General features: G+C 48.0%; 2 protein-coding genes across 2 annotated transcripts; one reads left to right on the top strand and one right to left on the bottom strand.

Moving 5' to 3' along the window:
- Positions 1-32,177: 32,177 nt before the first annotated feature.
- Positions 32,178-85,098, bottom strand: NSDHL (NAD(P) dependent 3-beta-hydroxysteroid dehydrogenase NSDHL). Its single transcript, XM_078664053.1, has 8 exons — positions 84,954-85,098; positions 51,156-51,211; positions 50,175-50,336; positions 47,696-47,842; positions 45,110-45,238; positions 41,795-41,937; positions 40,024-40,126; positions 32,178-35,166 (listed from the first exon to the last, which is right to left on the bottom strand). The coding sequence occupies exons 2-8, from the start codon at positions 51,174-51,176 to the stop codon at positions 34,834-34,836; spliced, it is 1,038 nt and encodes a 345-aa protein (XP_078520179.1). The 5' UTR covers positions 51,177-51,211; positions 84,954-85,098; the 3' UTR covers positions 32,178-34,833.
- A 638-nt stretch (positions 85,099-85,736) lies between these two features.
- Positions 85,737-97,434, top strand: CETN2 (centrin 2). The gene is made up of 5 exons (XM_078664052.1): positions 85,737-85,808; positions 91,940-92,098; positions 93,631-93,759; positions 96,155-96,292; positions 96,875-97,434. Exons 1-5 carry the CDS (start codon positions 85,806-85,808, stop codon positions 96,962-96,964), a joined length of 519 nt encoding a protein of 172 aa, XP_078520178.1. The 5' UTR covers positions 85,737-85,805; the 3' UTR covers positions 96,965-97,434.
- Positions 97,435-144,179: the final 46,745 nt, after the last annotated feature.

The raw sequence follows: 144,179 nt of genomic DNA, 5'->3' as shown, positions 1-144,179 counted from the left end.
CAAACCCACTCGGGCAGGCCTAGCATCCCCAGATGCTCTCTCCGCTCTACGCCGGCCCAGAGGGAACTTTCCAGGTCGTTCCCGAGGAGGCAGTCCACGGGGGCATCGTCTCGGACAGTCACTTTCAGCATGCCCGACACCCCTCCCCACTCGAAGGGAATGCGGGCCATCTGGCACAAACTTTCAGAGTTGTCAGCCGACCGCACTGGGCACAAGACGTTGGGGAGAATTTGTTCGGGGGTCACCAAGTGGCAGCGGACCGCCGTCACACTGGCTCCAGTATCCCGGAGGGCTTCGGCCCGGCGTCCATTGATGGTGACCCATTGGCGGTATTTCTGGGTGTTACCTGGGATCTGGTCTCGGGGGATCATGTCTCGATCACCCAGGCATGCTAAGATCATGGCTGCGGGCTCCCACTCGGCCTGCTCGGTGTCGTCGCCCTTTTCTTCGCCTCCCTCCGCACTCAGGGCGGCGGCCGCGATCTGGCGGCTCGGGGGACCGGTGGTGCCGGGTCGCTGGTTCATCGGGCAGAGAGGGTCGTTCGCATAATGGCCCTGTCGCTGGCATCTGTGGCACGTAACATTCGGGCGGGGCCCGGGCCTGGCTGGGGGGCCTCCCCTCCAACCCAGGGATGGCGACGGGGAGGTAGGGGATGACCCCGCGGGGGTGTCTCGGCCCTGGCTCTGGCCTCCTCCGCCGCCTCGGGGTCGGTGGTTCCCCGGGGATCCCCGGCCGTAGTCTCCCATCGGACTCCGGGGAACTCGGTTGCTCACCCATCTATCCGCCTCGACAGCGAGTTTTCGTGGCTCTGTCAATTTGCTGTCGAGGAGGTGCTGCCGGAGTTCGACGAAGCAATTATTGGAAAGATGCTCCCATAGGATGAGGTCGACCAACTGCTGGTAGGTGGTGACCTGGCAGCCTCTGATCCACCCTTCGAAGGCTCTGCTGTAAAAGTTCACATACTCCACCCAAGTGGTACCGGGGATTTTTTTACAGTCTCGGAATCGCTGCCGGTACATTTCGGGGGTGAGTCCGTAGCGAGTGAGGAGGGCGGTCTTCATGTGTTCGTATGAGGTCATCTCGGCGTCGGGGTGCTCTAGCAGGGCGTCTCTCCCCTCGTTGATGAATTTCCCCCATAAGCCGGCGCCCCAGTCTTTGAGGGGTACTCGATGGGCGGTCATGGCGACCTCGTAGGCTTTGAACCACTGTTGGATGTCGTCGTTCTTATAGTATTCTTTGACGACCTCCTTGGGTATGTGCACCTTCGTGTCCCCCGGCGGGGGTGAGGTCTTACCCCCGGCGGTGCCGGTTTCTGTTGTTTTGGCCTTGATTTCCAGTTCTTTGAGGCCGCGCTCATGCTCGAGCACGAGTTTCTTTTCTTCAAGGTCTCGTTGTCTTCGCCTTTCCTCCAGGTCTCCTTCCAGCCGTAGTTGCTCGAGGGCTAATTTCCTTTCTGCCAGCTGTATCTCTCCTTCTTGTCGAAGTCTGGCGAGCTCCAACTCGTGGAGCCGGTTCCTCTCTCGTTCTCGGGCGTCTTCGTGGGAGAGGCCCGTGTCTAGGTCTGCGGGTCTTTCCCCCGCTGGGTTCGTGTCGGTCTCCGGGCGTCCATGCGGGCCCGGGTTATCTTCATTCTGGGGCGGCGCGTTATCGGCGTCCGCCCAGGCTTGCAGGGCTGATTTAAAGTCCTCTTTGGTGTTGAGGCCCGTGGTAGCGATGCCTAGGTCCTTGCAGAATTGTTTTAATTCCTTGTGGCTGTAATCTTCCATCTTTTCTTTCTGGAATTCCGCTGTCGGTCTGGTTTCCTGAGTAGTCATGGTCGCGGTGTGTTTTTCTCGGTAGTGAGTGAATTACTCTCTTGTACGATCTGCGTCGGCTCGGATCCCGTCGCCTGCCACCAATGTTAGCAAGGCGACCCCGGGGGAGGCAGAAGATGTCTGACTGACCACCCCTTGGTCCACCTCTCCGTCAAGAAGTAGCCGAGCGTTACTGAGAGGCCTCCTGGGTGAGGGCCCTCTCCTAGGATTGCACAGCAGAGTAACCACACACTACAAATGGACACCACACCAGAGGTCGAGTTCGTAAGCTTTATCAGGAAATAAGGGTTGCTGGTTCTCAGTGATATGTACAAGCAGACCGAGGGGTCTGTAAAGTCTCGCAAGAGGGGATCAGGGTAGCGGGACAGTCTCGGTTGGGGTATAGGCAGGGATACCTTGCGCACAGCTCTCCATCCTCGAGCCGGGGGTTCCGAGAGGTTGAGCCGCGGCAGCGCCAGCAGGCTCTCAAGATGGTTCGGCAAAGGTGGGCCGCGGCAGCGCCAGCAGGCTCTCAAGATGGTTCGGCAAGGGTGGGCCGCGGCAGCGCCAGCAGGCTCTCACGATGGTTCGGCAAAGGTGGGCCGCGGCAGCGCCAGCAGGCTCTCAAGATGGTTCGGCAAAGGTGGGCCGCGGCAGCGCCAGCAGGCTCTCAAGATGGTTCGGCAAAGGTGGGCCGCGGCAGCGCCAGCAGGCTCTCAAGATGGTTCGGCAAGGGTGGGCCGCGGCAGCGCCAGCAGGCTCTCAAGATGGTTCGGCAAGGGTGGGCCGCGGCAGCGCCAGCAGGCTCTCAAGATGGTTCGGCAAAGGTGGGCCGCGGCAGCGCCAGCAGGCTCTCAAGATGGTTCGGCAAGGGTGGGCCGCGGCAGCGCCAGCAGGCTCTCAAGATGGTTCGGCAAAGGTGGGCCGCGGCAGCGCCAGCAGGCTCTCAGGTTCTCTTCAGGTTACAGGAAATGAGTTCTTCTGGGGTCGGCCGTGACGGCGTCAGCAGGGCTCTCCAGTCCAGGATACAACTGACTTCTAATCCAGGGCTGGCCCAGATATAGGACTGGAGTCCTTTGATGTCCGGACCCTCGCGCCTGGGGGTCAGAGGGGCCGGGATGATGGTGTCCAGACACCCAGCAGGGGGGTGGAGCCAGCGCCCAGGGAGGCTGGAGGGCGATCAAAACCAGGCGTCCGGGGACGGCTGGAGGGCCATCGAAACCCCCTTTTCTCCGGGATCTGTCGAGTGGCCACTCGACCACCTGGGTGGATCTTGGTGCCTTGATGTCTAGGCTGCGCTGGGGCCTGGGCCGGGGCCGAGGCCACGTGGTCGTGACGTGGTGGGCCCAAGATGGAGTCGGGCGCGGCCTCGTGCTTAGGTCGTGAGGGGTCCACGCTGGAGCCAGGTCGGTAGTGGAGGTCCGGGATGGTGGCGGGACCAGCAATGTTGGGGCGTGCAGTGTCGGGCAAAAGGGCTGCCCGATGCTGGGTGGAGGGCCGATGTCGTCCTGGGCCCGCCATGCGGGAGGGGTAGGACCACGCCATGAGGCCGGGTCCAACAAAGTGTTTTAGCTCCTTTTTTGAAAACCCCCCCACATATTTGTACTAAATCAGCTTACATGTTTCTTAACCTGACACCGGCCAGGATTGTGATACAATATGCGATGCCTGGAGCAACAACAACTGGCTCAGGATTACTTAACTGTTACTGTTGGACCCGGCCCTTTTTTGCAGGGTTATCCCCAAACTGTTTGCCTTCCTCTGCCTAGTTTTCCGACCTTCCTTTTGTTGGCTTTAAGACTCCGGGCACTTTACCACTGCTAAACAGTGCATATGCGCTCTCCTCCAAAACATGGTAAGATTGGGCTCTCCCTGATTGACACATCTGATTTACTAATCCATCCCTAATACAGTGCACTTTGTGTGCCCAGGCCCTGTAAATGAGATGCCACTAGTGGGCCTGCAGCACTGGTAGTGCCACCCACTTAAGTAGCACCGTAAGCATGTCTCAGGCCTGCTATTGCAGGCCTGTGTGTGCAGTTTTAAATGGCCATGTCGACCTGGCAATTTCCCCCATTTGCCAGGCCCAAACATTCCCTTTTAATACATATGTCACCCCCAAAGCTTGCTGTGTGCAACAGCGCTAGGAAAATTATCCTGTCTGACCCGCGAACTTCTGCCGATTGATTGGGCAAACGCTGAGCTACAGCTAAAGGCTCCACCTGGATTTCCTGTTATAATGAAGACATAGTCTTACACGAGCTGATTTATCTGCCCTTGATTTGTGTTATGAGGACCTGCGAGAAATCTTAACATACTGCATCTACCGTTCAAAATTTGAATGGTCTGCTTTTAATACGGTTACTGAAAATGCTCAAACCACTGTCTGTCCTGATGATGACCGCATAGTCATTCAGCGGTCGAAACGCCGTCGACGCATTCTGTGGCCACAAACTGTGAAAGACACACTATATTTGTTCTTGTTGTTCTTTCTATATATGTAATGTTTGTAGGTTAGCCACGTGTTTGGCAATATGAATTTGTTGTCTTAGTTTTGCCAACACACTTGTTTATGAGCGTTTTATTGGATCTGTAATGTGTTTTATCTGAAAATTATATGTTTAATAAATTATGAATACTTTTTTTTATTGGTTTTGAAATATAGGCTTCTTTCTTTCTTGCTTTCCCTTTTTTTACTTGAATGAATCTTTCAGTATTAATTTGTAGTTTGTCTTTGAAACTGTGTACCTGAACCTTTTGTTAGGTGTTACTACCCCCTAAGGTAGGCCCACGGTAGCCCCATGGGTAGGGTGCAGTGTAATTAAAACGTAGCACGTGTACTTTGGTGTTTTTTATGTCCTGGTAGTAAAAAAAACTGTAATAATTGTTTTTCAGTACAAGGCCCATGTCTCAGATAGGTTAACATAGGGATTGCCTTGGAACATCATTCAAGTGTAATTTTCCATTGGGAGCAAATGGAAAACTGGAGTTTGGGGTCTCGGGACTAGCAATTTTAAGACATATTTTCGTAAATTGGTATTTAAATTGCAGTTCTGAAAATGCCACTTTTAGAAAGTTGACATATTCTTATTTTACCCATTCTGTGCCTCTGAATACATGTCTGGGCCAGGATGACAGTTTGGCTTTTTGTTTATTCACTCTAGACATTCACACATAGGGAGCTGAGGTGTGCCCTGCATATCCTGATGGGCCATCACCCGGCTAATGTGCCTTCCTGAGCTTGAGTGGTGGGAAGAGCTAACACCTGCATCTGAATAGGGTTGTGCCTGTCCCCAAACAAATAAGTCTCCACCACCTGTAGTGTATCTGGAGTTAGGACAGGAAAGGGCAAGGTCCTGTGCACTACAAATACCATTCCTTTGAAGTTTGCCTACTTCAAAGGCTGAAATGGGTATAATTACTGGACCTCTGACACATATAGTCCGAACACTCTTGGACGGAGTACATTCTGCCAGGAAGAAAAGCTGTTGTGCTGCCAGGAGAGACTGCCACTTTGCCTTTTGCTTTGCTGTGTTAGCCTGCTGCTTCTGTCCTGGGAGTGAGAAGACTGGATTTTGCTCTCTGTATTCTGCTTTACAAAGTTTCGCCAAGGGCATGAGTTGAGCTTGCCTCCTGTTAGAAGTCTCAGGGGCTTCCAAAAATTCCCCTGCAGCACTTGGGCTCCTCTGCAGAAGAGCCCTACTTGCTAAGTGGTGCCAATTCCAGATTCTGAGCCTTTATAAGTGAGGGTCAGAGCTACAAGAAGAAACTGACATGGAGAGACTTCAGAACTGGTGCCTGTCTGCAACTTTGACACCGTGCCACTGCCTGCACTGAAGCGGTGGTCCCCGATCGAAGCAACGACCGCAGCTTACAATGTAGCTCCGATTACAAAGCAGCACCTTTGAAGAACTGCCAATGTGGGAGTCCCAAGCACCATGCCACCAACGTCCGGGATGCCAGGCTCCGACTCAGGCACCACATCTGTGGCCCAGTGGTCCGACCTCTACGCCGCAAAACTGAAGCCTCACGGCTTGACCTGTTACATCTCATCGATGCCGCCCAGCAGTAAGGAACCGAGGGTCATCTCGACAACCGCTGCATCACCCCCCCTGCGACCCGCAATGTCCCTGGGAGTCAGCGACTCCGCATCACCGGCAGGAACCGCCGCCTCACTTGCTTCAGTGGAAGCCTCACCTCCTTCGTGCAATGCAAGGTCCTCGAGTGCCGATGCCAATGACCTGCAAGCAGTAAGGAACCAATGCCGCATTTGCCTCCCTGATGCCTCATCTCCCAGCGTCTTGCATCGTCTTTGCTTTCCAACGCCTACAAGGTACTGTAATGGGGGTTGTTTGACTCCTGACGCCGGCCCTCGCTCCATCAGTCAGACTGACTTTGTGGATTTGTCAACTTCAGGCGTGGCCGGATATTCCCATTGGAGCTATTGTTTTCTAAGAGCTATAATCTTTTAAAATTCATAACTTGACTGGTGGATGTTGGATTTTTGTTGTTTTGGTCTCGTTTTACTCAAACACATATTGGCTATTTTTTTTAACTGGTGTGGAGTAGTTTTGTGGTGTTTTCACTGTGTTACTGAATGGCTGTGCACAAATACATTACACACTGTCTCTTTAATAAATACTGACTTTTCTGTGCCAAGCTACAAGAGGGTGAGCACAGGTAAAACTGGAGTCTGTACTACACTTACCCTGACAAGAGTGGCTGTTCCTGCTTCTACAGGGTGTATAATCTGACAACCAGAAACCCCCATTTCTAACAGTTGTTTTTCTATCTATCTATCCATTCATTCATCCATCTAGCTGGTGGATTCCTTTTCTAATTTATTAACTAGGAGTCACTGAGAATCTCTTTGCAGGCACCAAGAAAGATAGTAAACCGAGGCCATATGATTACCGAAAGAACCTACTTTGGTCTCCATCTAGGTGTTAACCTGCACCACGTATATCCAAGCATTGTACAATAGGTTTTGGAAGTAGCCATTTTGAAAGATCAGTTTTTTGTTGCATTCGCAGAAAGGTCCGGAAGAGGACACACAGCCCAGTACTGAGTAAGAGAAAGAATCTCCCATTGTTGACCCAAGCCCATTTTCATGGCCGAACAGTTGTTGCACACAAGACAGGCATTTATTAAAGTATGCCAGCTTGAAAACACTTTTTAGAAGCATTTTCCAAACTCTACAACTTTCCAAAAGCAGTGTTAAGCCATACACTATAGTTGTTGGCCAATTGCAGCAGTGTTTTGTTTTGTGTGTTGGTTTACAGTAAAGAAACAAATGGAATAAGAAGGATTACAACTAAAAGACTAAAACACTGCCTACCTTGATATAGCGGGAGCTCAGATTTCATTACAAAGTTTGCTAAATGAATTTTGATAGGCAGACTGCTAAGGGACAGAATTGTCACACGCCGGCATATCCGCGTCGATCACCTTGGCGGTAACTTCGTTTAACGAAAGCTGTTACACTAGATACACGGTAAGAACAGCCGTTAGAATAACAGCAACTGGGTCCTTGGGCTGATTAATTTGTAACCACAACTAAAACATTTCACGTATAACGTGACAGTGGGATTCATTATAACGGTACATCTTTTACGGTTTGTGTGGTTATAGTGAACGCGCTGAGCATTAGGTTTAACATCCTGATTTACCAAGAATGCACCTGTGTAATTTATAACTGGTCTTCTTTATCTACGATATGTGTTACTTTGTTTATAAACACGGAGTCCATAAAATATAAATATCGAATCCTATAAGGGAGCAAGAATTACAGGGATCGACTTCGCTTATTGTCCATTTGAAACTATGGGAGGTTTCACATTTAATATGTTTTCCACAGCATCAGCCTTAGTTGTTTGGTATCATGATGAAAACGCTATCATGTAATTTAGTATGAGTATTGAATTTATGTTTGTTAAATATATTATGATTACGTGTGACATAGAGGAGTTATAGTAATATCCTTTGCTTTACAGACTTCCCTGATGAAGGCTTAGAGCCGAAATGCATTGGAAGGATTGTTGTGATCAATACACTATGGAGAAATGTATTTCTATGAAAATATGAACAAGCATTCATTTACATGGAAGTATGAATAAAATACTTTGGATACATACAAGAAGTGTTTTCAATGAACAATTTCATTTCTAAACATTTACTGGAGTTTCCAGCACTTAAATCAGTGCCCTAAGAGACACCCACACAGCCCGTGTCTGTGCTATCTTCTTTGTTTCATTCCATACTCCCGAGCGGGGAGCAATCCTAGGAGCACGATAAAACATTATACATTACCGAATTAACTCAGCAGTGCACAGCTACTCACCTAAAGTTCTTAAATATTAGCCATATATGAGCTGAGTATGCACAGAGCAGTCGGCTCCCTCCCCCCAGCTGGTCCTCAAGACTAAGAAAAGAAACAATTTTTTAATACATTTCTTTTTAGGCAGAGCTGCAGCAGTATAATTGACCAGGATTTCAGCCAGGAGCCGCACAGGCTTTGGGTGTGCATTTAATATCTTTTTTGGTGACTTCTGTAGAGGAAAGTCAAATGCTAGAGTAACCAGAACTTGGGCACTGGGTTTAGCAGACCCTCTTCCATTTTATTAATCACTGCTGGGGTGCAGGTCGCAGAAAATCTGCTCGATGCAGAAAATCTGCTCTAGGAAAAAAATCTTAAATTTAGATATCAGCTCAAGTAGCCTCATCTTACCTACTTTAGGCAAAACGTCAGGTGAGGAATTTCTAAATATTAAGGAAAAAATGTCCTTTTATGCTCATGAAACCTTCCAACGCCTTATTATTCACTGGTTCAAGGGACTTTCACTTGTGGGTTCAAGGAGTAACTTGTACAGCACTTTGCATCGCTACGAGTGGTGTCAACGTCTGAAGTATTCTCTTTTGTAACCATGAACAAAATACCACCACCTTGGAAGTCGGTTGTTAAGATATTTTACCAACAACAATAAGGAGCAAAGAGGGTTTTAAGGGACCTAGGTTGCCCTCCACTCATCAAGTCTCAACAACAATTGTAACCTAGATCACCGGCACTTTTTTCTCATCTGTTTTTTAAGGATATTAACCTAATTGTAGTCAATTACAACATCCTCCCCTCTTTTAACGATTGTGGGGTAGGGGTTATATCACTTTAGTGCCAAACTTAAAAAGCCCGACCCTTGGAAATAGACAGCTGTGACACCAATAACCAACAGTGAAAAAAGTGTGAAAGCGAGATGGCACCTCACGGCCGCACCACCAACGGGGAACCTGGCAGGTACTCACCAGGATAGCCCTGTTCTCATCATTGGTGCCATCAAGCTCAAAAGAAGAGTGTCCAAGTGAAAGTAAAGATGTGTTTGCAAAGAAAGAGTGCAGTGGAACAACAAACAGGACAAACAATTAATGTCACATAAAATGCACACCAGCACAAATACACAAACTTTATTCTTATTTATTGTGCTAATTGCATAGATAAAAAATAGTGAATATGCCTGTTATTTATACAGCCATATTCTACTTGCCGACATGTTTCATTGCCATAGTATTAATCAGGCAATTTCTTCAGGGCATATAGTTTTTTGCCACTTCTTTGGACATCAGGGAAACACAGCTGTAAGAATACGTAAAAACACCCAATTTTTTAGGTTACTACCCTGCCATGTGGGTATTTAAACCCCCAAACTGCGCAAACCTACTATGATACTAATTGTCAATATTTACCCTCTCCAGGCCAGTCTCTCCTACCAGCCGAGGGGCGCTACAAGGTTGTATAGACTAACTCCTTCTGTGAGTTGTCAGACAACAACTCCGTAATTTTCACTGAGAACAAAAGAGATTTTTAAAAAAGATTTTTAAAAAACGGACCTTACTTTTCGAGTTTCGTTAGCATCTGCTTTCCAAAAGCCCCTCTCTATCGGCCAACCTTACACCTTACCGGTAATTGCATGTCTTCCGGCTTTACCTCGACCGTGTAGTGTTTGCGGTCGAAAGCGTTTCTTTTAACTTACTACGCGAGAAAAACGGGCCGTGATTGGCTCCTCTGATCTCGCGTTACAGGCGGCCATCTTTGATTGGGTTCTTTCTCATAGGAAATGAATAGAAGTACCTTCCTTACATTCCTTCTCGCGAGATTACGCCTTTTACATTCTCCAGTTTCTCATCGAATAACTTTATTGGGACACATATGTGCACAGTTCTAATCTGGCAAACACTCTTCAGTCCCAAGCTTCATATCTAAAAAAGAAGGAGGTTATGTATCTCTTCCCATGCCCCAGAAAATCGATGTTATCTGGCTCCTTTATAAGACAAGGATTTATATATATCTCCTCCCATGTCCCAAAAGGTGTTATTCTAAACGTCTCATTTTAACAAAGCCCTATAAGAGAAATGTTTTCCTAGACTTTGACCTGATTTTATAAGGAATGATTTTATAATTTTATAAAGAGATTATGTGTATAAAAGGCCCTGTCAATTAGGTGTAATAATCGCTCTCAAGATACTGGTATTATATTCACCAGAGAGCAGACAAACAACCCTTAAGAATTAAGGACCTAAAGTTGGAAAAAGAACATCCAGGTCCACAGATTATTTTAACCCCAGTCATGGACTCACAATTAGTAAGTGTTAAAGCATATACGTGATTTTAAGAAGAACATTGTCTTCAATTGTCTTCACATCATAATGTTCATCTTCACACACGCAAAAGAACCTGTACTTAGGTGTAGCTAACTGTGCCCATAAGACTACCTAACTCTTAGTGTAGTTTATTCCACTCCAAGAGTTCATTCAACCCTCTCTGTTCATTTCTTTCTTGATATATCCATCTTGCCTCTTTTGTGGCTAGTAGCCTATCGATCGTTTGGGGGTCCCCTGTCACCTTCTCCAATACCACCCAAGTGAAAGTATGTTTATTCCTGTGGCAGTATTGAACCAATTTCCTGGTGATCTTGCCAGCTCTTATCGTGCTAAGATGTTCTTGAATCCTCAACTTCACCTTACGCGTAGTCAGGCCGATGTATTGAAGCCCACACTCGCATTGAAGTCTATACACCACATTGGTGGTGTTGCAATTACTGAAGTGTCCTAAACACCATTCTCTTCCAGACTGTAAAGTTACAGTCGAGGTTTTGATGGTTAGCGGACACACCGAGCAGCTTCCACATGGGAAATGGCCATTGGGGATGTTGTTATTTTCTTTCAATGGTTTTACCCTTGTGTGTACCATCTTATCTTTTAGATTGCAAGATCTTCTGAATGCAAAACGAGGAGGTGGCATCTTAAAATCATTGTTTGACAAAATAGGCCAGTGCTTCCTAATTGACTGTCGTATTTTTGTAGCTAAGGGGTCATATGTCATAATGACTGGAATGCATTCATCCTACTTTTTCTCTTTAGTTTCTAAGAGCACACTCCGTGGGGTATTTAACGCTCTCTTTTTGGCATGTTTAATAACTCGCGTGGGGTAATTTCTGTCTTCAAGCTTTTTACTGAGGACCATGGCCTGTTCATTGTAGCCAGAAGTAGAGGAACAATTTCTCCGGTAACGGAGGAACTGCCCCAACGGCAGATTATCTCTCAGTGCCCTCAACAGAAACTCCTTGCTCTCATATGAGTCATATCACCCGAGGGCACTGAGAGATAATCTGCCGTTGGGGCAGTTCCTCAGTTACCGGAGAAATTGTTCCTCTACTTCTGGCTACAATGAACAGGCCATGGTCCTCAGTAAAAAGCTTGAAGACAGAAATTACCCCACGCGAGTTATTAAACATGCCAAAAAGAGAGCGTTAAATACCCCACGGAGTGTGCTCTTAGAAACTAAAGAGAAAAAGTAGGATGAATGCATTCCAGTCATTATGACATATGACCCCTTAGCTACAAAAATACGACAGTCAATTAGGAAGCACTGGCCTATTTTGTCAAACAATGATTTTAAGATGCCACCTCCTCGTTTTGCATTCAGAAGATCTTGCAATCTAAAAGATGTCAAGTCAAGTCAAGTCAAGAGATTTATATAGCGCGCTACATACCCATAGGGTCTCAAGGCGCTTGAGGGGGGGGGGGTGGGGAATTACTTGTCGAATATCCAAGTTTTAAGTTGCTTTCTGAATGCTAGGTGGTTCTGAGTGAGGCGAAGGTGAGTAGGGAGAGAGTTCCAGGTTTTAGCTGCCAGGTAGGAGAAGGATCTGCCTCCCATGGTGGTTCTGTTGATGCGAGGTACAGTGGCAAAAGCTTGGTTGGAGGATCGTAGCTGACGGGAGGGGGTGTAGAAGGATAGTCGTGTGTTGAGGCATTCAGGTCCAAGTTCGTAAAGTGCTTTGTGTGCGTGTGTTAGGAGGCGGAAAGTAATCCTCTTATTTACGGGGAGCCAGTGGAGGTTTTTCAGGTGATCAGAGATGTGTTCTTTACGCGGGATGTCTAGTATGAGCCTGGCTGAAGCGTTCTGGATGCGTTGGAGTTTTTTCTGGAGTTTTGCGGTGGTACCGGCGTAGAGGGTGTTTCCGTAGTCCAGGCGGCTAGTGACCAGTGCGTGGGTGACCGTTTTTCTAGTTTCGGTGGGGATCCAGCGGAATGTTTTTTTGAGCATGCGAAGAATGTTGAAACAAGATGATGAAACGGCGTTGACTTGTCTGGTCATCGAGAGTGAGGAGTCCAGGATGACGCCCAGGTTCCGTGCGTGGTCTGTCGGGATGGGTGCTTTTCCAAGGGCCTCTGGCCACCAAGAGTCGTCCCAGGCGGAGGGGGAGGTGCCTAAGATGAGGACTTCTGTTTTGTCAGAGTTCAGTTTCAGACGGCTGTGCTTCATCCACTCGGCTACTTCTTTCATTCCTTCGTGTAAGTTGGTTTTGGCGGTGTTAGGGTCTTTGGTGAGTGAGAGGATCAATTGAGTGTCGTCAGCGTAGGAGATGATGTTGAGGTTGTGTTGGCGAACGATGGTCGCAAGGGGGCTCATGTAAACGTTGAAGAGGGTGGGGCTGAGAGAAGATCCTTGTGGCACGCCACAAATGACTTCAGTGGCCTCTGACTTGAATGGTGGGAGGCGGACTCTCTGGGTTCTTCCGGTGAGGAACGAGGTGATCCATTCCAGTGCTTTTCCTTGGATTCCGACATTACTGAGGCGATGTAGAAGGGTGCTGTGGCAGACTGTGTCGAAGGCAGAGGAGAGATCGAGGAGGATGAGGGCGACTGTATCTCCGTTGTCCAGTAGAGTTCGAATGTCGTCAGTTGCAGCGATGAGTGCGGTCTCAGTGCTGTGTTTGGCTCGGAAGCCGGACTGTGAGGAGTCAAGGGATTTGTTGCTTTCGAGGAAGGCGGCGAGTTGGTTGTTGACAGCTTTCTCTATGACTTTGGCCGGGAATGGAAGAAGCGAGATGGGGCGGTAGTTTTTGAGTTCGGTGGGGTCAGCTGTGGGTTTTTTCAGAAGGGCGCTGAGTTCTGCGTGTTTCCAGCTTTCTGGGAAGGTGGAGGAGTTGAGGGAGCAGTTGATGACATCTCGGAGGTGTGGTGCTATGGTGGAGTCTGCTTTGTTGAAGATGTGATGAGGGCATGGGTCAGTTGGGGATCCTGAGTGGATGGAGTTCATCAGGCGGATGGTGTCCTCAGTGGAGATTGGGTTCCAGTCGTTGAGAATGTTCAGGGGGGGTGAAGGTCCTGCAGAAGGTTGGGTGGGTTGGTCTCCGGGTCGGTTGTCGAAGCTGTTGTGGATGTCCGCGATTTTGTTGTGGAAGAAAGCAGCTAGGGAGTCGCAAAGGGCTTGGGAAGGGGTGATGTCGTTGGAGTTGGCTGATGGGTTGGTGAATTCTTTGACGATGTTGAATAGTTCCTTGCTGTTGTGGGCGTTGTTGTTTAGTCGGTCTTTGAATGCGGCTTTCTTGGCAGATCGGATTAGTTGGTGGTGTATGCGGATAGCGTTTTTGAAGGCGTCCCTGGTGCTGGAGTTTGGGTCTTTTTTCCAGGCCTTCTCGAGGGAGCGACAGAGTTTCTTTGATTTCTTAAGATCATCGTTGAACCAGGAGGCGTTTTTGCTGCCTTGTTTGCTTTGACGTTTTTTCAGTGGGGCTAGGATGTCGGCGCTGTTGGATATCCATTGGGTGAGGTTAGTGGCTGCTTGGTCGGGGTTTGAGGAGTGGGCCGGAGGGTTTTGAAGAAGCGATGAGGAGATTTGGTTGATGGTGATTTTGTTCCAGTTTCTTCGCATGGTGGGTTGAGGGTGGTTGTAGATTGTGGACTTATTGTATGTGAAGTGAACGCAGCTGTGGTCCGTCCAGTGAAGAGCTGTGGTGTGACTGAAGGAGACATGTTTGCTGGAAGTGAAGATAGGGTCTAGTGTGTGGCCAGCAATGTGGGTGGGGGTAGTGACCAGTTGTTTGAGTCCGAGGTTGGCAAAATTGTCCAGAAGGGTGGTAGTGCTGCTGTCGTTGCTCTTTTCCAGGTGGAAATTGAGGTCTCCCAATAGAATGTAGTCCTCGGAGGGGAGGGCGTGTGGGGTGATAAAGTCAGTGATGTCGTCACTGAATTGTGCGTGGGGTCCTGGAGGTCGGTAGAGGAGGGTGCCTCTGAGTGTGGTTTTGGGGTCAATGTGGATCTGGAAGTGGAGGTGTTCGGCGTTGACGAGGTTGGTGTCAGAGCTGGTTGAGATGCGGATGGAGTACTTATGGACAATAGCGATGCCTCCTCCTGTTTGGTCGGTGCGGTCCTTACGGATGATCTTGTAGTAGTCCGGGATGGCAATGGTGATGTCTGGGGCTGAGGAGGCGTTCATCCATGTTTCTGTTAGGAAGGCGACGTCTGGTGAGATGGTGTCAAGTAGATTCCAGAGGTCGATGGCGTGTCTGTGGACCAAGCGGGTGTTGAGCAGGATGCATTTTAGGTGGTTGGTGTCAGGTCTCTGAGTGGTGTTGGTGGATGATGAGCTGGATTTGGTGCCGTCGAACTTGCAGGAGTTGCAAGAGAAGGGTCCATGGGTGAGTCCAGGAGCGGCTTGGACGCAGATGGGGGAGCGGCCGGGGTTAAGGGCTAGGAGGGTGGAGGCGTCGTAAGTGATGCGGGAGGGTTGGGTAATGCGAGGGCCAGGGGGTGTGGCGCTGGGCGCGGTCCAGGCGCGGACGGGCGTAGACGGGCTTACCTTTGGCGCACCTTCGGCGCGGCCGTAGCGCGTGGACGCTGCGCGTGGGACCATCTGACATTAATGGACAGTGGAGGGGGCGGAGCGTGGGAGGGGCAGCAGGGAGGCGGTAGTGTGGCTGAGGGGCGGGTCAGGGGAGATCAACAACAACAAAATGGAGGGTCCGAGGGAAAGGCAGGCAGGGGTATCACATACAAAAAATACAGCGAGTTAACAATAAGCACAATCTGAACACAAGCGCTGATGAAATAAACACAATTACAGACTATCAAGTGAGCAGTAGTCTGGATATCACATGCGCAGACAAGCCAATAGTGAACCCAATAGCCTGAGCGAGGTCGCGCTGAGAGAGGCAGGAAATTAACAGAGGCGCTATGCGAGTGAGGCGCTAAAATACTAAGGTAGCAGCAGTTCAGTGATCAGCACGCTGAAAACGATACCAGGGAGTTTTGCAGCTGAAGCACAGGAGGAGCGTGGTGGAGCGACCGTACTGAAGCTGGTCCAGGTGGTCAAGGTGATAAGTTGGTACACACAAGGGTAAAACCATTGAAAGAAAATAACAACATCCCCAATGGCCATTTCCCATGTGGAAGCTGCTCGGTGTGTCCGCTAACCATCAAAACCTCGACTGTAACTTTACAGTCTGGAAGAGAATGGTGTTTAGGACACTTCAGTAATTGCAACACCACCAATGTGGTGTATAGACTTCAATGCGAGTGTGGGCTTCAATACATCGGCCTGACTACGCGTAAGGTGAAGTTGAGGATTCAAGAACATCTTAGCACGATAAGAGCTGGCAAGATCACCAGGAAATTGGTTCAATACTGCCACAGGAATAAACATACTTTCACTTGGGTGGTATTGTGGAGTGGTGTGGCTCACTGGTTAGAGGCGGCAGACCCGTAAGCAGAGGACGGCCCGGGACCAGGGTTCGATTCCCGACGCGGCAGGGTCGTGGACCAGGGTCAGCGGGCTCGATAATTCTCCCCTCGGTGCCTACTCCAGTCAGGGACCACACTCGGCAACTCTGGGCATTAGCTTGCCTCATCTTCACAACGGCCCCCCAGACCGCCGGGGATGCTTGGTCGCACCTTAGAGATACCCATTAGGGACCATCTCTCAGGGTGAGCCAGGACGGGTTCCCCAGCGGTCGAAGCGCGGAGATACTCCTCCGGGAGTTGATTCTAGCGCTATATAAACCCACAATTAAATTAAATTAAATTAAATTGGAGAAGGTGACAGGGGACCCCCAAACGATCGATAGGCTACTAGCCACAAAAGAGGCAAGATGGATATATCAAGAAAGAAATGAACAGAGAGGGTTGAATGAACTCTTGGAGTGGAATAAACTACACTAAGAGTTAGGTAGTCTTTTGGGCACAGTTAGCTACACCTAAGTACAGGTTCTTTTGCGTGTGTGAAGATGAACATTATGATGTGAAGACAATTGAAGACAATGTTCTTCTTAAAATCACGTATATGCTTTAACACTTACTAATTGTGAGTCCATGACTGGGGTTAAAATAATCTGTGGACCTGGATGTTCTTTTTCCAACTTTAGGTCCTTAATTCTTAAGGGTTGTTTGTCTGCTCTCTGGTGAATATAATACCAGTATCTTGAGAGCGATTACTACAACTAATTGACAGGGCCTTTTATACACATAATCTCTTTATAGAAGGTGTTCGCAGACAAAGAACTGCCCCCTGGTTCAGCGAGGCGCTGCGCTGCGCCAAAAGGGACTGTAAACGAGCAGAAAGACAATGGAGAGTAGCATATGATGACCGGATGAAAGAGGCCTATCTCATGAAGAGACGTACCTATCATAACAAAATCCGGATAGAGAAAGCCACATACTATGCAGACAGAATCCACGGGGCAGAGAATTCTGCCAGGGAACTGTTCAGCATATATAAGTCCCTATTCACCCCAAAAACCTTTATTCAAGATGAAGACCACTCAGTAGCAGCATGCAACCGCATTGCCAACTATTTCGGAGACAAAGTGTCTAAGATCTATTCTGCTTTTCCCGACATACCACCTGCAGCGGAAGAGCCTGCAGACTCAGCAGGAGATGAAGCCGATCAAAATCTGCTATTCAATTTCACTATCCCCTTATCGGAGGATTTAGTTAAAATTTGCAGATCTGTCAAATCTGGCTCTCCTCGAGATCCCGCATCCCCAAAAAGGCTGAGTGACAGTCTGGAGACACTCGAACCTTACATCAGGCACCTGCTAGATGTCTCCTTCCGATCCAGTTCTATACCTGAGGATTGGAAACAGGCTGTGGTGCTTCCCCTACGCAAGAAGCCTAACATTAGCTTTGAGAAGCTGGACAATCTACGCCCCATTTCTCTGCTGCCTTATTTCTCTAAGGTAGCGGAGAAGGTGGTAAACAAACAGCTAATGAAATATGTGGAGGAAAGCAACCTTCTTCATCCTACCCAATTCGGGTTTCGGCCCCATCATTCTACGGAGTCCGCCCTTCTCAGGGCTACCGAAACCCTCAGGCAAGGTGCTGATGAGGGACAAACCATGGCTCTAATCCTCTTAGACCTCAGCGCGGCGTTCGACACTGTAGCACATTCCATCTTGCTACAGTGTCTGAACAAAGGTGGGGTGAGAGGGGCAACACTGAAATGGATTTATTCATTTCTTGCAGGCCGAGGCTTCCAAGTGAGGCAAGGTGACCATTACTCTGAGCGTATCTCTTTGGACCAGGGGGTGCCGCAGGGCTCGTCCCTGAGTCCAACACTTTTTAATCTTTATGTTGCCCCGATTGCCACCTTAGTAGAGAGTCACGGCCTCCGATTGGTGTCTTATGCCGATGACACCCAGTTGGTTATCTCCCTGTCGCGCGCACCCGGCCTTTCGGCGGACATCTTCAGAGCTTGCATGCAAGATCTAGCTGCCTGGATGTCCGCCAATTGTCTCAAGCTCAACGGAGGCAAGACCGAGGTGCTGGTCGTGGGGGGAGGCCAATCGGCATGGACGTCGGCATGGTGGCCGCCATGCCTAGGTCCAACACCCATTCCGTGCCAGAAAGCAAAGAACTTGGGCATCTGGTTCGATACTGACCTGACCTTTGGCCCCCAGATCAATCGGGTGGTCGGATCATGTTTCGGGACCCTCAAAAGTCTCAGGAAGGCATTGAAGTTTTTACCTGTGAGAGCCCGTCAAACCCTGGTGCATGCACTAGTCACATTAAAGATGGACTATGGCAATCTTCTCTATTTAGGGACCTTGGAGAAGAATTTGAGCCGCCTACAGATCTTACAGAATGCCGCTGCCCGACTAGTGCTTAGACTACCCAGAAGAGCCGCATCCTCAGCGGCCCTCCGGTCTTTGCATTGGCTCCCGATCAGAAGCAGGGTAGAATTCAAAGCACTATGCACGTGCCATCGGATCATCAATGGGAGGTCTCCTCTCCCTTTGAAAGGACTGCTGACGTCTTACGAGCCGTCTCGCTCCCTGAGATCTTCCGGCTCAGGACTCCTGGCTATCCCCAAGGTGTCTAGAGCACGGATGGGCGGAAGATCCTTTAGGTACCTTGCAGCTTCTAGATGGAACAAACTATCCATAGCATTGCGACTAGAACCATCAGAACTAATCTTTAGAGCCAAGCTTAAAACTGCACTATTCACACAGTAGGGTATTCCGCTTCTGTAGGTTCCAGTAGGTATCTGCTCCTCAGCGCGGGGACACGCCGCTGTGCGTCACCAAGCGCTTTACAAAACCCCCTAAATAGAAAATAGAAATAGAAATAAAATTATAAATTCATTCCTTATAAAATCAGGTCAAAGTCTAGGAAAACATTTCTCATATAGGGCTTTGTTAAAATGAGACGTTTAGAATAACACCTTTTGGGACATGGGAGGAGATATATATAAATCCTTGTCTTATAAAGGAGCCAGATAACATCGATTTTCTGGGGCATGGGAAGAGATACATAACCTCCTCCTTTTTTAGCTATAAAGCTTGGGACTGAAGAGTGTTTGCCAGATTAGAACTGTGCACATATGTGACCCAATAAAGTTATTCGGTGAGAAACTGGAGAATGTAAAAGGCGTAATCTCGCTAGAAGGAATGTAAGGAAGGTACTTCCATGCATTTCCTATGAGAAAGAACCCAATCAAAGATGGCCGCCTGTAACGCGAGATCAGAGGAGCCAATCACGGCCCGTTTTTCTCGCGTAGTAAGTTAAAAGAAACGCTTTCGACCGCAAAGACTACACGGTCGAGGTAAAGCCGGAAGACATGCAATTACCGGTAAGGTGTAAGGTTGGCCGATAGAGAGGGGCTTTTGGAAAGCAGATGCTAACGAAACTCGAAAAGTAAGGTCCGTTTTTTAAAAATCTTTTTTAAAAATCTCTTTTGTTCTCAGTGAAAATTACGGAGTTGATGTCTGACAACTCACAGAAGGAGTTAGTCTATACAACCTTGTAGCGCCCCTCGGCTGGTAGGAGAGACTGTGGCCTGGAGAGGGTAAATATTGACAATTAGTATCATAGTAGGTTTGCGCAGTTTGGGGGTTTAAATACCCACATGGCAGGGTAGTAACTTAAAAAATTGGGTGTTTTTATGTATTCTTACATCTGTGTTTCCCTGATGTCCAAAGAAGTGGCAAAAAACTATATGCCCTGAAGAAATTGCCTGATGAATACTATGGCAATGAAACATATCGGCAAGTAGAATATGGCTGTATAAATAACAGGCATATTCACTATTTTTTATCTATGCAATTAGCACAATAAATAAGAATAAAGTTTGTGTATTTGTGCTGGTGTGCATTTTATGTGACATTAATTGTTTGTCCTGTTTGTTGTTCCACTGCACTCTTTCTTTGCAAACACATCTTTACTTTCACTTGGACACTCTTCTTTTGAGCTTGATGGCACCAATGATGAGAACAGGGCTATCCTGGTGAGTACCTGCCAGGTTCCCCGTTGGTGGTGCGGCCGTGAGGTGCCATCTCGCTTTCACACTTTTTTCACTGTTGGTTATTGGTGTCACAGCTGTCTATTTCCAAGGGTCGGGCTTTTTAAGTTTGGCACTAAAGTGATATAACCCCTACCCCAGAATCATTAAAAGAGGGGAGGATGTTGTAATTGACTACAATAAGGTTAATATCCTTAAAAAACAGATGAGAAAAAAGTGCCGGTGATCTAGGTTACAATTGTTGTTGAGAAGATATTTTACCAGACAATTTTTCACACGTTCTCCCAATTTGCAGTTAAATAGCCCTCATGGAGTCTTTTTCTGTTTCTGTTTCTTTTGGACCGTTGAAAAGACTCAAACTCATGGCTACTCTAGTGACACATGTCATACAAAAAGGGTACACAGTATGGCCTTATGAAGTATGTATAGGTCATGGCCATAAATGATAGGGGGAATGCCCAATGTTTGCACAAGGTCTGAGCAAACCTTTGAGAAGGTATGTTCACCTGTGGTGCACAGCTCCTGGGGCAGCCAAGGGGTAACATTCATAAGTTCATTATTAGAGGCACATTCAGAGTGCAGTAGTGTGCGGAACATGGAGGAAATATTTCAAGTGTGCTGGACATAACAAGTAGGAATGAAACATATTTCCAGATGAGTGTTGAGAGTTAGGCATCTGCGAGGACGCATACTGTAGTCCTCAGTAAGTACCACAATGTGGAAAGAACACAATAGGAGGGATTAAAAACACACCTTCACCTGTGAAACAGGGATAATGTGCCAATTGTCTGTCATGTGCTTTGCAAATCCAGTTGTGGATCTGGTACTGAAGGTAGACATAGCAAGTGCTTCTAATTTGTAGATTTGGTGCCAGCCGCCACCCCGCCCCTCCCAATCACTCCAAACGTGCGCGTTTAAGGGGCGGCTCAGTTTGTTCTGATCTTCAATCCAATCCCAGCCACATAAATTTAGAAACGACCACATCTCCAGTGCGTACAACGCGCCCCTCGTTTGCCTTCGAGCTCGGTTATTTTGTACTCCAGCTATGTTTAGCGGTCTGGGGATGGATAACATTTTCTTTCTTATGAGCAGTGTTGGAACCTGAGATGTCAGGTCACCTAAGGTAGCCTGGCCTAGGGTAAGGCAACATCAACAAAGGCACATGTGTGAAGGTTGCAAACCACCCAGCAGTAAATCCACGCAATAACACACAAAAAGGACACTACACCAATGTTGGAAAAATATGAGCTGGTTTATAAAAATAATATCTCTGCTCTTTTGTTTTCAGAAATCACAATTTAGGACATTTCAGTTTGTCTTGAAAATAATAATTATACTTTTAAGCTGCTAAAGCATATTATCGTTCAGCATTAACAGTACATTGCATTTAGTCAGGAATCTTAACCATATCTGGTATTTAGCACTTATACTTTTACAGTTCAGATGAGCATACACTGTACTCTGCTTAACTCCTCCCTGAACTCAAGGAGTTCTCAGATTTCCACCACTTTCCCCAGTGGCTAAATTATTAGTTGCAGATCTGTACTCCCCAGCCCAGGTTATTGGCCTCCTCAGCAACTCTACTCCTCCAGAGGTCAAGCTGTCATGAATTGTCAAGTACCAGAGGATTAATTAGATCTTTAGTCTCCTTTCACCCCTCGGGGATATCAAAGGTTTCTTGAATCTGTCAGGTTTGAGGTTGTGCCACTCGTTTTCAGCCCCTCCACCCCTTTCTCTCAATCAGTGCTGCACCAGCGTGGGAAAAAGACAGACGATCAGGAGGCCTAACCAGCTCTCCCTCGCCACCCCTTACTCTTCCCTGCTTACTTGGAAGGGTGGGCCAGCAGGCGGTTCTTCCGCTCACCCTCTTTACTTGTGAGACGCTCTTCCTCGAGGATCGGCCTCCCCGCCCCCTCACAGAGGAGCAGAGGCCCTATCAGGTGGGAACTGAGGCGCTGTTACGGGGAATCAGCCGCTCGACGGAGCTGCTTTCTCCCCCCCAGCATCTGTCCCTCAGCGCTTCAATCGACCACCAGCCACACAGCGAAGCCGCCTCTTCCTCTCGGTGCTCCTCAGCAGTGGGAGACGATGATCTCTACACAAGGATACTTCCGCACATGCGCGGGGGTTCAGCGTCTCGGCCCCAGCACCTGCTCAGACGCCCTGACGCTGACCAGTGTCTCCGCAACGGGCCTGCTCGGTCCTAGGCCCCTCCTGTAAGGCAGAACCCGGTTCAGTGGGGAATAAGCGCGGTGGCGCCGGACATGGACACTTCGCCCTATCTCTCTCGGTCCTATCGGAGCGCTGTCACAGAGCGCGGTAGGCGCCCCCGGGGTCCCGCTCACGGTGGTAACCTCTCAAGACTTCTCAGGCTCAATGGATCCTGTCTCCACACTCCACCACCTCGTCAGTCAGGAGATTGACTGTCCACTATGAGTCCAGACACCGGTAAGAGAAGCCCAGCGCTACCCAGGCCAGGAGCTTACTTCTTACCCTAGAAAGGGAGGAGGGGTCCAAAGTGGGCAACTACACGATAAGCCACAGAGCACTTTTCTAGCACTAGACCACCAACCCTCCTTACTGGACAGTCATAGGGACACAGGGGACCTCTTAATTCAGTTCCCAGTGCAGGGTCCTTCTCAGCTCCACAGTCTACTGGAATTAACCCCCTCACCTAACTGTCCAGGGTCAGCAGGATGAACTAACTTGGCTAGGACAACAGGAATGGGAGGTGGAAAAGCCTTGACAGAGGGCTACCCTTGTAGAGCAATCCACCCTTCAGGATCCTACCCCTACCAGTCCTCAGCCTTCACTCTAGCTGCTCCTCACTGACAGACAAAATGGCTGTCCAGCATTCCGCCTTTTATAGGCTGACCCTCAGGGGTCCAGAAGGGACCAGAAGGTTCTGGAACGCCCTATTCTACTCTATGGGACAGGTTCCAGGGTTGGCAGTTAGGACAGTTGGTAGCCACCATTTTGTGACTCCAGCTATTTCCCTGTCAGAAAAGGCCTCTAGGCCTGAGGTGAAAAACTATGAAGGGGGAAAGAACACCTATCCCCTTGACCAACACCTAGAAAAAGGCTAGTGGACACAAAAATTAATAAGGGTATGAGGGGCAAAAAGGGGACAAAATAAATAATAAATTGGAGGGACTACGCAAAAAGTCAGACAGGTCTAACACACGTCCCCCCCAGCTGAAAGTGGGGAGAACTACCCAACCCCTTGGGAGTCCTCATCACTAAGGCGGAAATACCTGGAGAGACCGTCTGCGTTGGCGTGGTCAACTCCAGGTCGATGTTCCACCCGGAAGTCCATTCCCTGTAGGAAGATGGACCACCTCAACAGCTTGGGATTCTCCCCCTTCATTTGCATCAGCCAACGAAGGGGTCGGTGGTCAGTCTGAACCAGGAAGTGCGAGCCAAAGAGGTATGGCCGCAGCTTCTTCAGAGCCCACACCACCGCAAAAGCTTCCCTCTCAATTGCACTCCACTTCTGTTCCCGGGGAAGCAGTCTCCTGGATAAGAAGACCACAGGCTGATCCAGGCCCTCTTCATTTAGTTGCGATAACACTGCCCCAATGCCATGTTCTGATGCATCTGTCTGGACAATGAACTCCTTGGAGAAGTCTGGGGCCCTCAGGACCGGTGCTGCACACATTGCCTGCTTCAGTTTCTCAAAAGCTTGCTGACAAGCTTCCGTCCAAACTACCCGTCGAGGTTGTTTCTTAGAGGTGAGCTCTGTGAGGGGCGCTACAATAGTGCCATACCCCTTCACAAAGCGACGGTAGTAGCCTGTGAGGCCCAGGAAAGCTCGGACATCAGTCTGTGTCTTGGGGGGTTCCCAGGCCATGATTGCCTCAATCTTTGCCTGCAGGGGCTGCACTGACCCCCTACCCAACTAGTGTCCAAGGTACACAACCGACCCCTGCCCAATCTTGCATTTGCTGGCTTTGATGGTCAATTCAGCTTGTTTCAGGGCCTGGAGAACTGCTTGCAAATGTTGCAAATGGTCCTCCCAACTGCTACTGAAGACAGCAATGTCATCCAGGTAAGCAGCAGAGAAACTCTCCATTCCAGAGAGGACCTGGTTCACCAGCCGCTGAAATGTGGCAGGGGCATTTTTGAGCCCAAAGGGCATCACGCAAAATTGGAAGTGTCCCTCAGGCGTGGAGAAGGCTGACCTTTCCTTTGCTCCATCTGTCAAGGAGATCTGCCAGTACCCTGAAGTGAGGTCAAAGGTACTTAGATATTGGGCAGCTCCTAGCCGGTCAATTAATTCATCCGCCCTAGGGATCGGATAAGCATCAGTCTTTGTAACGGAGTTCAGTCCCCGGTAATCCACACAGAACCTCAGTTCCGGCGTGGTGCCCGGTGGAGCGGCTTTTGGCACTAGCACCACCGGACTGGACCAAGGGCTGTTGGAAGGTTCTATCACTCCTAGCTCTAGCATCTTGGCAACCTCTCCATGGATGCTAGCCTTCACTTTGTCTGACAGCCGGTAGGTCTTTGACTTCACTGGTGGGCTGTCTCCTGTGTCCACATCATGGGTACATAGGTGGGTTCTTCCCGGGACAAGGGAGAACAACGAAGAGTACTGCTCCAATACCTGGCGGCAATCCTCTCGCTGCTCAGGAGTTAGGGATGGGGAGAGAATCACTCCCTCCACCGACCCATCCTTCTCTTGAGACGAGAAGAGATCAGGGAGAGGCTCGCTTTCTGCTTCCTCGGGACCATCAGTCACCATCATCAGGATGACCTCTGGCCTCTCATGGTGGGGTTTGAGGCGATTGGCATGCAGCACCCGTAGGGGCTGTCGAGGGGTCTTAAGATCCACCAAGTAAGTGGCCTTACCCTTCTTTTCCAACACTTCAAATGGGCCTGTCCAACGATCTTGAAGGGCACTTAGCTCTCCAGGTTCCATCACCCACACTTTCTGGCCAGGCTCCAACTCCACCGGGTGAGCATTGTGGTCGTACCATTCCTTCATTACTGCCTGGCTGGCCTCCAAGTTGTCAGAAGCTTGCTTCCACAACTTTGCCATTTGGCTCCGGAAGGCCAGCATGTAGCTCACCACATCCTGAGGAGGCTTTCTGGGAGACTTTTCCCATCCATCCTTCACCAGGCTGAGAGGTCCACGCACAGGGTGCCCGTACAACAGTTCAAAAGGGCTGAAGCCCACTCCCTTCTGCGGCACTTCTCGGTAGGAGAACAGCAAACAGGGCAGGAGGACGTCCCATTTCCTCCGTAGGCTCTCAGGCAGACTTCTTATCATGCCCTTCAGGGTCTTATTGAACCTCTCTACCAGTCCATTGGACTGGGGGTGGTATGGAGTGGTGAACCGGTAGGTCACTCCACACTCCTTCCACATTGCCCGCATGTACGCTGACATAAAGTTGGTCCCCCTGTCGGACACAACTTCCTTGAGGAATCCCACTCGAGTAAAGATCCCCATCAGGGCCCTAGCCACCACAGGTGCAGTGACAGTCCTCAGAGGAATGGCCTCTGGATACCGTGTGGCATGATCCACCAGAACCAGGATAAACCTGTGACCAGCTGTTGTTGGTGGATCCAATGGCCCTACAATGTCGATGCCCACCCTTTCAAAGGGGGTGCTAACGACTGGAAGTGGTTCCAGGGGAGCCTTCAGCTTCACCCGTTTTCCCACTGGCCTGGCAGGATACACATGTCCAACAGTAAGTGTTGGACGCCACTTTCATTTGAGGCCAGTAAAAGTGGAGGACAAGCCGAGCAAAGGTCTTGTCCTGACCTAAGTGTCCTGCCAAGGGTATAGCGTGAGCCAATTCCAGTAGAAAGGCTTGGTATTGTTGCGGGACTACCAAGGCCCTTGACGAACCAGGTAAGGGTACCTTGGGTTCACTGTAGAGGAGTCCATCCTCCCAGTAAATATGGTAGTGTCCCGTAACATCACCTGCTGCCTGGGCTTCAGCCTGTCGCCTCAGTCCCTCAAGGGTGGGGCACTCCCTCGGCCCCTTACAGAATTCCTCTCTGGTAGGTCCTCCCTCCACATGCCACTCAGCAGGGATGGGTAAATCCTCCAGAGAGTCTACTTCCCCCTCCACGGACTCCTGGTCCACCACCGCAGGTGGCCGATCTGTCACATGGGGCGTGGAAGCCGAAGCAGGCTCTTCCTGTCTCCGGGTCTGTCCCTTTTTGGCAGCGGGTTGGGCCATTGTTCCAGGCTCCAACCCGGGCGAACTCCCTCTCCGGGTAGTCGCAGACCTTGTGCTCACACAGGCCCAGTCAGGTGTACCCAGCATCGCAGTGTGCGTCCGGTATTCCACCTCTCTCCAAGTGTTGTGCTCCATATCATTTCCCAGCAGACAATCAACTGGCACGGCAGGGCTTACGGCAACTCGAAGTGAACCTGCAACCCCTTCCCACTCAAAGGGAACCTCAGCCACGGGATAGTGGCCCATTCTGCCGTCAGCCATCGCGGCGGGGTGGAGTACATTAGGAATCACCTGCTCTGGAGACACCAGTTGACTTCTCACCATAGTCATACTGGCTCCTGTATCTCTCAGAGCCTCCCCTCTCTGGCCATTGATGGTGACCCATTGCCCATACTTAACAGTATTTGGGGGCACCTGGATCTTTGGGATCATCTCCCGTTCTCCCAGGGACACTAAGGTGACACCCGCCCACTCACCCCCCTTATCTAAGGGCAACTCCTCCCCGAGCGCTACACTAGCTACTCCCGGTGGTTTTCCTCCGGTGGGAGGGGGTGGTCTCTTTGGGCATCTGACATCTCCCTTATAATGTCCAACACCACCACACTCAAAGCAGTGAAGAACCCTTGGCTGCTGGCTTTGGCCAGGATTAGGGTTTCTGGGCGGGTTTGCCTTAGGGGTGAAACCTGTTCCCTTCCCTTGGAAATTATTTTGGGGACCTTTAGAGAACTCCCTCTTTTTATCTCCCCCCTCCTTCTTCTGGGGGGCGCCCTGTCCGGCCTTTTGGGAATCCCCTCCAGTCCCCTTTGAGGACACCCGGGTACTTGCCCAGATGTCCGCCTCCTCTGCAAGCTTCCGGGGATTGGTCAGCTTGCTGTCCACCAGGTGTTGGCGCAGCTCGGGAAAGCATTTCTCGAGGAGGTGCTCTTTCAAAAATAGATCATACAACCCCTCATAATCCTTCACCTCACTGCCCTTGACCCAGCCCTCTAATGCCTTTCTTGCATAATCAAGGAAGTCCACCCAGTTCTGGGTGCTTAACTTGTGGCTCCCCCTGAACTTCTGACGGTACCTCTCAGGGGTAAGCCCAAACTTCCTTAACAATGCTAGTTTCATGGTGGGGTAGTTGGTTTGCTCCTCTGGTTCCAGGGCCAGCAAGGTGTCCCGACCAGTAGGAGGCATGTACTTATACAAACCACCCCCCCAGTGCTTCTCCTGCACCCCATGGGCTCTTAAGGAGACCTCATAGGCAGCCAACCATTTGGCTATGTCATCTCCCTGACTAAAGCTAGCAATAAGGTCTTTTGGCAAATAGGGTCTGGACTCCCTGGCTGTCTCTTTGGATTCGCTGCCACTATTCATTACAGGAGAGGGCCCCCGTTGTAGGGCCTGGAGTTCTAGCTCCTTCAACCTGAACTCGTGAGCCATCCTCCGCTCCTCTTTCTCCTGCTCCAGCTTAGCCAACTCCCATCTCAATTGCCTTTTTTCCCTCCTGTCAGTAAGCTCGGCTTCAGTTAAGCTTCCCCCAGAGGCGCTACTGCCCTTCCTGGAGTAGGACACTGGTCCTGGGAGTAGGTTTTCCCCCTCAGAGTGGAATAATCCCTCTATCTCCACAACCGTGTCCCGGTCTGTCCCTTCATCCTCCTCCTTCCCTTCTTTGTGTGCCTCCACCCAAGCCCTGAGACTGGTCTGGAGTTCCCCCTTCTTGGCACCATGCTTAAAAAATACCACCATTTTCTGGCAGAAATCTTTCAGCTGAGCCACAGAATAGGTATCTAGGTTTTCTAGTGCAAACTCCATTTTACAACAGGAAATACCAAGTTATACACACCAGGAAATTAGAGTTGCAAGGGCAACCTAAAGCTACCTCCACCCCACCACCAGGAACAAATTTGGAAAAACAAAAAGACAAATTAGGAGGGCCGCTAGGAGAAAACTCCTGGTGTAGGCTAGTGTATTACGTTTAATTACTACTGAGTAGCTGCAACCACAGTCAAGATCCCACCGCTAGACACCAACTTGTTGGAACCTGAGATGTCAGGTCACCTAAGGTAGCCTGGCCTAGGGTAAGGCAACATCAACAAAGGCACATGTGTGAAGGTTGCAAACCACCCAGCAGTAAATCCACACAATAACACACAAAAAGGACACTACACCAATGTCGGAAAAATATGAGCTGGTTTATAAAAATAATATCTCTGCTCTTTTGTTTTCAGAAATCACAATATAGGACATTTCAGTTTGTCTTGAAAATAATAATTATACTTTTAAGCTGCTAAAGCATATTATCGTTCAGCATTAACAGTACATGGCATTTAGTCAGGAATCTTAACCATATCTGGTATTTAGCACTTATACTTTTACAGTTCAGATGAGCATACACTCTACTCTGCTTAACTCCTCCCTGAACTCAAGGAGTTCTCAGATTTCCACCACTTTCCCCTGTGGCTAAATTATTAGTTGCAGATCTGTACTCCCCAGCCCAGGTTATTGGCCTCCTCAGCAACTCTACTCCTCCAGAGGTCAAGCTGTCATGAATTGTCAAGTACCAGAGGATTAATTAGATCCTCAGTCTCCTTTCACCCCTCGGGGATATCAAAGGCTTCTTGAATCTGTCAGGTTTGAGGTTGTGCCACTCGTTTTCAGCCCCTCCACCCCTTTCTCTCAATCAGTGCTGCACCAGCGTGGGAAAAAGACAGACGATCAGGAGGCCTAACCAGCTCTCCCTCGCCACCCCTTACTCTTCCCTGCTTACTTGGAAGGGTGGGCCAGGAGGCGGTTCTTCCGCTCACCCTCTTTACTTGTGAGACGCTCTTCCTCGAGGATCGGCCTCCCCGCCCCCTCACAGAGGAGCGGAGGCCCTATCAGGTGGGAACTGAGGCGCTGTTACGGGGAATCAGCCGCTCGACGGAGCTGCTTTCTCCCCCCCAGGATCTGTCCCTCGGCGCTTCAATCGACCACTAGCCACACAGCGGAGCCGCCTCTTCCTCTCGGTTCTCCTCAGCAGTGGGAGACGATGATCTCTACACAAGGATACTTCCGCACATGCGCGGGGGTTCAGCGTCTCGGCCCCAGCAGCTGCTCAGACGCCCGGACGCTGATCAGTGTCTCCGCAACGGGCCTGCTCGGTCCTAGGCCCCTCCTGTAAGGCAGAACCCGGTTCAGTGGGGAATAAGCGTGGTGGCGCCGGACATGGACACTTCGCCCTATCTCTCTCGGTCCTATCGGAGCGCTGTCACAGAGCGCGGTAGGCGCCCCCGGGGTCCCGCTCACGGTGGTAACCTCTCAAGACTTCTCAGGCTCAATGGATCCTGTCTCCACACTCCACCACCTCGTCAGTCAGGAGATTGACTGTCCACTATGAGTCCAGACACCGGTAAGAGAAGCCCAGCGCTACCCAGGCCAGGAGCTTACTTCTTACCCTAGAAAGGGAGGGGGGGTCCAAAGTGGGCTCCTACACGATAAGCCACAGAGCACTTTTCTAGCACTAGACCACCAACCCTCCTTACTGGACAGTCATAGGGGCACAGGGGACCTCTTAATTCAGTTCCCAGTGCAGGGTCCTTCTCAGCTCCACAGTCTACTGGAATTAACCCACTCACCTAACTGTCCAGGGTCAGCAGGATGAACTAACTTGGCTAGGACAACAGGAATGGGAGGTGGAAAAGCCTTGACAGAGGGCTACCCTTGTAGAGCAATCCACCCTTCAGGATCCTACCCCTACCAGTCCTCAGCCTTCACTCTAGCTGCTCCTCACTGACAGACAAAATGGCTGTCCAGCATTCCGCCTTTTATAGGCTGACCCTCAGGGGTCCAGAAGGGACCAGAAGGTTCTGGAACGCCCTATTCTACTCTATGGGACAGGTTCCAGGGTTGGCAGTTAGGACAGTTGGTAGCCACCATTTTGTGACTCCAGCTATTTCCCTGTCAGAAAAGGCCTCTAGGCCTGAGGTGAAAAACTATGAAGGGGGAAAGAACACCTATCCCCTTGACCAACACCTAGAAAAAGGCTAGTGGACACAAAAATTAATAAGGGTATGAGAGGCAAAAAGGGGACAAAATAAATAATAAATTGGAGGGACTACGCAAAAAGTCAGACAGGTCTAACAAGCAGTAATCTGGGGTTTGTGGTGTTTACTTTGTTGTACTTTCTTACTGGCTTGCCTCTATGAATCCTTTCTATGATAAAACGAAGCTGTGTCTGGTACATTAACACATTTATTGAATCAATTAATCTAAACTTACCATAGATGTCTGTAAAGTTTCAGGGCTGTAACCAGTCACACATACCGCAACAATGCTGATCCGGAAGAAATCACATTGCAGAAAAAACACGTGTAGAAATTCAATTGCAACACAAGAAGTTCCATGTACAAATCTACACTTTTAGAAGCGTCAGAGGGAAAGCTTGACTTTGGACAGTAGGAGGTCAGTCGACAGGTTTTGGTCTGGCAGTCGTGATGGTCAACACAGTCGCTCAGTGAAGACATACTTTTCGCTATAGAAACAGGAAACGGATTGTTATCCGTCAGTTTTTATAAAGAACACACCAATAAACATGGTGAACCTGGATCTGCAGTCCTAATTATGCACGTCTTCTTTTAAGTTTTCTATATTTCAGCACCGGTGTACTGTTAAATCTAATTCCATTCCTCTGCAGCTTCAGTCTTGTTTTAACACCAGACAGGAGAGATTTCTCTACAGGTTGTCCCTGCTCTACCGGGCCACGGGATTTACGTCAATCAATCAATCAATCATGCCATTTGTATAGCGCACTACTCACCCGGGAGGGTCTCAAGGCGCTGATACCGATATCTTTTGCTTTATGACCAGTCTGGGTTCATCCCTGCTTCTGAACATTCACTATCAAGCTAATCCCAGTCCTGCTTTGAGGAACTCTATTCAATGCACGCACCTGGTTCATAGGTCACGTCCTTGCTGAATTGAGCCATAGACTAGGGGTTTTCTTGGTGTAGACGGCAGACATTTCTGCAGTCTGTAGAGTGGTCTGATGCATTTACATGTACAAACGGTACGTTTAACATGTCTTTCTAATTTGAAAGCATGCATATTGTGTTGTGCCCTGTACATAGAGACACAGGTAGCCTTGTAGTATTTCCAAGTCTTCTTTATTAGCTCCATGTCGAAGTAGCAACAACCTTATCTCCAGCCACCTCTGGTCAAGTACCAGCCCCACCAGGAGCAGCCTCCCTAACTGCTCAGACCATATCTAACTGTCTCCACTCATCCACACAGGCACCCGGGCATTCCACGCATCACAGGCACACCAACATTTCACGCATCACAGGCACACCAACATTCCACGCATCACAGGCACACCAACATTCCACGCTTCACAGGCACACCAACATTCCACGCATCACAGGCACACCAACATTCCACGCATCACAGGCACACCAACATTCCACGCATCACAGGCACACCAACATTCCAGTCATCACAGGCACACCAACATTCCACGCATCACAGGCACACCAACATTCCAGTCATCCCAGGCACACCAACATTCCACGCATCACAGGCACACCAACATTCCAGGCATCACAGGCACACCAACATTCCAGGCATCACAGGCACACCAACATTCCAGGCATCACAGGCACACCAACATTCCAGGCATCACAGGCACACCAACATTCCACGCATCACAGGCACACCAACATTCCACGCATCACAGGCACACCAACATTCCACGCATCACAGGCACACCAACATTTCACGCATCACAGGCACACCAACATTCCACGCATCACAGGCACACCAACATTACACGCTTCACAGGCACACCAACATTCCACGCATCACAGGCACACCAACATTCCGTAACCAACTCATACTCTGGCTGAGCAGCTAGGAGGATCTAGGCTGGTTTTACATGTAAATGCAATATTGGGGATATAACATATTGCTTCTGAACTTATTGGATATGAAAGACATTAGAATTTGACATTATACACAATTAAGGATACTGTGGGCAGATTGAGAAAGAAACCTGGATAATGATATACCATGATCCAATGTTAGTTAACAGATTGCTAAATCAAGGTATATATAAAAAAGTACAAATTGGAAAAATCTTGATCCCCATCACTCAGTACACTAAACTCCATGTTAAAAAAAACTACTTTTATTTATCTGAGGGGTCACAGGTTAGTTTGAAATCGCAGAACTAGAAAGTACAATGGTGCAAAGTATTTAAGCATCTTTGTCTGATATTATGAAATGTATGAGAAAAGGAGCTGCAACACAGATTGCAAAAAGGATTGATGTAGTTTGCACCTAAACACTAAGTACGTATGATTACAGGGCAGCATAATGGCCACGGCCATGAAGAAAAGGAAAGTTAGCAGTACAGCAAAGTACAACAAACAACTGTGGGTTTAAAAACGTATCGACTTGGGACTGAAAGCTGATCAAGAAAAATAAAAACTTTAAATTGAATGCCACGTTATACTGAGCAGAAATACTGGAATCATTCAGACATTAGAAACGTTGGTGAGAATTCCGAATACACACTGAGCTCCATCAGTAGCCAGGGGCATAGTCTAGGTGGGACAAAGAAGGCTTGCTAAAGACAACATTTCATTTGCACCTTTCAGTACAGAGGGAAATATAATGTGTAATAAACCCAAGTGTAAGCAGCACTTACAACCCAACCAAAGTGCAAGCAGCAGAGGCTCTTGTGTCTCCGTAACTGAGGTCGACTTCATGGGCGAAACTTGGGTGGCAAGGAGAGCAGACAGGAAGGACCGTCTCCCCTCAAACTCCTTCCAAGGAACACGTTGGGAACGTAAAGAGTCAATCCTCGGAGATTCAATATGATCAGAGAAATGATGATGGTGGGGTTGAATCAGTGAGTAGGGGCGGGTGGGCACACCAACCATTCTCTCAAACTGACCAAGCCTCGGTCTTTCAGAACTGTGCATTAAGATGACAACTTGCTGTACTCTAGACACGTGCTGTGCATCTACTCCACCACTATGTTTTACAAACGTAACCCTACAAAGAAGAGCAGACAGCTTGGGTGAAGACAGCCCACTCAGCATCAGTTACAGGAGGCTCCCGGAGAGGGGGGGAGCCTCTACTAGGGAACAGTGGCGTCTGGCTCAAGAACTGGTGACGAGCATTCTGTCTCGACTACTGTGGTTACTAAAGCTTCTGTTGTCAGAAGGTCTCTGCCCAAATGACAAGCCCCTCCTTCATGTGATGAGGAAAGAGGGCAGGACACTGTCTAGCACAAACAAGTGAGACAATCACATTCCACCTTAAATGTAGCTAATGTCATTCAGAGGAAGTGTTTTATGAGCAGTCAGTGCTAAGAAAGAAGGAGACTTCAGCAGACCATGGAGCAAACCAAAGACATGGGAACTGAATGACAATAATCAATCTATAGAGCAAACCAAAGAATTGGGAAATGAACAATAACCAATATACAGATCAAACCAAATCTACAGAACAACCCAAAGACGTGGTAAATCAACAATAACCAATCTACAGAGCAAACCAAAGACCTGGTAAATGAACAATAACCAATCTCTCCACAGGAATCTTAAATTAAGGGGTGGATCTTTATTCCTACGCACAACACTAATGAGACCACCCAAAGAAAGATTTGTAACTCAAAGAACAGTCACAAAAGGAGAGATGATGGAATGTTTATATGAGCAAGAACACAACATGAGAACAGCAACCAGCCGAGATGGTGGAGGGCAGTGCAGAGTTCTACAGTAAAAGACTAAAAGTGCACTCAAAATCTGGATAGCAAAAGGAATTATTTTCTGGTCCAGAAACCTTTCACAAAGTTGGCTTTTCACGACATAATCAAGAGCCCTCAACCATCAACGGCTTACAATCAACGTCCAGCTTGCAAAGTCCAAAAGGGCTTCCACCGTTCCATTCAAGAGTTTGAGAACATTTTTCACAGCACAATTTATAGGCAATCCACTCCCCTGCAAAAATGGGAAAGTTCCAGTACTCAAATATTCATACACATACTTTTACCACAGCACAACAAAACAATCCGACTGTCCATCTTATGAAGTCACCTGGGCACACCCAATCACACTGATAAACTCCTGCACTCACATTAGCACAGCCAACTATCTAAATGGTCAGCTCAGGCACAGGCCCAAACTCAATCATTATTTCTGTCCTTCAACACACACAGCCCCGCCAAACTATTCACACCTACTCCAGCTCAACAGCCAACCACACCCAACAGTTCATACAACTCATCTAAAAAACTTAAGACAACTCACCATTATCACTGCTTCACTCAGGCAGTCACTTCACAAAACCTCACAGTTCATCTGTCGCAACAACCAGCCACAATGCACAAAGGTCCCCTTTCATTAACACTTTTAGAGTAACACATGGTGCAGATGCTGCTTTGCAAAAATCCATCACTACCTTCCTTTTTCAATCATTTCAGGGAGCAGACAAAATGTACCAGTAGCAGGTGTGAGATGCCACGCAAAGCATAGCACCATGGTGTCAAAGTAGCTGGCACAATATGTCAATCACCAGCAGTGCGTGGTCGGGTACGTGAGTTTGTAAAGGTTTCCTCTCATAGGTTGCTTTTTCAATCCAGTCAGGCAAGCATCACCCTTTGTTGCTGTGAACAAGGTTCAGCAGGTCGGCTCTGTCCTACGCGCTCCAGCACATCCAAGGATATTGAAAGTTCTTTTCTACGGACTCCTCCAAGCAGAGCACTGGCTGGTAGCCCATGTCCCTCTTAATAGCCCGCAGGCCCTGCTTGCGCCTACACACTCCGACGCAGCTGTGGATAGCTTTGGATGGTCTTTTCCAAAGCCTCCTCCAGTCCGACCACTGGACGGTAGCCCATGTCCTTCTTGGCTGCCTCACAACTGTAATAGTGAAACGTCCCGGCTAGAGCCACACGCATGGGGGAGAAGGTTGGCTTGATCCTGACGAGTGGACTGAGTATCAGGACTATGAGAGACAGGAAGAGAGACAGATAATATGCCAGCCAGTAGGGGATGCAGTACTTTGGGGCATCGTAGTTCAAGCCCACCAGAATACGGGAAAGGAATGTCCAGAATGGAATGGGCTCATCGTTGGTGATGTGATATGCCTGTAGGAGAGAGAGAATAAGTTAACGTAAGGAAGAGTTCACAACGAGCAAACATCAGCACATGGTCATGAGGAGTGAGGAAGCACACAAACGAAACTAGTCTATTTCATAACAGGATAAGCAGCCACCGGCATCCAAGGAAAAGAAGGGGGGAGGGGAGGAATCCACCATTTTTAAAACTTCAGCAGAACAACTCCCGCTCATCCAGGAAAGGGTCACTCCTTTCCACGCTACAAAAACCTGAAGATGCATTTTACTTCTTTCTCTAGCAAACTAGTATGCGCAAAATTTAACATACTCCCACACTCTCACAAGTAGGCTGAAGATACAACAGCCATCTAGTATTTAGTCCCTATGGAGTGGTATGAGGTCATTTTTCCAGCCACTGGTCTCGACCTCAGCTCTCTGCTTAGAACATTCCTTCAAATGCATACTACTATTTTCCTTCTTATGACTCGGTTCCCTGATAAAGAGGGCACGCTAAATATTCTGCTTCAGGTGACGCTCACGTTATTACTTCAATCTTACTGGTAGGAGGAAAAGTCCATGTATAAACTAGGATGGAAAATTCCAGGTGTAAGCAGTAAATAATTAATTACCTGTAATCTGTGGTTCTCCAGTAATGGTAGCTTTCATAGATTCACATGCCTGAGTCATTCCCCGTCATCGAGATGGGAGTGCCACGGTAAAATAATTAAGCAGTGTTTAATAAATGTCATAGGGTACAGTGGCCCTAAACCATTTTATTAGTAGCTTATGTCCTTTTTCAAAAAGGACTAAATGTTGAATGCGGCCAATTAGCTGTCAGCACCCTCTAGAATACTCTCAGCAGAGGCAGATTCTCTCATATTTTCTAAGCACAAGTGGGAAGTAAAAATCCCATAAACTAAAGAGAACTACCTCTACGCGGAGGAGGGTGGGTGCATGTGAATCTATGAAAGATACCAATACTGGATAACTACAGTTACAGGTAAGTAACTTGGTTTCTTATCCAGTATTGGGGTATCTTTCATAGATTCACATGCTTGAATCAGAATAGCAAGCAGTACCCAAAAAGTATACTGTTGTTAGAAGAAGGAGGGATACAGACAACCCACAAATCCCACATGTTATTTCATTATAACAGAGACATTTTTAACCATACACATACCCTTTCAATTCTAATTTAAAAAAATTGTCTATAAACAAAGCCTGAAGCCTTAACATACTGTTATACCCAGGATGCATCCAATGAAGTGTTTAGAAGAACAAACAATAAAACAATTAAGTCACTCCTTAATTGCTAGAATTATCCCAAAAAAACCCAAACAATATTAGCAAAGGATAGTGAGCAAAGCTCTGCCACTTTAATGAAAATAAAACTCCTCTTTTACCAGAAAAGAGGTCCACATTAATTGACGAGATGATATAGTACCGCTTGGCTCGCGACTGCATCTTCACGATGCATAGATTAGTAACAGTAGTTCAGCGTAAAAGATTAAACACTTTCCCATGTCGCAGCCCGGCAAATCTTTTCTAGTGTTACTCCAGCGAACAGCGCTGCCGATTTATAAACTGCCCTGGTCGAGTGTGCCTTAGTTCTTCTTGTTAAGGGCTGGTTAGCCTTGTCATAGCAGAATTGTATCGCCGAGGTGACCCATCTGGCGACAGTAGCCTTAGTTACTAGTGTTCCTGCTCTACACTGTCCGTAAGCCACTAGTAGCTGATCAGTCTCTCTCGTGTCCTTTGTCTTATGCAGGTAGAATTTGAAACATCTTTTAACAACCAGCCGGTGTAACGTTTGTTCTGTCGGATTAGATGGGTTTGGAAAAAAAGACTGGACTGAAGTATTAGTGGTTTGTTGAGGTGCAATTGTATTGGGACTTTTGGAATAAAAGTCAGTTTCATCCGCAGAGCCACATAGTTATCAAGGAAATGAAGATATAGTTCCTTGACTGTAAAGGCTTGGATTTCACTAACCCTTCTCGCAGAAGTGAGAGCCAGTAGGAGGGCTACCTTCCAGGTGAGAAACTTTAGCTCTGCTTTGTGAACTGGTTCAAAAGGCTGCCTCATTAGTTGTGCGAGGACCAAGTTGAGCTTCCATTCCGGAGGGGGTGCACGCACCAGGGGAAAAGCCAGCAAGAGGACCCTCACAAATTGCTTTACCAAACTAGAAGCACCAAGAGTGGGGCCCTGAGGAGATCTTCTGTAACGGGAAATCTCAGAAAGGTGAACCTTTACCGAAGGAAAGTGAGACCTGACATTGCCAAAGAAAGGCGCTATTACAAAATCCGTTCCAGAGGCGCTTGAAGTGGGTGACAATTGTTTCGTTGGCACCACAAGCAAAACAGCTTCCATTTAAGGCGGTACATCTTGGTAGTGCTGTCAGCTCTGGATTTTGCAATAATCCCTCTGCATTCCTGTGCCATATCCAAGACCTTGAACTCTAGAGACTCAGGAGCCATGCGTACAAATGAAGAGACTCCAGGTCTGGGTGACGAACCAGGCCCTTTTCCCTTGTCAGAAGAGATGGAGATGGTTGTAGGCATATGGGCCTCGATTACGACATCAAGAGAAGCTCTGGGAACCTGGGCTATCATTAGGATCAAGCGACAGCCTTCCGTCTTCACCTTGGTCAGTACCCTACAATTAATGGGATGAGGGGGGAGGGGGTGAGCCTATATCCCAGTCCATCACATTAAAACGAGATTCCCCCTCGATCCTGGCAGAGGGAAGGTTATATATAATATAATCGATAATTGGTATGGATCATATTGGTTTTCTGGTGTCCTCTTTAAAATCATATAAGAAACATTGACCATTATAGGCAAATTAAATCTATTGGCAGCCCTCTTTACTAAATTATGGAATACACCAATATCTTCAGGAGGAAAGTCTGATGGCATGCGCGGAGGGTGTTGGTATGACAATCATTCCAAGGATCCAGAGCAAAGATTGGAGTCGGCAATTCACCCTCCTCTCTTTCTTCATCCGCAGAAGAAGTGTCCCCTATGCCAGGGTCAGTTGGCACAGGGTGAGGAACAATTACAGGCGTGATTGGTGGTTGAACAACTGGTGAAACTGGTGAATGTGACCGAGGTACCGGCCTGTCGGGCTGATCCTTCTGCGGTGGAACACGCTCCCTGTAATCCGCCAGCATAGCCTGCAAGTCCTGTATATGAGACAGTGGCAGATGGGCCATTTCTGTGAGACGCGGGTCTGGATGATAACCATATGAATGGTATTGATGATGTGGAGCCATATAGCCCTGTTGATAATATTGCAACTTATCAAGGAAGTCTTCATCCTCATCATCCTCGTCGTCGTCCTGACATTTTACATGCAGCTCCGATGGGCTGTGAGCTACATCATAAAGACCATTGTCAGCCTCATCATCATCAACATAGCTCTCCAGTAGATGCGACGGGATTAAAGGAGAAACTTTACTGAATTCTGGCATGACTGGACACAGAAAGTCTTGGTCACCCTGGTAACCTGAGCAACCCTTGTCGACAGCGGCATCAACGGTGCAGACATAACAGACAAGGCAACTTCAATCGTCGGAGTCGTCATCGGTGCCGCCGCCGACGGTGCAATCGTTGAAGGTACAGACAATGCAGGTTCTGAGGAGTACTTAGCTCTTTTTTCTGTTTCAGAGCTCTTGGAGTCCTGGGAAGGTTTATGGTGTTTGCTACCTTCTCCTGAGTGACTGTCCTTAGATCTGTACCTTTTATGAGATGTGGAGGATTTCTCACCCTTCTCATCAGATGAAATCGTCTGGTGCAAAGTGGTTTGAAGCCACAGTAACAACCTTCCCTCTCTTTCCTTGAGATGTTTTAGATGAAATGGGGCGGCATCTGCATTCTCTTACCTCATGCGTAGGGTGGAGGCAATCAATGCACTCTTTATGTGGATCATCCACATGGGCTCTTTTCTTGCCACAGATCTTACATGGACGGAAAAGAACCCTCTTCAGACATGAGGTCTAGATTGAGGTAACTTCTAGAAGCTGAGGAAAACTGAGTAGCACTCAGGGAGACTCCCTTTCACATGACCTGCAGTGAAAATATGAGGGAATCTGCCACTGCTGGGAGTGATCTATAGGGTGCTCACAGCTGATTGGCTGTGTTCCAACAATAGGTCTTTTTTTTTTAAAAGGACTAGATAGGCTACTGAAATGATGGCTTTGGGCCATAAAAGTGTATGACATTTATTAAACACTGCTTGTTTTTACAGTGGGTCTCCCATCTCGACGACAGGGAACGATTCAAGCATGTGAATCTATAAAAGATACCCCAATACTGGATAAGAAACATTAAACAGCTAAGAGCAAACGCTGAAAGGCTAATGCAGGATGAAATGGTGAAGGGTTAACGAGAAAGGTAATGTGTAGTGTTTAAGTAGGAAAGAAAGGCTGCATGTTTGTGAGAAGCAGGAAAATGATTTGAGGCAGGATAGATATGGCTTGCTTGGGGCCCACAGAAACAGAAGACACAAGCGTGGGCCTGGAGAGAGAAAAGTACAGGCTCTGGCCAGAAAGAGACAGAAGGCAGAGGCTCCCACTCAGGAAGGAGAGTCACGCTTGGCATGGGAGGCACTGCATAGGCCTCAGAAGGTTGGGGTGGGGGGACATAGGCTTGTGCCTGGGAGGTAAATCTCACTGTTGATGAGGAAGGAAAGGTGCAGGCTTGGACAGGAAAGAAAAGTGCACATTTTGAAGGGAGGGATGAAGCACTTAAGACTGGGTTCAAGGCTTAGGCTGGAGGGACAATGCATGGTTCACTCAGAAGGAGAGTTGCACACTTAGGTTGTCATTTCCAGTGACTGAAATGACTGACTACATAACTATTGTACTAATGAAGCAAACAAGATAATTACCTTCCCACACAATGGCGAGTCTTTTTGGAGATGCTCAGCAGCCAGTACGTGCCCATGGACTACATTTTCCACGTAGGTAAAGTCCACTAAATTCTTCCCATTGCTGTAAGAGAAAACATTTGTCACGAAAGTCTAGTAAAATCAACAACTCACAGAGTGAGCACACCCAGCCGTGAATTCCTGCAGTGATGTCATTTTGTGGTGAGAAGCAGTCACTTAGAATAGATCAGAATCAGGCGGTAAAGGGGAGCTGGGTCTCCCCTGGAGAAGTGAGCGAGCACAGATCCTGGTTTTGTTGGTCTGAGACATGGAGGTGCCACATAGTGCCCATCATTGTGCTACAGAATAAAGCAATTATTCCACTACAACAGATGGCCACCCGTTACTCCACAATTACCACAGCAGACGGAGGAGAAGGTTGGTTGGTCAGGGAGACTACAGCAAACGGGGTGCCTGACACAAGATTTTATTATTCAGATTTTACCTACATAACATGCCGAGGACCCAACCTCGTAAGTTCCGTTATGAGGTCTGCTCTGTCTTCCCAGCATGTGAGATGCGGTGAGTGGATGGCTCGCCTTCTCTCTAGGGTTTGTCATCTTGCACACAATTCCAGTCCCCAGTGCCATGGGGTGTGTCACGCAGTGATTTGATCTCACTATCAATGAGATGCAAAGGATGCAAGAATGTGGAGTGGTGCCAGCATGATGTGCCACTTTACATCAACGATCAGTTAAGCATGGTCAGTAGCGGCTGCAAACAGGAAGGCTCCTGACCCGGTTCACAACGCCGTTGTCACTCAATAAGGTTAAGGAGTGCATTGGCAGGCTTTACAAGGTGACCTAACAGCTGTAAATCAAGTTACTTCTGCATAACTGTACACCACAAGTATGCACAACTACTAAGTAGTAAACCTCATAGAAAGAGTGGGAAGTGGAAGCTCCAAGGAATGGCTGGCTTTGTAACTTATGAACACCCACAAGCTTGCGAGTTAGCTGGCATTCACAACCTCCAATCCAAACCGTTCTCAAACTGGAACCAGTCATAGCTTTACTCCAGCAAATGGTTGGAGTAATTTCTGTTCCAGGGCGGTAAACAGAATGAATCAGCCTCACGCCTGGATGAGGTGTAGGGGGAGGGGGTTCTCAACAATTAAAATAATTTTCAACATTGAGAAAAAAGAAGGAAAAAAAACAAAACATGGTCATTTGCACATCCAGCTGCCTTTCAACAGTGTGAAACTGTAGTATGTAAAATTCTGCATTGGGAAACTAGTAGCCATTACAAAAGTCACATGGCTCACTCATTAACAGACCTGGGAAGCTATGACTAGTGCAGCTTTCCAGACTGACTATTGCCGAGTTGTGTGAATCAGGGACAATAGCAAAACCAAACCCTTTGCAAATAGTACATCTACAAGTAAAGAGTTAAGATTCCCTTTGAGAATCAACTGTTTGTCTGCAGCATTACCAGCCTCACATAAGACAGACAGGAAGGAAGGAAGGAAGAAAGGAAGGAAGGATTCTTCAGATAGGGAGCATTTGGCCTTTCTCATATGTAAACCTTTAAAATAGGGCTAACCCAGGCAACTAACCTACAGTAACAAATTATACAGATAATGTAAGGTCACATGGTCAGAGGTTATTGTTTTCTCCTGGCTAGCAAAGGTCGACATACATCAACTGTGCTTGGGATGCTACAGGCAACTTAGGTTTGAAGGAGTTGGCATGCGTAGAGACCGTCACTAAAAAGCCAGGAGCCATGTCCTTACCCAATCATGAACTTCATTTTGCCACTCTTTGCCGTCTCCACAAGGATAGGGACTAGCTGGGGGTCTCGCGGGCCGAAAATGCCATGAGGGCGAATTGCAATGGTTAGGAAGTTGTGCTCCGGATCGTTGGCACCCAGCACTTCCTGCAGAGGAAAAAGGGTGAAATTACATTCTGCCCTCAATGATAAAACACACAGATCTTAACAAGGCCTTGATTTCAGTGTCTATGTGAATAGATCTGAACATTCCTCGTTTCTCCACTATGGTTCCACCAGCCCAGCTCGCGGTTCGGTCTTCTCCAGTCTGCAGGCGGCCCCACAGCACTGCTTTTAACAATACTGGATCTCAATGGAGATTTGACACAAGCACACACAAACCAAAAAAGTTCAGCAAACTCAGCCCCAGACTGCTCAGCTTTTCCAGATGAAACAGATAAGCTACAAATGCAGACTTGTTCCAGTAGCAGCACCACTGGAAAAGTCCCAAGTGTAAACAGGCAAAAGAAGTGGGGCTTGAATAACAAACTGTTTTAATTATCTTTTTAGCAAGACAGTTAAGTACAAACTAGGGTTTACTTTACCTACTCAATAAAAACAGCCTAATAGACCCAAATGTAGCTTGTAGGCTAAATAATAAAAAACAAAGTGGTACCAGCGGAGTTTGTAACTACAGGACGAGAACTTTTTTTTCAGTAAGACACATGAGAAAAGTTCACAATAACAATAGAGGTTAGGCACTAGCCCACAGTCACAAAGCTACCTCCCATATGCAAGACCTCGTTTTTTTTATTTTTACAGACAAACAAAATTTCTTCAAAGCCAAGGTCACATAATAAACAAAAGAAAAATGTTGACTAAATCATTGAACCCTACTGTTGTAATCACCGTAGCCTATAACATCACAGAAATGTGGATGTGCACGGCAGAGCAGGGGTGCGTTACAGAAGGGATATTGTACATACGCTTCAGAGACACTTATTACACAGTAGACAATGGATGTACAGGAGAAAAATGTGTGGTACAAACATTTCACAAAAGAAACAGTGCAATATCAGGCACAATGAGTCTGCCAACTAAAAAAGGTATACCCACTAAATGTCATTCGAGAATCATGTCTGATAAAGTGACACACCTGGATCAATGTTAAAAAATGCAATAATCAGAGGGGGCATGCTTGTGTTTGAACAGGAAAACAAAGAAAGGGATTCAAATGCCTCCCAACGTATATTCTCACACTACTCCTGGTCAATACAAATAGTCACATGGATAAGTAAACACAGGTCACAAGATCTTTAAAATCCAGAATTGTAACTCTGCACACTTTCAGTGTGGTTTGAAAAAGAAATAAATAACCAATAATTTAAAAAGTACTTGCTTCCAGCTTCTACTTTTGAGTGAACTACCCAAGCGAGAGCAACACTTCACTTATGGAAGGCAGACAAGCGGGAGCATCCTGGCCATGGAGAGTCGTACTGGCTTCAACAACTCATCCCCAGAAATACTCAAAATACAAGCATTCATCAAAAAGCATTCATATTTGTTGACAACAGAATGAAACTACTTCCATGTTTGCTGAAATCTATAGATACAGGAGGCCAGGCGTGCATCCTACACAGGATTATCATGAGAGTACAGCACATACTATTGATTAAGGAGACAATCTTGCATAATCCTAGAAAGGATGCTTCTTGCAAATTAGGTGGAAGATTAAGTAGGACGAAGTACTATGCGTTTCTAAAAGATAGAAAATCTCCTTAATGATTTTTTTCCTACAGTGATTTCAAAAATACACTGCACTGCCCCTTTCTCTTACTGACCTATTGGCCAAACTCCTTGAGGGCTGCTTCAACACTCAATTTCATTATGCACCGTCATCCCCCTGACTGCTGTCAGCGGCCATCTTTCTCAAAGTCTGCAAGATTCATCCCCAAATGGAACTACACAGGTCAAGACTCTCACCAACACTTCAGTCCTCAGCCAACTGGGATTCTGTGGCAGTCTTCTCATTGGATGCCCCCACTTCTCCCCTCCCTCCAGGAAAATCTTGTGAGCCTCTTCTGATCCCTACCGACTTCCTCTTGTAGACACCAGGCCCGCCTACTCCGTACACAACAGGGCTTTGCACTACTCCAGATCTCATCATTCAAAATAGTTGCAGGCCTTGCATCAGGCTCTTTACTTCTTGGGGGGGAAAAAAGTCCTTCCATACCATTAGCCCCTCCTCCACCTTAAATGTATCAACATCCCTGCTTTTTCGGAAAAAAGGACACGCTCTGCGTTTAACAAACAATAAATGGATCTCATCAAACTAGTTAGATCTTAAAAGTACACAAGAGTTGGGCTGGGTCCCTCCTGACTCCAGAGTTCCATCACTCATCAATTCACTTTTATGGGGGAGGGCTAAAAGATTCACGATATGGATTTATAAACAGGGAGGCTGGACACAAGACAAAGACTGGATTTCAATGTACTGGCATGATATAATGCATTTATGCACTTAAAAAATAGTTGTATTTGATACCAACAATCAGAAATCCTAATATACTTGTTCTCGCTCACCGCAATGAGGTATTCTGGCAAATCGTTCGAACTGGCAGAACTGAGTGAACAATCAAGAGCCTTTGGTTAAGTTCTGAATACATGAAATGGGTTTTCAGTGATTATGGAGTCTTTGATTCTGGTAAGACCGAATGGGCGCCCATTAAAGACCTACTTGATATCTGCTAAGCAAAAGTAAAAATGGATGTGATTAGTGAAAATAAACTGCAGAGAAATGGAAAGAGACTGGATACGGATTTAAAGGACAAAAAAACCAAAAGTGTAACAAAAAAGAAAGTAACACCTCAATCTACAGTCGTCAACAGAACTGTACTCAAATGAACTCCTGACACCTCATCTAAGCTAACACCAACGATCTCTGCAAGTAATCCATTCCACAACTTCTCCATTCTCACAGTGTAAATGCATGGTCATATAACTGCGTGGAATGGTACCACACCAACAACATGCAATTCCTAAGATTTGGAAGCTCCGCGCAGGTTTAAAGTACTCCGTCTTCCGTCATGGAAAAAGACTTTCAACTACGTTGGATGGTTCACTGACAAGCAAAGTGTGAACTGTAATATCAGCTGTACTTCCAACAGACGGAAGACCTGTGTACAGCTTTCCTATCTGCTAAAGTACCCAATTACTCAGAGCAAAGAAATCAGATACCCTGGGAAGATAGACCAATCAGCAGACTGCTTCTCGTTGAAGCATACTACAAAGAGGAGACCCTCCTGCCTCGACCTCCCTCCCCACCCGCAGTCAGCATTACCTTCTCCTGCAGGATCTTGGTCTCTGTGTAGTAGTCGATGGGTTTTTTGGCGTAAGGCAGGGCCTCTGTTCCATTCTTGATGTCTGTGCCCTCAAAAACGACACTAGCACTGCTGGTCAGCACTAATTTCTGTCATTGAAAAGAAAAGGCATTAAGCATGTACTGCTGGATAGAAGGGGAACCAAACACAAAAACAAAATAAAAAAATAAAAAACATTAGAAGATAACAAATAATACAACTGATCGAGTGGAATGGGGATCTGGCCGAAAAAGACAAATAAGAAAGGTGAGAGTTAAGAATAATAAACAAAGTAGGAAATATTAGGCTCCAACTAAGAAACTGAAATGAAGTACACAGGGTTACAAGCCGCAACGGAAATATATAGATAAAGGTCAAGAAAATAGCACTGCTTTCAATGAAGTAGCAAGCTTAAAGGTGATAAAATAAAGCATATTTAACATACAAGTGAACAAAGATCAGACTACAATGTGATATAATACCCAATATCCAAATTCTAAGATGTTGTTTTCCTGGGTAGACTTTGTATTGATTTAAAGTTACAACAAAGGAATAAAATCATAAATTTAAAGCAAATGTTGGAGAAACTAATAACAGACTATTTCGCAGAAGGTTTCTCATAGATCCCACATTAGTGCCACCAAATCAGAAAAACTTTAGCGGAAGGGCATGTCATTTGTCAGATCCACCCTTATGGTCCAGTCGAATAACTGCAGCTCTGGTGACCGGCAGAGGCCCGGCAGGGGCCGGCCCTACCGAAGGCCAAGACAGACCATTGTTCATTTATTCGCTTTCTGAAGCTCAAGTTTCAACTCAGCAGTTGTTGGAGCTTTTCAGATAGAATCATTCACATCAAACGCAATTAAGAGGCACTCACACTGGTAGAAATGCAACACACATGAGGTGCAGATTGTGAAGCTAGGATGGGGAAACAGCATCAGAAGTGCCCAATGTGCCCTTAAGTAGTGTTAAGACTCTACAGCAGAGTCATTCTGTGGAGCTTAACTAGTGCTGCTATTACACTGAGGGCGAGAAAGCAAAAGACTCACAATTGAGGGACGGAATGCAGAACAAATGAAAACATTCACCCCCATTCAAGAGACCTGGTTTTAATCCATCGTTATTTTGCTCACCAAGCCACCCCAATTCAGACATGGCCATATACAAATCAGGTCTTGACCCTGTGCCACATGGGACCAGTCCAGCCCGAACTGCCAAGCCAGGTCCTCCCTGGACCGGAAACAAGCACCCTGGGACCGGTTTCGGGGTTTCACCTCTCTTCAGCCAGGATAGCTTGACTCCAGTGGCACAGTGAGCCCAGGACCCACATCTGGGCATACCTGGCGCACTTACATGTACAGAGCATTAGCAGCGGTCTCACTCGTGGACTGTAGTAGTGGCAAGCTGTGGGAGCTCTTCTCTTCACTAGGCTACATGGTACAGAGCTTCTGCAGTATCCCTGGTGAACCCAAGCGGGGCAGGCTGTAGAAGCAATCCTCTGCACTGGGGAACTTTGGCAGAGAGCTTCAGGAGTGTCACAGGTGAACCGAAGCAATGGCAGGCTGTGGAAACCTCTCTTCACTGGGACACATGGCACGGAGCTTTAGGAGGACAGTCACTTGTGAACCGGAGCAGTGGCAGGCTGTGGGAGCTCTGCTCTTCACTGGGACAAGTGGTACAGAGCTATAGATTGCCACAGGCAGAGCCAAGTGACGTGAGGTGGTGGAACACTTCCTGATACTGGAGTTATGGTGGAGATGTATGCTATTGAGCTCCAGCGTCGTCACTGGTGCAACAGAGGAGGGTGATGCTGTAGGCGCTCTCCATAACAGAGACATGGCACAGGCTTCCCCATGCAGAGCGCCAGCAGTGCCGCTGGGGCACTGAAGCGGTGTGAGACCGCAGGATGTCTGCCTGGCAGTTAATAACGGTGTAGAGCTTTAACACTACCTCTGACACAGGGGCGCTGTAACATGCATTCCACTGGACGCTCCCGGCAATGGCGTGCAATTCTCACAATTTACCACAAGACCCAGAGGACACTCTGGTAGACATATGCGGCAAGAGCCAAGGAACGTCAGCCATGCAAATATTATGAATATAGGGGTCTTCGGACACTCAAGAGAACTGACTTGGTCTTTCTCTTTGAACTTTTTAACACATGCCAATTTGATTTTTACTATATGAACAATACTCCAGGTTCCATGCAGCCATTTTAAACAGATCTGTAGAAACAAGCCAGACTAATTATTCTTTTTGGAGTGAAGTGGGGCAGCTACAAATGCACGTAACTTCACTAGACAGAAGCCACAGTCATTTAATAAAGAAGTCGAAAAAAAGGGTGAACCACGAAGAGACTGCCACCAGAACCCCACAACCACAGGCTCCTTGGAGTTTGTATACTACAATCACTCAGGCAGGGTATGTACAGCAAAACACCCCCATAAAAGGTAGGAAGCTGTGGAAAGGGAATGCATAAGATCTGCCTTCCCCACCCATTGGCGACATATGATATCCGGTGAAGCTTCTCCTTTCCACTTTTTTGGGGATGCATGTTCACTTCTTACCTGCACACCCGCCTCCTTGCAGGCTCCCAGGATGGTTCTAGTGCCAACATAATTCACCTTGTAGAAAAGATCCCGGTTGTCACTGGATGGGGCAGGAGAGGCACAGTGGAAGACGGTGGTCACACCCTGCAGGGCTGGCAACAGGTCCTACGAATAAAAAGACTACCTGTGAGAGAACAGCATAAAGTAGCACACAAAGCATAGCAACTACCGCAGCTTAACAACCAGAACAGGGCCAGCATACAAAGAAACCACCTGTAAGGCAAGAGGCTGACGCAAAGCATCTACTATTGGCCAGTTAACCAGGAACAGGCTCTGCAAACTAACTATGGCTGGCACACGAGTCAAGTCCTAATATTACCAACTACCCCTGCGGCCGATTGTATACATCACAACGTCCTCTACCAGACTGGCGCAAGGACCACACAAACTACTACTGCCAACTTACACTGAAACAAAGGGCACACAATAAGACAGATCTGAGCCAAGAGCCTACATCATGATGGCCGTAGCACAGACAATACTACTGCCCAACTACCTCCACCAGAGGTCCTTCTTAAAAAATAAAGTGTGTGTGAGAGAAATGCCTAAAATAAAGCCCCAAAAAAACACAGCAACCACTACTACCAAACAACCCCAGGAAGACAAGGAACAGGTCCCACACACTAACTACAGGTAACACAAGTGCAGGCTTACTAATGCCAAACTAGCCCTGCAACTGACCAGCTTCATCACAACACCACCTCCAGGGCAGGAGCACAGATCACACAAACTACTACTGCCAACTTACCCAGAAACAAAGGGCACACATCTAGAAAAGACCTGGAGCCAGAGCCTATATCACAATGCCCGTAGCAATGAAGATACCACTGCCCAACTTCTCCACCAAATGCTCCTACACACCAAGAAGTGATCTGAGAGAGGAGACCGATACACCCAACACACAACCTCAGCAGCTACCCAATACTACGTTCTACAACAAGAAGCCAGATGTGAGACCATCAAACGCCACACTTGCTGCAGTGCAACTACTGCAGAAATAATCCATAATTATAAAGAAACAACCAGTGAGACCCAATAATGGACCATAACATGCAATAATTCTGGTACAAATAAGATGCACACGAGGAAACCATGCGTGACTTATAAGTGAAAAAAGGAAGAGTGCCCAGGTGTACCCAACTATGTATGAAACAGACTCTCTGTACCACAGACAATGGACTGAAACACAGCACACTTTAATGCAGAGATTCACAACTAATCTATCTGTGGGGCAGGAGCCTGGCCTAAAGCCCCCACTGCTGACTACCCATCCTGGAAGAGATCAAATGCATGCCTGAATTACAATCACAGACCAAGTATTCACTGCGGGACAGGTGCAATGAGAATGGTACTGCTACCAAACAACCCCACCAGCAGGTCCAACCTAGCAAGAGCCTAGATGACAGCCTCCACTGCTTATCCACTACCCACGGGAACAGGCCAAAGACACAAAAGTCCCCTCAACTGGCCAAGTATCTAGCAACACTTCCTACACAGCATAATGCCGTCTCCAAGACAAGAGCCTAAATCAACAACTATCTCTGCCAGTGCTGCCACTTTCAAGGCTCCTCTGAGCTCCACATTATTTCAATTTTCTATTTTAAAGATTTGTAAAGCACATGGCTGCCAAAGAAGGTGTTTCCCAGCAATAGACAAATAGAACCACTGAAGCAAGCCAGGCAGAGTGGTTAGAATAGCCAGGATTTAAGTTGTTTAAAAAAATCTCTTCTGAAGGACTGAGGTGCAGATGGAGAGGAAGAGCGTTCAATAGTTCGGTGTCAAGTAAAAAAAGTATCGTGGAACATTCTTCCAAGCTGAAGAAGGGCTACTAACATCTCAAAGAAACGTAAACACTTTCCAACAACTTGCTAGCCGTAACTTCTCATTTGAATGGTCATACATCTAAGAACATGGCTGTCTTCTGGACAAATGATGGATACCAAGGTTTGAGCTGTTCATCACTTCATGCTCGAGAGATTTAGAATCTTAAGTACAAGATTACGTTGAACATTGTCTAAGCAAGCTACAATATGCAATATCACAATAAACTTTGTATCTAATACTGTACAATCTCTCGGATCCTTTCCAGTGCTCCGGATGGGAACACAAAGCTATGTGGTGCTTACAAAAAAGCTCTCCACACCTTATGTGGCAGCAAGTCCAAGACGCCACAAAGCCTCTCTATGACAAGAGCCTGGAGCCTCTACGACGGAGGAAACTTCTCACTCCACGTGGTCCGCACACTGAGAAGTTGTTTAGGAAGTACAAGTGAGAACCTCAAAACCACCCGACATCCACTCCCCTTCACAAAACAAAGCACAACAAACAAACTTGAGGATTGGATGTAAAAAAAAAACAAGATGTAACTGGAGAAATCCAGTGTTAAATTGTGCTCTAGTTGCAAGTGTTCAATGCAGAGGAGTCCAAGTTATCCTACCTGCTTACTGCACAGATCTCCTAGGAAGAACTGCACCCGCTCATTCTCAAACCCCTTGCGAATATCAAAAACATTGACAGAGTAGCCTTTCTCCAGCAGTCGCTCCACCATATGCTGTCCCAGGAAGCCCGAGCCTCCGATCACTGTGCATTTCTTGCTGGCCTAGCAAGAGAGAAGAAAGAGCTTCAGAAAATAGCCACGTTTCCATGGGAGACTGTACCAACAACGACAGCCCTGATGCTATTCATTCTGGAAGACCCTGATACATGCATTGTTGCCATTTACCACAGGCTATTGCTCTGATGAAAATCAAGATCTCCCTTACAGGGTATCCAGGTGTTGGAAACTGGAAACAAACCTCAGAGACTACTGTAGATGTGGAGGAATACTATGGGTTCGCATCCGAAGTTAATCGGGGTTTACCTCCAACTATAGTCTGAGATTTAATGACTGTTCTACTTGAGGATATACCAGGAATGAAAAAAACATTTCCCTCATGAAGGAATGAATACTTATGTTAGATGGAGGACACACTGGCTAGGACTCCTCAGGGACTCAGCGGCACCTCCCTTACAGGGGAGGAGTCGTTATCTAGTGGCTAAAGCTGCTGACTTTGAAACCTGGTGCAGGAGTTCCGATACTGGCTTTGGCATTAGACTGAAAGTTTTACGATTCAGAGCAAATAAATTACTTCCCCTGTGCCTAAAATTTTAAACGTGTAAAATACAGTGTATTTAAATGTAAAATGTGTTAATACTCACTTGTTAACAAAGATAGTGTATCTTCTACCAACATTAACTGCTCCCTACAAGATTTTGTGATATGTATTCACCAAAACACACAGAGTTCAATCAATCACAGAGTTTCTGTAGATTCAGAGCACTGGCAAGTCAGAAAGACTTCTGTGCTATTCGTAAAAACAAAAGGGCTATGAAAATGCTGACAATGTAACAAGCAGAACTGTCTAATAGCTACACGTACCGGTCTGAGACGAGTTGCCATGTCTTAGCGGGTAACCCAGGCGTAATCTACCACTTCTGTAAAAAGGAAGGAGATGATCAACAAATTAGTATTTTAATACTGCACCTCTAGTTCATGATCATTGGATGCATACAAGAGGAATATTGCACTGGCCCAGAAACCTGGACAAGCCAGGGATGGACAGGGGTCAGAAGAAAGGTCAACAAATGCAAAGCAATGCCAGAGAAAGTACCAAAGAGAGCTCAAGCATCAATGTTCAAAATAGAAAATAAAAGCCTCATCAAGGGGGCGATACCGGAGAAGAAAGTCCTGACATCTATTGGAGGCTCGTGCCCTCACAGCGCTCTAGCGCAGCTTGATCACTAGAGGCAGAGGATTTAAAATTTCCAGACACAAGATATTGCACTTCGAGAAAGTCTAGTTGGTGGTCTTTCATTTGTGGAAGTAATGCAGATGCTTATGGGCAGTGGGGTTTTGGGATCCAAGCAAAACTACACAATACTTGGTATGTGACCACTTACAAATTAACATGTTTAGTACCACGCTATATTTGGTATTCGACCACTTCCCAGTTCACATGTTTAGTAACAATGCAATACTTGTCAAGCGACCGCTTTCCAATTTACATGTTGAGTACCACACAATACTTGGTATGCAACCACTTACAAATTCACATTTAGTATCACGCAATAATTGTATGTGACCACTTACCAATTCACATGTTCAGTATCAGGCAATACTTGGTAAACCAATTCACATGCATGGTACCACGCAATACTTGGTATGCGACCACTTACACCAATTTATATGTTTAGTATAAAACAGAAGGAAATTATGTCAATGTATTAGAAATGTTCAACATTGTTAGAAAACATGCATTGCGAATTATACCTGCATTGTGTACCCAAAGTATAATTTTCAAGGACTTCCACTTGAAGCGTTAGTGTAGGTGTGCAGACATGTGCAACTTTACAATATGGAACTAGTTAAAGAATGCTAGCGGTAAGCTGCCAATGCTCGATATATGGATGCATATCTGAGTGATCTACGGCTCCGTCAGCTATGGATGTTTGGAGTCAGGCAGAACCAGTTCAGGAAAGTGGAGAATGTAAGCACTCAGGTCCTGGGCACAACTATTGATAAATAAATCCTGTCTCAGTAGTCCATGTCTGGAAGGCTTTATCTTCATATAATCACCCAGGGAAGCAGCCCTACCTGGGAGCCAAAGACATAAAAAATAGGCTTTTGGCATTCAGCTTTAGGGCTCTCCCAACATTGGACCCTCTTCCAAAGTGGTAAACTCAGCAGCCAGAGACAAAATGCAGACTTTGTAACAAAGAGCAGGAAACCCTGCTCCATAATATAGGTTTGTGACCCATGTTACTCGAGTATCATAGTGGATAGGTGTGGCTCACTAGGTAGAGGCGGCAGACCCGAAAGCAGAGAACGGACTGGGACCAGGGTTCAATTCCCGACGCGGCAGGGTCTTGGACCATGGTCAGCGGACTCGACAATTCTCGCCTCGGTGCCTACTCTAACCAGGGATCACACTCGGCAACTCTGGGCATTAAGCTTGCCTCATCTCTACAACGGCCCCCCACAGACACCGGGGATGCCTGGTTTCACCTTGGAGATACCCAGAAAGGGACCATCTCACAGGGAAAACCAGGACGGGTTCCCCAGCGGTTTTCAGCGCCACGATACTCCGGCAAGGAGTCGCACTGCGCTTTACAAGTACACCCACGTTTACATTTACATTTACACTCAGGTAGAGTAACAGTGCGCTTTACAAGTATCCCACATTTACATTTACATTTAGACGGCTGCTCCGCAATCAGTTTAACCTTCTGAGCCTTGTAAACAGGCCATCATAGCACTGAGTCCACAAAATACAATTTTGAACATCAGCCTGGTTACGTTTTTGTCAATATCTGACCATGTGTTCAAATTAAATAAGATTCAAAAGCACCATCTTATAACCGGGCTCTGACCATGTATAGAATACAAGCCTTTTTATTGAACTGATTCACACTATGATTTTTAAACTATTTATTTCACAATTATACAGTCTTATATGCTTCTCACGGGCTCCGACCATGTATCGAATACAAGCCTTTTTATTGAACTGATTCATTCACACTATGATTTTTATACTATTTATTTCACGATTATTCAGTCTTTTATGCTTTCCTGTGTATATCTGCACACTACAGTATACGCATGGTAGCAATGTCACTTTATGAGATTTGTAAATTTTGAACAAGTTTAACTTTCAGTCAAAACTTTCTTTTAACCCTTTATATATGTCCATCCTTCGATTTTAATTTTGCTCACTTGTTTTGAACACATTTTATTGGTCCATGTCTCCTGGATTGCAAAGTGTTTTCATTAATCATGTTTAAAAAATTAAGAGAAGTTTCATTTTGTGTTGATCATCCCTGGAACGAGGTTGCTGAGAGAGTAGATGGAAGATTTATTTTACTTTTAAAAAAAAAAGGGTTATTACTAAAGACTACATTTTGTGGCCATTTCTGAAACGCCAATGCGACCTTAACTAACTAAGATCATACTATGCTGAATTTGCAGAATCTATTAATAGTTTGTGTGATTTGTCTATAAAACCTCTGGATTCCTGCCTTTTGAGAGATCTGGGAGGGTCCCTTAGTTTCCTTGTGGGTGACTTTCCATTTTCGTCCAAACATTTGTTCATTGTTGTCCTTTAACTTGCTAATGAAATGCCGTCACTATTCTTTATGAGTTTGACACTCTGAATTCTTACTTAGATTCAAAGTAGGGATTATTAAAGTTTATTATTTTGCATTATCTGTTATTGAGCCTTCATAGTATTTCATGCATTTTTCTCTATAAATTAACTTTTTGCCCTATTTTTTAAAATAGAACGGTCTTTTACTCTACAAAATTACGCATTCCTAATGAGGAGTGTACTCTCGCTAGATCAACTGGAGGCACAGGAGCTGAATTATTTTGGTAAAAATCAGGGCGATCAAATATTGGGATCAGGTAATTATTGGGGTTCGGCTCCCACAAAGTGTTGGATTTGTACTGAAATGCAATAAGTTGCTTGTCTTGATATACGTTTGTGGACCTCTTTGGAGATTCACATGTAAAAACAAACAATCACTGTTTACCCCCTTCCCTGCGAATTCCGCCTCTGCGCAGGAGAGCTAGGGGGTGTGCGTGGCGCTTCGGTGTTCATGACGGGCGGCGTGTGCTCATGACGGCGTGGTGCCGTCATGAGCACAGAAGTGGTTAATATGTACAAAGGCCTAGCTACCAGCTGGAAGGAAACATTACCTCCTAGGTGACATTATAGAAAATCTTTCTATTTTTCCTAAAAACATGCATTCGTTTTTTAAGTGGGCATTGCTAAAATCACTTGGAAAACCAAGCGAGTGAAGCACCCCAACCTGTTATACCGCTCTCGTTATATCATTGCCTAAGCAAAGGAAAAAAAAAATTAAAGGAAGAAAGTTAGGCCATAGGTCAGTAAATATGAGTCATCCTATTACTCTTGGGGGGGAAGGGTGGGATCACTGCAGAAAAACACCAATGAGAAGGAAGAGGATTAACACAGTTCTAAGTAAGAGCAGTATTTTGATATGTATTCCTCAAAGGTGGAAAGCGTGGATTCTTTTTAAAGGCATACCTCTCAGCTTATACTGAAGGTAGTAACTGACACCCCTGCACTTTTTCAGTGTAACAAAGAGAACCTAACAGAATGACACAAAGTTATCATCGCACTGCATCTAGTAGCAGTGGAAGCGGGCAGCCACCTATCACTGTACTCTGTGCCAAATGAATGCCTAGCTGGTACCAGTGGGACCTAGCAGATGAAGCACAGCCCTGCCAAGTGTCAGGCAGACTAATGCATTTCAGTGCTTGTCCCCGCACTGAAATGGATTATTCACGCAATTTGAGTCCAAGCACCCTTTGTCAATCAATCAATCAAGAAATTTGTATAGCGCGCTACTCACCCGGAGGGTCTCAAGGCGCTTGGGGGGGGGGGGTGGTCTGCTACTGCTCGAACAGCCAGGTCTTGAGTTGCTTCCTGAAGGAGAGGTGGTCTTGGGTCAGACGGAGGTGGATGGGGAGGGAGTTCCACGTCTTGGCTGCCAGGTAGGAGAAGGATCTTCCTCCCATGGTGGCTTTTCGGATGCGTGGAACGGCGGCGAGGGCGTGGCTGGTTGATCGTAGCTGACGGGTGGGAGTGTAGAAGGTCAGGCGGGTGTTGAGGTACCTGGGGCCCAGGTCGTGGAGGGGCCTTGTGAGCGTGGGTGAGGAGTCGGAACGTGATTCTCTTCTTGACGGGGAGCCAGTGGAGGTCTCTCAGGTGTCCGGAGATGTGGCTGTGACGGGGGATGTCCAGGATGAGTCGTGCGGAGGCGTTCTGGATTCGTTGAAGTCTTTTCTGAAATTTGGCTGTGGTTCCGGTGTAGAGGGTGTTCCCGCAGTCCAGTCAGCTGGTGACGAGGGCCTGGGTGACCGTCTTCCTGGTTTCGGTGGGGACCCAGCGGAAGATCTTACGGAGCATGCGTAGGATGTTGAAACAAGATGATGAGACGGCGTGGACTTGTCTGGTCATCGAGAGTGAGGAGTCCAGGATGAATCCCAGGTTGCGTGCGTGGTCCGTTGGTTTGGGTGCGCTGCCAAGGGCCGGGGGCCACCATGAGTCGTCCCATGCAGAGGGTGAAGATCCGAGGATGAGGACTTCCGTCTTGTCGGAGTTCAGTTTCAGGCGGCTGTTCATCATCCATTCGGCTACGTCTTTCATCCCTTCGTGTAGGTTGGTTCTGGCGGTGGCTGGGTCGTTGGTGAGGGAGAGGATAAGCTGGGTGGCGTAGGAGATGATGTTGAGGTTGTGTTGGCGTGCGATGGCCGCGAGGGGGCTCATGTAGACGTTGAAGAGGGTGGGGCTGAGTGATAATCCTTGTGGTACGCCGCAGATGACTTCGATGGCCTCGGATCTGAACGGGGGAGGCGGACTCTCTGGGTTCTTCCTGCGAGGAATGAGATGATCCATTCTAGAGCCTTCTCTTGGATTACGATGTTGCTCAGGCGCTGCACTAGGGTGCGGTGGCAGACCGTGTCGAACGCTGCGGAGAGGTCCAGGAGGATGAGAGCCGCTGTTTCCCCATTGTCGAGCAGGGCTCGGATGTCGTCAGTGGCTGCGATGAGGGCGGTCTCGGTGCTGTGGTTGGCTCGGAAGCCGGACTGCGAGTGGTCGAGGGATCCGTCCGTCTCGAGGAAGGCGGTGAGCTGTCTGTTGATGGTCTTCTCGATGACTTTGGCAGGAAACGGAAGGAGCGAGATGGGGCGGTAGTTCTTGAGGTCGGTGGGGTCTGCTGATGGCTTCTTCAGGAGGGCGCTGAGTTCGGCATGCTTCCAGCTCTCCGGGAAGGTGGCGGTGTTGAAGGAGCAGTTGATGATGTCCCGGAGTTGGGGTGCGATGACGGAGTCGGCCTTGTTGAAGACGTGGTGGGGGCATGGGTCGGTTGGTGATCCGGACTGGATGGTGTTCATCGTGTGGATGGTGTCTTCGGTGCTGACTGGGGTCCAGGCGCGGAGGGTGGTGGTAGGGGGCGTTGGTTCGGTGGTTGGGTGCGTGGTCTGTGCGCCGAAGCTGTTGTGTATGTCGGCGATCTTGCTGTGGAAGAACGAGGTGAGCGAGTCGCAGAGTTCTTGCGAGGGGGTGACGTCGTTGGTTCCGTCGCTGGGGTTGGAGAGCTCTTTGACGATGCTGAAGAGTTCCTTGCTGTTGTGTGCGTTGTTGTCTAGTCGTTCCTTGAATGCCGTCTTCTTGGTGGTGTGGATCAGCTGGTGGTGTTTGCGGGTGGCGTGCTTGAGGGCAGTCCTGTTGTCTGTAGACGGGTCTTTTCGCCAGGCTTTCTCGAGGGTATGGCAGTTCTTCTTGGAGTTCTTCAGATAGTCGTTGAACCAGGAGACTTTTTTGCTGCCGGGTCTGCTGGGATGGTTTTTCAGGGGTGCCAAGTCGTTGGCACAGTTGGTGATCCACTGTGTGAGGTTGTTGGCTGCTTGGTTGGGGTTCGTTGAGCTGGCGGGAGGGTTCTGGTTCAGGGATGTGGTGAGCTGGTCGGTGGTGATCTTGTTCCAGCTCCTGCGGGGAACCTGTTGCGGGTGGTGGTGAGTCGTGGTCCTTCTGAAGCTGAAGTGGACGCAGCTGTGGTCTGTCCAGTGGAGTCTGGTGGAGTGGCCGAAGGAGACGTACTTGCTGGAGGAGAAGACTGGGTCAAGCGTGTGGCCGGCGTAGTGGGTTTGTAAATGTTTGAGGAGCTTTGCATAGCATCAAGTGTAAATATGACCTGCAGCCTGATGCTTATGGGTGTCCAGGTCAGAGTCTGGGTTAGTGGAGAGGTGAGGTTGCCATAGAGACACCAGAGTCTGGACTATCCCAGAGTTTAAGGGTTTCCAACACAAAACTGAAAGCAGCAAAAAAACTTGAACCTCCTCTGTGGTGATTTCAGCTCAGTGCAGCACTTTGCGAACTGCCAGCATTTGAGAGCCTCCTACAGAGCGAACGACGCACAAGGGTTTTATTGTGCAGGGGAGTTCAATCCTTCCGCCCTGCGTGCTCTCATGGTCCAGATTCAGCCATGCGCACTGTTTGGCACAGCAGAGAGCATCAAGGAGCACTGGGGTGGCAGCAGAATGTAGAGCACCAAGGACACAGGGTGGCTTCAAAGAAAGGGTAAGTGAGGTAGGTCTGCTCCATGCACTACACTACGCACGTTTTGCCTGACACATGATGCACTTTGACTTAGTGTGCCCTGGGGCCCTGCCAATCAGGTTCCCAGGGCCTGTGTTCTTTCCCAAAGCTGTACCGCTGTACCTTTGTACCCTCAATTGGCACATCTCTGGCCACAGCCAACCCCTGGGGAAAGTATCATGGGTACCAAGGGCACTGTTGCCAGGGAAGGCCTTTAAGGGCTGCAGCACCAATTGTGGCATTCTTAGAGCCCTATACCATAACAGCCACACACTGCCATTGCAGGCTGCGTGTTTTGTGTGCAGAGAAAAGTGAAGAGTCGACATGGCACATATCCTTTTGTGCCATGCCTGCAACAAGTCTGTGGCCCAGGTAAGTCACCCCTCTAGCAGGGTGCACTAGCCCTCATGTGAGAGTACAGTGGCATGAGCCCTGTACCCCTGCAGTGTCTAAGCCCATTCTTAGACATTGTAAGTTCATAAAGCAATAAAGAGTAGATGGTCTGGGAGTTGGTCATTACGAACTACACAGCTCCATAATGGCTTTACTAAAAACTGGGAAAGTTGGTAGCAAACTTCTCAGCACATTAAACCCACACTGAGGCCAGTGTTGGATTTAATTTAAAATGTTCTCAGAGAGCCTCTTAGAGATGCCCCCTAAAAAGCAGCCAGCCCTGGTGTGGTGCCTACCATTTGCCACAACCAAACAGGTTTCTGGACCCCTGGGTAGATGACTTCCGCTCTCTGGGTTCAGAAACAAAGCCCATCCTCGGCAGAGGGGTCATGCCTCCTCCCCCAGGATTGGCTGGGTCCACGAAGGGGAAGCTTCAAAGGCCTGCCGCCTGTGGATGCTGTCCCTGCCTTTTGCTGTCCCTGGCAACTGGCTCCCACCAGTTCTGTCCCCACTTTGGTCAGGAGAATCAGTGGGAAAATCAAGCTAGGAAGAGAGGCGTGCCCACCTTTGCCAACCCCACCCCTCTGGTGGGGGAGGCATGGTGAAGCACACATCTCAGTCCACTCCATCTTGAAGATGAGGGGACTCAGCCAATTAGGAAGAGGTTCATGCCCCCTCCCACTGGAGGGTGGCATAATAGAGGGTGTACCCACCCCAAGGAAGAGGCCCATTGGTTCCGACCTGCACACCCCTTTAATGCCCCTAAATTTCAGAATTAAGGGGCGACCCTGAACTTTGCCTCCTCAGATTCGAGGAAGAAAGAAGAACTGAAGAGTGCCGTGCTGACTTAGGAAGAAGAGGACACCTACTGCTTTGTCCCCCAGCCCTACCGGCCTGTCCAAAACTCCGCCCAGAGGACCTGCCCTGTACCCATCTTACAGATTGTTTCCAGAGAGCACCGGATTTGCTCAAGACTCACCCACAGAATCCTGATCCAGGCAGCTACGCGATCATGCACCACTCTGCACCAGACGCCCACGGCCCGATTTAGAGAGGCCAAAACACCATGAGGAGATTGCCCCAGCGATCCTGATTTGGGATCTAGTGATCTTCGACCTCCCTCAAGCGTCAAGCCGACACCTGCAGCCTCAACCTGAAGGGTCCCCCCGACCGGAGCTGGTTGGAAGAACCCAAACTCAATGCCAATAGACACCCAAACCTAACGCCAAAAGACACCCTTCCACCCGACAGTGTCCAGGCATGCCCCAAGATCCCAACTTATCTCTCTAGCCAATGGTGGCCTTTGGGAAGTCTCTGTGCCCAAGCCTGCAGCATCTTTGCCGAACCAAAGATCTCCATTGCAATCCACAGGGTCACCGATATCGCCTTGGAAGTCTGCCGCCACTGGTGGTGCAGCTCCTATGCGGATTGTTGGTCCCTGCAGTGCTAATCCTAACCCCGGGAGCTTTGCTTCCACAACCAAGTAGCCTGCTCGTAAGCAGTCCCTGACCGAAGGCCCCCCTTGCCCCACTGGCAAACATTGGGCCCCTGCACTCTGCACCTGCCCGTCCTAGTGCCTCTGGTGGTGCAATTTGAGTGCCCAACTGGACCTTGGGAAACTTTGGTTCTATCCCCAAAAATTCCTACTAGTAAGTTGTTTACTTACCCGAGAACCAATAACATTCTTTTTCCCATAGGAACCAATGTTACGAGTTTCGGACCCAAAAAAGTGTTGATCTACTGCTTTGTATGAAAAGAAAGTAACTGTGCCACTCCCCCTGGTCCCCCACTTCCTCCAGTCCTCCTTCACCTATGCCACTCTCTCCCTTAACCATTGAGCCACCCTTCACTCCATGCTCAGCACACCTCTCTCTGGAAACTAAACTTGATTCTCTCCTCTATTCCATTTACCAGCTTGAAGCGTCTATTTCACTCTTATGTGCTAAGATATCCCCCTCCACGAATAACCTCCTGAGGAGTTCCTTGCTCCTGCGCCCCAATAAAGCCAACCACGGTCTGTCCTCCACAGACATCACTAACTTACTGGCTACCTACAAGACCACCAACGTCAATTCCCCTCCACTCGCCTCTCCTAACAATTCTACTCAATTTACCATTCAGACCATCTCTTCCGTCAGATCTTACCAGCCTCCCCCACAAGTGGCACCCTCATTCAAGAATCTAATCTCTATCCCCTTTACCAGTCCAGACACTCACATCACCAAAACAGTTGCGTCAGAGCTACACTGTATGCTCCATAACTGAAGATCTGCAACCAAACACACACTGGAAATCTCTGACACTATCACCCACCACAATCTCGACATGTTCTTTCTCACTAAGACCAGGTTTAATGACTCCTCTCACACTTCATTTGATCTTTTTATACCTACTGACTACTCTATCCTCAGAAACGACAGAACAGACAAGATCAGGGGAGGTGCTGCGATTATCTTCAGAAACTCCCTCCAAACCCACTATCCTCTTTCGCACCTTTGAATGACTTTCCCTAGAACTCCAAGTTCATCATGGCTCACCCTTCAGGTTCCATGCCATCTACCACCCGCCTGGTAATTGCTCTTCCTTCATGGAGGAACTCATCGACTTCATTAGTGACCAACATTCACAAAGCAACAAGCAGATCTTCCTAGGTGATTTCAATCTCCACTGGGGCTCCATGGATGACTTGGCTGCCAACAAGCTTGCAACCTTTCACTCAGCTAACGATCTTGTCCAATACTGCTTGGAAATTTCCCATGACAAGGGCTCAATTATGGACCTTGTTATTTCTAAATCAAACCAGCTTACCACTGCTCCCCCCATCTGTGTAGACTGGTCTGACCATTTCCTCATTCCCTTTCGTTTTCACCTCTCACACATTATAACTCTCGGCCAACCTAAAAGAGCCACTACTTGGTTCCACAACACAAAAAACATTTATCTTGGGACTCTATGTGACTCTGCGATGCGTTCACTTCCAAGTATAGACCCCAATAAGGATGTCGACGATCTCACGCCCCATTGCCTCTCAATCCGTGCAGTCTAAATCGACAAGGTTGCTCCACTACAAAGCGAAAGGAAAAGACCCACCCCATCAGGTCCTTGGTTCAATGAAGCTCTCTATGACGAAAGGAAAAACCTTAGAATCTTGGGGAAGCATTGAAGACAATCTCCATCCACCTCCAACCTCTACCTTTTACGTTTAGCAAGATCCAAATATCACAAGCACATCTTCCAGGAAAAAAAACATCACATTTCAGATCCCTCCTCAACTCAGCCAAAAACAGACCCAAAAAACGTTTCGACCTCATCGAAAACCCAAATTGTTCTCCCCAAACCATCAAGCCTGAGGATGCTTCAAAGAGAGCAACTGAGTTCGCTATATTCTTTGATCAAAAGGTAAAATCTCTGGTGGAACAAGTCACCCACCCCACCCCCATTGAGGAGCGAAAATCCTTAGTCACTTGGCAGAACTTTGCCTCCATCTCGGGAGATGATCCCCTCAAATGCATCCTCGAAAGCAAACCCTCCAATCATTCTTCTGACCCCATACCCATTGGCATCGCCATTGATTTCTATAACAACACTCTCTCCTACTGGACCAGGCTAGTCAATCTCTTCCTCAGTCAAGGATCCCTCCCAGTTGTTCTCTAAACAGGACCGGTTGCCCCCCCCCTCTAAAAAAAAAAAAAACCTCTGCAGATGCAAAGGACCTCAATAACTTCCGCCCCATCACCAACCTCCCTTTTCTTTCAAAGATCACAGAAAAAATGAGTTGCAAAACAACTTTCCCAACACATTATGGACAATAATCTCCTCGACATGTTCCAGTCTGGCTTTATTCAAAATTGCAGCTCTGAAACAGCCCTGCTTCGAGTGATCGATGGTGCGCTGCATATTCTTGATTCTGGGAAACCGTGCCTTCTGATTCTTCTTGACCTCGCTGCAGCCTTTGATACTGTTAATCACAACACCCTCCTTAACACTCTTCAACAGAGAAAGGGCGTGGAAGGCAGAGTCCTCAAATGGTTTGCCTCATTCCTCTCGGACAGATCCCAAATGACCAAGATTGCGAACAGTCTCTCGTCTCCATTGGTGGTTGGTCAAGGCATCCCTCAAGGTTCTATTCTTGCTCCCACTCTGTTTAATCTCTATCTGGAACCATTAGCGAACCTCCTAAGCAAATCTGGAATCCTCTACCATCTCTATGCGGATGACACCCAAATCTACCTCAAGGTGTCTTCCTCTCATGATTTCTCACTACTCAACTCTACTCTCAACTCTATTCACAACTGGATGTTAGTTCACCAATGCATTCTCAATCCCTCCAAAAAGGAATTCCTCCTCTTATCTGGCTCTCTCTCCCCGCCTCCTGTTCAATCCTGGTTGGATCAGTTGAATCTACTCAACAGAAAACCCATCATTGTGGACTGCGCTAAATCCTTAGGTGTCATACTTGACAAAAGACTCAACCTCATCTCACACATCAACTCCAATGCCAAGAGCGCACGTTATCAACTGCGACTTTTATGGGGGACTCGTCGGTTCTTCCCGGAGAATGACCTAAAAACCTTGGTCCAATCGCTAGTTCTCTCTAGACTTGACTATTGTAATTCTCTTCTGACTGGCCTTCCCAAATCTCACCTCTCCCTCCTCAAATCCGTCCTCCATTCAGCAGCTCGCTTCATTTCAGGGTCCAAACGAAGTGACCACATCACTCCTATCCTGTCTTCTCTCCGATGGCTTCCCATCAAGGCTAGAGCTATCTACAAAACAGCGTGCATCACCTCCAAAGCTTTGCACTCTTCTTCCCTGTGAGAAGTTGGCCTGATGTGCAGTGCTCACTATTCTAGTGATCACTATATATCAGTCCAAACAACCCTTATTGATGATTGGTTGTAAGTCAACCTTATAGACCAGCTATCCTAGTAGCATGGATACGAGCAGTCTAAGGCTAAGACTCTAGAGGGCGTGTTAAGCCAGCTGTTTTACCATCACATTACCCCTTGAACACCCAGTGAAAGGACACCACACAAGTGTTATGAAAATAAATAGTGTATTTATTAGAATCACAACAACCCTGTACTCTTTATGAGGACAGGGTGCTAGGCACACAACAAAACTCTTACGAAAATACTTAAGTTAGCACGTTATACACAAATGCCCGAGGGGCACGAAAAACCATATATTCTAAAAGTGGAATGCGAAATTACTAGCAGGTAAGTACAGTACTAATAGGCTTTGGAATCGCTAGGACTTGACTATAGAATCGTTAGATTACTTCTAGGAGGCCTAGGGGACTCGGGTGCAGAGTGTGCACTCTCACGCGGGATGCGGGACAAAGTCTATGGAGGCTAGTAAAGGCAAAGTTAGTGTTCACGGGCGAAACCGACCTGGTGGGAAGAAAACGACAGTGGATCCTGACCCTAGGATAGTGAGGCTATGCTGGGACACCGAAGTGCCGAAGTTACCTAGCCCAGGGGCTGCAGCTGCATAGGTCTGAAAAGACGTCGGGGATCTCGTTGCCGGACCAGGAGCCTGGAAGAAGGAAGTTGCTGGCAGACGACCAGTGAAGAAAAGTTCGATGGATCCAAGCCTGGATCGAGGAAGAAGAAACCTGAAAGCAGAGGGGACCAAGTTCTTGAATCACTAGCCAGTGATTAAGTGGGCACCAGGATGGCACCGGGCGAAGTCACCGCAGTCAGGTGAGTGGGCGACGCTGGCTCTGCAGATCTCACGGACCAGGAGGCGTTGTCGGCGACCAGGATGGAGAGGCGAGCTGTCCCACGATGGATGAAGCTGTCGGCGTCGAAGTTACCCAGGGTTGGGCAACAAGCCTTGGCTAATTCAAGCCCACGCGGTGGACTCAAAATGGCGTCTTGAGTGGACCAGGAGGGTCCGGGGTGCTCCTCTTTTGGAAGGGAGCAAGGGCCAGCCTGGAGCAACCAGACCAGCAGCAGAAATGTAGTCGGGCGTCGTTCAGAAGGCCACAAGCCAGCGGGCTAGTAGCCAAACAACGCGGTGAGCAGCAAAAAGCAGAAGGGCCCCACGCAGATCGTGGAGATGCTGGGAGGCTGCACTTCGGTGCTGGAGCTGCTCAGGGTCGGGGCTTCTCGGACCCCAAAGCACTCACCAGGAAATTACTCGGCGGGCTTGCTGGAAAGAAGTCGTGCAGTCTTGAAGATGGCCGGTCCCTCGAGGTCTCGTCACACCCACGAATCTCAGCGTGACTGATGATGCAGGTAGAGGTCAGAGGTGCCAGGGAAGCCGGTTCTCGTCGAGCTGGGCAGTCTTGATCCGGAGGAGAGACTTGCAGCAGACCGCAGTGTTCTTAAGATGGTGCCTGCGGATGCAGGGTGACTACTCCTTAGTCACAAGGGAGAAATCTTAGGAAGAAGTCTTGAGTTCCTTTCGTGGAAAGTAGTTTCAGGATTCAAAGATGATCTGATTTGGAAGGGGGCCAGTTCCTACCTTTATCCTGTAAAAAGGGGCTGGCACGCGACTAAGTCCTGCCCTAGGGGTGGGACTAGGAGGGGGGTGGTTACACCCACTTCCTTGGCGGGCTTTTCCCCAGCACAGGGTCTGGAGTGACCCTGGAACTGGTTCCAGCCAGCCTATGCACAGTGAGCACCGGGGTGCCACGTGCAGTCACCTTCCTCTAAAGCCCTGCCTACCTTCAATACACAAAACCCTGTCTGGGACGGTGCTGGCACCGCCCCTGGCAGGAAACCCTTTGTCCTTATCTCCTGCTCTGGGAGGACTCCCAGCAGCAGGAGGGCAGACTTGTGTCTCGGTGGCAGCATCCATTTTGTGGAGCTGAGGCTCTGTTTGACTTTAACCGGGGTTAGGGGTTACATACATGTCGTGTCCCTCTAGAAGGGTGGAATGCTAACCCCGTCGCCAGAATTGGCGAGGGGTTAGTATTCCAATTCGTATGACACCTTACTCGACATGTTTTGATAAAGCGATACCAGAGTTGGCATATAACCGCGAGGATTATAATGCACTTAAGAGTATATGGTATGCGATATCATGGAAACGGCTAAGGGATGGATCCCGAAAGCCGCAGACAGGCTCAGCTCATGCCAGAGCACCATCTCACACGATTCCAAGCACTCTGCCTTCAGGATTGTTAAGGCCTGCCATAGGAGTGACTGATAGGAGATCTGTGTGCCCATTTTTAGGGTTAGATATAGGTATACTATATCTAAAGCAAAGGGTGAGTACACCACCTTGCCCCAGCTGTCGTGCAGCCAGTTGTGTCAGTTTAGTTAGTCAGCCCAGGGGTGGCATAATACATGCTTCAGCCCCTGGGAGACTTCTGGGTACACCTCAGCCCTGAGTACAGGGACTTGGAGAGGGCCCAGTGCCAATTCAGTACCTGAGTACAATTTGGATAGAGAGAACAGCTAGGCTGTGGGTCTGATTAGCAGGCCCACAGCCAGGGAAAGTCGTAAACCAGTGCAGCAAAAAGCAAAAATCTGGGTGATCATAGGATTGCAGACCCTACTCTCCTACATGACCCCCCCCCCCAAACTTTGGGACAATAAACTAACCTTGACCAGGTGAGTCTTCTTGCTCTAAGTGGAAATACCTGGAGAGCCCATCAGCATTGCTGTGATCAGTCCCAGGTCTATGCTCCACTGTAAAATCCATCCCCTGTAGGGAAATGGACCACCTAAGCAGTTTGGGGTTTTCACCCTTCATCTGATTTAGCCACAAGAGGGGCTTATGGTCTGTCTGAATGGTGAAGTGAGTGCCAAACAAGTAGGCCCTCAGCTTCTTCAGGGCCCAGACCACAGCAAAGGCCTCCCTCTCAATAGCTGACCAATTTTTCTCTCTGGGTGTCAACCTCCTACTAATGAAAGCAATAGGCTGATCATTACCATCAAAATTCAGTTGAGACAGAACAGCTCCCACACCCAACTCAGAAGCATCTGTTTGGACAATGAATGGCTTGGAGTAATCTGGACTCTTGAGGATAGGTGCTGTGCACATGGCCTGTTTTAGGTCATTGAATGCTTTCTGACAGCTTGCTGTCCACTGAACTTTCTTTGGCATCTTTTTGCTTGTCAGGTCATTAAGGGGGGTCACTATGGACCCATCATTTCTGACAAACTTCCTATAGTACCCAGTCAGGCCCAAGAAAGCTCGAACCTGAGTCTGGGTGATTGGAGGAGTCCAGTCCTTGATGGCCTGTATCTTACTCTCCAGTGGCTGAACCTGGCCTCCACCTACAAGGTGGCCCAGGTATACAACCTGTGTCTGCCCTATCTGGCACTTTGTGGCCTTGATAGTGTGGCCTGCCTTTTGCAGGGCCTCTAACACTTTCCTCAGGTGGACCAGGTGATCCTCCCAGGTGGAGCTAAAGACAGCAATATCGTCAAGATAAGCTGCACAGAAGTCATCCAGCCCAGTGAGGACTTGATTCACCAACCTTTGGAAGGTGGCAGGGGCATTTTTCAGTCCAAAGGGCATTACCACAAATTGATAATGCCCTCCAGGGGTAGAAAATGCTGTCTTGGGTTTGGCCTCCTCAGCTAACCTGATTTGCCAATACCCAGCTGTCAAATCAAATGTGCTTAAGAAGTTGGCAGAAGCCAATCTATCTATAAGCTAATCTGCTCTTGGTATTGGGTGGGCATCAGTCTTAGTGACTGCATTGAGGCCTCTGTAGTCTACGCAAAACCTCATCTCTCCCTTACCACCCTGGGTGTGAGGCTTTGGCACTAGAACTACTAGGCTAGCCCAAGGGCTATCTGAGGGCTCAATGACTCCCAGCTCCAACATTCTCTGCACTTCAGTTTTGATGCAGTCTCTAACATGATCAGGCTGTCTGTAGATTTTACTCTTGACAGGCAGACTGTCTCCAGTGTCAACATCATGGGTACACCAATCAGTTTGGCTGGGTGTCAGAGAGAACATATGTCTGAAGGATTGCAAGACTTGCCTGCAATCCTGTTGCTGATGTTCAGTGAGGCTGCCACAAAAGACAACACCATCAACTGATCCATCATCAGGATTCTGAGTGAGCAGGTCTGGGAGAGGGTCACTCTCTTCCTCCTGTCCCTCATCTGTGGCCATGAGCAAGCTCATGTCCTTCCTGTCAACATATGCCTTGAGCCTGTTAACATGGAGCACTCTGAGAGGGCTCCTGGGAGTTCCAAGGGACCACCAAGTAGGTAACCTCTCCCTTTTGCTCAATGATGGTGTGGGGCCCAGATCATTTGTCTTTCAGAGCTGCTGGGGCCACTGGCTCCAGCACCCACACCTTCTGCCCTGGCTGGTACACAGTCAGAACAGCCTTTTGGTCATGCCAAGCTTTTTGAAGTTCCTGGCTGGCCTCAAGGTTTTTAGATGCCTTTTCCATGTACTCAGCCATCCTGGAGCGGAGACCAAGTACATAGTCCACTATGTTGGTTGCAGGCTTTTTGAGAGGTCTCTCCCATCCTTCCTTCACCAAACACAGGGGTCCTCTTACAGGATGCCCATACAGAAGCTCAAAAGGGCTGTAGCCAACCCCCTTCTGTGGGACCTCTCTGTAAGCAAACAAGAGGCAGGGGATCAGGACATCCCATCTTCTCCTAAGAGTTTCAGGTAGTCCATGAATCATCCCTTTCAGGGTCCTGTTGAATCTCTCAACAAGCCCATTGCATTGTGGGTGGTAGGGTGTGGTGAACTTGTAGTTCACACCACACTCCTTCCACATTGCAGTCAGATATCCTGACATGAAGTTTGTACCTCTGTCAGAAACGACCTCCTTAGGGAAACCCACTCTGGAGAACACTCCAACTAGGGCTCTTGCCACTACAGGTGCTGTAGTGGTCCTAAGGGGAATAGCTTCAGGATACCTGGTGGCATGATCCACCACCACCAGTATAAACTTGTGCCCTGATGCTGTCTGGGGTTCCATTGGACCAACAATGTCAATCCCCACTCTTTCAAAGGGAACCCCCACCACAGGTAGTGGTATGAGGGGGGCCTTTGTTGTGCCACCTGACTTACCACTGGCTTGGCAAGTGACACAGGAGCGACAAAACTCCTTGGTATTCTCATTCATATGGGGCCAGTGAAAGTGTGAGACAAGCCTGTCCCAAGTCTTTGTCTGACCTACGTGACCTGCAAGGGGAATCTCATGGGCCAAGGTGAGAAGGAAACCTCTCAGAGACAAGGGGATGACCAGCCTCCTGGTTGCACCAGGCTTGGGGTCTCTTGACTCAGAGTACAGGAGTCCATCTTCCCAGTATACCCTGTGGGCACCTGTGGCATTCCCTGCAGCCTCAGCAGCAGCCTGCTGTCTGAGGGGTTCAAGGGAAGGGCAGCTCAACTGTTCCTTCCCCAGGTCTGCTCTGGAGGGTCCCCCTGAGCCCAGAAACTCAACTTGATCAAGTTCAAGCTCTTTAGGCTCAGTTTCCCTCAGTTCTCTCAGATCAGCCTCCTCAGAGACTTGATCCTCAACCTGGGGTAAGGGGGAAGGCAAAGCCTTACCCTTACTGCTCTTCTTCTTGGAAGGTGTCTGGTCCATCATTTCAGGATCCAGCACCTGTTCAGTGGGGCATTTTCTGGCCTGTGACCTAGTCACAGCAAGCACATGTGCTGGCAAGCCTAACATCTCCATGTGAGTCCTCTGCTCCACTTCTGACCATTGTGATGACTCCAAATCATTGCCCAACAAACAATCAACTGGGAGGTCTGAACTGACTACAACTTTCTTTTGTCCCTTCACTCCACCCCAGGAGAAAGCCACAATTGCCACACTATGACTAGTAGTGACATTGCTGGCATTGGTCACCAGGAAATCAGTACCTGGCATGATCTGTCCAGGGTCCACAAAGTTAGGTGTCACCATGGTGACACTGGCACAAGTGTCCCTATAGGCCTGAGCCATTTTGCCATTTATCAAAGGTGTCTGCCTGTATTTGCCCAAAGTATTGGGACTTATCTCAGGGGACATATCCATATCCCCTGTACAGACAAGGACAGCCTGAGTGAGTGTGCCAACTAAGTTGTCAGACCCCTCAGTACCCAAGGTTAACCCAACTAATGCCTTGGGAGGTACACTACCACTACTGACTGTACTAGGGGGTGCAGTTGCCTTAGGGGCTGTAGTGGCAGGAGTTTGTCCTCCTCTTTTGGTGCACTCACTAAACCAGTGAGATTTACTTTTACAGTACTGGCACCACCTTTTTGACTGGCCTTCTTGAGTCTTCTTCTTCTGGGAAGCCTGACCCCCACCCTCTTTGGTTTGTTGGGGACCTGGTGAAGACTTCTGGTCATTTTACTCATTCTTAACATTACCCTTCTGGTCTGCTTTCTTCTGACCACCCTGGTTCTGGTTCTGGTTCTGCTTGATCCTTGTCCTGACCCTTTTGTCTGCCTTCTTTCCCAATTCTTGGGGAGAGGTCAGATCTGAATCAACAAGGTGCTGGTGCAGCAACTGGTTCTGACAATTGTTTAAAATTTGTTCTCTCATCATTAGATTATACAATCCTGTGTAATCTGTAACCTTGCTACCCAGCAACCAGCCCTCCAAAGCCTTAGTGGCACAATCCACAAAATCAGACCAGTCCTGAGACTGAGTTTTCTGGGTGTCTCTGAACAGCAACCTGTACTGCTCAGTGGTTAAACCAAACCCATCAACCAGTGTATTCTTCAGGACCTGGTAATTGTTAGCATCCTCCACTCTTGTAGTGAGGAGCTTATCTCTACCTTTACCATCAAAGGAGAGCCACAGTATAGCTGCCCACTGACTCTGGGGAATGCCCTGCACAGTGCAGGCCCTCTCCAGAGCAGCCATCCATTTCTGGATATCATCCCCTTGCTTAAAGGGGGGCACTATTTTAGTCAGGTGTTTAGTATCTAAACCCTTCTCTCTATCTCTTGGGAGATTGCTGCCACCAGTGGGGGCTAACCCACTCATCTGCTGCTCTCTTGCCAGGGCAAGCTTCTCTTTGGCCAGGGCAATTTCTTCCCTTTCAATCCTCAGTTCAGCTTGTCTCATCCTAGCTTCATGCTCTCTTCTCTGAGGGGAAGTAAATCTCCTCTGTGGAGGATTCCTTCTCCCCTGAGAAGAGGCATTAGAGTGCAGAGATCTATTGGAGTCCCTAGAAAGAGATCTATCTCTCCTAACTCCAAGGTTAGGCCCACTTCGGGTTAGTACTGGGGGTCCCCCAGATCCTAGCCCAAGTAAGTCTAAGTTGGCCCTGGTTAGCCTTCTGACTACCTCAAGACCTTTGTCTACCTCATCCCCAGAGAGTTCCTCTTGATCCTCCTCCTCAACTGCAGTAGCAATGTTGGGGAGATCTGGATCCCCAGAGGTTCCCTCTAAGGCTGGCATGTTCTCATGTAACTGAGAAAGCTTTCTGGCATCATATGTCTCTAAGAGACCTATCAGAAAGGGAATGGTGGGGTTAGACCCCTGCTTCAGTTTTCTGGAGACACAGATTTGTCTCATCTCCTGGAAACTGAGAGCTGCATATCTTGAAGTGACCTGTGGAGGGTCAACACTGACCAGGGGAGTCTCAGTAGAATCTCCCTGGGTAGACATGTTTTTCTAGTGAGGTGTAAGTGGTGCACTTACCTACACTATATGTTTGCCTACTGATCCCTTTGCTAGAGTTGTAGTTTAGGGTGTGCTAAGCCCTAGGAGCTACAACAGCTGGTTCAGTAGAACTCAGAGTATTCTAAGCTAAGTTATATGTACCTTTAGTACTTATGTGATCTTTCACAAGATATTCTTAGGGCATGTGTGGTAAAACAACAGCAAGCTCAAATCCCAACCGCTGCTCACCAATGTGAGAAGTTGGCCTGATGTGCAGTGCTCACTATTCTAGTGATCACTATATATCAGTCCAAACAACCCTTATTGATGATTGGTTGTAAGTCAACCTTATAGACCAGCTATCCTAGTAGCATGGATACGAGCAGTCTAAGGCTAAGACTCTAGAGGGCGTGTTAAGCCAGCTGTTTTACCATCACATTACCCCTTGAACACCCAGTGAAAGGACACCACACAAGTGTTATGAAAATAAACAGTGTATTTATTAGAATCACAACAACCCTGTACTCTTTATGAGGACAGGGTGCTAGGCACACAACAAAACTCTTACGAAAATACTTAAGTTAGCACGTTATACACAAATGCCCGAGGGGCACGAAAAACCATATATTCTAAAAGTGGAATGCGAAATTACTAGCAGGTAAGTACAGTACTAATAGGCTTTGGAATCGCTAGGACTTGACTATAGAATCGTTAGATTACTTCTAGGAGGCCTAGGGGACTCGGGTGCAGAGTGTGCACTCTCACGCGGGATGCGGGACAAAGTCTATGGAGGCTAGTAAAGGCAAAGTTAGTGTTCACGGGCGAACCCGACCTGGTGGGAAGAAAACGACAGTGGATCCTGACCCTAGGATAGTGAGGCTATGCTGGGACACCGAAGTGCCGAAGTTACCTAGCCCAGGGGCTGCAGCTGCATAGGTCTGAAAAGACGTCGGGGATCTCGTTGCCGGACCAGGAGCCTGGAAGAAGGAAGTTGCTGGCAGGCGACCAGTGAAGAAAAGTTCGATGGATCCAAGCCTGGATCGAGGAAGAAGAAACCTGAAAGCAGAGGGGACCAAGTTCTTGAATCACTAGCCAGTGATTAAGTGGGCACCAGGATGGCACCGGGCGAAGTCACCGCAGTCAGGTGAGTGGGCGACGCTGGCTCTGCAGATCTCACGGACCAGGAGGCGTTGTCGGCGACCAGGATGGAGAGGCGAGCTGTCCCACGATGGATGAAGCTGTCGGCGTCGAAGTTACCCAGGGTTGGGCAACAAGCCTTGGCTAATTCAAGCCCACGCGGTGGACTCAAAATGGCGTCTTGAGTGGACCAGGAGGGTCCGGGGTGCTCCTCTTTTGGAAGGGAGCAAGGGCCAGCCTGGAGCAACCAGACCAGCAGCAGAAATGTCGTCGGGCGTCGTTCAGAAGGCCACAAGCCAGCGGGCTAGTAGCCAAACAACGCGGTGAGCAGCAAAAAGCAGAAGGGCCCCACGCAGATCGTGGAGATGCTGGGAGGCTGCACTTCGGTGCTGGAGCTGCTCAGGGTCGGGGCTTCTCGGACCCTAAAGCACTCACCAGGAAATTACTCGGCGGGCTTGCTGGAAAGAAGTCGTGCAGTCTTGAAGATGGCCGGTCCCTCGAGGTCTCGTCACACCCACGAATCTCAGCGTGACTGATGATGCAGGTAGAGGTCAGAGGTGCCAGGGAAGCCGGTTCTCGTCGAGCTGGGCAGTCTTGATCCGGAGGAGAGACTTGCAGCAGACCGCAGTGTTCTTAAGATGGTGCCTGCGGATGCAGGGTGACTACTCCTTAGTCACAAGGGAGAAATCTTAGGAAGAAGTCTTGAGTTCCTTTCGTGGAAAGTAGTTTCAGGATTCAAAGATGATCTGATTTGGAAGGGGGCCAGTTCCTACCTTTATCCTGTAAAAAGGGGCTGGCACGCGACTAAGTCCTGCCCTAGGGGTGGGACTAGGAGGGGGGTGGTTACACCCACTTCCTTGGCGGGCTTTTCCCCAGCACAGGGTCTGGAGTGACCCTGGAACTGGTTCCAGCCAGCCTATGCACAGTGAGCACCGGGGTGCCACGTGCAGTCACCTTCCTCTAAAGCCCTGCCTACCTTCAATACACAAAACCCTGTCTGGGACGGTGCTGGCACCGCCCCTGGCAGGAAACCCTTTGTCCTTATCTCCTGCTCTGGGAGGACTCCCAGCAGCAGGAGGGCAGACTTGTGTCTCGGTGGCAGCATCCATTTTGTGGAGCTGAGGCTCTGTTTGACTTTAACCGGGGTTAGGGGTTACATACATGTCGTGTCCCTCTAGAAGGGTGGAATGCTAACCCCGTCGCCAGAATTGGCGAGGGGTTAGTATTCCAATTTGTATGACACCTTACTCGACATGTTTTGATAAAGCGATACCAGAGTTGGCATATAACCGCGAGGATTATAATGCACTTAAGAGTATATGGTATGCGATATCATGGAAACGGCTAAGGGATGGATCCCGAAAGCCGCAGACAGGCTCAGCTCATGCCAGAGCACCATCTCACACGATTCCAAGCACTCTGCCTTCAGGATTGTTAAGGCCTGCCATAGGAGTGACTGATAGGAGATCTGTGTGCCCATTTTTAGGGTTAGATATAGGTATACTATATCTAAAGCAAAGGGTGAGTACACCACCTTGCCCCAGCTGTCGTGCAGCCAGTTGTGTCAGTTTAGTTAGTCAGCCCAGGGGTGGCATAATACATGCTTCAGCCCCTGGGAGACTTCTGGGTACACCTCAGCCCTGAGTACAGGGACTTGGAGAGGGCCCAGTGCCAATTCAGTACCTGAGGACAATGTGGATAGAGAGAACAGCTAGGCTGTGGGTCTGATTAGCAGGCCCACAGCCAGGGAAAGTCGTAAACCAGTGCAGCAAAAAGCAAAAATCTGGGTGATCATAGGATTGCAGACCCTACTCTCCTACATTCCCCTCGCTATCTGGCGAATAAACTCAAACTGTCTGGAGGCTCAAGACCTTCTCGGAATGCGGAAAAGTTCCTTCTTGAATCCCCCTCCTTCAAAAGAGAAAAACTGTTGGCACAATCGTTCTCAGGTAATGCGGTGAGAACCTGGAACTCGCTTCCTCCGTCGCTCCTTGCCATCACCTCCATCCAGATCTTCAAAGCGGACCTCAATTCTCTTTTATTCCAAAGACACTTTCAGAACTAATTCTCTCCTTCTCAGACCCTGCCAGGAAGTTCTTTAGTCATTGCAAATGTGTCATATATATTTATATTTTTGTTTGTTCATTCTGTGCTTGTTGTGTTTTAAATTGTGTCCCTGTTGCCTGCGTTGTTTTGATTCTATGGCCTGCTATTTTTCGCCAGGAAGTTCTTTAGTCATTGTAAAATTGTCATATATACTCGTATATTTTTGTTTGTACATTCTGTGTTTAATAATGTGTGCCTTTTGCCTGTGCTGTTTTGACTCTATGGCCTGCTACCTTTGTTTGTTCTATTCCTGTAACAGTCTCTCATGTAACGTAGCTGGTTCTACTGTGCAGCGCTCTGACACCTTCGTGTAAAGCCCGCGCTTTATAAGAATGCATTAAATAAAATAAAAAATAAATAGCTCTGCCCTTGGGGTCATTCAGACTTAACAAAGATGTGGTTCTGCGCAGTGCTTTAAATGGGAAAAAATAAGTGCAGGTACTCATTTAAATAAGTTAGAGGTGTGTCAAATGGGCGGGCTAGGGGCGGGGCTACGGGCAAGATATGATGATACATAATGACGTCTGTACCAGTTACAGCACATATCAAAACGCATTAGAAATGCGTTTATGTAAACCAATTGTTGGACCCGGCCTCATGGCGTGGTCCTACCCCTCCCGCATGGCGGGCCCAGGACGACATCGGCCCTCCACCCAGCATCGGGCAGCCCTTTTGCCCGACACTGCACGCCCCAACATTGCTGGTCCGGTCACCATCCCGGACCCCCACTACCGGCCTGACTCCATCTTGGGCCCACCACGTCACGCCCACGTGGCCTCGGCCCCGGCCCCAGCGAAGCCCAGACATCGAGGCACCAAGATCCACCCAGGTGGTCGAGTGGCCACTCGACAGATCCCGGAGAAAAGGGAGTTTCGATGGCCCTCCAGCCGTCCCCGGACACCTAGTATCGATCGCCCTCTGGCCTTCCTGGGCGCTGGCTCCACCCCCCTGCTGGGTGTCTGGACACCATCATCCCGGCCCCTCTGACACCCAGGTGAGAGGGTCCGGACATCAAAGGACTCCAGTCCTATATCTGGGCCAGCCCCGGAGTAGGACGTCAGTTGTATCCTGGACTGGAAGCCCTGCTGACGCTGTCACGGCCGACACCAGAAGAACTCATTGCCTGTAACCTGAAGAGACCCTGAGAGCCTGCTGGCGCTGCCGCGGCTTTGCTGTACCATCTTAAGAGCCTGCTGGCGCTGCCGCGGCTGAACCACTTGAGAGCCTGCTGGCGCTGCCGCGGCTGAACCATCTTGAGAGCCTGCTGGCGCTGCCGCGGCTGAACCATCTTGAGAGCCTGCTGGCGCTGCCGCGGCTGAACCATCTTGAGAGCCTGCTGGCGCGGCCGCGGCGGAACCATCTTGAGTGCCTGCTGGCGCTGCCGCGGCCTCCTCTCCGTTAAGACCACCTGTCGAGTCCTGCTGGCGCTGCCGCGGCTCGACCTCTCGGAACCCCCGGCTCGAGGAGCGAGAGCTGTGCGCAGGGTATCCCTTCCTGTATCAATATCAAGACTGTCCCGCTACCCTGTCCCTTTTACGAGACTCTATAGATCCCTCGATCTACCTGTATATACCGCTGAGACCCAGCAACCTTTATTCTTGATAAAGCTTAAGAACTTAACCTCTTGTGTGGTGTCCATTTGTAGTGTTGGGGTTACCCTGCGGTACGATCATAGGAGAGGACCCTCACCCAGGAGGCTTCTCGATAAACGCTCGGCTACTTCTCGACGGAGGGGTGGACCTAGGGGTGGCCAGTCAGACATCGTCTGCCTCCCCCGGGATCGCCTTTCTAACATTGGTGGCAAGCGACGGGATCCGAGCCGACGCAGATCGTACAGAGGGTGATTCACTCACTACCGAGAAAAACACACTACGACCATGACTACGCAAGAGACAAGACCGACTACGGAATTCCAGAAAGAAAAAATGGAAGATTACAGTCACAAAGAATTAAAACAATTCTGCAAAGACCTGGGCATCGCTACCACTGGGCTGAGCACCAAGGAAGACTTTAAATCAGCCCTACAAGCATGGGTGGACACCGATGATACACCACCCCGGAATGAAGACAACCCGGGCCCGGGCGGACGCCCGGAGACCGACATGACCCCAGCGGGGGAGAGACCCGCCAATACAGGCACGAGCCCCCACGAAGACGCCCGAGAGCGAGAGAGGAACCGGCTCCACGAGTTGGAGCTCGCCCGACTCCGGTTGGATGGAGAACTACAGCTGGCGGAAAGGAAAATCGCACTCGAGCAACTACGGCTAGAAGGAGACCTGGAGGAGAAGCGAAGACAAAGAGACCTCGAAGAAAAGAGACTCATGCTCGAGCATGAGCGCGGCCTAAAAGAACTAGAACTCAAGGCCAAAACGAATGATGCCAACGCATCCGGGGGCAAGACCTCGCCCCCGCCCTTGGACACAAAGGTGCACATACCCAAGGATGTCGTCAAGGAATACTGCAAGAACGACGACATCCAACAGTGGTTCAAAGCCTACGAGGTCGCCATGACCGCACATCGAGTACCCCTCAAGGACTGGGGCGCCGGCCTGTGGGGGAAGTTCGTCAATGAGGGGAGAGACGCACTGCTAGAGCTCCCCGACGCCGAGATGACCTCGTACGAGCACATGAAAACCGCTCTCCTCACTCGCTATGGACTCACCCCCGAGATGTACCGGCAGCGATTCCGAGACTGTAAAAAAATCCCCGGTACCACGTGGGTGGAATACGTGAACTTTTACAGTAGAGCCTTCGAGGGGTGGATCAAAGGCAGCAAGGTCACCACCTACCAGCAGTTGGTCGACCTCATTATATGGGAACATCTGTCCAACAACTGCTTCATCGAACTCCGGCAGCACCTCCTCGACAGCAAACTGACTGAGCCCCGAAAACTCGCTGTCGAGGCGGATAGATGGGTGAGCACCCGAGTCCCCCGGAGCCCGATGAGGGACTACGGCCGGGGATCCCCGGGGAACCACCGACCACGAGGAGGCGGAGGAGGCCAGAGCAGGGGCCGAGACACCCCCACGGGGTCCTCCCCTACCTCCACTTCACCAGCCCGGGGCCGAAGGGGGGTTCCCCTAGCCCGACCCGGGCCCCGCCCGAATGTGACGTGCCACAGATGCCAGCGACAGGGTCACTACACGAATGACCCCCTCTGCCCGATGAACCAGCGACCCGGCACCACCGGTCCTCCCAACCGCCAGATCGCGGCTGCCGCCCTGGGGGAAGAAAGAGGCGAGGAAGACGACAACGACCCCGAACAGGCAAAGTGGGAGCCCGCCGCCATGATCTTGGCATGCCTGGGTGATCGAGACATGGTCCCCCGAGACCCGATCCCAGGCAACACCCAGAAATATCGCCAATGGGTCACCATCAACGGCCGCCGGGCCGAAGCCCTCCGAGACACTGGAGCCAGCGTAACAGCGGTCCGACGCCACTTGGTGACCCCAGAGCAAATTCTCCCCAATATCATGTGCCCGGTGCGGACGGCGGACAACTCCGAGAGTTTGTGCCAGATGGCCCGCATCCCCTTCGACTGGGGAGGGGTGTCGGGTATGCTGAAGGTGACCGTCCGGGACGATGCCCCCGTGGACTGCCTCCTCGGGAACGACCTGGAAAGTTCCGCCTGGGCCAGCGTCGAGCGGAGAGAGCATCTGGGGATGCTAGGCCTTCCAGAGTGGGTCTGTGCGACCACCCGCTCCATGTCCGCCCGAGCCTTCGCCCCACCGGAGGATGCTCCGACCGAGGAACCAGAGTGGCCCGCACCGCCACTGCCCGCCGTCCCCGAGGACGCCGACCCCGAACCTGGCCCCCAGGGACCCAACCATGAAGACCTCACCGAGCTCGGCCACCTTCCAGAACTAGCTCAATGGCGCCAAGAAGGTGGCCCCACCCGCGAACAATTCCGGCAGGAACAGAAAACCTGTCCCTCCCTCGAGGGAATCCGACAACAAGCCGCCACTCAAGCCGCTGGAGGCCCCTCGGGGTCCCACTGGGTCTATTGGGACCACGACCTTCTCTACAGCAAGCAGAAAGTTGCCGAACTAGGGGCCAGCCGAGTACTGGTTGTTCCCCTCCGTTTCAGAGACTTCCTCTTGAACTTGGCACACGACGTGCCCCTCGCCGGGCACCTGGGCAGGATAAAACTTACAGCCGCCTGGTGACCTATTTCTACTGGCCGAAGATGCGCAACGATGTGCACAACCACTGCCGATCCTGTCCGACGTGTCAAGCCAGCGGGAAGAGCGGGGGAAAAGTCAAGGCCCCACTCCAGCCCTTTCCTGTGGTCACCACCCCCTTCGAGAGAGTGGAGATCGACATTGTGGGACCCTTGGACCCCCGCACCTCTCAGGGGCACCGCTTCATCCTCGTTCTGGTGGACCATGCCACCCGCTATCCTGAGGCCATCCCCCTCCGAACCATCACGGCCCCAGTAGTAGGCCGAGCCCTGATGGGGATCTTCTCCAGAGTCGGCTTCCCCCGAGAAGTCGTGAGTGATCGGGGTACAAACTTTATCTCCAAGCATATGCGATCCCTGTGGCAACAGTGCGGGGTCACATAAATTCACCACCCCGTATCACCCCCAAGGAAATGGACTTGTAGAACGGTTTAACCGAACACTGAAGGGGATGATCAAGGGCTTAGACAAGCCACTACGACGCAGATGGGACGTCCTGCTGCCCTGCCTCCTGTTTGCGTATCGAGAGGTACCCCAGAAGTCCCTGGGGTTCAGCCCCTTCGAACTATTGTATGGGCACCCGGTCCGAGGCCCCCTCAGCCTGGTCAAAGAAGGCTGGGAGACGGCTGTACGAGGTGCCCCACCAGATGTCTACCAGTACCTCCTGACACTCCGCAACCAGACTCGGAAGTTCCGGGAACTTGCCGAGGCCAACCTCGAGGCCAGTCAGGAGGAGATGAAACGCTGGTATGACCAGAACGCCTCATCCATCGAATTCGAGCCGGGCCAGCAAGTCTGGGTCATGTCCCCGGTTGAACCTTGCGCCCTCCAGGACAAATGGACGGGGCCCTTCAAAGTGGTGGAGCGCAAGAGCCCCGTCACTTACCTGGTGGACCTGGAATCCCCCCGGAACCCCCTCCGGGTTCTGCACGCTAACCGGCTCAAGCCGCACTTCGCCCGCACTGAACTAAGTCTGCTGCTAGCGACCGATGACGGAGCTGAAGACGACTCCGAACCCGTACCAGATCTCATGACCATCACCAAGAAAGACGGCTCCATCGAAGGGGTCACGCTCTCCTCTACCCTGACCCCAGAACAGCACCAAGACTGCCGGGAGCTGCTGGGGCAATTTGCAGACCTATTTTCCCTCACCCCTGGAGTCACCCGGTGGTGTGTCCACGATGTAGACACCGGAGACAACCCGCCTATAAGACACCGAGCTTTCCGAGTGCCCGACCGAGTTCGGGCCTGCATTCAATCCGAAGTGGCCAAGATGCTAGCTCTGGGGGTAGTCGAACCCTCCGACAGTCCCTGGGCCAGTCCCGTTGTCCTGGTCCCTAAAGCCACCGTCCCTGGCACAACCCCGGAGCTCCGGTTCTGTGTTGACTACCGGGGGCCGAATGCAGTCACCCGGACCGACGCCCATCCCATCCCCCGGGCAGATGAACTGATCGATCGCCTGGGGGCCGCCAAATATCTCAGCATCTTCGACCTCACGGCTGGGTATTGGCAGATCGGCCTCACCCCTGGAGCACAAGAGCGACCGGCCTTCTCGACCCCTGATGGCCACTACCACTTCAAAGTGATGCCCTTCGGCATGAAAAACACCCTGGCCACCTTCCAGAGACTCGTGAACCGGGTACTGGCCGGACTAGAAGAATTCAGTGCCGCCTATCTAGACGACATTGCGGTGTACAGCCGCCACTGGGGTGAGCACCTGACCCACCTCCGGGAGGTCCAGTCGGCCTTCCGACGGGCCGGACTAACAATAAAGGCCAGCAAGTGCCAGATCGGCCAAGGGTCCGTGACGTATCTGGGACACCAAGTGGGGAGCGGCCTGGTGGCTCCCCTCCAGCCAAAGATTGACGCCATCCGGGCCTGGGAGCCCCCGATCACCCAAACAGCCGCCCGAGCCTTCCTGGGGCTCACAGGATACTATCGGCGCTTCATAAAAGACTATGGAAGCATTGTGGGGCCCCTCACAGAACTGACCTCCAAGAAGCTACCCCAGAAGGTGCGCTGGACCCCAGAGTGCCAAGCAGCCTTCGAAGCTCTAAAGACTGCCATGTGCACCGCCCCTGTGCTCCAGGCCCCCGACTACAGCCAAGAGTTTGTGGTCCAAACAGACGCCTCGGAGCACGGCATTGGGGCGGTCCTCTCACAAGTGAACCCTGAGGGAATCGACCTTCCCGTTGCCTTCATCAGCCGGCGGCTGCTGGCCAGAGAACAGCGCTGGAGCACCATCGAGAGGGAAGCCTTCGCCGTCGTGTGGGCACTAAAGAAGCTCCGGCCCTACCTCTTCGGCACCCACTTCCGGGTCCAGACCGACCACCGGCCCCTGCGGTGGTTGATGCAGATGCGGGGAGAAAACCCGAAACTGTTGCGATGGTCCATCTCCCTGCAAGGGATGGACTTCACTGTGGAGCATCGCCCCGGCAACGACAACGCCAATGCTGACGGCCTGTCCCGATTCTTCCGCCTCGGCGAGGAGAATCCCCAAGAAGATGGGTGACTCTCCCCTGCCTTCAGCTGGGGGGGACGCGTGTTGGACCCGGCCTCATGGCGTGGTCCTACCCCTCCCGCATGGCGGGCCCAGGACGACATCGGCCCTCCACCCAGCATCGGGCAGCCCTTTTGCCCGACACTGCACGCCCCAACATTGCTGGTCCGGTCACCATCCCGGACCCCCACTACCGGCCTGACTCCATCTTGGGCCCACCACGTCACGACCACGTGGCCCCGGCCCCGGCCCAGGCCCCAGCGAAGCCCAGACATCGAGGCACCAAGATCCACCCAGGAGGTCGAGTGGCCACTCGACAGATCCCGGAAAAAAGGGAGTTTCGATGGCCCTCCAGCCGGCACCAGACGCCTAGTATCGATCGCCCTCCGGCCTCCCTGGGCGCTGGCTCCACCCCCCTGCTGGGTGTCTGGACACCATCATCCCGGCCCCTCTGACCCCCAGGCGAAAGGGTCCGGACATCAAAGGACCCTCACCCAGGAGGCTTCTCGATAAACGCTCGGCTACTTCTCGACGGAGGGGTGGACTTAGGGGTGGCCAGTCAGACATCATCTGCCTCCCCCGGGATCGCCTTTCTAACACCAATCAGGTTAACACATTACACAAAATGAAAGCCAAACAGGATGATATGTTCACATTTTCTTGTTTTGTCATATTTGCCGCGTCTTAATGCCATATGTTATTTGTTGCTGTTTGGCACCATACTATATATTCTCAAGCAGGCACACACACTGAGAGCAAAACAAGCTGAGATGAACACAAAAGCATTCCACCCATTCCCTTAAGAATATCTCCAGAGATGATCCTGATTCCGATTACACAGCCACCTAGGCGGTCTTTTGTTCCCCTACCAATCCTCCTTACTCGACAGGTAAGAAGAATGTCGGGGGCTTTTGATGTTTGATAGCCCCTGAACTTTCCCACCCATATTTAGACACTCATTCTTTAGATCCCCATGAGACCCGATCTGTCCATCTCTCAATGGTGGAACTCCTGCCATCACCACATGAGGGCAGACTGCTGATGGTGAATGAATTATCGGAAGGTTTTTAGTTTCTTTTTTGTGGTGCCTCCCTCCCCGTTTTCTTGGCCTCCTACGGTGGCTGAGATTCTCGGTGATGAGATTAGATTCATACTTGGCATAACTTTAGTCTCCCAAACATTTATTTTCATTGGCAAATTGTAATATGGACCGAAGTTTTTACTGGTGGTACTGTTCCCCTGCCCCTTCTGTCCACCCTGCATGGATGTTCTGTCAGCTATGGGCCTCTGGGACGTGGTTGCTGGGTTTGTAGGCATCAAAGCCTTGCTAGGGCACTGTTTGGAGCTATTTTGATAAATGTATCGATATTCTTCAGTTTGGCAGTTATAGGGGACAGCAAATAGTGATGGAAAAAACGGCTTTAACTAAGGTATTGTATTGTTATTGCATTTAATAGCGCTTACTACCCCTGAAGAGGCGTCAAAGCGCTTTTTTGGTGAGTAGCAGGCTACTCCGGGACCCATATAGGATTAGTGTTGAATTAGTTCAGTGAAAGATGCAAGTACATTTTAAGTGGTGGATAGGTTAGTCAGTTATTTGTTTTTGGAATGATAGCAGAAGGATAGAGGAAAAAAGTTTACCAATTCACAATGTTTGGTGGGGGGGGGGGGGACAAGGTGAGTTTTTTGCTTTGTAATTTAATGTAGTGGAAATTATAACACAGAAGTAGGCATATTAAGCATGTGTGAAAGCACTGCAAGTTTGGTCAACACTTTCACCAAAGCATGGGAGTGCAAAAGGTACATGCCAATTCGGACTGAAATACCATCGTGACCTGCTAGACTTAAGGCTTGCCTGAAACAGCAGGTTTATATTTTACTGTCCTGAGTAAGGTGCTAAAGCTTCTGGTATCTGCCAGGAAAGGATCACCTCTACTTATCACACGCTGAGCAGTGTACTTCCTGGGACAGGTGCAAATACACTCCATAGCTAGCAGGTCGCTAGTTTATCTTTACAGATTTATATTAAAGTTTATAGGAATGAACTAATATAAACTTGCCTAAATCAGATTTGCCAGGTTCTTAGTCTGACCAAGAATAAAATGAATCAGAAAGCCACATTTAGAAAATAAACTAAATGAAACCTGCAGTAGCTTTCAATCACGGCTGTACCTTTAATCTGAAACATCTTTTTCGGGGTGAAAGGATATAAAACTGATCAAGCATTTGCCATTGAGCATCCATTGTACTGCAGATATTACTGGTAAGGTGGGTGCTTGATCTGTGTGCTTCGATACAGAAAATTTCTCATGCAAGACGTGTGCTCTGCTTAGGAACAGTTTATGACTTTTAAAAGAGATGAAGATGGAGAATTGTCGGCAAACGGTTTTTGATGAGGAGAGACACAGTGGAGGGTAATTGTTACTCCGGCATTCCTGAGCAGATAGGCCAAGTCATTCTAATGAAATCTCTTCCTTTAGCCACTGCTTAATCATTTACCAAGTGAACTTTTCATCCAACACTTTGCTGCCCCTCCGCTCAAAATACACCCCAGCAGGATGTAACTCCCTTCTCTTATTGTGTTTAGATGCAGTCTTGAGTGGCGTATGGTGTATTTAAGTATCCAGTATGACAAGGTCCCTCATCCTCTCCTACACCCCCCCCCTATTATGGCTCCTATTTATTGTTTCCCATTGCATTGCACTAATGCTACCCTAGGCAACCATATGTACCATATATGCAACAAACACGGAAAGAGGTATTCCCTTTGTCACCCTCCCATACAGTGCCCCTGCCCATCGCCCCCAATCTGTACCCCATTAAGCGGTTTGAAATTACCAGGGGTCAGCAAAAATACTGAGCGAGCAATAAACCTAATGTTTTAAAATAAAGCTATGAGCAAATTTATATTACGAAGCAATGCAAAATCACAAGTAAAACCGTATCATAGGAAAGCAAAAATAGAAGATAGAAAAATATCTGAGATGGAAACCACCTTGGTACGGCCGTTGCATTTCCCTAAATGGGACAAGTTTACAGACTAGAAGCCCCAGCCCATTTCACACACTTGATAAAGGAAGGGCGCCCCGCCCGCCTTAACACTTTAAGTATAAAAGCCATTGTGCAGTTTCTTTCACTTGGCCTGGGAGTGCCCAGGGGTGTATGAGTATTGTACCCAAGTACACGCTGCACTGCAGGTCATGTTGGGAGGGGCACTTGGATAAGGACCCCCTCATCATGCTCTTGGGGTACACCAAGCATGCTCCCCGAGCCACCAGAAAATTCCTTGATATTGTGTTACTGCTTGCGAAACGAAGGGTTGCATGTAAGTGGGGGAGGGGAAGAGCCCTGAAATTTAAGGACTGGTTGCAAGATGTTATTTACTGTCAGGATCAAAATGCTGTCTATGCTGAGCTCCAACCAATATGCAGTAGGCCCAAGGATATTTGGGGCCCACTACGGGTCTATCTACAAAAATGTGCTGAAGAACAAACACCTGCTGAGCTTATTGATGTTTAGGAGGGCGTGCGCATATGGTTCCACATGTTTCTTTTTTGAGTCCTATATCGGGCACGGATAGGTTGCCCCCGAGACGCATACTATGGACTGGTCCCAATTGAAGTATGATGCTCTGTGTATATTACTGTAACCCTTGTGTATCATTGATACGATGTAGAAAGACTGACCAGCAGTGGACTCATGAGATACCTCCCTAAGTTACTACACTACATGTATTGTTACAGACCTGATCGTGTCGCTTCCTTCTAGATGAATATCATTTATGTGAATGTACCTTACATCTGTATTTGACTGAAGAGAAAATGTAATGTTCTTGGTTTTTTTCTGTTTCTCATGCCATAAAAGCAATAAAAAAAAAAAAAATTAAAAGTATAATAGCCCTTGTGCTATCACAGCATGACGCAAGGCGAGCCCTCTCAGACCCCTGCAGTCAGGGGCCACTCAAGGGAGAGCTGCAGGGATTGTGCAAAAGGCCACTGAAGGGCTCAGTCGGAAGCAGAGCGGCGTCTGGAGGAGATAAGTAACCTGAGCCTGCTCTGCTCGCAATCAGGGCACCGGTACTCTCCCTGACCTAAAAAAAAAGTGCCGGTACTGAGGGCCAGAAATTTCGGAAGTGCCGGTACTCAGTACCGGTGAGTACCGGCCCATTTTAAGCACTGGTTCTGCGCTCGCCTCACCTGTGACCTCGGCTCCCCGCCTGGGCCGCCTGTCACCTCGATCGCCTGTCACCTGGGCTGCCCGTCTCAGCGCCTCTCCTCCCGGCCCCTTCCTCTCCCCGGTCCTCCTGCGGTTCTTATCCAGCTCCAGCATCGCCTGACAGTCAGGCACATCCAGACTCAAAGCGCATTGGCCCGCTTCAACTCCATTGACCAATCCCATCGCACGTTTCCTAGGACCGCCCCACGCGCCACAGGTCATCCAATTACGTCGTAGAACCACAGTCGAAGTCGGTGTGCACCTTGCACTGTATGTTTGCGTTCCACGCCTCGCTTTCAATTTGTTGTGGGCGGTGCCGTTATTAGGTGTATTTCGTTGGCTGTACACAGGTTAAAACGGGGTGCAGGTGAGGGGGGTCTTAGTGGAACCCTCTGCTGAAGTCAGTCAAAAATCCATCGACAGGCGAAGGTCTTCTGTTGCAGCTGTTTCTGAATTTCAGAAGAGGCGACTGACTCTAACATGGCTGCCACGCCCGACACTTCTCATACCATGGCAGGAAAGCCAGGCAGTGAGGCCGTGAATACCACGACTGCGGTCTCGGGAAGGTTCCGCGTATTCGGAGTGCCAAAGTTCAGCGTTAATTATATGGTTAATATATTTGGAAATGCCATCAAATACTATTATTTTAATACTATTGATAACACTTGTAATTACACCGGACACCATGACGATAGCCTGGGGAGAGCCTATCGGAGGCAGCGTACGAGCCCCAGCGAGCCAATCAGCTCTCGAACCGTCAGACAGGGGCGTAGACATAAAAGAAGGGCTGTGATTCCCCCAGCACCGAGCGAGGGCAGCAGTGGAGGCTGAGGATGGTGAGTGCGGCGGGGGCAGCGGGCACCGGGTCACCGCCGCCAGCAGAGACCCACCCGGGGGCCCGGAGTGAGGGCCACCGCATGCTCAGGGGCGCATGGAGAGGGGCCCCTCTGGCTGACAGCCCTCTCTCACGGGCCCCTGTGGCACATAGAGCAGCAGACCCCCCTCTTTATTTTTATTTTTTATTTAATGAGATTTTATATGGCGCGAACGTTACCCGAAGGTGTCCGAGCGCTTTACAAAAGAACCAGTTGCGATACATAAGGACTTAGGATTACATGAGTTACAAAAGACATACAACCAGAAAAAAATTGCAAATGTACAAGGTGTAAAGTCACTCAAAGAGCAGACAGCGGTGACCCCCAAAGTTTCCAGGGCAGCCTTGAGTCAGGGCTGTCACCGCTCCCAGAGAAGAATATGGGCCCCTTGTTCACTCTCTAAGATTCTGCCAATATTCCAACCCCCTTCACGTTATTACTTGCAAAGATGGGGCCCACCTCAACCTTGTCAACACTCTCTGGTAGAAGGAGGCAGTTTTTTAACTCCTTGGATGCTCATGACGAGCTCAGCTCGCCATGAGCGACGGTGCTCCGGTGCCCATGACGAGCTGAGCTCGTCATGACCGCGCCCGTCCCGTGGAACGCTCGCACGCTGGGCTGATTCCCCTGCTGTGCTGAACGTTCCATTGGAACGGGCGCGGTCACTCAGCTCGTCATGAGCGCCGTGGCTCATGACGAGCTGACCTCGTCATGAGCATGGGGGTGCTGTACGCGGCCCCGCCCCCCAGCAGAGCAGGAAAATACAGCGAGCACTGCGAAAGGGTTAAAAAAAACGGTTTTGAGGAACTAATTAGCTTAACCCCTCATGCTCGTGACGGAACCACTCCGTCTGAGCCACGGACGCTCTGTGCCTGCGCGGCGGTTTTATTGAGCGGGCGGGGTAGTGACGGAACCACTCCGTCACAAGCACAGCGCACCCGTGGCTCGTGACGGAGTGGTTCCGTGACGAGCATGGCGGCGCCCTCTCCCCCCAGTGACCCGGCGGAATTACCACCACGGGGATAAAAACACAAGATATGCAGAAAGCTACACCATGTAGGGAGTGTGGTTGAAAGGGTGTTGCCTTTATTTTTTGATCCTAAGTGTTTCAAGGTCGCCCATGATGACCAACCATCCTGGTGCTGTGATCGTGTTATGGGACTAGCGCCTAGCAGTGTGATGGAGGCGCACGAGGTGCGGTTATCATGTTATGGGATGCAGCGCTTAGCAGTGTGGTGTATGAAGAAATACAGGCCGGGTATGGTTTTCAGTAAACCTGCAGCTTTCAGTAGATCTCTTTATGGTATTTTTTATATAAATTCTCAGGGGCTCTAGAATTCTGTGACAAGGAGGATCAAATTATGGAGCCGGGTTGACTAAATCATGCAGTAAGAAAAGGAAAATTTTGCGATGGCATGCCGCACATTTTATAAAAGTGTTACCTAATTATTTTGTCATTTTTTTACACATATTAGCACTGGGCAATGGTTCCGCCTCATTAGTAACAATTTAACACTCAAAGCAGTAAGAAATTGAACGGTAACCAGTTGACTTTTGTGAAGGGTCTCCCATTGTGCAGGAATAAGTGTCACCAGGTTTTTAGTAACTTTGATCTGTTTGAGCTAGTTAAAAACATTTATTTTCTTAAAATCTGAAAATTATGCAGAATATGATGGCTTATGTAGCACATCCATTATGACGCAGAAAATTCACTCGCAAAATCTCATAATTCCAGTGTTCCTGATAATAATCCATTTAGCTGGTTACTTCACTGGGTTGTCCAATGTGAGATTTTTTTCCCATGGTCCTGAGCACAATAGACTCTGTTGTAACATCATAAGGAATAACTTCACATGGCCCCAGACCAGAGGACATGATCGTGTGACTTTGTACAGAGTTGGAACAATGAAAAATAAATGGTATCATTTATGAATGTCCTTTGAGTACCTTGGGCAGCTTTTTAATACTGTTAATTAGAATCTTGCTGCGACACATGGATTTCAACGTACTGCCCAACTTGTAAAGGGTACTTGCATATCTCCTGTATCTTTGAATGTCCAAGTTAGAGTAACCTCCTCACCCTGACGAAAAAACCCTCAGTTGCAAACAGTGTTCGTAATGACCTGAGTGAGGTGGTCATCGTACTCCAGAGTTTTGGAGGGTGAGTTCATTGAAATCATTTTAAATAGAAACTCATTTTACACAGGCCTCATCAAGTATGACTTAAAATTATAGCCAAGTCCACCTCATCATTCCCCAACTAGAGACTTTATGTGGAAATAGAAGCAGGCAATATGTTCATGGTAAAAAACAGTTGCTCCACAGTCAGCATGTATTGGTGGAAAAATGCCACTTTTAATAATGGTGAGAACATGGGTGAACCGTTCAATGCCCACAGTATCTATATTGCATCCATTTCCAATTTAAATGAACACAAGAGGGATGTCTTTCCCTTCAGTTAAGGTTTTCATTCAGGTAGTGGGAGGGACCCCTAAAATTCTCCTTTCAATTCAGCATTTTAAGTGTCTGTTGTTGGTAATGTTTCTGTCAAAACAGACCATATTTTGGTCACCTCTTAGCTGTGGCAGATGAACACGGAGCTACAAGTACTCTCAGTACACTGTACAGTTGTAGTTGCTTGGTGATGAAGATGTTTCACTGAACAGTGTAATTTCTTTTAATAAAAAGAAAAACCTTAACATGTCAAAAAGTTAGGGCAGTGTGGGGCGTGGCCTAGCTCTCCAACATGGCGGACTCGCTCTAGGCGAGCTCCAGCAGCCGATATCCAAATCCTACCTCATCCTGCCTGTATCTCAGCCAAATTTTCCCCTGTACACCCAAGCAGTCAGAGCAAACGGATAATTAGTGAGGTGGCGACCCCAGGTGGTGGAGGTGCGATATAGCCGGCCCTGCGGACTGTCTGGGCTACCCCTAAGACGTGTGTAGCAGGAGGGTCTGGTGATTGTGTGGCTCTGCGACTGCCACAAGACTACGGTCTTGAATTGAATGCCTGAGGCGATCCCATGATGATAAAGGATAAGCTTTCCAACTCTACAGCGAAACAGAGCACACTGGATTGGTTAATGGGGCTGGGTCTGTGGTGACTGACACTGGGGGTTCCATACCTGATAATGCAGCACTTCTAGCCGCTATTACACAATCCAGGGACATGTTGGATGCCAAGATTGGAGCAGTTAGTTCAGATGTAACTCGGCTGTGACAAGATCTCTGGAAGGCGGAAGAGCGTATCACGGAGGCTAAGACTAGAGTTTCCAACATTGAAGACATCGTGACTTTGTTGCAACAAAAATTTAACACACAACGGTAGCCTAGGAGCTGTTGGCACGAGTGGAAGATGTGGAAGGCTGCACCTGCCACAAGAACCTCCATTTCGTGGCCTTCCCAGAGAGTTGCGAGGGAGAGAGTATGGACAAGTTTCTTGGCCGCTGGATCACTATACTACTACCACCAGATTCCCTTTCTTCATAGGGCCCTAGCCAAAAAGCCGCCCTCAGTACTCAGTAGGACAGCATTGGCCGGTCATAGCTAGAATTCTCAATTTTCATGACTGGTACACTATCCTTGTATTCGAAAGCAAGAAACGCTGCTTTTCAAGTCTCACAGCATCATGATATTTCCGGACTACACTTAGATGGTCCAGCAACAGTGCCAATCATGTGTTGCTGTGAAGAGACACCTTCCCAAGTTTAACATTCAGTACATGCTTCTTTTCTATTCTCGTATATGAGTGGTGGACACTTCCCAAACTCTACTACTAGTGGATAGTGATAAGGCCTTCAATTCCGTAAGTTGGACGTATTTGTTTGCACTTCTCCGGTATCTTAACATGGGGCCCAGATTCCTTTCCTGTATTCGGTTATTGTATACAGACTAGACTGCCTTGGTTCGTGTGGTAGGATCGGTGTCTGCCCCGTTCCCCATCCGGCATGGCACTAGACAGGGGTGTCCATTGTCTCCCTTGTTATTTTCCCTGGCAATGGAGCCTGTGGTGTCTTGGGTAAGGTTGGACGCTTGGGTACGAGGATTTGAATGGTCAATGGAGGTGTCGGACGGAATAGCACTGTATGGCGACGATGTGTGGTTTATAACGGAACCCACCATTTCGGGACCCCCGGATCTTGAGAATAATGCAGATTTTTGGTGAGACCTCTGAGCTCTTCATGAACGTCAGCAAGTCGGTGCTGTTGCCGTTGCAGGGCTTGTCGGGGCATGTAGATTGGGCTACAGGGTTATCTCTTTCGGTTGACTGATTTCAGTATCTCGGAGTGTACTTGACACCTGTCTCGTGGGAGCGCAATCTAGCCCCGCTGCTAGGACGACTTAAGACCGAGGCCTGGTCTTGGTCCCCATAGCCTTTATCCCTATACGGCCGATCTGCCATCTTTGAGATGATCTCATTACCCTATAATTTGTACCAACTGCAAAACTATCCTTCTCTTGTCCCCTGCATGGTTCAGACAGAGTCATGCGGTGCTGTTTCAGTTTATGTGGTGTGGAGGTGCCTCCCGGATGGTCCTCAGAACCTGCTTTCAGTTCACATACTGTGTCAGTAATGCGGCTGCCGACAATCAATCATACCATGCTGCCTCTCAACTGCGGTTTATCAATGAGTGATAGTATGGTTCACGCGGCGATCAGGCCTACACCTTGGAGTGATGGGAGAGACCTCTCTACCTAACTTACTATACAGTGGATCAGGTATTGGTACCCTCCCCCGCAACTAGAGTAGTGATACAGATCCCTTCGTAAAATTGGGTGGTGGGGGCGTCTAACACGAGAGACACCATTATGGCAGGGCGCTCTCATTCCACAAGTGACAGGGCTGAGGGGCTTCCAAGAGTGGGACCTCATAGGTATATCTACACTGGGGGATGTTATGCGGCTCCTCATACTCAAGTTATTCCAAGAGCTTCAAGCCAAACTTTCGATGCCCCATAGCCAATTTTATAAATTCCTGCAGCTGTGTCGTGCACTTTTTCCCTACATTCGGGCTTTTATGGTTCTTCCAGATTTCGATCCACTTGAAAGTAAACTCTTAATGGGCGACCTTGGTAGCCACAAGACCTCCACGATCTACCAGACCCTAGTCACAAACAGCTTAACTTTGTTAGATGCCCACAAGACTGCCTGACAAAACGTAGGTGATTTAGATGATGATTGGGTGGAAGCTTTGGAATTCCTTCATGACGTGGCGATATCTTCCGCCTACGACTAATCCAGTTCAAATATCTTCACAGACCCTACTTTACACCGGTTGTGGTACATTGGACTTATTAGCTCTCCCCTATGCCTGCGGTGTGAGACTGAAGAAAGTACTTTCTTACATACCGTTTGGGACTGGATGGGTGCCAGCCTGCTCTTGGTGAGGTGGTGTCATTTTTTTTTGTTTGTTTAATAGAGTTTTATATAGCTTCAAATAGACCCGAAGATATCTGGTATCAGAGCGCTTTACATGAGCACCAGTTTCGTTACACAAGAACACATTCATTTTTGTTACACAGAGGGAGATCAAGTGATTTGCCCAGAATCACAGGATGTTGAGCGTCACTGCCGAGACACGAACCGGGTTCCCCAGCTTCGAGGGCGACCGCTCTAGCCATAAGGCTACATCCATGGACTGAGAGAATAATAGAACAACATTAAGAAAGCACCTGTTTCTTCAGGATGTTTCACTAATAGTAATGTATTTTATGCTAGAGCTTTGTTTAGCCATATTTGGGTAACAATTTAATTTGCTTATGAAAGGGGAGAACATTTTAAGGCCTTCTCTGGCATTTTACAACTTTCAACCATCTATTTAAGTTAAAACATTTGACATAATTGGTAGGTGTTGGAATTCATGTGTTAGAGGAAGATTGAGCTGGTGAACTCTGCATAAGTGGGGTGGGATGTACACAGATTAGTGGTTTACATTTGAGGTGTAAAGAGTGGGAGCATGCAAAGAAGCAAATCTAGAAAGGAGATCCAGGTGACGAGCATTTTCAAATCTCATTTCCTTCAGAGCTATCGTATAATATTTATAACAGTTATGTTTTAACATCATCTGAAGTCTCATGTGAATGTTTTTCAAGGCTTCCAATTACAAGAAAACCTCACTCGGTGGAGCAACTCAAAGAAAGAAGACTGGCCCGAAGCCTGAGCTGGCAGAAGAGCAGAAGCAGGAGATCCGCGAAGCCTTCGATCTGTTCGACACGGATGGTGCCGGTGCCATCGATGTTAAGGAACTCAAGGCAAGGTCCTGCGGGAAGAAAATAATGTTGCAAACTATACCATGCAATTACAGTGTTTCCCCCTTCATCAGTGACGCACTCATTGATAGCTCAACTGTTGGTCTGTTGAAAACTTGCGAATTTATTAATATCAGTCCTAATAACTCACAGCCTCATTCCTTCAGATAAAACGTTACCAGGAGTAAAGGATGTAGCAGCTCTGTATTTGACATAATCCTAACCAGTATTAGGGCAAACCGTAACCACGACAGTAGTGGCAGCGGTTATCATACTGTAACCCACACTAGTGATGATCCCTTCACTTATCCTAAACATATGCCAAACCCTAACACAGAAGCGTATTGCTAAGAATAACCAATCATTCCCCAAATTAACCATAGCTCTACTGCGACAGCAAAACACTATAACCGAACAGTTAAAGTACACCCTCACCGTAACCACGCTCACTGTAACCACGTTTATCGCGGCTCTATTGCTGGTCCTCAGCCTTACCCAAGTGATTAAAGGTGTCAATTATCTTCCTTGTCTTCCTAATCTTTATTGGTATTTTATCATGGTCTTCCTAGACCATTGCCTCAAAGCTACTATGCCACGCTGTTCTCTATTAAATTATTGGCAATGTGCAGGGAGTGATTCCCCTTTTGGGAAAGCGCTGTTGATGCACTCAAAAGTGTTCATGGTATGTATGGGTCATATATATATATATATATATCGAGTAATAAATATAAATAAGGGGATACGCTGGTGGTTGTCTGCCATTTATTTTCATCATGGATGCCGAAGAAGAAGGGCTTGATGCTTGAAACGCGTTGCAGCAGATAAATGCAGAGGCTGTCAGGTGAAGACCTGAGCGATCCTGGGCGTGCCTCCACCTTGTGGGGTAACTTTGTAAAGCATATATATATATCTTTAGGCTGATGTCAGAGCAAGGACATCAAACATCAGAAGCAATGGGACAATGAACCGAGGAGTTGGTCTTGGGCGTTATCTGATACAGCTAACAACAATTGGCGGAGCCAATAGGGCTCCATTGTTTTAGGTATTTTTGTTTGCTGTTCTGTGACATGTCTTGATACTGTAATAAAAAACACATTAAAAGGTACTCAAGTACTGGTCAGGTGACAGGCTGTGTAATGCACAGAATTTTAGTTTACATTTTAAGGCAAAGCCCTTATTACATAGAGTATTCCTAGTTTCTTTGGCCAGGCCCCTTTAAGTGACATGACACCATTTTTCGTCCCACTGAAATCGCTGCCTTTAGTTCTGTGTTTCAAATTATCTCAACTTTGCTTTCCTTCTTATAGGAGGCACTGGGCCTGAGGAAAGTCTCAACTTGTTGCAGGTTTTGTCTCCTCTTGCTCAGTAGGAGCCATTACTCACTGACCCAGTGAGATGCTTTGAGCCCCCTCACCCGGTCACCCCTATTGCATTTTACAGATGTTGCTCTCTTGTTCTAGTTCTTCACGTATTAGAGTATTTCACATTTCTGTTACTTTCCTTGTGTACGCTGATAGTTGTATGTCTGTCTACAGGTTGCTATGAGGGCCCTGGGATTCGAGCCCAAAAAGGAAGAGATTAAGAAGATGATTTCTGACATTGACAAGGAAGGAACGGGCAAGATCAGCTTCGGCGACTTCATGGCCCTGATGACCCAGAAGATGGTGAGTACAGCTGGGAAGCCCATCATTCGACACGTCACCGCATAAATTGTGGTGGAGCTCCAGAGTGGTATATACCGCCATAGATGTTATTATTGAATTTCTTGCTATACACATTGCCAGAAAACCCATGACGGAAAGGGCAGAGCATGTTTTTCAAAGAGAGGGACCGGGATTGCTTATAGGTCCAGCATACGGGCTCCTAATGGAATCCAGTATTTCAACACAGGGTATGCAGTACCTTATGGTGTAGAAGGAACGAGATATATATATACAGTCAGTTGTAAACCGGGACGTCAGACTGATAATTCCGATTCCTCAAGAACAGGGGCCCTCACACACCCAGTTGGGTGTCATGCTTCATCATAGGGAATGCTCCTCGTCCGACCGGCGCTGCAGTGCCCATCGGGCACCCACGAGGGGGGCTTTTTACTGGAGATCTTTTGTTCCAGTGCCGTATGTGGAGTGTGGGTGTAGGGCTGCTCGTGTAGATTGATGTCGATGTGCTTGTATGTGAAAAGTGAGTATTAAAACAGACTAGGTAGTCCTCAAAATGGAATTTTAACTCCACTTTTCCTTTTAATAACCTGATCGCTAGCAAGAGAGACAATGATCTATGATAGCTCTGAGGGTCAACCTGTTTCTTGCCATTTGTAAGTCAGTACTGATCTGTTGGCAATTCTTCAGGACTTATTAAACGTAATCTACACAGTGGTTGGAAACTGGAGTTGTGTAATTCCAGGGATTATCTAATCACAAATTACCCGATTGGTATAGTTAGGTCCCTTCATGTGCTAATTTCTAAATTCTTACCCAATTTGGGTAGCGGTAATGCCTCCTCAAGTGGTAGCCAAGTTAACGCTGACTTAGCGTGAGTATTGTAGTGAAGACTCCTCAAGACGAGCTATCTGATCTCTGCTGCCTCGGGCGAGGAGCATGCCTTATTATGAAGGATGATACTAATCAGGGTGTGTGAGGGCTCATGTTCCTAAGGAACTCCCCTGTTTACAAATACTGTCTTTCTTTTTGCACCATAAGGAACTGTATACTTTTCGTGGACACACCAAAGCCACAAGTCTTTGGTTGTGCAGTGCATTTCTAGAGTCCTACTTTTAAATTGTAATGCCAAAAATTCTGCTCTCATCTCAAGATGGTGCCCATTCCTGATACTTTGCCATAGAATGCAGCCTTCAGACTAAGGTATCCAATTTACTACGAGTGAACAGCCTTTCTTATCTGTAAGGACAGTCAAGGAAAGCAGAGCTTCCTGTGGCTCCGGTATTAGACACATGAAGTTGAGAGGCGAGGCACACGCACATATAGAAGACATGCTCTAGTTGCATAATTTTACTAAGTTCAGACAACTTACCGTCTCATTTATTGGGTTTATTATTTTATGTTACATGGCACTTATAAAGCGCGCAGCTACTCCCAAGAGTGTCCCGGCACTATGAACAAGAAGACCACTTAACAGCTAACCAGAACAAGAAACCCCAACTCACGAATAGTCGACCGAAGTCTTTACAGCTGAAAAAGCCAGGTCCTTAATTTTTGCCTAAACGTGGGGCGGTCTTGCACTTGTCTAAGACCGAGTGACAGAGTATTCCATAAACGAGAAGCTGCCACTTGAAAGGGTCTGTCCCCGATCCTAGACAGTCTGACCTTAGGTGTGGCGGTCAGAAGCTGAGCGGATGACCTCAGAGTGCGCTGGGGGACGTAATGTTTACATCTTTCATTGAGGTAAGGGGCCCCAATCTTATGGAATGCCTTAAGGACCAGCACCAGTGATTTAAAATGGATACGCTTCTGAAACGGAAGCCAGTGGAGGGAAACCAGTAAAGGGGTTGTGTGAGTCCTGGGTCCTGCAAGAAAATGCCTCTGGCCGCCGCGTTCTGGATCATTTGAAGACGGCTGACCAGATATGCCGGAAGGCCTAGGTGGAGAGAGTTGACGTAATCAAGCCTGGAGATCACCAGGGCCTGTACGGCCGTCTTTCTATGCGAGACAGGAATAAGGGGGAGAACGTTTTGCAGCATTCTCAACACCCCAGAGGGATTTTAGGCTTGGTTGACTTGGTCTATATATTACCGAGACACAACAGATGAGCTCTTGATTGTTCATTGATCGCAGATATTATGGACTTTCAAGCATTTCAAACCGGATAGCGACACCCTCGACCTCTGTGTGCGATGTGTCCTGTCTTGATGCAGTCAGTATGCAGCCCCTGGTGGATTTCCTCTGTTATCTCCGTTGTCCAGTGCCTTATGTACAACTCTCTGATGCATGATCCTTTGCACCTTGTCGTTAGCGTACCTTACCTGTTCATGCCATACCTCTGCCCCTCACCCTCCCGTTTTGTACCTCTGCATATTTCCTGAATGTCTTGTCTGTTTTTCAGGCAGAAAAGGATTCCAAGGAGGAGATTCTCAAAGCCTTCAGGTTATTTGATGACGACGACACTGGCAAAATTTCCTTCAAAAACTTAAAGCGTGTGGCCAAAGAACTTGGGGAAAACCTGACGGATGAGGAGCTGCAGGTGTGTAACGTGACAATTTTCCACATGTGCATGCAGAGATCAAGAATGTGTGCTCCAAAGGAAGCATCTATTTATGGTTGCATTAATATGTACCCTGAAACTATCATGCCAGGAAAAATACATAAACATGGTTTGTAGATACAATTTGATTGTCTTGACATCTGTTTGGAATGTTGCTACCATTAGTGTGGTGTCAAAGCTGCCTTGTCCAGAAACAGCAGACCGGGGCATGTGTGTAAGGACAGGAAGGGAGATGGATTGTGCTCCATATATAGGTTGTGTGTAGAATGAGTGTGGACTAGAGGTACAGTGCAGTCACTATTTTGGTCTTGACACCGCTTAATGCAGCAGGAGAAGAGGCGTTGCGACAAGCAGTTGCCTAGGACAAGAATCCCAGTTGCTTCATCTGCTCCTTTCTCTCCTTTCAGTCTTTGCTTCTCCTTCTTTTATGCATTCAGTTCTGCTGATTGTTTTAATCGTCAAAAGTACTTCAGCATGATTTAGGCGCCTGCATCATGACCTGTTCCCTTATGTCCCAGTTACCTTACTCATCCTTTGCCTGTTCCCTCTGGTGTCTCGCAGGAGATGATCGATGAGGCTGACCGCGATGGAGATGGCGAGGTGAATGAGCAGGAGTTCCTACGCATCATGAAGAAGACCAGCCTGTACTGAGCGCCTCTCTCTTCATCGAGGGACTCATCAGGGGATTGAAGGGCCAGCAGTGGCAACTTAAAAGCCCTTCTTTGGAGTAAGAGATGGATGTGACAGAATATAGTTTTCTACGAAATGCCAAAGTCCTTTAGCAAATGAATCTGTTTCCGCTCTAGACGACCTTCTGAAGTCAGCCGTCTGCTCGTCGGACTGCTGCAGGGATTCATGTTCCTAGAAGGAGTCTGTGATAGTCGTGAACGTTGCCTGTGTGCTGTGCCTCTCCGTGTGTGAAACAGTGATGCCTGTGGTGTCTGTGACCTCAGAGCCGAGCTCCTTACAGCATGAGACAGACCACTTGTCCACAAGTGAAGGTCTGTTGTAGGCGGAGAGCCCAGAACCTGGACCCCTCGATGTAAATCCAGAAAGGGGTTAATATGAAAACAAATGTGTTGCATCTGTTCCATTTACTGTAAGTTGGTACATTTATAGTTCATTAACCCCTGGTGAACCCTACTCACAAAACTCCTGTCAGCCTTATAGTGAGGAGTAGGATCACATGAGATGAATTCAGCCCTCTGGAGTTAAACATATACTCCTGGTGCTTGAGAAAGAACTTAGCAAACTGGATGTTGTTTACCCCACCCTTCTCGCTGAGTGAGGTCTAGGTATTTTCAGTTTTATCAGTGGCCATATTTCATTGATCACTTCGACAGCAGTTGTACTTGCACCTGATGCTGTACTATACTCTACTGATGCTCAGAAGCCAATGGCGCTGCACGGAGAAAGTCAATCCCACACTCGTCCATCCGTAAGACATGTAGACACAGCCTTCATTTTGGTTTTATCGGTGAATTGCGCTTTTCATCATCCCCTGTTAGAAGGTGCAAACCAAACAAAGCGGGAGAGGCTTTAGTCCAGGATGCCATATTCACAGCTCTATGATAGATGAACTGTAATCGAGTGACATGTCCTTTTAGCAAAGAGGCCAGCAAGACATTGTGTTACTTTCAAGCCAGGCAGAGATGCATAAATGCCACTTCTGTAAATAAGGTGGAAGCCAGACATCTGTTTCAGTGATGTGTTCGCCCTCTGTAATTCCCTTTAGCAGCACCTCACTACTTCTGATTTCTGGAGATGACAACTTCAAACATTCGGGTATTAGAGACCAAAGAGTTGGTTCCTTCATTCATTTCAAAGGCAACCTTTCAGTGTTGTGGCCCTTGACCTAGCCGGTGTTGTGTGGCTATATCAGGACAATAGTAAAAGAGACTCAAGATGATAAACCTTCAGCTGTTTTGCCATCTTTTCACAACTTCAGGCCAGTTGCAGGACTTTGACGTGTAAAAACGTGATCTTGCGTGAAACATCTCATCTATAAAACGGTAGAGCGTCCTTGTTTCTCCTCTCTGAAAGCACTCCGAGATGCCTTAAGAACAGCATGCTGATCTTCTGTAGGTCTTCTACCTTCTCTGCAGTTTACAATAATTGATAAATGTCAGTCTCTGTTGCCAGCCTTGTCCTTCGTCACTAGAGATGTAGTCGGCAGAAAGAAGGCATGTTAACGTCAGGCTATCAGTAGTGTGTAAGTGAAGCTGTTGTCCTGATAATGTGCAGCGCCGCTGCTTGAAATGATGTCCTGCTGCTTCTGATCCCTCCGCAGGGGCACAATGTGGCCATTCTTGGAGGATGTCTATACTTGGGCCACTTGAGTCAATGGGATCATGTTGAGTCGCAGGGATCATGTTGAGTCGCAGGGATCATGTTGAGTCGCAGGGATCATGTTGAGTCAAAGGGATCATGTTGAGTCAAAGGGATCATGTTGAGTCAAAGGGATCATGTTCAGTCTCACGATAGTTCACCTGGTCGAGCTACCTCCATGAAATGCAGGAAGAACATCTTAACAAAAGTACTGTTCCAACTTCCCATTCCAGAGAATGAGTAAAACCCAGCATGTGAGAGGACAGTCCACAGGAAAGCTGTCATCGTCCATGTAGGATTGTTCAGTCGGCAGATATTGTTCTTGTTACCGAGGACAACTTAAAATGCGATATGTTCAGTTGCAGGAGTCCGCTCAGAATACTCCTTCAACCTGGAGGTGTGACATGAATTGCTGATGATGTCTCTGCAGAAACCTCCTGAGCGGCCATAATTTAAAATCTCCTGAAGACTCGATAAAACGAGCTGCCTTGTTACTGTGTTTTTTTTTCTTTCTGATTGCAATATACAAAAAACTGAAATAAGTCCAGGTCAACATATAGTCTGAGAATTGTTCTGGGGCTACACATCAAGGCTGTTAGACTATCACTAAATCCTGGAATGCAGACAACTGACACTATCCCTGAATTTAATGCTTGCTACTGGTGTACAGCTCTCCTCCTAATCCGTGATCTGATCGCAGAGAGGCTGCTGGCAACACTGGATTTCTCACTCCACCTGGGGTACGTTCTCGACATCCAGTTAGACATGGTTATACCATGCACCAACCCCCTTGTCCTGTCAGTCTTAGACCTGAACATCACCGTGCACTGTGTACATGCTGAGGAGTGTGGAGGCATTGGTCAAAAGGCTTCTAGAACATGACATTGCCCTATCCTTCTCCTCTTGGTGGTGTGTACCGCATATGAGCATCACGTCTAGCTATTGTTTGGGCAACCGTGTCTGGCGCACCCCATTTTCTCTCATTGTCATGCATGCATGAACATGTTTCTTTTTTGTTCATCTCATGAAACTCCTTCCAAGCCTTTTCAGGAGAACTAGATGTTGGGGACGCAGATCATAGAGCGTTCCCAACACCAGAAGGTGTTGATACCTGATGTGGCTTTATGTGGCTTGTGTTTACAGGTGCGAGTTGGCATCTGCTAGGTGTGACTATGCTCTGCTCATATCACAGTCTGAGGTTTCATCTCTTGATCTTTCCCGGATTCCATGGGCATCTGTCCGCCTCATTTTTAATGTTTCTTTCATGCACAGCTTCTTTAAGAGTTAAAATAATGCCCTCTCCAATATGCCTTGCTGTCGTCTCAACAAGAGGCATGGCAAAGGCGGCGGTCATCAGAGCTCCCATGCTTAGGTCTGTCGTTTGGAAAGTGACTCTTTGAGGGGTTGTTTCCTGGAAAAATGAGTTGGTGACATCAAGACTCTTCAAATACCACTTTTATAAGACCACTCATTTTCCCTGTCCGAATATTCTTGCTTTGCTTATTAATTAGATAATTGCTTTACTTTTTTACCAGGCCCCTCTTTTTTCTTTTTACCCAATTAGATTTTGCAGATATGTGTTGGTCCGAGACTGCTCTGTAAGTTCACTGACCGGGCACTCTTTGTAGCGTTCTGTTCCTTTGTTACGGGTGACGAAGACTGAAGGAAAGGCATGTTCTGTGAAGTGTCTTCATAGAGCTGTGTGACGGGGTCCGCGAACACTTAGGGGTCTATTATGATGTCAGGCGGATCGCCACCGCCCGCATTGCGGTGGCGATCCGCCCGACATCATCCACCACCCGCCTCTGATTTCCCCCACCATATTATAATGGCGGGGGAACCGCAGTGGATGGGAAGACCATCCGCCGCTTTTCCGCCAAGTCGACCGGTCGACTGGGTGGAAAAGGGTTGCATATGGTGGCAATGTCTGCTAGACACCACCAGCCATATTACGATGACAGCGGGAAGCAGCCTTTCCATGGCGGTGTTGCCGCCTTGGAAAGGCATGCAGATTCCGGAGTTGGGGGCCCGTTGTGGGTCCCCATGATGTGGGGTGGGGGGGGTGGAGGGGGCACATGGTGGGTACCTATGGTACCCCTCTGTATTTGCATGGACGACGTGGCAGGCACAGTGCGGTGCCTGCCACGTTGTGCATGCAAATACCCAAATGCCTTTTTGGAATTGCAGCGGGTGCTGCTGACCGCACCGCCCGCCGCAATGCAAAAAATGCGGGATGCGCCCACCAGTGTGGCGGGTGCATCCTAATTGCCCATGAGGGACTACCGCACCCTTAGCGGGCAGTCCCATTTCCCGGGGCGATGGAGGCTCGACAAAGTCCGCCCACCATCATAATAGACCCCTAAGTATTTGCCTCTTTATCACATATCTTCAGTACTGCTCCGTTCTCTATCCAAAGTCCCTGCCTCTATTCAAGATCCCATCTTGGAGCAGGAAGTACCAATGGCCTATAGTAATGGCTCCCCTGAAAGAGTGACACATGACCCTCCCTCCCACCCTCCTGTTACACGTGAGCTGGGTTAATCTCTGGCCACCTCCCGGCTAATGAAAGATGGAAGTGTGACTTGCCAACCCCCCAACTCGCTTCTCACACAAGTTCAAAGAATGTTTTAAAGACCTGCTACTAGGAGCTTCAGGCTGGGGGCTGCTCACAGTTCTTCCAGTACTTCTATAGGACAGAACCAATCTTACTGAAAATTGAATTTTTCTCATACGTTGCTTGTGTTGCTGGAGCCCACTGCGTGTCTGAGTATGTCAGTGAAGCTTGAACTGTTGCCTGCACTGTGCATGTTCTGCCTGTGTCTGAAGCTTGCATCGCTGCTGCCTGTACTTGTTTTCTTTGAGTGAAGCTTGCACAACCCACTCTCTACTGGGTGTATCTGGGAGTTCAAGTATAGTTTGCTATTGTTGCTATCGTTCTTTGTCTAACTGAAGCGTACATGCTGGACTTGTTTTGTGTGAGTGAAGCTTGTGCTTTAGCTGTGTGATTAGCAGGGGGTTCTCTCCTGCTGCCGGTTCTGTATGCCTGTGTGAGAGACTCGTGCAATGGCGCTTCTCTAATATACACCTCACATTGACCTTTTTAGGGGGTTCACATGTTTGTGTGTGCTTCCGTTTCATATTGCGATTTAGCATTTCAACATGAATCATGAACTCTTTTTCTGTATCCTCTTATATTTTAAGATATTATTTGATTTCTTTTGTCATACCTCAGAGTTTACAAGTTAGAAAGGCAAGACAAATATTTTAATTATCTAATGATATTTTCAGTATTACTTGTAATATGTATGAATATTTATTTATTTGTCTCTTATGCAGACTGAGTGTTTACCTGTTTCATGTGTCATTTTGTTAACAAAGTTGCCTCATAAATGACTGACCCTTATTCAACCCTCCTTGCCTTTCTGGGGCAGGTCCAGGCAAGGAATCCTCCATTTTAACATGTCCAACTCTGCCTCTGTGGAAAGATGCTCGGCTCCCAGGAGCTTCTGCATGTTTTGATGTTGTGTTTTTGTAACATTTTCTATATCTTTTGTATTGGTTTTTTGTGTCAAGGAATCAGTATTTTAAAATTCTGACATTGATGATAAATATAATCTGAAATTGAATCTGAATTTTTGAGTCATTATTAAGTAAGTTAAGAGCCAAAAGTGGCTGCATTACTGTTCACAGGGGCCAGGGGAGACTTCAGGGAGAACAATTGTTTTTCCCTTTGCGTAAAGACCAGAATCATTCTCAATCCAAGAACTTCATATGCAATCTTTATTGATTTATTATTCAAAGGTACAGTATTAAAAAGCCAGAGTAAGATGTACACACCTACACACAGCCCCAGCCCTTACTAACCAAAGTATAAACAAAAAACATCTAATCATAGTGCCACTGGCAGATATCAAATTCACATAAAAATTAAATACATTGATAAAGATGCATATTGTATTTACCCTCTTAATGCAAACGTTAAAATTTCATTTATCACCGTGCTTCACCAGATGGTGTGTAAATTGGTCATAAGATATAAAATATCGCCATTCAATAATATTATCAACATTGCCTCTATCAGTTTTGCTCTACATGAACAAATCCTGTTTGTTTCAGCCATAAAACGTAAAGGAAGAGCTGAACCACAGACCTTTACTCCTTTTGCTCTGAACAAAATGTTTCATACCTTTTTACCGACCCTCCTTAAAGTTAAACAGAAAATTTGTGTTTGCGATTATTCTATCTGGTTGGTCACACAATCTACCGGTCTTCGGAAGGTGACTATTTTAATACATGACTCTTCCTCCAAAATAAGCAGAGAGAAATCGAAACCTCTCGTAGATTGTTTTTATGTTGCTGTTTATGTTATACTTTAAGTAATTCTATATTGAAAATTCAATTTAGGTATCCAATTTGTATTGTGCAACGTCATCTCCAGCAAACAACGTGTAAAGACCAGAGACTACTTGTATAAGATTTCATAGAAAAAGATTTTATGGAATACCATTACTAAGAAACCATTTCGCCTAAACTGTTTAATGGAAATTTGCAGGATGAAAGGCATTTACCAATTCATTTTGTTTGAAATTGGCTTTTAAATGCTTATGTTTTACTGTGTAAATGCAGTAGTCGCAGGTCTTACCTTCAGAAACGGGTTTGTCTGGGGTATTTACTTCAGGGGACATTATTTCAGATTTATATATTTTACATCATCAACTTATTACTTTGGGTGCTGCCCCCCTTAAATAACATCCATCCCAGACACATCACAATCCCTAAACATCATCCATACATGTCCCTCTAAAACGGCCTACCAAATCTAAATTCCACCCATCCTTCAAGCCCCCTCAATACTCCTAAACTCTACCCATTCCAGAAGCCTAAAAAACTCACAACACCTAAGCTACACCCATTGCTGACCCCTGAAAACCCTTTATACCCCTACACTTTACCCATCCCTGAACTGTAAAACCCCTCAACCCTAAACTCCACCAATTTCTGAACCCTAAAGACCCCTTTCTATGCCTAAAACCCACCAAAACCTGACCCCTTAAAACCTCTCACCACACTCAAACTCCACCCTTCTCTGAACCCTAAAAAAACCCTCCTTGCCCTTAAACACCACCTATCCATACCCCCTAAAAGTCTCACCACCACTAACCTCTGTCCATTCCTGAAACCGGTCAACACCCTATACTTCACCTATCCCTGAACCATAAAACACCTCAAACCCCTAAACTCCACTCATCTGGAAAACCTAAAAACCCCTCACCACCTCTAAACTATGCCCATTTCTGATACCCAAAAACCAATGACCACCCCTAAACACCACTCATTCCTGAACCCTAAAACCCCCTTTTTATGCCTGAACCGCAGCCATTCCTGATCTTTAAAAAAAAACCCTCATCCCCCCTAAACATTACCCATCCCCGAACCCAGAAACATCTCATTAGTCCTAAACTCCACCCAAGTTGAATGTAATTTTGGATTTTTCCTTAAAATGATGTTTCCTTTCAAATGTTTCATTTAATGTTAGATTTCTTTGTATTTCCTTAGTCCTATCTGTTATATTAATCAATCAATCATTTGTAAAGCGTGCTACTCACCCGTGTGGGTCTCAAGGTGCTGGGGCGGGGCGGTGCTGCTACTGCTCGAATAGCCAGGTCTTGAGAAGTCTCCTGAAGGTCAGCAGGTCCTGGGTCTGTCGCAGGTGGGTGGGGAGGGCGGTCCATGTCTTGGCGGCGAGGTGGGAGAAAGACCTGCCGCCAGCGGTTGCTCGACGGATGCGGGGGACGGTAGCGAGGGTGAGGTCTTGAAGGTGATCCTCTTGTTGACCGGTAGCAGGTGTTTAAAATATTTAAATATGAAATGTAACAGTGTCATATTCGTGACTGTTATTTTTGTATTATGTGGTTGTATTGTGTTGTGGTCATAAAAGCATTTGGAATGTTCATAAAAATAGCAACATGAATTCTTTATAAATTAGACAAAAAACGCAAAAAAGAAAAAAAAACATTTGTTTTACATTCACTGAGTGCCACGTGTGCTTGTGACAAATGAAGTGTGAATAGATATCAGCATTGGCATTTTTTTGGGTGTGTTCATTATAGATTGGTCTAGCCTTACTGATTATGGGCCAGAACCCTTTATTGGTTTGACGCTAACAGTGCTAAGACAGGAAGTGCTTGACTGCCACAACCACAATCTACCTATAAGCAGATCATTACCCTCAGACTCTGCCTTGACTGACTGAATTATTTTTAAGCGCTCTTATGCCGAGGCGTCTGGGCGCTGTAGAACGGAAGGGAGTACAGAGGTGATTAGGACATAGTGAAAAGCCAGGTCTTTAGCGCTCTCCTGAAGCCGGCTCTATTTTTTTCCGAGCGCAGTGCGATGGGCAAGCTGTTCCACAGCTTTGATGCTCGGTAGGAGAAAGATTTTCCGCCCCATCGGGCTCTCTTTATTCTGGGTGGTTGGATTAGATCCTGACTGCAAGATCTTAGCGTGCGCGCAGGCACATAACGAGGGAAAAGGTTGGTGAGCTCCTCAGATGTGCTCCCGTAAAGAGATTTATGGACCAGACATAGGGCCGTAAAATGAATTCTGCACCTGACTGGGAGCCAGTGAAGTTCCCGTATGGCTTTTGAAGTGGGGTGTCTTTTCGGGAGGTTGAGTAAAAGTCTAGCTGCTGTATTTTGAATGGACTGGAGCCTAGCAAGCTGTTTTTCCCCCGCTCCTATGTATAGTGCATTACAATAGTCTACCCTAGACATTATTAAAGCTCCCACCACTGTTTCCCTAAGAGTAAATGGTATGTAGGGAAGAATTTTCCGAAGCACCTTTATTGTGTAGAAACAAGCCGAGGTTACCTGACTAATTTGTGCAGCGCAAGTGAGGTCCTTATTGATCATAAAGCCAACATTTCCGACCTTTTTGGCTGGGACAGGGCATATGCCGGCCTCTGGAGGCCACCATAGGTCACTCCAAATAGATGGTTTTTGGCCGAACTCGATCACTTTGGTCTTTTCGGTTTTAAGCTTTAAGAAGTGGTCATTCGTCCAATTTTTGACATCAGAGAGACATTCCCTAAAGCTAGCAGCAGTGGCTTCCACCGTCTGGGAGAGTGACACTACTAATTGAGTGTCGTCGGCGTACGACACTAAATGCAGACCGTGAGATTTTATTATTGTCGCGAGGGGAGTGACGTACAGGTTAAATAGGGTGGGTGATAGGGTAGACCCCTGGGGCACACCACATGGGAGATAGAGTTCTTATGACTGGAGACCTCCCCAGTGGATTTGCTGTATGCGGGCGTCCAGGAAGGACTCAAGAAGAGCTAAGGCCGAATCTGTGATGCCCAGCGTCCTCAGTCTATTCCGCAGGACCCCATGGTTAACGGTGTCGAAAGCCGCAGTTCGATCCAATAGGATCAAGGCAGCTCTCCCCCCCCCCCCCCCCCCCCCCCTCGTCCATGGTCCTGCGGATGTCTTCTGTTGCTATGATCAAGGCGGATTCGGTGGAATGACATGCCCTGAATCCGTGTTGCGTAGGGTCTAGGAGGTGGTTGTGGTCTATGTATTTCGTAAGCTCCTGGTTCATGGCTCTCTCCATGATCTTGGCTGGTAAAGGGAGGCAGGATATTGGCCGATAGTGCTTGGATTCCATGGGATCCAATGTCTCTTTTTTAAGAATAGGCCTGATACAAGCTTTCTTCCAGCTCCGAGGGAAGAGGCCAGAGCTTATCACTCTGTTAAGCAACCGGGTTAGGACTGGGCTGATTGTTTCAGAGATTTGATGGAGTATGTAGGGAGGTCCAAAGGAGATCCCGATTTGGTCTGAATAAGCAGAGTGGCAACCTGAGATTCGCTTAATAGTGAAAATTGGGAGAGATTGGTGGTGTTAGGTGCCAAGTCAGTACTGTGAGTGTTTAACGTTCTGATTTGTGAAGTGTGGAGGTCATCATAGACCGTCTGGACCCTTTGTTGGAAAAATTCCGCTATGTTTTCCACAAAATTCTGGTCCGGGATAAAATAAGTGTCCCGAGGGCTCTTGGCTAGATGCGCAACGGTTTTGAACAGTTCCTTCGAGGAGTTTGAGGACTCTAGAATTTTTTGTGTATAGAAGGCCGACTTTGCTTGTTCTATCTTTACCTTGTATTCATGTAGGACTGCGGTGTATTCTTTCCTGGTGTGTGAACTGTAGTCGGATCGCCATATCCTTTCATAGTGCCGACATTTAATTTTAATTAATTTCACATCAGGGGTATACCACTGTGCTGTGGCTGAGCGTTTTCTGGGCTTTTTGATTTCCTCTGGGGCCAACTCATTCACTGCTTGGCTAAGCCATGTGGCTAGCTCCATTGTTACTGTGACATGTTTCGAGTGAGGGGGGATCCCTGGATAGAGCAGTGGAGAGTTTAACAGCTTCAAGCTTCTTCCACGGGCGGTTTTTTACTGGGAGAGTCAGATCAATCCGCCTGGTAATTGAGAGATTTGTATGAAGGTTGAAGTGAATGGCTGTGTGATCAGACCATGGGACAGGCAGAATCGAGGTTATCTTTAAATGCTTGTTATTCGTAAAGACAGCATCGAGCGAATGGCCCGCTGTGTGGGTGGATTTGAGGACTAGTTGGTCCATCCCAAAACTTTGGAAATTCTCTATTAGGGTGGACGTTTCGTTGGAGTTATTTTCCTCTAGGTGGAAATTAATGTCTCCTAGAACTGTGAATGTGGCTTGATCTAAGGTGGATTCCAGATACGTAAGGAGGGCATTGATAAAAGGAGCTCTGGGCCCCGGGGGTCTATAGAGCTGAAGACCTGAGAATATTATTTGGTTACTGAATTTCACAGTGAAGGATATGGTTTCAGCCTCTAATCCAGCTTGTGGTAGGATGCTTATTTTGAGATATGAGCGGTGAATAATTGCTATTCCACCGCCCATCGAGCCTGGTCTGTCAGCATGTGCTACGGAGTAGCCCATAGGTACTGCTGTGTTCCAGTCGGGCCCGATGCTTCTGAGGCCCAGGTTTCTGTCTCGAAGACAAGGTCCGCCGAATTATCGGTAACTAGAGCTTCAATTTCGTGCTTGTGTTTGGGCATTGATCTGACGTTTATGAGGATGTTCTTTAGAATTCTTTTGTTACTATTACATTGATTGCCCGTGCTGAGGCTTTGTGTGTTAGGTTTACTTGCAACTATAGTCGAATGCTGCAGGTTTGAGGGAGAGGGCAGTGATATTCCCTGTGGCATCAACCCACAGGAAGAGCACCTGTGAGTTTTCAGCATGCCCTTGTCATGTGAAATTGTCACATGTGAACATGTATTTGGGTTTAGCTTAGCCAGTTCATCTTTTGAATAGGAGATTTTGGGAAAATGGACAGGGGGTAAGGCGCTGGGCGCGGGTCTGGCGTGGACGGGCGCAGACGGGCTTGCCTATGGCGCGGCGTGTCTGCTGCGCGTCCGGCTGAACATAGGGCTAAGTAGGCTCTTAGCCCAGAAGTCGAGTCTGCTAGTCCCCACCAGTCCAAGATGGCAGCTATGTGGACTGAAAGGTTTTGAATTACCCGGTTTTCCCTCCACATCAAACGGGACTTCCCGCGGCGGAACAGGGATAGGGTATCTGGTAGGTAAAAATACAATTTGTAATCAATTGTGCAACGAGATGCGCTTCTTTTAAGGCAGGCTGTGCAGAGTACAAGTTTCCAATCAATTGTGGAAGGTGCGCTATAGTTAAAACAACAATTTAATACAACGTAGTAATCACGATTTAAAAAATGAATTCAAGCAGCAACTGGTTAAGGGCTGGACCTGATAGGTGAAATGCGCCAACCACTCTGATGGCTTCCGTCCGTTGCATTGTAAATGCTCAACATTCTTCCCACCTGTTGTGTGTGTTTCTGTTGGATATGCAATTGTGGTGTGGAACAATACCAGGCAACTGGCCACCAGAAAAGAACGCTTATCGCTTGTGACCTAGGCCACGCCTGCCTGCTCTACCTGTTGGGTCTTTTAGCCAAGTTTATCACTGTTGATCATAACATGCTGATCAGATCCCAGCCCCCCTTAACTCGGTCAGGTAAGGGGGAATCCTTCTGGTTTGTTTTGCTTCCTTAACAACTGGTTCCCGACCTCTCTAAAATGACCCATTAGCCGTGGAGTTTTACATGCACCGTCTCTCCCGTTGATCATTGTGAGTTCCTTATGGCCCAGTAGCCGGCACACCACACTGGCCATCGCTTATGCGACGGCACACGTCTAAAGCTGCCATAGGGTTCTGAGATGTGCTAGTGGCAGATAAATAAGGCAGGTAGACGACTAATAATCAGGGTTACACTCCTCTTTCCCACTTATTTGTTCCAACTCATTGGATTTGTACACCCAACCTTGTACTCTGGGATTGTCATTATAGTGCTTGTTGGTGCACGTGCAACATAAATGCAGACTTCTGTCTGCAGTTCATCCACCTGGCACCATGCAGTGATGTTACACCATCAGTCACAATTCTGCTGGAAGTGACCGCCGCTCTATGAACGGTCCACCCATGCCAGGGAAATCCACTCCACCTAATGTTTGATACTTCATGGGCCAGGGAAGAATTAGAGAGAATTGTATCATATCCTAGTGGACTGTGCCATTGTCGTATTGCAGTGTAACTGCACTTATGTAGCACTTTCTACCCCTGATACGGCGCTCAAGTGCTTAATGCCAGAAAGCGCGATGCTCTGGAACCCATGGTTAGTGGTTAATCCAGTGGTTACTTAGATTAATCTTGTGCCCTCGTGCAGACCGTTCCATGCATTTGCTGTCGTTGGTTTGCCATGGATTAAAGTTAGGTTTAGGTGTTGTTATTAGTTGGAGCAATGTGAGTTCCTGCAGATGATGGCTGGGATTACCAGACAGGAGGCTGCAGTAGGTTAGGTATTGCAGGGGAAGAGTTTAAAACAAGGAGACGGTGAGATATTTAAAATGAGGTGACTTTGAGTAGGCTACTCCGAGAGCAGAGGCCTGCAGACGATGGAAACTGAGGGAGTATTTGTAAAAACAAGGAAAGGTATCCGATGGAAGTTTTAAGTCAGTGTCACTTTTCCATGCAGGGTTTTAGGAAAACACATGGCGTGGTTTGAGACCGCATGCAAGCCTAGAAAGAAACATGGTGTGTATGTGAGATGTTGCTGTATTAGGTACCTCTGATAGGCTCTAGGAACTGGTGGATGGTCTGTCCGCTGGTAGGCCCTACACCTAGACCACTGGCAGAAAATAACACTGTAACATGTACCAGAGAAAACCCAGGAGGTGCCACTGACATCCTGTGTGCATTTTGAGTATTTGTGCATGTACAGTGAGCACGTGCCACATGTATGGCCTGGTAGTGTGTGTGACTGAGTGTTGAAGCCAGTTGGGTCCACTTGGAGGCCCGTAGTTTATTATGGCTCAAGAAGGAGGGTGAGAACCGCCTCCCCAAGCAGTGGAAGGGTCTTCCTTGCATTCCTGTGGCTGGAGCCTGGAGATCCAGACCCTGAAGTGAGGAGAATGGAAACCGGGAAACCCTTAGAAAGTCCATGAGAATTTTGTTATCAAGGCTGAGGATTAGTTCTGTGGCACAAGATGACACTTCTTGCCCACATCTGCCCCTTCGGCCATCCATGGTGCTTCTTCAGGAAGGCTGATGACATCCAGATGCTGAGATCTCTCACTGGATTGTGTCCATGTTGTCTCTACTGACGCTTAGAGCCAGACCCAATGCTACCTGCATTATAGTGTGTGCTCCACACATAGAACATTCTCGACTGCTGCGAAAGGCAGATGGTGGATGGCAGGGGGCTTCGGAGGGTGGATGGCAGGGGGCTTCAGATGGTAGATGGCAGGGGGCTTCAGATGGTGGATGGCAGGGGGCTTCGGAGGGTGGATGGCAGGGGGCTTCAGATGGTGGATGGCAAGGGGCTTCGGATGGTGGATGGCAGGGGGCTTCAGATGGTGGATGGCAGGGGGCTTCAGATGGTGGATGGCAGTGGACTTCGGATGGTGGATGGCAGGGGGCTTCGGATGGTGGGTGGCAGGGGGCTTCGGAGGGTGGATGGCAGGGGGCTTCGGAGGGTGGATGGCAGGGGGCTTCAGATGGTGGATGGCAGGGGGCTTCGGAGGGTGGATGGCAGGGGGCTTCGGAGGGTGGATGGCAGGGGGCTTCAGATGGTAGATGGCAGGGGGCTTCGGAGGGTGGATGGCAGGGGGCTTCAGATGGTAGATGGCAGGGGGCTTCGTAGGGTGGATGGCAGGGGGCTTCAGATGGTAGATGGCAGGGGGCTTTGGATGGTGGATGGCAGGGGGCTTTGGATGGTGGATGGCAGGGGGCTTCGGATGGTGGATGGCAGGGGGCTTCGTAGGGTGGATGGCAGGGGGCTTCAGATGGTGGATGGCAAGGGGCTTTGGATGGTGAATGGCAAGGGGCTTTGGATGGTGGATGGCAGGGGGCTTTGGATGGTTGGTGGCAGGGGGCTTCGGATGGTGGATGGCAGGGGGCTTCGGATGGTGGATAGCAGGGGGCTTCGGATGGTGGATTGCAGGGGGCTTGGATGGTGGATGGCAGGGGGCTTGGAAGGTGGATAGCAGGGGGCTTCGGATGGTGTATGGCAGGGGGCTTCGGAGGGTGGATGGCAGGGGGCTTCAGATGGTAGATGGCAGGGGGCTTCGGATGGTGGATGGCAGGGGGCTTCGGAGGGTGGATGGCAGGGGGCTTCAGATGGTGGATGGCAAGGGGCTTTGGATGGTGGATGGCAGGGGGCTTCGGATGGTGGATGGCAGGGGGCTTCGTAGGGTGGATGGCAGGGGGCTTCAGATGGTGGATGGCAGGGGGCTTCGGATGGTGGATGGCAGGGGGCTTCGGATGGTGGATGGCAGGGGGCTTTGGATGGTGAATGGCAAGGGGCTTTGGATGGTGGATGGCAGGGGGCTTCGGATGGTTGGTGGCAGGGGGCTTCGGATGGTGGATGGCAGGGGGCTTTGGATGGTGGATGGCAGGGGGCTTTGGATGGTTGGTGGCAGGGGGCTTCGGATGGTGGATGGCAGGGGGCTTCGGAGGGTGGATGGTAGGGGGCTTCGGAGGGTGGATGGCAGGGGGCTTCAGATGGTGGATGGCAGGGGGCTTCGGATGGTGGATGGCAGGGGGCTTTGGATGGTGAATGGCAAGGGGCTTTGGATGGTGGATGGCAGGGGGCTTCGGATGGTGGATGGCAGGGGGCTTCGGATGGTGGATGGCAGGGGGCTTCAGATGGTGTATGGCAGGGGGCTTCGGAGGGTGGATGGCAGGGGGCTTCAGATGGTAGATGGCAGGGGGCTTCGGATGGTGGATGGCAGGGGGCTTCGGATGGTGGATGGCAGGGGGCTTCGGATGGTGGATGGCAAGTTGACTTCATGCATTGCTTGTTGCTCTACCATGTGACTTGCCTTGACAAAGGTGTTCATTTAATCTCACCATTTCTTGGTTGATCATATGATTGCCTTCGCCGAAGGTACTAAGAAATGAAATTATAATAGCCATAAAAAGCCTTATGAAAGATTTACCTCACCCTCAGAAAAGGCGAGGCAAGAGGACGATAAGGAATCTGCGGGGAAAATAGACCATTTCGGAGGGCGGGTGTTTGATTATTCTCTTGTTAATAAAGACTCATGAAAAAAGTTTAAAAAATGATATTGATAAAATACTTATAAAGCTTTCACAACACAAGTGTGATCGAGACCTGACTTCCTTCATTCCTGAGACTTGCAACATCGGTGATAATAATCAGAGTTTAGGTACATAGTGCAACAGAGACATACTGATGGCCTCACATTCCTGACTCTCCTGGAGCAGTCTGATTGGTTAGCCTGTCTTGCAACAAGGGTCAATAACTTTAGTTTACTGGGACCCACACGTCAAAGAACTTGTGACTGAGAAGATTAAGATATATGCTGGGGAGAACCTGTTTGTTTGCCCATATATTTCTCAATCAGATTTCTAATGAAATTTAAAGAGTGCCTTAGAAACACATCAGGGCATGCAAATGTGTTGAGTCTCAATTGACGCCTACGTTCTTGTGTAACGGTTATTCCTCCTTTATCATTACACACGCCATTCATTCTCTGCGGGCTTTGTGTGTATCCTTCTTACCCCGGTGAAGGCAAGAAATCACGGTTTGAGATTCAAGGCAAGTACTATAGTGCTTCGAAACATAGGTTATGTCCGACACCGCTCTAGGGTCGCGGGCAAGTGGGGACTACTGGAACGCACATTATGATGTCCTGGGGTTCATCCTGCTATGGATTTGCAAACTGGACTATGTACAACCCTTTTGCCACTTGATTCTCAGGTTAGTGAGGACGAGCAGTCCGAGGCTTCTCAGGGTGGTAGTTTGTGGGCGATCGAGCTCGGTGCTCAGCAATCAGTAGACCTAATAAGTGGAAAGATGTTTTATTGCAATAAGTCCAGTGCTCATCTTTGGAAAAAAGAAACTACAGTGATCATTCAGTTGCGCTCAGCACGACACACTACATTAATCAAAACAGCACTGCGTAGCTGGGCACCACATTGGCAGGCGCTGCACCCACTCCTCTAACTCTGTCCTCACTCTCCCCATGTTCCCTTCCCCAGTCTGCAGTGCTTAATTTGAGCCGGTGGTTTCCAGTACTCGGCACCAGCACTTAATTGTCAACACCAGCACTTATGACAGTCAGCCACATGGTGGCACTGTTTGTCCAATTGAGAGATGAACACGACCGTTTGTAATTCAATATACATTAAAAATTATGAATACCTGCCATCCAAACCATTCTTACACCTTTGGGGGCCTGGAATAGTCTGAATCGTGACACTTGTAGGAGTGTGGTGGTTAGTAGTTGTGTTGGCACTGCCATTGGCAGCGGCAATGGACGGTGCAACCTGCAGCGGCTTGCTGACAAGGGCCCTGGCACTTATTATTTTACAAATTAGGCACTGCCGGTCTGGGTTTCCATTCTGATCTAGAGTTGAAGAGGAGTAGGGTGAATATGGCTCAGTTGCAGTTTAGTCTCCCCCAATGTCTATGTGTGCTCAGCCTCAAGTCTTTTAACCCTTCACAAGATGAGTCCTGGGGTCACTTTTAAGCTGCCAGGTTCTCAAAAGACATGCTTGAACACTCACAAGAGCAGTGCCTCTCCTTCCAGCAGGGTGCAGGGCTGCGTTCAACAGCCTGTTTCGCTGCTGCTTCTTGGTCTCAATCCTGCCTGGACCATTGTTAAGTTTAATTCTTTGGGATCCTCTCAGTCTCAAATGTGAGCACACTTGGTGCGCCCCTCCATGTTACAGGATAAGCCCAGGACCTCTCCTACTCAGGGATACCAATATGCCCCTGGGCTAGATGAACATGATAAAACACACAAGATGATGGACGGAATGTTGCACATTGGCAAAACATTCACCCCCAGTCACAGATCTCGGTTTAATCCATCGTTATTTTGCTCACCATGCCATCTCAGTTCAGACATGGCCATATGCAAATCAGCCTTGACCCTGTGCCTCATGGGAACAGTCCAGCCCGAACTACCCAGCCATGTCTTTCCTGGGCCGGAATCAAGCATCCTAGGACCGGTTTCTGGCTATCAGCCGTCTTCAGCCTGGATAGCTTGACTCAAGTGGCGTAGTGAGCACGGGACCCACGTCTGGGCATACCCTTCCCACATAGGGTGAACAGCAAAACACACAAGATTCTGGACGGACTGTTGCACATTAGCAAAACATTCCCCCCCAGTCACAGATCTGGATTTAATCCATCGTTATTTTGCTCACCACGCCACCCCAGTTCAGACATGGCCATATGCAAATCAGTCTGACCCTGTGCCTCATGGGAACAGTCCAGCCCGAACTGCCAAGCCATGTCTTCCCTGGGCCGGAATCAAGCATCCTTGGACCGGTTTCTGGCTATCAGCCATCTTCAGCCCGGCTTGCTTGACTGCCAATGTGCAACATGCCATCCTTCACTTTGTGTGTTTAGATGAACATGATGCCATGGCCAATAATAAATAGTCAGGAGACTAAATACATGCAGTTGTGTGCTAACGTCATGGGGACACACTCATTTATCATGCATGTAACATTCCCGCCACAACATATTATTACTCAAATTGTAAATTTCCACATAATGGTAAATACATTCAGCACTAATGAGATTGCAAACAGTCTAAGAGCACTGCAAGTGAATGGGACCAGCATGATCAATGGTATCAGGCCGAACCATGGTTGTGAGCAAACAGCTGCTGAAAATAGCTCCGGGACAACGGTTGCATGACATTGATTATTGGTGGATATAAATTTGACCAGTCTCCATCAGATTTTTAACCAATTTCATGTGAAAAGTAGCTCGGTACCATAGGAACCATCCAAGCCGTGAGTGGTGACTTGTGCAACGTCCCACACGCTTTGCTATCCAACAGGATGGCCTTGTCTGCCCAGGTCCATGCATGCCCCGGTGAAGGACCACAGTTCAGTTTGATGGAGAAACTTCAGCGAGTATCTCAGCCTGGGCAAAGAGTTTGTGTAAGCATGGTTCTGCGACCCCTTTGAAGGCAGAATCCTCAATTTGGGGGCTGTGTGAAGTGTGCTGCTTAGTGGTCTTAGTGTATCAAGTGTGTGGTGTATGAAATATTGCACATGCAAAATCTCTAAGTTGACATCCATGCTGCATCTTCACAATTAGTTCAGCCCGTAACCTAAATGTGCTGTAAAACACACATCACTTGTCACATGTAGACCAAATGCATCACAATACTCATCGAGTAATTATTTATATGTGTGAGAAAATGGGGTACATTTGCAGCAGACCCCACTAACCCCCACACTTTTTGCCTGGCTTTTGATGCACCTTTGTAGAGTACTGGGTCCCTGCTGTCCAGGCTCCCAGCACCGGTGTTATTTCCCTAAAACAGATCTACAATTGGCCCTTTAGGCCCCCTGTTACTCCTTAGTAAAAGGTACATGGGTACCTGGGACATTGGGACTGAAGAGGGTCCCCTAGAGACCCCTCATGTAGGCTATGCAGACTGTCACTGCAGCATGCACGGCCTGATGCAGACAAAACAACAAAGTCAACACAACGCACTGCCTGTGTCCCATGCTAACCAGCACCGCCCAAGACATAGGTAAGTCACCCCTTTAGCAGGCCTTACCAGCCCTAAGGCAGGGTGTACTACAGCATAGGTGTGGGCATATCTGCATAAGCAGATATGCCAGTACAGTATTAGGGTCTATTCTTTAATATTGTAAGTGCCAGGGACGCCTTAGCGAGTACATGGGCTGGGAACTTGACAGCTCGAGTTCCACAGCATCATGATTGTTTCACTGAAACCATGGGTGTTTGGTACCAATTAAATCCGCACTGATGCCAGTGCAAGATTTACTAAACCATGTACTCAGAGGGCACCTCAGAGGTGCCCCCTGAAAACCTGCCGACCCTGGTGTGGTCACTGACTTGCGTTAGGTAGCCTGCCACACGCAGACATGTTTCTGGACCCCTGGGTGGAAAGTCTCTGTTCTCTGGGAACAGAAATAATGCACATCCTGGGCAAAGGTGTCACACCTCCCCCCTCCCCCCGGATGGGCCAACGCTCGAAGGGGAAGCTTCAAAGGACTGCCTCCTTTGTAATGCGACCCCCAGCCTCTGCTGCTAGCAGCAGATGGCAGCCCCTGGTTTACACCCCCACTTTCGTTGGGAAAACCGGCAGGAAAACCTAGAAAAATAGGAGGTGTGCCACCTCTGCCAACTCCACCCCTAAGGTGGGGGAGGCGAGGTGAAAAACATCTTTCAGTCCCCACCATCTTTAAGATGGAGAAACCCCTCCATTCATGGCTAGTTCTATTCCCCCTCCCACAGGAGGAAGGCATAATTGAGGGTGTAGTCCCCCAGGTATGGTGCCCATTGGCCTACCTGCTACTCCCCTAAAACGCCCTTAAACGGGGAAATGTGACATGTAATAATTGTTAGTTTGTGAAACTGAAATAAATTAATTCTCAAATGAGGCACGAATTCACTCCGCGATCAAATGCATGTATTTGTTTATTCACAAGATTCACCGAGTTATACGCACGATTGCATCTTTCCGATAACTATGTAGGAAACAATCTTTTCGCCACACTCCTGACTCTGAGTTCCAAGTGTTGTATTTAAAAACACTCAGTCTAGCTGGATACCTCGACACTCTTTGATTACCACGGTAATGGAATATCAACCACGCACGGATGGTTTATATCAGTTTCACAAACTAACAATTATTACATTTCACATTTCCCCGTTCTGAACCTGAAATTTCCTCTACTTTACAGTTATAGAGCCCCTGAAGAAGGGCTACTCGCCCGAAATGCATCGGGCATCGGTGAACGTATATTCATCATGGATTATTGTTATGAAGAAATAACATATGTAATGGATGAAAGAACCTAATCAAGCAAGATTGAATGAAATAAAAGCTTTCTGAACTAACTGATTGAAAAGATCATGTATGCTGCATACATTTCCTCCGAGTGCACAATGGGAATGCACCTCTCGGACAGAGGCCAGCACCTATTCATATTCAAATTTTCATCCTCGTACTCAGGAGGATTAACCCAACTGCTCCACCCACCTGTCATTTTTGATTAAACAAAGGAGTGCGTTCCATCAATGATATCCTAAGATCTTTCAATCTAGCCACATCCTTCACCACCCCAACTCTAGGAACACTTGCCTGTTCCACTGCAACAAGGCTGCCTATCACAGACTCCTCAAACTTAGCAAAAATCACCCTAGACACTGGAGAACACTCCTTTAACACAACAAAAGCATTAAAAGTTGCTAAGTTGAAGAGAAGAATGGCCAACTTCTTATACCAATTGTAAGCCTTACGAACAGCAGTGTAAGGTTCCAACCTCTGATCTACTCTATCTACATCACCCATGCACACTTCAGCAACCTGACTCCAAACAGTCACAGGTGAAGTACTTTCATCATGCATGGTAGTCAACATGTAGACATCCCTCCTGTCCACAAATTTCACAGGGAGCAGTTCATGACTACACGAGGCACTGCACTGTCTCCGCACAAGCTTTGCGAACGGTGTAGAAGTTATCTAGGTACAAATGGTGACCTTTGTTAAAAAGTCCTCAACCAAGTTCCCACACAATTTTCTCTGACACTCCAAAAGTGTAAGGACAAACAGGGGGGTCAATAGTGGAATCCCACCAGTGTACACCCATAAATTATAGACATATCCTGTCCTACTTTGAGACAACATATACATCTTAGTTCTATAACTTGCCCTCTTGCTAGGAATGTACTGCCTAAAAACCAAACTGCCTTTGAACAGGACTTGGCAGCAGCTATTTCTTTTCCTGGAGCATAGATCTCTGGAAATTCATTCAAAGTGATCAAAGACAGGTTGAATCTTAAAAAGACAGTCACTATCAGGGTGATCTTGTGACGACGGCAAAGCATTATCAATAAAATGCAGCATGCGAAGCAAAAGTAACTACCGATCACGATTCATAATTGCAAGAAATATGTCTGTAGCCATCAAGGGACTGGTAGACCAATATGAAGACTGGGTCGGCTTCCTTATCGATACCATCAAAAAAGTAAAACCCAAAAACGTCGTCTCATCCAGATTTGTGTGAGTCCACCGGGTAGCTCTAGAGCGAGGCCTAGGTCTTGCACTGTTGCCCCTCAAATACTGTTCAGCATACAAATTAGTCTGCTCAACAATCTCAGCCAAAAATACATAATTCATAAACAACTGAAAAAACTGTACAGGCAAAAACAAAATCACAATTCACTCTGCACCCTGCATCACCACTAAAGGCAGGCAACACTGGTTGCACCATGTTTGAATCAACCCAGAGCACTTCCAATGGGAAGTATGGTGGCCCCGGGCTGCAATCCATATGCTTCTTGCTGCAGCATCAACACATCAATGTCCTCCTCTAAAAAAGGCACTTCATCCGCACTGAGAGTAGCTTCATCTTCAGATAATTCCTCGTGGACAGAAAACTCCCTGCCAGAATCTTGCACTTCCTCCTCTGCCTTAGATGTACTGCCAGTCTCATAACCTGCTGAGCAGTAATCCTGCGGCTAGCCATAATCAGGTGGTGAGGTACTGGGTTTTTAAGAACCGGTAACCCAGCGGTGCCAGGGGATCAACACACCAGAGACCTCGGGTTCTCCTGAGTCAGACCTACAGAAACTTCAGAGTCTTCCAGGTGAAGTCAAAGATTCGTTTATTGGCTGCAACCAAGGTGACAGGGTCCTAGAAGTACGATACAAGTATATTCAGGAGACTGCACACTTTCACAAGGTTAGGTTTCTCTTCTTATACACAATTTTCACCCTTGGGCAAAACATTCCTTGGATTCGCGGTATTTCATTTATGGTTACTGATTACAAAAGAAAAGCAGAGTCATGATGACATGTACATATTTCACGTCGTGCTGCTCATAACAAATCATCCGGCAAGGCCCAACATTTCATCAGATATCGCTGTACCCCTAATAAAAATGGTCACCTCCCCACCATAAAACAAGTGAGGAAAAGGAGTGGAGAAAGATGTGAGCGAGATATGGCAGGTGTGCGTGCTGAAATGGCTTTATGGCCGGTTGGGCCTAGATACTATCTTGCTCGGCCACTGGGAGGGAACTGACCTAACGAGCTCAGCCTGGGGCAATGGTTCTAACTTGTACTGGGGTCAGGAAGAAGTCGATTAAGGAGTATGTGTCCTTGTGGAATCAAATTCGACTGGATTAAGGCCTATGTAGGGGGCAACATGCAGCTAAGGGTTTAGAAGGTAAATGACGATTTCGAGGTGAAATCGTCACCCGAATATGCCGAAAATACATGTACTTTATGTACTCGTCATTCTCGGTCTTTTGATACCAAATTCGTCCTATTTCGACGAAGTTTTTATTCTCGAGTCCGGTACTATGACATGAATCCAGATTTTTCAGAACCACAGACCCTCCTTTTGCCCTTACATAGGCAATTAATCTATCCTCATGTTAATCTGAGTCCAGATCTATATTCCTAAAGTCATTGAGATGTTGCTGCAACATCATTCTAGTGCTGAGTTCATGTCTTGACACAGGCTTCCTTACACATGATGTAGCACAGAGGCCACATATTGCAGGAGCACACTGTATACATAGACAGAACAGAAAAAGAATGGCTAAGACCATCCCAATGACCATCAGAATTTTCCATCCCCAGGCAGATATCAGTCCCCAGAACCATCCCATTAATGACCAATCTCCTTTATCCACATGAATATATTCGGAAATCTCATGTAGTTTGGAGATGGCCCCGTACACTGTTGGAGCATTATCTGGAATGAAAATGCAACAACTGGACTGGATCAATTTGCATACCCCACCCCGGTCCGCAAGTATTACATCCAAAGCGACCCGGTTCTGAAGGGTCATCAGTCGATCCGACTGGAGCTCAGCAGTCAGGTTACTAAGGGCACCAGCAGTTTCAATCACGGTGGATTCAACTACCCTTGTCAATTGCCTTATGTTTCTGCTGTTAACCATGGCTCCCCAGAACGGCAGAACACCCATTGCAAAGTCACCAAATTCTTGACCCACAGTGTCTTCTTTACTCAAAACACCTCGAACTACCCTTGTCCGATGGTAATCCGCCGCTGCTGTGTAGGTGGGAGGTAACAGGAATGAAACAAAACATGAGCCCGAGAAGTCAGGGGGCAACCATGTATAGGCTCTATCATGGCAGATAAAATAAGTACCCTTTGCGGCTAAAAAGGCAGGGGAAGTCTGAGATCCAAAAACGTACGTTTCTGTACAGACACTCTTCCCTAGCTGAGCTCTGGGATTCCTACCAATACCTTGCAGACACAGGTGACCTTGATGGGGTACGATCCAGATAGGGGACGATCTCTTGGCTTGCTGTTTCTCACTTACTGTAGTGCCATATCCGGTCACATTCCAACCTACATATGCAAGTATCTCATCATCCGGGGTATCTTCGTAAGAAGTTACTTCCTTGATCATGTCAACTATACCCTTGACTAGGGCGCTAGTCTTGAGGTTGTCTTTTACAGAACGTAGGGGTTGGATTTCTCGTGCATATATGAACATTGTCCTATATGCCCATACTGACCCATTGCGACTAAATGGCAGGACCAAATAGGGGATACCTCTATCCGTGGTGTGGGGCATGAGACCACACACCCAACAGTTGGTTGTGTTCATTACAAGTTGGTGTTGGTGTAATAGCTGAACGAAGGAGTTATTAATGAACTCTAATCTCCTATTTGATTCGTGGTCAGGCAAAGAGTGGAAAGAATGAGAGGAAACAGTAGGGGGAGGTATGGGTGATGTAGTGGGCGTGAATGTCACATGAAAAGAGAATAGAACATAGCTTATTAAAAACACCATTACGCTAAATAGCATAAAAATACACATTATTATAAAAATTTTCTTTCTCATTGCTTTCAAAAGTCTCTGCTTAAAGTTCATTTGTTTGGCAGTTCTCTCCACATCAGGAAACTCCATCCTCTCTAAGGTGCTGCCCGCGGCGGTAGGTTGTTTCTGCTAAAGGATGCTTCCGTCAGTCTAGGGTGGCTCCCTTCGACCAACTGGAACCAGCAACCTATTGTTGTCAGCTGCACCCAAAAGTCTTTAATCAACCGCGACCCTAGCAGCGGAACCCGGATGGCGGTTCGAAAAAAACAAAAGTAAGCAAGTTACCTAGATGGGAGAATCTGTACTTTCGAAAATAGCATTTTGGAAAAAAAACTTATTTTTATTAGTCCACAGGTTTTTCTCTCGGATCATAAAATAAATCACTTTTACTTTAGTCTGTTTTTCTCGGTCGTAAATTATAGCGTCTTTTCCCGGTTATTGTCTGGTCCGGAAATAGTAGCTCAGGTTCCACAGAGTTCAATTGTTCTGATGGCGGCGTAGTTTCTTGAAAAATGTTCTCACTGTTGCAATCACGTTTAGCTTCCTTTACACGTTCATTAGTTGTGCGCTCTGAGTCAGTGCCTCCTGTCCGGACCCATTGGTCATGTGGCAGAGGGAAGGGTATCTTCTTACAATGGATCCCGTGGACCCAATTGGCCTTCCCCTCCACTTTAACGGTCGACCTTGTAGACAGGAGGACGAGGTGAGGTCCGGTCCATCTGGGCTGATCGTTTCTTGTCCTCTGGAAATTCTTGACCAACACCCAGGAGCCAGGGTCAATGGAGTGACCCGGTGTCTCAGAGATCGGAGGCAAGGTGTTGTGGACCTGTTGATATAAAACACGCAATTTAGCCGTCAATTCATACAGATAGTCAAGCAAAATGGGGTGTTGCAGCTCGCTAAACTTCGTGGGCCTAGGCACTCCCCATATGTTGGCTGGCCGACCAAAGATTATTTCATAGGGGCTGAGTTTCATTCGCGAATGCACAGTCATTCTGGTGGATAGGAGTGCTAAGGGTAGAGCGTCAGGCCATTTAAGACCTGTGCTCGCTTGGATTTTGGCCAATTTAAGTTTAAGCGTGCCATTGTAACATTCCACTAATCCAGCTGATTGGGGGTGATTTGCAGCGTGGAACTTCTGACTAATGCCTAGCCCTTCACACACTCGTTTCATCACACAACCCACAAATTCACTTCCGTTGTCTGACCAGACCATTCTAGGCATTCCGAATCTGGGGAAGAACTCTTTCACAAGGGCTTTCGCTGTGGACAAGGCGGTATTGTCCCTTAGGGGATAGGCTTCTACCCACCTTGAGAAGGCGCAAACAACCACGAGCACATATTTTAAGTTGTTGCACCTCTCCATGTGTATGAAATCTAGCTGCAAAACCTCGAACGGGTACGTAGGAGGTGCAAAATGACCAGCTGGAGTTGGGGTTCCCCTACCAGGATTGTGCTTCAGACATACCATGCAATTCTTGACAACATTCTCTGCACACTTGGGAATCCCTGAATTCTTCCACACTGGGGCCAACAACTCGCAAATCCCTTTCGCGCTGATATGGGCCATCCCATGAGCCATTGTAACCACTGCAGGCACATATGCATCGGGTAACAACCATCTCTGTTGCTCTGTCGATTCAATCCAACAACCATTTGCATCCATTCTCCCTGTACTTTCCCTCCACATGCTTAACTCTTTCTCCGTGGCCTCAGCTTGGATGGACTTCACACTTTCTATCGTGTCTTCACATATTCCAACATCACCAGTCCATCTCTCTGGGCTCGCAACATACATTCGGCTCATCATATTCTTTGCCGTTTCCTTAGCAGTTTCATCAGCAAATGCATTTCCACGACCAACATCATCAATCACTTTCTTGTGTGCACTACACTTCACGATCGCTACTTTCAGGGGCAACGTCAGTGATTCAAGAAGCTCATTCACCAACTGACCATGCTGAATCTTAGCTCCATGCGAAGTCAGGAACCCACGTTCTCTCCACAGTCGTCCAAAACTGTGAGCCACTCCAAAAGCATACTGACTGTCGGTATAGACAGTCACTTTCATTCCTTTTGATAACACACATGCTCTCGTTAACGCCACGAGTTCGGCGGCTTGAGCTGAACCATGTGGTATTCGCGCAGTTTCAACGATCGTGTGCAGAGTTGTGACAGCATACGCTGTAGTCACGTTACCATTTGGGAGTTTAAAGCATGAACCATCCACCCATAATGTACCATCACATTCAGCGAGAGGAGTATCGAATAGGTCAACTCTCCCTTTCGTCTCTTCCTCCGTTCTGAGGAAACAATCGTGCTGTTCTGAAGCATCCGATTCCTCAGCAATTGGTAACAAGGTGGCTATGTTCAGGGTACTGCATCTTTTGATGTGCACATGGCTTGCTAGTAGCGTCAATTCATAACTGGACAGTCGAGCACTAGTTAAATGCTGTGTCTTGGTCCTATTTAACAACGTGTCTACTGCATGCGGGACCATCACGATTAGTGTATTATTCATTACTAGACCTGCAGACTGTCGAATAGAAACAGCTGCTGCTGCTGTGGCCCTTAGACAACTTGGCAATGCTCGTGCTACCGGATCCAAAGTTGACGAAAAATAGGCGCATGGCCGTTGTCTATCTCCGTATAACTGAGTCAGCACGGACAATGCACAACCCTCCTTCTCGTGGACATATAATGTGAAAGGTTTACTGTAGTTGGGGTTACCTAACACAGGGGCCGAACATAATGCTGTGCGTAATTCGAGAAAACTTTTCTGACACTCTTCAGACCAAGGAATGGGATTGGGTGTATTTGTACACGTTAGTGCCAATAAGGGTTTGGCTATTAACGAAAAATTTGGAATCCACTGTCTACAGTACGATGTAATGCCCAAGAAAGCGCGTACTTCTCTCTGCGTTCTTGGCACATTTAATTTTGCTATTGCCTGAATTCTTTCTGGGGTCAGTTTCCTTCCCTCCTTCGATAAGAGATGACCTAAGTAGGTCACTTCTTGTCGGCAATATTGGAGCTTGGAAAGTGACACCTTGTGGTGCAGATCACATAGATGACGCAATAATGTCAACGTGGCCATTTTACATATTTTCTCAGTATCCGCAGCTATGAGCAAATCGTCCACGTACTGTACGAGAGTGGAACCTTTGGGCAAAACCATTGCGTCGAGCTGGCTTTTCAGAGCTTGACTGTATATTGAGGGGCTTTCACAGTAGCCTTGAGGAGCGCGTTTAAAGCGGAAACTGCGACCACCTAAGCTAAAGGAAAAAATATCCCTGCTTTCCTCAGCAATCGGGATACTGAAGAAAGCATTCTTCAGGTCAATCACCGAAACCCAGGATGCAGAGGCTGGAATCATAGTCAATAATGTTGTAATGTCGGGGACAACTGGGAATTGTGGCACCACTATCTTATTTACTTCCCTAAGATCAATCACGAATCTATACACAGGTGGCTGAGAAGGGTCAGTTCGTTTTAAAACAGGCAGAACAGGACTATTGCAAACATTGCCTCGTGTTTCTTCAATTACGTCTTTCTCAATTAACTCGTAAACAATCGCTAGCAAAGCTTTTTCGCCCTCATTGGATATTCTGTATTGGGGAATTCGTGGCATTTTGACTTTCGATTTTAATGTTACAACATATGGTGGAATTTCTAAAAGACCTACATCATTCGGACCAGTAGCCCAAAGAATATCTGGAAGAAGTGCCAATTCTCCTGGAAGCGTATTTCTCGACAAATACATGGGAGAAACCACTTTCTTACCTAAAGTCAGTTGTACTCCTGAGGGAGAACAGTACAAAGTCGCATACAATCTTTTTAGCAAATCTAATCCTAGCAAATTTTCACCACAACCTGTTGTCAAAATAAGGGGTGCTTCGAATTCACAAGGACCAACAGAAAGAGATAAAGGGTCAGAAATCGGATTTCTAACCGGGGCGCCAGAAAACCCTACGGAAACGTTCATTTCGCCAGACAAAGGTGCGCCAGGGAGTTTGGAGTGCATAATAGAACTCTTTGTAGCACCAGTATCCAACAGAAAAGGTTCTGACACACCCGATGTAATCACCTCAACGTAAGGTCCACTCTGATCTACTGGAACTGAAACAACTCCCTCTCTTTGTCTTAGGCTGTCCTAGCAATCATTACTCTCCCACTGCTCATTTTATGTGTAATACTCGTCAACGTAGTATTGAGCTGTCCTGTCAGATACGTTATTTTGCTGGTCAAACCTGTTCATAGAGTTTTGTGGTGGAAGGGGACGTGCGTCCTGAGGGGCGTTTCCACGCCCTCTACCTCTAGGCGCTTGCTGACTACCACGACCTCTTACGCCAGAAAATTCATTTGTACGTTGCGGCAGGGCAGGACAGTCATATTTGTAATGACCCTCTTGTTTGCAGTATAAACACTGGTTGGGACCTACGCGGTTTTGATTGTAATCGAATCTCTGCAAGTTTCTCTGAGGCTGCTGAAAAGTGTTCTGGTAGTTATTCTGACCATTATTATTTTTATTACCACCACCTCGTGGCGGATAGGCTTGCTGTAGCAAAACCTTCGTTTTGAGTTCTCTAGTTTTCTTTTCTACTTTATCTTTCTCATCCTTGTCTCTATTCTCGTAGTACTGTGCGGTAGCTAATATCTGGGCTGAAGATGAGACTGCCCAAGAACTTTCCGAATCTTTCAATTTTCTACACAAGTCTGGAAGTAGATTGTGCACAAATTTATCGACAAACAATCTCTGACCACCTTCCGTGGTCATATCTTGACCGCTGTGGTCAATGAATGTTTCTTCAAATCTGGTGAAGAAATCTGAAACAGTCTCTTCTTTCTTTTGCTTGCATGCAGATAACTTATCCCAATTTACGCGTATCGCAGGCATTATCGTCTTCATGTAAACTACTATCCTACCAGGTAGTTCCGCTATCAGAGGCTCAGGCTTGGCACCACCAACTTGTCGTGCATCTGCAGCAGTAATATTAGCCCACGTGTCACCTAATTCCTGGTCATGATCTACATGACGAATTTTTCCCCATAAAGGCTGTGGAACAACGTTCCCGAATAACATATCGATATCGGCCAAATTCATTATACATGATCCAGCAGTTTGCGACAATTCTTTATAGTACCCTGCAGGATTTTTACGCGGATCTGGTAGTGTTTGTTTGAGTGCTAAAACTTCAGCTCGCTTCCATGGAACATGTACCCATACGCGGTGAAAGTGGGGCAGGACAGGTGGGACAGCTGTCGCGTCACCCTCTCTCCATTGTGGGGGAACTTCTCTCATAGGGTATTGTCGTGCCTTTTTCCTACTAGATGCACTGGATTCCGATGGTGACCCAGAACTACTTCCCTTACTCCGATATGATAATAGCATTTCAACTGCTTTTTCTACATCGGGACCTACAATCATACCCAGACTAAACTTAAACCTTATATGACTCATTTCTTGTGGGAGGTAATCCTGATCATTGTCTTCTAAATCCTCGCAAAGAAAAACACACATCTGTTCGAACACATATCTCTGTGTCGCTGTTTCCCATTGAGGAAAAACTTCCATGACAGACTGTAAATCATATTTTGCAGTGTCCATGACCCATTTCCGAGCTAAACTATTTAGGGAATCTCTCTCTTGATAAACGGGCAGTTGACTTCGCAACTGTCTTCTTCCTATGTTAGGGGTCGTAGCAGGCGACCCGAAAAGCGGTAAAAGAAGATTAGTAACAGTGCTGAAAACTAAAGAATTTAAGAAGGGTCAGAGGAGATATATTTAAAGACCTATCATCCCATCTCCAACAACAGTCACTAATATACCAAAAATGGATGAAAAGGTCTAGAGCGTGTGGTAACACAAGAAGACTACAAAAGAGTGGATACTAGAGTGGTAGTTGGCCGAGATATTCCCATCAAACCACCCTAATTTGGCGGAGTTTCATCATATGGGATATTTGTAGTAACACCCGACTCTACCGCTCAACCCATCAGCTGATGGTGCGGGAGTGGATGTAGATCTTACACTCGTGCCAAACTTACACTCATAGAGTGGTGATGAAAGTGTCTGTGCAGTGCTGTGGTGAAAAAATATATTAAAATTAGCGACTCAGACAAGAGCACATTTAATAAAGAAAGTCCGAGTGTTAAGGTTAAAAACACGCCAGGTAGTTGGAGCTAATGACTACACTATGGCGCTGTGCAGGTGGTCAACATGTTTCAGCCCAATAGACATGTCGTCAGGCTTTCGTCAGGACCAAAGATTTGAAGCTACTGCCACAAAAAGTGAGTAATAACAAAGTGAAGTGAGAACGTAAATAAAATGCAATCAGCTACCATGAACTTGGAGCCCCAATGTCCATATGTAGAAGATAATTTCTTTACACAATCCTGAAAATATAAACAAGATTATGTGCATTACTAATATATACCACACAATTTCATAGCAAAGAAATGTGTATGCCACACCACAAACGGGATCAAAAGATATCCCGTCCACATTTAGAGTCTACTTACTCATTCACAGAACACACCTCTTGTGTCTATAAATACTCACCAAGCTTTGCAAGGAAGTGGACCTCACCTCACCCGGCAACCGCTCGGGAATATGAGGCCCCGCTCTAAAAGTGTATAAGAAAGCAAAATATCCAGAAGAATTATACGCTTTCCACCGCTAGTTGCAACACTTATTTCACACAACCCATAAACTGTGAACTTGCATAAAAACGACCATGATACAACTTAGGAGGGGTGATGGCTGTAAGAGATGATATGCTATGGCCAAAAAAGAGAAAAAGGGGGAATTTTAACTCAGGCCAGAGCAACTACAACAACTGAGAGCATTAGATAGATGAAGACTAACAAGGGTAAGCAAAAGCGTTGCCACATGCCAGCAGAGAGTAGCAGCATAGCATACAATCTACCTCAATGTAGCTCACTATCAGTATGTGCAGCTTAGAGTCACACCTTACCTGTCCGTCGGTACCTCTCTCAGACGTCCGAGAGGAAGTGGAGGTACCGACCGGATCAGGAAGACTGCCTTAAATACTGCCGTCAATTGGTAGTCAACTTCTTAATTGACAACAGTTGTTTAGAAAAAGTCGCGTCTTAGACCGCAATGCGCATGTGTGTTAAAAACGCTACCGTAAATATTGCCGTCAATTGGTTGTGTGGCAAAAATCGCGTCTTAGACCGCGATGCGCATGTGCGTGAAACACCCGCTACCATGGATATTACCGTCAATTGGTTGTTTGAACAAGGTCGCATCTACATCCGTAATGCGCATGTGCGTGAAACCCCCGCTACAGCAATGCGGGAGAGCATGCGCCGTGTTGAACCTAGAAGATCTCACTAGCCATTGGCGCATGAGCACACAGCGAGTCCGCTACTCATGTGCGCATGTGCTCTAAAGAAGGATATGCTAAGCCGGCGCTCTGAACGTTCAGGCGCATTGCCGCAACCCCCTGGGACACAGCAGGGAAAGCAGGTGATTACTGATGCGCTGTGTCCATATGCAATGCACATGTGGATAGAGAAGCTAGGTACCCGCTGTTTGCAAATATATTAATTCAAACACATTCTATAGATAGAAAAATGAGATACCAGCAGGTCCCCAAAACATTACAATTTTGCAAAAAACCTCGATTGATGAGAGGTCAGGTAGAAACAATGAACAGGGTAGAAGCAAGCCATCCCTCCTGCAACCCAGAGGTGTATGTGCGACAGTCGCCCAAAGAGGCTTGCTGGAAGAAGTATATTAATAATAACTGTCTCACCACCTACAGCTGGTCAATATGGAACAGACTGGATCACCCTAACAGACTAAAAATGTTCCTGTGCTAAATAAATACTAGAGAATTCTAGTTTATGGTGGAAAGGCTCATGTTTAGATCCCTCATCACATAGAAGTCCACGGAATGGGATCGTTCAACCCTTTGCTGTCACTCCGGAGCCTAAACACCCACTTCTGCTCTCTCACAAACAGGAATTTGGATTTGTCATTAATATGGGGTGGAATGTAAGGATGTTCTAAAATCACCCATTTTAGATCTTCTACTCTGTGTTTCTTCTCGAGAAAGTGGTTAGTGAGGCCAGTCGATTGCTTATGGCAACGAATAGTACTCTTATGCTCACTTATTCGTATTTTCATTTTCCTGGTAGTGTGTCCTATGTACTGTAGAGAGCAAGGACAAGTAATCAGATATATAACACATTCTGTGTTACAATTCGTGTGTTTGCGGAGTATCCAAGGTGTCCCTGTACCTATGTCGACCTGGTCTGTTTGATAGGTCTGTGGACAGGCACTACAAGAGCCACATGGAAAATGCCCACGCACTGGCTGGGTGTTCCAGAGGGTATTCTGCTGTTCAACTCTCTTCATAACTGGTCTCGTATGCACCAAACTGTCTCTTATACTACAAGCTCTTTTGAAAGAGAACAGTGGTGGAGTGATAGTAGTGTCAGCGGTGTTAAGAATAGCCCAGTGTTTCTGCACAGTTTTCTGTATACTGTTAGACAAAACAGAGAAGGTGCTCACAAAAGTGAGTCTATCCAGAGGTTCTTTGGTAATTTTGGTTTCCAGTAGGGCGTCCCTGTTGTTATTGGACGCCCGCTTCCAAGCTCTACGTACCAAATGGCGCGGATACTGCCTATCCTCTAAATTCCTGGATAGGATCCGAGCATGTTTGTCAAATGCTGCTCTGGATGAGCAGTTCCTGCGGACCCTGAGAAACTGTCCCACAGGGAGATTGTCCCGCAAGGCCCGCGGATGATGGCTATCGTAGGACAGGAGGGAGTTCTTCGCCATTGGTTTTTTGTAGAGCTCACATCCCAGATGGCCATCATGCGGGAAAATCAGGATGTCCAGGAAGGGCAACTGTTGTTTGCTCCACTCTATGGTGAACCTGAGGTATTGATTCTGATGGTTCAACCACTCATGGAAAGCCTCCACTTCTGAAACAGTCCCTCGCCACACCACAAGGATGTCATCTATATACCGTTTCCACAGCAACACCTGATCGACAAAAAGGGTTGCTGTGGTTGAGCACGATGTTCTGCTCGAAGAGGTGCATATATAGGTTGGCGAGGCTGGGGGCAAAAACGCTGCCCATGGAGGTCCCAGAGGTCTGTAAGTAGATCTGGTCCTCAAATCTGAAGTGGTTCTCCATCATAGCTATCCTCGCACACTCCATGATAAAACTGACAGGAGTGATGCTCTGCAGATCACGTCTCTCGAGGAGAGATCTGATAGCTTCAAGGGTCTCTACCTGTGGGATACAAGTATACAGAGACTCGACATCAAAGCTGACCAGTAGGTCAGCGTCGATGTCAAACCTCACTTCAGGCAGTAATCTAAGGACATCGGCCGTGTCCTGCAAATAGGTGGGCATCTCTTTAACAAGGGGTCGTAAAAAAAGTCTACGAAGGTAGACAAGGGTTCCAAAATAGAGCCTATACCGGAGATGATAGGTCGGCCCGGAGGAGGCCGTGTCAGTTTATGGATCTTGGGTAGACAGTAAAACGCAGGCATAACAGGTTTATCTGTTACTAGGAATCTTGCCTCATGTGGTGTTATCCACCCTTCAGTACTCGCTTCCTCCACCATGCTCTTAATTTCAGTGGGAAGCCGAGGAGTAGGGTCCACAGCAACGCTTTGGTATGAGTCACTGTTCGTGAGTTGCCTTAAGCACTCCTGCTGGTAAGAGGTAGTGTCTAAAATGACGATGGCTCCGCCCTTGTCTGCCGGCTTAATGATGATTTTCTGGTCGGCGGCAAGGCGGGCCATGGCAATCTTCTCGTTTTTAGACAAATTTTGAAAGCACCGATGTTCACTCTGAAACAGAGCCATGACATCATGAGTCACGGCCTGTTCAAAAGTAGAAACCTTGGAAGGAACCTGGTGCCCCAAAGGTGTGAAAACAGACTTAGGACGTAGGCCTGTGTTGGTCAATGGCTCCAAACGCTCAGTTGTGTCAGTGCCATCTTTATTGAAGAAAAAGTGCAGCCGTACTTTCCTAAAGAACTTAGCAAGTTCACAACGTGTCTCAAAGGCATCTCCCTTGTTAGTGGGGACAAACCCCAAACCCCTCTCTAGTACTGATATTTCATCCGATTCCAGGTTTCTCGAACTCAGGTTAACTATTACGTTCCTGATGTTGTCGGTGTTACTTGTGCTGCCTGAGCCGCTCTGCGACTCCTGGTTTGAGGGAAGGTTTGGTCTGACTCCCAATTGACCTGTTGAGCTCCTCTCCTCCTCCCGTAATTGCGACCTCGTCCCTGTCCTAAAAAAGACTGGTCTTGGTAGAATTGAGGATGTGGTGGAAAAGTAGGCATGGGATGAGTAAAAGGTGGTTGGAAACCCCATGGGTTGGGTGACCACCACTGTGCTTGATTCTGATAGAACCCTCTGTTGCCCTTTCTCCTGTTAGGCCCTCTGTATTGTACCCCTCTCTTGAACTGGGTTGGCCCCGCCCCTGTGTTGTCAGAATCGGAATCAGGATCTGAAGCTGAGGAAGAATAATTGGACCCATATCTCCTCCCTTTGTTGTTGAAGTCAGGAGCTACCCAATCATCACTAGTGTAAGGGAAGATTTTGGTCATGGAGAACCGAGCAAGATCTTTCTTGCATTTTTCAAGTTTGGAAAAAAGGATGTTGTCGTTATAGTCCTTGCTGACCTTGTTAGTCTCATCTAGTTGTTTTTTGAAAATGGGGGACGTAAGTGTGGTCTTGATTTGTCCCTCAAGCAATTGTATTTCAATGAGAATACTGTCGGCTGTTTTTTTGGCCGTATTTATTATCAAGATTAGCCAGTCCCGCGTGCATCGCCATGCGATGAGCGACCAGTCACGCAGAAAGTCTTTATTTGTCAAAAAAAGGCGTGGGGTATTAGTCACAATCAAGCCTGTCGGCGAGAATTTCCCACGAAGATACTCTGCCATGATTATACCATGTATGGAAATACGGGAGAGATTTTTCTTTAGGTTTAATAACGTAGTCCAGTCGTCTTTTTTTGCGACCGTTAAAGCAGGTAAAGAGTCCAGCAGACTCGGGTTGTTTTCTAGGATAGAATTCATCGCTTCATCATCGAAAGCCAGCCCCATAAAGTCGGCCATGGTCAGACCAGCAAGTCACAAAAAATGTGAGTGGGAAGAGCAAAACGGTATGAGGTAGATTCAAGTCACACCAATGTAATGACCCGCAACAAAGTTGCTCCACAACCAAGAACTAAAGAATTTAAGAAGGGTCAGAGGAGATATATTTAAAGACCTATCATCCCATCTCCAACAACAGTCACTAATATACCAAAAATGGATGAAAAGGTCTAGAGCGTGTGGTAACACAAGAAGACTACAAAAGAGTGGATACTAGAGTGGTAGTTGGCCGAGATATTCCCATCAAACCACCCTAATTTGGCGGAGTTTCATCATATGGGATATTTGTAGTAACACCCGACTCTACCGCTCAACCCATCAGCTGATGGTGCGGGAGTGGATGTAGATCTTACACTCGTGCCAAACATACACTCATAGAGTGGTGATGAAAGTGTCTGTGCAGTGCTGTGGTGAAAAAATATATTAAAATTAGCGACTCAGACAAGAGCACATTTAATAAAGAAAGTCCGAGTGTTAAGGTTAAAAACACGCCAGGTAGTTGGAGCTAATGACTACACTATGGCGCTGTGCAGGTGGTCAACATGTTTCAGCCCAATAGACATGTCGTCAGGCTTTCGTCAGGACCAAAGATTTGAAGCTACTGCCACAAAAAGTGAGTAATAACAAAGTGAAGTGAGAACGTAAATAAAATGCAATCAGCTACCATGAACTTGGAGCCCCAATGTCCATATGTAGAAGATAATTTCTTTACACAATCCTGAAAATATAAACAAGATTATGTGCATTACTAATATATACCACACAATTTCATAGCAAAGAAATGTGTATGCCACACCACAAACGGGATCAAAAGATATCCCGTCCACATTTAGAGTCTACTTACTCATTCACAGAACACACCTCTTGTGTCTATAAATACTCACCAAGCTTTGCAAGGAAGTGGACCTCACCTCACCCGGCAACCGCTCGGGAATATGAGGCCCCGCTCTAAAAGTGTATAAGAAAGCAAAATATCCAGAAGAATTATACGCTTTCCACCGCTAGTTGCAACACTTATTTCACACAACCCATAAACTGTGAACTTGCATAAAAACGACCATGATACAACTTAGGAGGGGTGATGGCTGTAAGAGATGATATGCTATGGCCAAAAAAGAGAAAAAGGGGGAATTTTAACTCAGGCCAGAGCAACTACAACAACTGAGAGCATTAGATAGATGAAGACTAACAAGGGTAAGCAAAAGCGTTGCCACATGCCAGCAGAGAGTAGCAGCATAGCATACAATCTACCTCAATGTAGCTCACTATCAGTATGTGCAGCTTAGAGTCACACCTTACCTGTCCGTCGGTACCTCTCTCAGACGTCCGAGAGGAAGTGGAGGTACCGACCGGATCAGGAAGACTGCCTTAAATACTGCCGTCAATTGGTAGTCAACTTCTTAATTGACAACAGTTGTTTAGAAAAAGTCGCGTCTTAGACCGCAATGCGCATGTGTGTTAAAAACGCTACCGTAAATATTGCCGTCAATTGGTTGTGTGGCAAAAATCGCGTCTTAGACCGCGATGCGCATGTGCGTGAAACACCCGCTACCATGGATATTACCGTCAATTGGTTGTTTGAACAAGGTCGCATCTACATCCGTAATGCGCATGTGCGTGAAACCCCCGCTACAGCAATGCGGGAGAGCATGCGCCGTGTTGAACCTAGAAGATCTCACTAGCCATTGGCGCATGAGCACACAGCGAGTCCGCTACTCATGTGCGCATGTGCTCTAAAGAAGGATATGCTAAGCCGGCGCTCTGAACGTTCAGGCGCATTGCCGCAACCCCCTGGGACACAGCAGGGAAAGCAGGTGATTACTGATGCGCTGTGTCCATATGCAATGCACATGTGGATAGAGAAGCTAGGTACCCGCTGTTTGCAAATATATTAATTCAAACACATTCTATAGATAGAAAAATGAGATACCAGCAGGTCCCCAAAACATTACAATTTTGCAAAAAACCTCGATTGATGAGAGGTCAGGTAGAAACAATGAACAGGGTAGAAGCAAGCCATCCCTCCTGCAACCCAGAGGTGTATGTGCGACAGTCGCCCAAAGAGGCTTGCTGGAAGAAGTATATTAATAATAACTGTCTCACCACCTACAGCTGGTCAATATGGAACAGACTGGATCACCCTAACAGACTAAAAATGTTCCTGTGCTAAATAAATACTAGAGAATTCTAGTTTATGGTGGAAAGGCTCATGTTTAGATCCCTCATCACATAGAAGTCCACGGAATGGGATCGTTCAACCCTTTGCTGTCACTCCGGAGCCTAAACACCCACTTCTGCTCTCTCACAAACAGGAATTTGGATTTGTCATTAATATGGGGTGGAATGTAAGGATGTTCTAAAATCACCCATTTTAGATCTTCTACTCTGTGTTTCTTCTCGAGAAAGTGGTTAGTGAGGCCAGTCGATTGCTTATGGCAACGAATAGTACTCTTATGCTCACTTATTCGTATTTTCATTTTCCTGGTAGTGTGTCCTATGTACTGTAGAGAGCAAGGACAAGTAATCAGATATATAACACATTCTGTGTTACAATTCGTGTGTTTGCGGAGTATCCAAGGTGTCCCTGTACCTATGTCGACCTGGTCTGTTTTATAGGTCTGTGGACAGGCACTACAAGAGCCACATGGAAAATGCCCACGCACTGGCTGGGTGTTCCAGAGGGTATTCTGCTGTTCAACTCTCTTCATAACTGGTCTCGTATGCACCAAACTGTCTCTTATACTACGAGCTCTTTTGAAAGAGAACAGTGGTGGAGTGATAGTAGTGTCAGCGGTGTTAAGAATAGCCCAGTGTTTCTGCACAGTTTTCTGTATACTGTTAGACAAAACAGAGAAGGTGCTCACAAAAGTGAGTCTATCCAGAGGTTCTTTGGTAATTTTGGTTTCCAGTAGGGCGTCCCTGTTGTTATTGGACGCCCGCTTCCAAGCTCTACGTACCAAATGGCGCGGATACTGCCTATCCTCTAAATTCCTGGATAGGATCCGAGCATGTTTGTCAAATGCTGCTCTGGATGAGCAGTTCCTGCGGACCCTGAGAAACTGTCCCACAGGGAGATTGTCCCGCAAGGCCCGCGGATGATGGCTATCGTAGGACAGGAGGGAGTTCTTCGCCATTGGTTTTTTGTAGAGCTCACATCCCAGATGGCCATCATGCGGGAAAATCAGGATGTCCAGGAAGGGCAACTGTTGTTTGCTCCACTCTATGGTGAACCTGAGGTATTGATTCTGATGGTTCAACCACTCATGGAAAGCCTCCACTTCTGAAACAGTCCCTCGCCACACCACAAGGATGTCATCTATATACCGTTTCCACAGCAACACCTGATCGAAAAAAGGGTTACTGTGGTTGAGCACGATGTTCTGCTCGAAGAGGTGCATATATAGGTTGGCGAGGCTGGGGGCAAAAACGCTGCCCATGGAGGTCCCAGAGGTCTGTAAGTAGATCTGGTCCTCAAATCTGAAGTGGTTCTCCATCATAGCTATCCTCGCACACTCCATGATAAAACTGACAGGAGTGATGCTCTGCAGATCACGTCTCTCGAGGAGAGATCTGATAGCTTCAAGGGTCTCTACCTTTGGGATACAAGTATACAGAGACTCGACATCAAAGCTGACCAGTAGGTCAGCGTCGATGTCAAACCTCACTTCAGGCAGTAATCTAAGGACATCGGCCGTGTCCTGCAAATAGGTGGGCATCTCTTTAACAAGGGGTCGTAAAAAAAAGTCTACGAAGGTAGACAAGGGTTCCAAAATAGAGCCTATACCGGAGATGATAGGTCGGCCCGGAGGAGGCCGTGTCGGTTTATGGATCTTGGGTAGACAGTAAAACGCAGGCATAACAGGTTTATCTGTTACTAGGAATCTTGCCTCATGTGGTGTTATCCACCCTTCAGTACTCGCTTCCTCCACCATGCTCTTAATTTCAGTGAGAAGCCGAGGAGTAGGGTCCACAGCAACGCTTTGGTATGAGTCACTGTTCGTGAGTTGCCTTAAGCACTCCTGCTGGTAAGAGGTAGTGTCTAAAATGACGATGGCTCCGCCCTTGTCTGCCGGCTTAATGATGATTTTCTGGTCGGCGGCAAGGCGGGCCATGGCAATCTTCTCGTTTTTAGACAAATTTTGAAAGCACCGATGTTCACTCTGAAACAGAGCCATGACATCATGAGTCACGGCCTGTTCAAAAGTAGAAACCTTGGAAGGAACCTGGTGCCCCAAAGGTGTGAAAACAGACTTAGGACGTAGGCCTGTGTTGGTCAATGGCTCCAAACGCTCAGTTGTGTCAGTGCCATCTTTATTGAAGAAAAAGTGCAGCCGTACTTTCCTAAAGAACTTAGCAAGTTCACAACGTGTCTCAAAGGCATCTCCCTTGTTAGTGGGGACAAACCCCAAACCCCTCTCTAGTACTGATATTTCATCCGATTCCAGGTTTCTCGAACTCAGGTTAACTATTACGTTCCTGATGTTGTCGGTGTTACTTGTGCTGCCTGAGCCGCTCTGCGACTCCTGGTTTGAGGGAAGGTTTGGTCTGACTCCCAATTGACCTGTTGAGCTCCTCTCCTCCTCCCGTAATTGCGACCTCGTCCCTGTCCTAAAAAAGACTGGTCTTGGTAGAATTGAGGATGTGGTGGAAAAGTAGGCATGGGATGAGTAAAAGGTGGTTGGAAACCCCATGGGTTGGGTGACCACCACTGTGCTTGATTCTGATAGAACCCTCTGTTGCCCTTTCTCCTGTTAGGCCCTCTGTATTGTACCCCTCTCTTGAACTGTGTTGGCCCCGCCCCTGTGTTGTCAGAATCGGAATCAGGATCTGAAGCTGAGGAAGAATAATTGGACCCATATCTCCTCCCTTTGTTGTTGAAGTCAGGAGCTACCCAATCATCACTAGTGAATCCACTCTTTTGTAGTCTTCTTGTGTTACCACACGCTCTAGACCTTTTCATCCATTTTTGGTATATTAGTAACAGTGCTGGCCATTTTCTGCCGAAGGGAAGGTGAAACGGAAGAACAAACAGATGAAAGAACGGGGTGAGATAAGGCGGGTGCAGAGATGGCAGAAGAGGTATGAGGAATAATAGATGTGGTACTAGGCAAAATCATAGAAGGGGCATTGGGAGTTGTAGAAAGTACAGTAGGCAAAATCGTAGAAGACATAGATGAAGCAGAAGTGGTCGGTGGGCCTGGAGGAGGCTGCACCGAAGAAGTAGGAGCCAGCTGAAGAACAGCTGGTGGGTGCTGTGGAAGAGCCAGAGGCACAGCTTGTGCAACAAGAGGTTGCGGGGGTGCTGTAGCATTCTGCGCATAGGGGGGTGGCGAAGTTAACAATTGCGACATTAATTGGTCTTTTTCACGCTCTTTTTCTGTCCCTTGCTGAAGAGACGGCAAAACTGGATAGCACTTATCTATTGGCATTTTACGTTGCCTGTGCAATTGCTCATTTATCTGCTCTTCCTCATTATCTTTAAACTGCACGGCAGCTTGCATTACTGAAAGTCCCCCTTCTTTCTTATTTTTCTTAGCTAATTTAATTTCTTTTTGTTTGGCTTCTTTGCGCCATATGCGGAAAGAGTCAAACATCGCCGGCCGGGCTTTCTTTTTGAAGAGTTTAACTTCAAGGTTGTCTAAAATTTCAGAATCAAAGCTACCATATTGGGGCCATTTTAAAACACCGTCTTTCCTAGTGTATTTAATCCATACCTCGTTGTAAACGATGGGGCCTACCCCATGTTTAACGTACAGCTCGTAAGTCGGAGTTCCAACTGGAGGAACCGGACACGAGTCCTCCAATCGGGAGTCCCTATTATTACTACCAAGACAAAACCAATTCCCGAGTCTAAGACTAGGCATCCTCACTCTCTAGTCTAGTTCCAAAACTTCAAAGGATTTATCGATTACGATATTTCTCGTGAATACACGAGTCCTTCGGTTATGGTGCTTGCAAGAACCAATCCTTCGGTTATGGTGCTTGCAAGAACCAATAAAAACCTTTATGTATCTCTAAGATACCACAAAGTAAGTCCAACTAAGGACTAGGAGACGCTCCACTTATACTTAACTGAAAAATATCGATGGCTTCACCAGAAGACTCGTCTCAACGTTTCGCTCTACCGAAAATTTCAAGGGTCCAACATCAGGGCGATAGCCAGGGCAGCAGTCCTTGTAGCCGTCGAGAAGCGGGGAACCTCATAGTAAAGACCTTCGGACCACGTCGACATGCAGGGGTCGATGAGGTGGTGGGCCCTCCTCCGGAATTTTCACACGAAGCTCCTCACGATCTTCAGGCTTGATTGGTACCACTGGAATCGCCCCAAACGCTGGGCGCCAAATGAGGTACTGGGTTTTTAAGAACCGGTACCGAACCGGTAACCCAGCGGTGCCAGGGGATCAACACACCAGAGACCTCGGGTTCTCCTGAGTCAGACCTACAGAAACTTCAGAGTCTTCCAGGTGAAGTCAAAGATTCGTTTATTGGCTGCAACCAAGGTGACAGGGTCCTAGAAGTACGATACAAGTATATTCAGAAGACTGCACACTTTCACAAGGTTAGGTTTCTCTTCTTATACACAATTTTCACCCTTGAGCAAAACATTCCTTGGATTCGCGGTATTTCATTTATGGTTACTGATTACAAAAGAAAAGCAGAGTCATGATGACATGTACATATTTCACGTCGTGCTGCTCATAACAAATCATCCGGCAAGGCCCAACATTTCATCAGATATCGCTGTACCCCTAATAAAAATGGTCACCTCCCCACCATAAAACAAGTGAGGAAAAGGAGTGGAGAAAGATGTGAGCGAGATATGGCAGGTGTGCGTGCTGAAATGGCTTTATGGCCGGTTGGGCCTAGATACTATCTTGCTCGGCCACTGGGAGGGAACTGACCTAACGAGCTCGGCCTGGGGCAATGGTTCTAACTTGTACTGGGGTCAGGAAGAAGTCGATTAAGGAGTATGTGTCCTTGTGGAATCAAATTCGACTGGATTAAGGCCTATGTAGGGGGCAACATGCAGCTAAGGGTTTAGAAGGTAAATGACGATTTCGAGGTGAAATCGTCACCCGAATATGCCGAAAATACATGTACTTGATGTACTCGTCATTCTCGGTCTTTTGATACCAAATTCGTCCTATTTCGACGAAGTTTTTATTCTCGAGTCCGGTACTATGACATGAATCCAGATTTTTCAGAACCACAGTGGGCCAAAAAACATAAGGCCGATGCTGCAGAAATGGCCAAAATAATCACCCAATAAAGTGAAGTGACCCCTTGCCCAAGGGGCGCTCCTCAAGAACAACATTGAAAAACCTGGTGTCTAGAGGCTTCTGCCACCTGGGGTGCAAATGGGTCTAAAAACATAAGGCCGATCTGCCCCCAAGGGGTGGCAGAAACGGCCCAAATAATCACCCCATAAAAGGGAGCGACCCTTGCCCAAGGGACCGCTCCCCAACAACAACGAAAAATCCCCAGGTGTCTAGTGGCTTCTGCCACCCTTGGGGATTATGCCAAGGGGGGCAGAACCAACCAACATAATTTCTCCCCAAAGTGCAGCGACCCTCTCCCAGGGGGGTACTACCCCACATAGCTGAAAGTGATCACAACAATGAAATCCCTGGTGTCTAGTGGCTTCTGCCCTCCTGAGGGCAGATGGGCCTAAAAACATAAGGCCGATCTGCCCCCAAGGGGGACAGAAACGGCCAACATAATTGCTCCCCAATAAAGGGGAGCTACCCTTGCCCAAGGGACCGCTCCCCAACACCCCCCCACCAAAAAATCTGTGGTGGCCTAGTGGCTACTAAAAACAAATTGCTAACCGACCTGCCCTCACGGGGACCAGAAATTGCACACACAAATGCTTCCCCAAGGAGCCGCTCCCTGCCAAAATAAAATTAATTGGTAAACAAAATCACTGTTGGAGACAGCCGAACCCATATGGGAGGCCTTAAAGTCAACTATAAGGGGGTGGATATATCGTATTGCGCAGCAGCGCGTCGTACTCGGAGGGAAGCACTGTTGGAATCAGAGGCCAATCTTGTAAATCTCGAGCGAGATAGTAGAGACGAGGGGGGTGGGCTGGCACGCTGCTGTTGGCAAGACAGGCACATGCGGCTCTATTGATGGATGAGGCTCGCTTGGCATGGCTGACATCCCGTAGCAGGATTCACCAGTGGGGGGACAAATCAAGCAAACTGTTACACCGTCTGTGCCAGGGAGCCTTATGCCCCCTTGTTCTCCCTGAGCTGCCAGGACCGGACGGGATCCTTTTTTGATAGCGGAGAGTTTTGCAAACTACTTCGCGGAACTCTATACAGCAGAGGAATCCCTATCTGGGGAGGTAGTGCATCGTTTTATAAGTGATCTCATACCTCAGACCCTTTCTGATACAGCCCGGGTGGATCTGGACCTCCCACTCACAGAGGAGGAATTGTCCAAAGCGCTAGGGGACTTAAACTCGGGGATGGCACCAGGCCCCAATGGCTACCCTGCCAAATTTTTTAAGAGGTATTTCACGAAGCTGGGACCCCATTTGCTTAGAGTGGTGGAGGAGGCATGCACACGTGATGGCCTCCTGCGGGATTGGTGGCACGCAGAGATAGTAGTGTTTCATGAACCGGGTTGGCCTCCAGATCGACATACCTCATATCGCCCTATGTCATTGTTAAATATCGAGGCCAAGATCCTCGCCAATGCTCTGGCCAATCGTGTTTAGACAGATATCACTTCCTTAGTCCATCTGGACCATGCGGGATTTATGCCCAGTAGAGCGACACGTCACAATATACGTCGGGCACACGTAGCCGTGGCCACCATCCGGTATTTGGAGCAGCTGGCAGCACTTCTCTTAGCAGACATTGATAGAGCATTCAACTCTCTCAGCTGGACATACCTGTTCGCCCTACTGGACCACCTGAATATCGGACCCCGATTTTTATTATACCTTAAACTATTATACACAGACCTAAAGGCATTGGTCCGTGTTGTGGGCTCTGTCTCCTTCACCTTTCCTATCAGTCTGCTCACCACCATTGGCCAGGACTAGCAGCGGAGCAGCTGAGCCTCCGGCGTTGGCTGCTCTCAGCCTCTTGCGAGGACTGGCAGTGGTTCAAACAAAAACAATGGTTCTGTCGGAACTCAAGACAATTTCTTTGTTATGTTTTACTATACTATATACTTTTAGTGCATTTCACATCATTAATCATGGAAATACTGTACCCAACATTTGTAAAAGGAAAGAAAAACACACACCACAGTTCTGATTTTTGCAAGGGTATTCTTATTTTTTGTTATCTTGCACTGATTAATCAAAGTTAAAAAGTAGGCTGTCTGTAGAAAGGTAGATCCCTGACTATGGTTGCCCCCAACTTTTTGCCTGGTGTTTTGCTGGTTTTCTGACTTAGTTGACCTGGGACCCTGCTATTCAGGGCCCCAGGCCTACTGCTCTCTCTGTAAAATGGATTCCATGTACCTTAGGTACATATCTAAATTGGATACTGAGTCACCTTATCAGTCCCTGTACAGTGTACCTTAGGTACCCAGGGCATAGGTGTACCCAGGGCCTACCAGGGGCTGCAGCATGTATTATGCCACCCCTGGCTGGCCATCCAAATCTGACACAACTGGCTGCTTGACAGCTGGGGCAAGGTGGTGTAATCACCCTTTGCTTTAGATATAGTATACCTATATCTAACCCTAAAATGGACACACAGATCTCCTATCAGTCACTCCTATGGCAGGCCTTAACAATCCTGAAGGCAGAGTGCTTGGAATCGTGTGAGATGGTGCTGTGGCATGAGCTGAGCCTGTCTGCGGCTTTCGGGATCTATCCCTTAGCCGTTTCCATGATATCGCATACCATATACTCTTAAGTGCATTATGATCCTCGCGGTTATATGCCAACTCTGGTATCGCTTTATCAAAACATGTCGAGTAAGGTGTCATACGAATTGGGATACTAACCCCTCGCCAATTCTGGCGACGGGGTTAGCATTCCACCCTTCTAGAGGGACACGACATGTATGTAACCTGTAACCCCGGTTAAAGTCAGACAGAGCCTTAGCATCCACAAAATGGATGCTGCCACCGAGACACAAGTCTGCCCTCCTGCTGCTGGGAGTCCTCCCAGAGCAGGAGATAAGGACAAAGGGTTTCCTGTCAGGGGCGGTGCCAGCACCGTCCCAGACAGGATTTTGTGTATCCTAGGTAGGCAGGGCTTCAGAGGAAGGTGACTGCAAGTGGCACCCCGGTGCTCACTATGCATAGGCCGGCTTGAACCAGTTCCAGGGACACTCCAGACCCTGAGCTGGGGAAAAGCCCGCCAAGGAAGTGGGTTTAACCACCCCCCTCCTGGTCCCACCCATAGGGCAGGACTTAGTCGCGTGCCAGCCCCCCTTTTCCCAGATAAAGGTAGAAGCAGGCCCCCTTCCAAATTAGATCATCTTTGAATCCTGAAACTACTTTCCACGAAAGGAACTCAAGACTTCTTCCTAAGATTTCTCCCTTGTCACTAAGGAGTAGTCACCCTGCATCCGCAGGCACCATCTTAAGAACACTGCGGTCTGCTGCAAGTCCTTCCTCCGGAATCCGACTGCCCAGCTCGACGAGAACCGGCTTCCCTGGCACCTCTGACCTCTACCCACCTCTACAGCCCAGCTGAGAATCGTGGTGTGGAAAAGTAAATTTTGCCATGTTCTGTGTCCCTACGCCTCCTCCATCATATGTTATGTGTGCATGATTAAATATGCATATGTATTCCCCATGTTCGATTCAAGACACAATTATAGTTGTGTCCACCTCTAATATGCCAGTTTCCAGTCCTCGTGAATACTACGGATATCAGGCCTATGTAAAGCTACGTTGCCACGTTTCTCAGTGTGCACGTTATTCTATTATAAAGTTCCCGTTTCTAGGCCTCAAAAGGGCCTGGACACCAGATTCAGCTCCTGTCTCCTGAAACCTCGCTGAGGAGCGATACAGCCCCCACCTGTATCCTCGACCCTTCACTTACTTCCTGCCACGCAGTGCCCGGTCCAGCCTGGCTCAGTCTCTGAGTCTGCCAAGAAAATGTTATAGTTCCAGTTATCAGTTCAGTCCTCCTTCTCTGCATTCCTAAGCTACTGAACTGCATCAATAGTTTCCGTCATTGTCTAGCCTTCACGTCTCCACGTTAGAGAAATACTGCATTTAATGGTCATTTAATATTCTTCATCACGCACTACATGTAGAATAATGCATGGTCCAGTCTTAGAATCAAGTTAGCCTTTCCTCTCCTAACTTCTAGTTTATATCAACATGTTCTCTAAACATCAGATACTAGATACTGTTTAGGTACATGTCGCCCTGACTCTCCAGACTTCAGTCTCTGCTCCTAGCACAGAGTTCATAGCCCCCAGCTTCTCTTAGTGATACGTCATTGCTAGTTTGCGCGCACCATCAGGTTAGAGGTCCCGGCTCCTTAGGTAGCCCCCTCCATGGTTTCCGCCCCATTCATGACACATTCTGTTACGTTTGCATCACATGTCTATGTATACGCCCTGTTACACCTCTTTTCGCCCTTATCTTTCGCGACTGCTACGCGTCACGCCTTCTGCTCCACCCACTGTTACGCCTACTGTAATGTAATGCTATGTGTTTGCGTTATGTATATATGCTCATGTATTGTTATTAAAAGTCAGCGCGCTCATCCCAGATCCAGCCCCAGCAGCTGCTGGGCCCTGCTATCCTATTCCTATGCAGGTTGTCCTGTTCCTGTCCTTATGCTGTATTAAACCTGCAAAACTCCTACTACCTCGAATCTTGACTCTTATTTATTGAGCTATCTGTTATGATATATGTCTTGTCAAAAATAGGGTATTATTTATTTATTTACCACATAATGGCGCCCGAACAGGGACTTGCCCTTTCCCCACGCGTCGGTGAAGCC

The sequence above is a fragment of the Lissotriton helveticus genome, chromosome 10 (assembly GCF_964261635.1).
Source record: "Lissotriton helveticus chromosome 10, aLisHel1.1, whole genome shotgun sequence".
Lineage (NCBI taxonomy): Eukaryota > Metazoa > Chordata > Amphibia > Caudata > Salamandridae > Lissotriton > Lissotriton helveticus.
Note: the sequence above shows the minus strand (reverse complement) of the source record. Positions and strands in the feature narration are given on the sequence as shown.

What these genes read in the sequence shown, in the direction of transcription:
- NSDHL (XM_078664053.1), bottom strand. Translation starts at nt 51,176, where the DNA reads ATGGCAACTCGTCTCAGACCG. An exon ending in GCAAGGAGGCGGGTGTGCAG is followed by an intron (nt 45,239 to 47,695) that starts GTAAGAAGTGAA and finishes TTTCAATGACAG; the next exon opens with AAATTAGTGCTGACCAGCAG. An exon ending in ACTCGCCATTGTGTGGGAAG is followed by an intron (nt 35,167 to 40,023) that starts GTAATTATCTTG and finishes TCTCTCCTACAG; the next exon opens with GCATATCACATCACCAACGA.
- CETN2 (XM_078664052.1), top strand. An exon ending in TCGATGTTAAGGAACTCAAG is followed by an intron (nt 92,099 to 93,630) that starts GCAAGGTCCTGC and finishes GTCTGTCTACAG; the next exon opens with GTTGCTATGAGGGCCCTGGG. An exon ending in TGACGGATGAGGAGCTGCAG is followed by an intron (nt 96,293 to 96,874) that starts GTGTGTAACGTG and finishes GGTGTCTCGCAG; the next exon opens with GAGATGATCGATGAGGCTGA.